Below are 115,527 nucleotides of genomic sequence, written 5' to 3'. Positions count from 1 at the left end.
CAGTGCATTTCAAGTTATGCTATTTAGTTTGTACCCAATACAGGACTGATTTGTATTTTTCTGTACTGGATTATGGACGATATCTCGAAATATGTGACACTAAAGCATTTTAAGTGTGTTTGTACGTGTCTAAAACCATTTTATACTTATATTAGACACTTGTATTAAAGACCTGGTTAAGATACAAAATGAAACATCTGATTTACAGATTTATAAGGACTATTAGTCATACACCACAACTACAATGTTTTGGTTGCCTTTTTGTGACTAGTTTGCTGTAATACTGTATATCATACTACCTCCCAAAATGGCAAAATACATTTGTAGCACCAATGTAAATGTAAACTTTGTAGTTTATCATGTTGTGCTGTGGGGTATACCTGACTTGTTTCAGTAGATATCACACTACAGAGATGGATGAAACTATAAAATTGCAAAAAAAAAAAAACACTTAAAAAATCCTGTACTATACATGTGAACTGTCGATAAACTAAACTGATAATTTCAGCAAATGCATCAAATTCAGCTGGTGTAACATGTGACCATTTGTCTGTCTTTCAGTACTTCTAATTTATTCATTCTCTGTGACGTACTCTCCAGACGAAAGTCAGAAATACCTTATCTCCTGGAAAGTCCATTTACATTTAACCTACATAAGGTGAGTTGCAGGCAAGTGTGTGACCAGCAGCTCTGTATTTGTGCATTAAGACACTGGTAAGGTTCTTGCGGGGATAAGGTGGAACAGGACACTTGAGGTAGCATCATTCAGAATTATTGCTGCTATTGTGCATATATAATATTATATTTCCCATCAAAGGTTTGTGAACATGACAGAATTGGGAGATCTGTTTCACAGACCTGCTGGATGGACAGTTTGCGGCTAAGCTGCTTAAAATTGAAGAAAAAGGGGGAAGGTTATATACATCCATCCATCCATTTTCCAAACTGCTTATCCTACTGGGTCGCGGGGGGCCTGGAGCCTATCCCGGAAGCAATGGGCACGAGGCAGGGAACAACCCAGGATGGGGGGCCAGCTCATCGCAGGGCACAGTTTATATACAGTGCCTTGAAAAAGTATTCAGACCCCTTGGATTTTTTCACATTTCGTCACATTACAACCACAAACTTAAATGTATTTTATTGGGATTTTTTGTGATAGACCAACACAAAGTAGTGGCTAATTTTGAAGTGATAACGATACAGGGTTTTCAAAATGTTTCACAAACAAAAATCTGAAAAGTGTGGCGTGCATTTGTATTTAGCCCCCTGTACTCTGATACCCCTAAATAAAATATAGTGCAACCATTTACTTTCAGAAGTCACCTAATTAGTAAATAGAGTACAATTGGCATGGTAGTTAAAGAGGCATTGCTTTGAATTTGCACACAGTTGAAGTAAAAATATCACTTTCACCTCATCCTGGGTGTTTGACTTTTGTTCCTTGAAGTACAACAATAAACAAACAAATTAATTTTTATATAGTGCATTATCACAACATTACATCGTCTCAAAGCGCTTTACAGCATCCTCACCCAAAGCCCCCAGTGAGTAAGCCATAGGCGACAGCCTGAAGTAAAGCCTGGAGTTTCTATAACCAGTAGAGTTCATGATTAAAAGCATGACAGCTGGATTTATCCCCAGTGCTGTTGTTGTGACCTGTGCCTAGGTAAAATGATTTACAGATGATGTAGTTGTCCTAATTAACGTATAATTTAGGCTCCACATATTTTACATTTTTACATATGCTCAGGTAGGGAAGACCACATCTCAGATTTTTTCCATAATTCAGGGGAACGGCTTAGTGCCTGATTATAAACCTGAACTGCATTTTATTTATACGGGACTCATTCCTCACGTTTACGAAAATCAGTGGAAATCACAGATAGATTTAAATTCACATATTAACAAACGATCAACTGATTTAGCATTTGAACTACTGATTGTACAGAAGGTCATGCACATTTGAATAAATATTACATACAGAATTAAACATTACATATTTTAAACAGGATTTAAACGGTACATTTTGGTGTTTTCAGGAAATCACAACAAAAGTATTAGTTACTGTATCCAAAGAAGCGTGAGCTTTAGTGTAATGACATGTCATAATCACTTGGTGGCAGATTTGCTCTTCACCTTTGGGCTTGGGACGATTGACCTCACAACAGGCGCCTGCAAAAGTGACTGGTCCGTGGGCATATCTCAACTTGCATGCTTCCTTCAAGATTGGCTTAGACATGCCCATAGCACACTGGAAGCAGCAGAGAAGTATCTGGGGTCTATCCTTACTAGAACATGGGGTGTTCATGTGCATTTCAGTGAATTCCGTAGCTTATATTTTAAACAATTTGTCTATCTGTACACATGGTATTTATAGGAACAGCTTAGAATACAGACCCAATGTCCAGCAAAGATCACACTATAGCTCAGAGTTTAGCATCGTAGCTTAACATCTCACTTCAACAACCGCCTCCCAACTCCGTGCACGATTTCTACAGGATTACAGGAGGCTGTCTGTTTCTGTGGGTTTTCTCTCGAGAATATCTGAGATTTTTTTAAATCTGTTAATTATTAATCCGTGTTGGAGGTTAGAGAGCATGCGTGGCCCTTATTCTGCCCTAACGCTGGCCTTTCGTTTTCTGACATCAGCAGTTGTATTTAGCAAAAGCCCGTGCTGTATGCAGTGGCATACAATTGCTCTGAAAAGCCTTTGTGGGTAGTAAAAAAAAAAATCCTGGTCCACACTGAGTTTTCCAGCCAGTCGGGCGGACAAAGGCCATCGTGCGTCCACTAACTGGTGCCATGGGGGCCGTGCTCCCACAAGGAGGTTGTCTGACCCGCCGTGTGCGGAGCACGTGCACCTAGAGTGGGCGTGGGACAGTTGTTGAACTAGTTTCTATGTCGACAACCCACATTCAACCAGAGCTGCTGTTACAGTAAAACCACACATACATTCAAACTGCGCAAATGTAACCGAAGATCATTGTGCCAAGAATATGCACCAGAATAGCTAAATATGGGATTTATTTAGAGATGGTAATGAGTATAGTTGCAGTATGCACTATTTCTAGGTATGACCAAATCACTGCATTTAACATTCCTAAAATAACTAAGTGGAAAGACTCTAAATATCAGCTGGTAGGACTGACAATAAATGTATCTGTTAACTTGACTCATTGAGCAATTTCACCATGGACTTTTGAAGGGACAGAGAGCACTGTTCATATGTGATCAGCACCCTCCACACAGACACTGCAGTGGCCAACAGAAAGCAAATGTAACATTCTCATGCATGTGGACCCCAGTCTCCCACTTGGTTTCATTTCTTTTTCTGCACTGAATTTAAATTTGTTTTGAACCTTTTATTCACTGGGGCATCCAGTGTATCTGGACAGAGATACAGATCTGTGCTTTTTCATGCTTTGCAGCATCATGTTACAATGATCAGGTCAAAATGATTCTGGATTACTCTAATTTAATTATAAGTGTAATTTCATGACCTATGAATTAATGCTCAGTGTACCACATACAGCTGATACCCATTTTAATCTGTTATCCATGTCCACAACATAGGAGAAACCGGAAATGTACAGGCAGACACATCTCTGTGTGAAATCACCTGCGGACTTGTACATCTGTACAATAATATTAAACAGCTGTTTTAAGTCACATGACTGTTCTCCAGAAACTCTAACATGTGGACAAAGGCTGGTTTTCCTAAGACCGCCATTCGTGTGAAATCATGCTCCAGCGTTCCCCGCCCACGGATCCCCGTGGTGACGAGGGGGTTGTGTGGCGGGGGTCAATCGATTCCGCTCCGCCGACCTGACAGGCCTGCAAGGCGCAACACAAAAATCACAAGAATCCAGGCAGAGATTCACGCAGCACGCGACACTAGTTTCCTTTTTATTTTAAAACAGCTCCACAGAATAAATCCCAAAACAGGCGGCAAATGATCACGACTACCTGCGCTGCACAGAACCTTCTAGTAAAAGCACCACTCATTATTGCTGAGATTGAAATATCCGTCATAATAAGAAAAAGGGAGTGAAACAGGCGTCCTGCCAAAGCTCTACGTGGGACAGCCGACTGAAACTAAGGCGGCAGCGGAGTATCAACGGAAATCCCAGTCGGGTGTATAAAAATGGGTGTGGGCTTCGGGGTGAGCTTAGACAGCCCGGGAGATGCCGTGCCGTCATGCGTCCTCGGATATTAGAAGGCAGCAGTTAGGCTGACGATGGGAAGAGCAGCTGCTGTTAGGGACCCCACCCCCCTCCAAGGCTCCTGGTCATGCTAACCTAGGGCTAGTTCCTATGTGCTCTGCTGTGTTCTCTCCCTCCCCAAGTTAATTATTATTTTTATTTTTCTGGAGTGGGGTTGAGTGGAAACTATGGCCAGGCGACCAGATTCACTACTTCGGGGGGGGGGGCGTGGTTCAACAAAAAGATAAACAGAGTGTACAGGTTACTCTCACTACCACAGGTCTAAAAAAATTAGCATTTACAAAAAACTCGATAAAAAATATCCTTCTTCCCCATTGTACAAGAGGTGCATAAAATCAACTAAAAGTTCATGTAAGATGCTTTTCGCTCATTCCTTCCCCTCTGTGGTCGGTTCGGCAGCCTCAGTTTCCTGCAGAAGACAGTGGAGAAATGGGAGGGGGGGTCAGGGTGTTATACAAAAAGACAAGACTTGGAGGTAACCGCATTTTCGCCATGTGCTCCCAGCGCTGCTCTGCATGTCAGGAATATCTGCTGCCACTACCACAATGCCGAAGCAGGTCTCCCTATAATTCAATTCTGATTCTCTAAGGCAGTGCTTTCCAATCCGGTCCCCGGGGACCCACAGTCAGTCTGTGTTTTTGCTCCCGTCCAGGGAACAAAAATGTAGATTATCTAATAGGGGGCTTGGAGGGAGCAAAACATGGACCGGATGTGGGTCCCTGAGGACCAGGTTGGGAAACACTACTCTAAGGCAGTGTTGCCCAATCCGGTCTTCGGGGAAACCAAGACGGGCCACGTTTTTGCTCCCTCCTAGCTCCCATTAAGCAGAAACATGGATTGTCTGGGGCTCTGCAAGGACCAGGCTGCGAACATGTGACTTACACAGAAGATGCATCATATCCCATAACAGACAACCAGCTATACAGAGGTTGTCATTAGTTTGAAGGACTTCCTCCTGCCATTTTAGCCACGAGACCATCTCCAGTGTTTCTTCTTAAATCCTGAGGCATATGTATGTTCACCCCCAAAGTATTAGCAAACTAATCAAACACAATCATGCACTGGCCAATCGAGAACAGAATGTGTGAGCTGTTATAAACATCCAAAAATACTACAGGAATGTTTGGTGCCTTTTATACGGCGGTAAAACACAGAGCGATGAAACAAATTAAACTAAGCGTCATAACTGACCACGTGCAAGTATGTCCATTTTCCCTAACCTGACCGGCTGACGAACCATGTCATCGTTTGTTAGACTCATGTCATGCAGAGCAGGTTGGTGTTTCAGTGGAGACATTTCAAAGCCTGTAACCCTCTGGAGACTGCTCCCAGTAATCCCAGAGCTTATCCCCAGTGAAACCACAGCACTCGCAAACCCCTCCCCCCCAATGACATGCAAACAAAATGCATCTACATAATAATGACTAAACAAAGCTTACCTGGAAACTACTCAGCAGGGCGACAGGAACACACACACAGACACACACACACTCACTCACAGTTTCAAAGCCTCAAAGCACAGCACACTGGGAACTCTGTGAGGCCCTACCCTTCACTCTCACTGTCTCACTCTGCCCTCTGACCCACAGCGAGGCGGGGCACGCACTCCGAGAGGCGCACACGCTAACAGAGGAGCGAGAGACGCAGATCTGTGATGTCACGGGCCGGAAGAAGGGATGGCAGGTCAAAGGCGGCTGTGAGCATGCGGGACCAGAGCCATGGCAGAGGTGCCGGGATTTGGGTGGAGGTACCTCGTCGGTTTTAGCCTCCCCATTCTCTGCTGGCACGTCCTCTGGCTTCACCTCCTTCTTCCCCTTCCCTCCTTTCTTGCCCTTCACAGCCTTGTCGTCTGCTGGTTTCTGCAAAAAATAAAAATAAAAAAGCATCACACACGTGCACCCCCCTGGTATTACACAGTTTCGCCATTAAGTGACCGCTGCCAGATGACCATCCTGGAAGGGTCTAGAGCTCAAACACATTTGACCACAAAGCACCATCTTCCCCCAAATGAAACGTAAGGTGCTGTCCAACCGGTGACTGAACTCGGTTCGTCAGCTCCCAAGAGTCACCCGCTAGCTGCAAATATATGCTGACTGACTGGAAGTGTGGCGCTTTTCTTTAAAGTTTGATATCTAACCGTGTCATGTCCCATAATATAAGACAGACTTTATTCATCCTAAAAGGAAATTCCTTAGCATATGCTGTCAGCGTGTCAAAATGAGCAGCCTCTTGGCATGAGACATTTACTGAGTTGTCCTAGGTGCGCCCAGCTGGCCCCAGCGGGTGAACATAAGGATACCTTAGCGGCTGGCTTCTTGGTCTTTGCCTCAGGTTTGGGTGGAGCCGGTTTCTGCAGGGAAAAGCACAAATTCTTCATTCGTCCCTGATACAATCCATATTTCTACCCAGAAAATATTCAATGGCTGAAAAAACAAAGCAGTATCATCACCGAGGCTAATGCAGTTTTCCTTAGAGCCACTGCTTCTTGTCACAACGATGGTGACTTTGTAGACAAAACACTAATTTTTCCCGCATGAAAATGATGAACATATTATAAATCAGTGACATTAAAACTGATGTACCTCTAGACGTACCTCAGACAGCCTCTGAGATCTTCTCGTGGGCTGATTGGGGAGAGAGCAGCCAGTTAGTCTCGGAAAAGCTCACAGATGTTGTTCAGGTGCGTAAGAGTCAATAAAAGCGCGTGGCGTGCCGAGGAAGAGCATGCAGTGTGACTCCTATCCCTAGCGGTCTGTGGGGCACTGCTCTGTACCTCATGTCAGCGGGTCCAGGAACCACTCGACTCAAAACTCAGGAGCCCGAGGACATAGGAGGATAATCAGAACAGAAACCCCCCGTCTCCCTCCAAAGTTGGATGTCAGAGGTGAGTGTTACAGACGCAAGGTTGAAAATGGCACTGCAGAATGACACTGTTGCATAGGTGAGGGTTTGGAGGGGGTGGGGCTGAGCCTAGCTGAGTGATATCCCACAATGCACCAGGCTGGACAAAGTGGGCGTATGTGACATGCTGCAGTAACACATGGTATCAGACTGGTTTATTACTGAGTTTGATAACAGCCCAGCTCAACACTTCTGTTCCCTAAATATACAGAACAAAACATACAGCGCTATACGTTTGGAACTTGATTACTTGACCAATTACTTTAGGTATGCCACATGATTAGATAAAATGCTATTTAAAATAAAATAAAAAAACAAAATAAAATAAACGTTAGACTTCAACTTAAGGTCTGTCATAACAGAAGTTGGATGGTTACACCACAGCATTAAACAGCAGAAGTGCTACTAGTGTCTAGTGTTGACATTGTTCAATTCTGCATCACCTCATGTTACTCTCACCGCCGACTCTAACTTCTGAACTGTGTAGCAGCCTCATGTTCTGTAAGATATCATGTATTGATAACAAAAAGCTGCCCTTCCCCAGAGAACAGGCATGACTGTGCACTGGCAACAGGTAGCTAGTGCACAAGGATGCTGACCTGTCACCAGCATGCTGACAGATCAGTTACCACAAGGAGATTCAATAGCAGCAGCCAAGAGTAAAGATACTTAATCTGAACAGCTCTCAGAAAACATCCGTTGGCATGAATTTGAAAAAAATCATTACGAGTCTCTTGGCTTAAAACTGTCAGCTAGGAAATTAAATTCGGGGGAAAATAGCTCTTGAACAAAATTGATAATAAAAAGCTACTCATGACAGGATGCAATTGATAAGACACTTATATTTGGTTAAAAATGAAATGGTAACGCGGCAGAGATGTGAATCTCTTACCTCCTGCTTGATCACTTTAGTAGGATCTTTGCCTTCAGCACCCTCTGGAGACTGTGATGAAGAAGCAAAGGTAATGTTAGAGTGCTGTAACTTCACTGTCCACAGAGGCCGTTGTCATTTCTGAATGATTGATTTCTGGTTTACTAACAGTCAACTGGTGCAGAGTTACAGTAACCAGTGGCCTGGAGCAGGCCAAAGGGTTTCTATTCACAGTTAACAGTTAGACAATGCCTATGCACTCACCGAGGCTGCGTTTGTGCCCCGGGCTGGACTGGCACCGCCAGGTAAATAACCGGGGGGGGGCAAGGGGTGTGCTTGCAAAATTTTAAATGAAGACTCGCTGCAGGAGCGCTTGCAGGAAGAGGTGCAAGCAGCAGAACAGGAAATGAGTAGCCTAGAATACAGCCGTGCGCTGGTGCTTATCGGGTCAGGTGCGGAGACATAACACACTACAGACCCAGACTTCGCTTTCCCACAAAAGCAACCACAAGGGGGAGGGGTGTAATAGATGGTTTTATCAGTTGTAAATATGTGATATTAGTATTAGCAATAGTATGGAGGGTCATAGTGTTAACAACAAATGAAGGAAAAGGTACCAGTCATAAAGAACTAATAAATTACCCAAAAATAATCCAATGTTCTTATTCTTGATGATGACAACAAAAATGAGGATTATTCCGATTCTCATTACAGCCCTTTCAACATGCTTTCCCACTGACGTTCATAAAGATTACTTCCGTACAACACAGAACTGTCCATCTATTGTCACCTGCCGGATCACTGAGAACCTCTCTCTGCAAACAGGTGCCCATCTTAATCCACAGGTCTCCACTCCTGGGCCTTGACTTTTGGTGGAACCTTCACTAACACCCCCCCCCCCCCCCCATGCCCACTAACGCACCTCGAGTCGTCTACACTCAGGCCCTTTGCACCGGGGATCCCCTCCACACCTACAGTTAACGACCTGCTGCATGAAGCTCTAAAGTACTTTCGATTTGCCCGCTTGCAAAAAGTCGGCAAATCGGTTGCACTCACCTTCAGTTTATCCGATTAGTCACGGTGTGCAGCAGAAGCTCACTGCTTCCTGTTTCTTTTCCATTACGCACTTTTGGACCTGCATCTCTTGATGCTTTAGCAATAATATCAAAACTGATTCCTGTCAGTCCATCTATGTGGCGCACTTTTAATGCTATAACCACAACTTTGCACAGACAACTCTCGTGTTTTTTTTTTGACAATGATGATAAATTGTGCTGTGCATGTCCTTATCTCCACTGATGCAGGTTGCATTTCAACTTCTTGACCCATCACCAGGTCACCATCATTTGTCCTGGAAAAAAAAGCTCAAAAATCCCATTCCTAAGGAAAGGCACAGCAGAAGGGAGACCCTGACCACCCCCCTTGTCATGTCTACACTGTTTTGTTTTCTCCAGAATCCTCCACGAGGTAAAGTACACCCCAAACTGAGTGGCCCCATTGTCTCCCAGATCGAATAGCCCACACGCTCCCATTTTGGAAGGTAAGGGAGCCAATTTCATTACGCACAACAAAATACTCTAATGCTTCTGTTGCAGAAAGAGCATGGATTTAAAAAAAAAAAAAAAGTAGAAAAAAAGAAAAAGTGATTTTAAAATGAAATATTGATCGTTTTGCTGTGGGACATCAGTGGTGGCAGAGCGATGGGCTTGGTGTCCTCCTTACCCCAGGGGCAGAGCTGTGGGGCTTGTTGTGTGTGAAGCAGATCTACCTGTACCAACAGGTCAGGCAGCAGCACGGCAAACATGAGAGACCTGAGAAACGCCTGCTCACTGAAGGCTTTTATTTCTGCTTCACAGAGGTCTTGGCAAAGCATTTCTTGCTATGCTGCCATGTACACAACCTATTTCCTGCATTGCAGCGAACTTCCCATGTCTCCGGACCTATGGAAATTTTTTTGAACACCCTTCCTGTAACCAAATCAGCTATAAAGCCTAACTATAAAAATGTGTTTATAGTTTTTAGAATTAAAGATACATAATTTCCTGCTAATTATTCGCTTAAGAAATGGTTAATAAATCAGCTAACATGAGGGTGAGGGGTTCAACTTAAGATAAGAAAATGTACAGTCCCAAAACCCCGCTTAATTGAAACTCTTCACCAAATACATGCTTTACCAGCTAACTGCCATCTGGAAAGAGGGTGTAAATCTGTACAGCAACACCGGGTGTGAATCCAACAGAGTATAGGCCAGTTTCCCTTGTGATAACAAAAAAAAAAAAAGTCAAACCTAGTGTCTTCCTGGCTGAATATGATGAATGATACAGTTCCATATCTGTTGTCCCTGCTATATTGTTCTTTACATAATGCAATGCATAAAAATTTGAATGTTACATACAGCATACCTGGCAGTACACGTGATTATACATAAAGGTCCACAACGCAGACAATTGCAAAAACCATCCAGATCCTTTTTACAAGACTAACATTTGTGCAACACTACAAAATGAACAATACACATTTTAAACTTAATTTTTTATTAGAAACGGAAGGATTATGTTAGCTAACATTTGTCGCAACTCTACAAGGACAAAAAAAATTAAATGTTCATTGGATGATTATATAAACCCTAAAAACAAATGATGGAAAAAAAAACTTTTTACAGCAACTATAAATAATTATCTTTTTGCTTCAAGTTTGTCGGTATGGTGTAATTTTATGCTCTGGGTAACTTTTTCCTCCTCCTATTCTTAACATACAAAACAGGCTTGTATGTACGTATGCATGCATGTTATATGAACAAACATGCCCAAGATTAATTAAAGTATTTTTTAACGATTTTGCAACTTGGACAAACCAGTTTGTTGTAACAAAGCGGAACACCTTGTTTCTGTCATCTTAACACGCGAGAAATTTAAACAGAAAACGTGTAAGCGTATACACTGTGTGGCAAACTGCTTCATACGCCGTGACCTGAAGCGAAGTTGTCCGGCCATCACAGCATGTGGCGCTGCCGATCGACTAGCCTGGGCACCCCGGAGCCTTTGTCACAACTGTGCCCATATCTTAGACGCATAAGAATCCAACATATAGATAGGTATATAAATACGTTCCTAACTAATATTTTCTGTAGCTATGCCCAATTTCCGCCTGGTACACTTTTTTTATCCGCGTTTTTATTTCGGGACACGCACACAGATGTAGAATGTCGCATGCAAACAGCATGTACCCGAGGTACACTTGAGTAAAAGATGGCTACACTGTATCCACAATCATTTCAATCTTCCCCCACCTCACTTCCCCGCCTTTACTCTCCCTCCCCCCCCGTCCCCCCCCTCGAGAATTCAGCGTAACGTTACACTCCTCTCCAGGACAGAAAAAAATCAAAATGATTTTCTGTATAACATTTTTAATAAAAGTGTGCATAGAAAACGCGTTCTTGTCGTCGAATCGACCCCACGTTATGTATATTCATATATGTAATGCAGAAGAGGCGCCTTGGTCCAGACCGCCTTCGTCGCTTCGCTCTCCGTGGCAGTTGCCTAATCCCAGTCCCCCTCCCTCCCTACATGCCTCGTCCACGGGTTGAACCATTGGGTTTGTACCGCTGACTGACACGCTCCTTAGTTACATACGGGTCTGTAACATGAGGGGAGGAGGAGGAGGAGGAGGGGGTTGGAGGAGGAGGAAGAGGGGAGGGTGTCGCTTCAAATATGGCTTTAAAAAAAAGCAGATCCTCCATCGACCCAGGAGCGGAAAAAGGTCGACAAAGTACGAGCGAAAGGCACCGCGGATGCATAACCGGGGGAGGGAAGGATATACAGGAGCAGCTACGCAGCACAAACGGCGAACGCCGGTGCGCATCTCAGCTCGGTGACTTTGAAGAGCGCAAGTGCGCACGCAAGAGCGGCGGCGGCTGGCTGGGCGAAGGCATTGGCTGATAGAAAGGCTGTCCGCTCCACCATCAATAATGGAGGGAAAGGCAAGTGCCCGCGACTGAGAAAAACCATACGAAATAATATCAGATGTCTGCAAAAAAAAAGGGAAAAAAACTGCGGGAAATGTTCATCTCTCGAGGGAAAAAAACGACGCATGAGAATTGGAAAACTTACCTTGTCACCTGCTAGGAGCTTTGACATTATATTTCTGAATAAAGAGTACCGCTATTTTCGCCAAATGAAACTAAAGTGCCTTCGTTCGTAATTGTTAAAATAAAATCTGAGCTCACCTTTCTTTTCGGCATTTTCTTCGGTTTTCCTCTTGTACGTATCTATAGTTCTGTATTAACTGGTTGTCCAAGACGCGAGTTTGTAACTAACACGAAATACAGGATCAATATCTAAACACCTCCAATAATAACATGTTAATAATATGCAGACCTCAAACTCTGCCTCCCCGCCGATCATTGGACAATTCGGTGATTTATGGTTTTCTTCTCTATATACCGATTGGTGTATCTTACAGTATGTAAATTAAAGGAGGACGAGCATTGGTTAACATTTTAGAAACAGACTTCAAAAGATTTTTTCATTGGTTGCGCGCTTTTTGTCCGCAAACTGTGAGGCTTTCCATTGGCTTTACATTTAGGTGAGATGGATGGATTGAAATAACGCCTGGCGATCCGACTATGACAGCAGTCACACGGAATCGTGGGTAACGTAGGCCGTCAGGTAGTACTGAGTGTCAACGTCGCCGATTCGTAGCTGTCCCTGCAAAACCGGTAAACGGAAATTTAAAATTTACCTGAAATGTCGATGATTTTCTTGAAGTTGTAGAATGAGCTACATGTATTTAATTTTGTGTGCGCTTTAAATTTTCCATCGCTACTTTTCATTTTAATGCGATTATTGTATTTTAAGTACAAAGTCGGTGGTATGACAATAAACAAAACACATGTAATGAGTTATGTACACAATATTGTTTCTGTTAAGGTGGATAAACCAAATCATTTTAATTTAGTCGTGATTTATTTGTAGCCTCATTTCATTTTAAATGACCACAGACTTAACCCTGGTGCTCCACTCCAGGAGAAAATGTTTCAGGTGTGAAGTGGAAATATCCTTCTCAGATAGGCATTTACTGTTAAAAAAAGGGGGGTGGCAGATTGTAATTATATTATCTTTGTAAAGCACAACATTATTCAAACCTGTTAAAGATCCAAAATCTACCTTCACCCTGTGATTATATGCTGCAACCTTTTGCTGTTTTTTTTAACCACTAGACCTACAAATCCTCCCAGCTCATTGTTGAATGAGGCATTTATAACTGCAAAATTCTAACATTTTCTTACTTTTTAATTTCCTGCATTTATCATTTTAAATGTGACTTGCCACTACATGTCTTCTGCTAATTGTTTTATTCCAGATTAATTTGGTTCATAATTATGGAAAACTGTAGCATCCAGAAATCTACTGTATTCCACAATAGTGGTCACATGGTACCTGAACATTTTAACAGTCTAACAATAAATCTGGACCCCTGTACATCAATGGCCCAGGGACCCACAGCAAACTCATAACCTTACCTATCCACAGTTTTCTGATGGTTAAACTAGTTCACCGGGTCAGCAAAAACAAAATATAACAATTTGTCTTCTTCCCACAAAACCATGAGCTTCTAGAGTCACCACTGTTAGAGGCCCATTCAGCATACTTTGCCCTCATCTTTTCATCAGCTCTTCTGTAGCAGAGAACACAGTGGCATCCAGTAACTGTCCATCATTACATAATCTACAAAGAACACAAAGCCATCAAGCTACTGGAACAAACATAACAAAAATTCTGCTGTCACAAGAACAAAATTGAAATGTAGCGTAAAAACAGTTTAAAACGTCATTGAACGGCCTACCCATGTAGATTGATACTGTCCAGGGAAAGTGTTTTATTGCATATACCTCATATAATAAACTCAGTCACCTGTAACGCCAGACAAAAGGGAAATAATCACTTCTGATTTATGTTCGGGAGGCCTTAATGCAAATGTTATTCAAGATTCAGTGACAGACTAAGGCAGATTTTCCTGGTTGGTTTTTCAGCCAGTTCAGCCCAGTAGTTGCATGTGCAAGTGAACAAACTCACGTATGTGTGCAAACAAATGGGCAAGATTTCAGAATAGACAAAATAACTTGTTACCATGGTGCTAAGTCTACCTCTATCAGAGATTAATTGGTTTGAGTAAGGGGGGTGGTGTGGCTCAGTGGGATGGAAGGTTGCTGGTTCAAATCCCAGGGTCATCAGAGTGATTTCACCATTGGACCCCTGAGCAAGGTCCTTAATCTTCAATTGCTCCAGTCACTGTCTAACCCTGCCATTACAATTGTACGTCACTTTTGATAAAAGCGTCTGCTAAACAGATTAAATGCAAATGTTTATATTCAACTGTATATGAGTATTTGAATTCTACTTTCAGTCTCAGAAGTACAACACAAGTTACACTGGTTGTGTTGTTCAAACTGGTTGTAAAATTTAACATATAACCACAGGCCATTGCACCACACCATTTAGGGAAAATGTTTGAGTTAGTTTAGTAGCCACCATTTTACCGGTATCCCAATGTGTGGCAACACCTGGAACGAGTCACCTCCTCCTGTGACTAACCACTCCAGTCCCTAGTTTTGTTTCGTACTAGCTCTTCTGCCGTGACCCACATAGAGTTGGGTGAGGGTGGGGATGGAGAGTATGCTTACAGTGAAAGACACTCAGAAGTAGGTCAAAAAAAGACAGAGGGCACCATTCGGTCACTTCCCCCTTCCGCATGCAGAGCAGTACTGTGATATCCTGATGGGCACAAGCGCAGTAATTGCTGCAGTATGGAAGAGGAGGCCGCAGTAAGGAGACAGGAGGTACCGAAAGCACACGGCACAGAGCTTCGGGTCACAGAACCAACACCGCTGCACTCTCTAGGAATGGACTGGAACCACACATGGTCATAAATTGTTTATTAGAATCACCAGAAACATTTATATATAAACACAAATATAAAAGGAAATACAAGTATCTACAATGTACAACACTGTTATCATATCTAAAATGTGCTGGTAATTAAAAATAGGCAGCCGTTTAGAAACATTAAATTTGCACACAGGCATCATTCATAAATATGAAAATGCAACAGCCCACGAAATGAAAAAAGAAAGACAGGAAGTAGGGCAAAGAGGGCTGTTGTAAGAACACGTTTCTCCCGGCCCACTGACTTTGGAGTGACCAGTGTACCTGCACCTCATACCTGCACATCATACCTGCACCAGGTGACTGCCGATCTACATGACAGTAACAACTCTGGGGGAAAAACAGACTGAAGTGCAACACAATCATTAATAGCAGATATGTTACATAAGTGCAGGCTGCCCTTCCATTTGCCTAAATAAATAAATAAATCATACAAGTACCACGCGAGTCTCTAACATGTCAATAGGCTACTCACTGCGCACTATGTGGAACCTGAAAAGCTCTGGCCACCATCGTTTCCACACCGTGATTGGTCGTTAAAAATGGTTGTGGTAAGGGCTTTCCAGTGGTATTCCATTTCTTGCAGTGCAAAGCATGTTTTACATATTCAGGCGTTTAGACCCATTTGTTTTTAAATGAAAACACAATTCAAACAGAAAAGGCAGTTTGATATTTAATAAAGCACAATTATTTCACTAGTAAAAACATTTACAAATAAAGTGAATTCTATTCTTTTAGTGAAAAAAAGTCAGATTGTGATGACAGATTGCTAAATCTTGTGCAAACACAGTGTTCAGAAAAACAAATGATTTTTTTTGTCCCTTCTCTGAAACATGAACATTAACTCACTGCACCATGTCTTTACTGTGTAAAGATGCATTTCTAATTTCTCTAGAAAGTCCATATGTTTTGTGTTGAATATACATATTCAAGAGCTTTCAAACAGCCACCTGCACAAAAATACTAAATGTCTTAATTAGCAAAACAGCTTGTAATAAAAGTACGCTACTGAATTTGTACAAAAGTAAAGATGTACAAATAACATTTTTAGTCCTCTTTGTCCTTTATGTTTAAAACTCCCTGAATTACACACATGGTGCTCCAATTAAATAGGCTTCTGGTTAGTGCTTATGGTTGGCTCCAAATGCCACACATTTTGGGTTAATTACAAAATCAAACCCAAACATGATTCTACCTGAGTAATTGTGAAATCTTGTCCACAGTTGTGCTCAGAATGGGAACAGCTCTTGTGTACCCATTTAAAATGTCCCTCTGCTAACAAATATGGAGACACAGTCCTTGTTTAGTGTTTACAACTGATTGTTTGATGCAGTGGTATTAGAAACAGGGAAATGATTTCACACACAATCACTTTTTCTGAGTACATACACAGTATAAACATTAATGCATCTACTGACTTCATTGAACATTGTCCTTTGCCTTTCGGTGGAAATGGCGGATGGTCCCCCACTTGCCTGATGCTTAGAGTGTCACCTCCTCGATTTCGTCATCGAAGGAGGCGATGGCCCTCACCGCAGGGCGACTCTCAACCACCTGTAAAGCGCCCCTGCCATAGCCAGTTGATGGATCCCCGCTGAATGGGAAGAAGTCACCCCGCTTCCCGTTAGTCTCTGTGGATGAGGGTTTTCCAGCACTTCCCTCTTCCAGAGGGGCTCTGGAGAAGCCCAGCACTTCCAGCCTGCTGGGCATGTTGGCACCGGCATGGGTGCCAAAGAGCTGCTCCATCAGGTTGGACTTCTGCTCCTTTGCCGGTGCCCCTGCTACACCGGGGTTGTCCTGGCTCCTCTCCTCCAGCCTGTCGCTCCTCGGGCCCGGCAGGTTCACCAGACCAGCCCTTGGTGCCGGCCGACCAAACGAGGGGGTGTAGCTGCCGAATGACAGGTCCTCATTGGAGTCCAGTGTTCGAAGGCCCCTCTTCCCCAATGGCTCAGACTTCCTCAGTGACTCTCGGCCCCCATCCTGCAGGTTCTCCCCTGGGTCTGTGAGGCTGAAAATGTACTGCGGTGGTGTCCAGGCTGGCTTGTGCTCAGAGACAATCATGTCTGTGTTTGTGTCACGGCCCTGTAGGTCGATCTCTTTCATTTTGGCCAGAAGCTGATCCTTCCTGCTGCGCTCCTCCAGGAGCTCCTGGCTCCTCACCCTTTTCTCCTCTTCCTGCTTCTCCTGCACCCGAGGTGAGTCATGGCCCCACCTCTTCCTCCCCTCATCCTCTCCGAGAAGTGTGGGCTCCCCTTGCCTCCTCCATGCTGTTTCAAGGAAAACAACAAACCCTCACATATCTCATAGCCTTTTGTTTTCAGCTTTACAGCAAGCACTGATGACATGAACTTTTGTCATCTGTTAGATTTTCAATTTGGGGCGGCATGGTGGTGCAGTGATCAGCACCGTTGCCTCACACCTCTGGGACCCGGGTTCGAGTCTCCGCCTGGGTTACATGTGTGTAGAGTGGGCATCTTCTCCCCATGTCGTCGTGGGGTTTCCTCCGGGTGCTCCGGTTTCCCCTCACAGTCTAAAGTCATGCTGAGGCTAATTGGACTTGCTAAACTGCCTGTAGTAGTGCTTGTGAGAGTGAATGGTGTGTGATGGGTGGGCCCCCGTCCTGGATTGTTCCCTGCCTCGTGCCCATAGCTTCCGGGATAGGCTCCAGACCCCCCCACGACCCAGAAGGATAAAATGGATGGATGTATAGATTTTCAATTGATAAAATGTAGCAACGAACACTTTCAAATAACAGCTGAAAACTTTAATGAAATTTCTGTACCAACTTTGAGCCTTGGATATAGCTATAGCCAAAGGAAATAAGCTAAAATCAGTTCAATGGGCCTGTTGGGAAGGTTAATGATAGGAAGACTACAGGCTACAGGATACCAACAGAGCATCAGGCCGAGTTGATACTCACTGTCTGACATGGACATCCGAGAATCTGCTGCTTCAGTCAGGGGGCTAACAGCAGAACTGGGGGTGAGACCCTTATCTGTGGCAGATGGAGACAGAGATGTACATCATACGTAGCTATAATCCCACCCTGCATCAGGCTCTCTCACACTTGGATCATGTCTCGCGTCTCCCCCACAAAACACGACACGTAGGATATAGATTAATAAATCAGGGCCCATCAGTCATTCCTACTGCCGATGACAGGAACAAAACAACAAGTTGTAAAGTCATAAGGAGTACAATGTCTGCTTAACAGCTCAGTGAATAATGTAAAACACAAATGAGATCAAACGCGACAATGATGCAAGCAGTTTCAAAGGGTTCAAGAAGACTTGATGGCTCAAAACATGAAATAAGAATGAGCGGAAGCAGGCTAACATGCTGAAGTTCCAGAAAAGGCTATACTGGCCACGTGGATGAGGGAACCTCAAAAATTACAATTATGGCCACAAAAATGGACAGTCCCCACAAAGTTATGAATACAAAATGTGTGTGTGTTGTGGGTTTGCACAGATCACATTTGGGGACCAAAATGTACAAAATATATAGTAAAACCTGAAACTTCCTTATTCTTGGGGTTAAGGTTGTCATGTTGGGATTAGAGTTTTCCCCATAGAAATGAATGGAGAGTCCCCACAAAGATGTAATTACAAACCTCTGTGTGTGTGTACGCACATGTATTGGAATGGCCCTCACCTCCCCGCAGCCTCCTGACATTCTCCATCTCCTGCTCTTGGTGTACCACCTCCTCTTTCTCTCTCCCCACCTTGTGCCAGTTCTCTCCGTCTGACGCCTCCTGCTGGGGCCAGAGGAGCAGGTGAGGATAATGCTGCATGGTTAGCAGAAGATTAAATACTGAAAAGCAGCTTTGCACAGAAAACATTTAAATTTAATTCACATTAGGAATTACTTATAAAATTTGAAACCAATACCGTTTATGTAAATAATCTACTCAACTTATTATCCAGCAGGGGATATGTAAATTACGTGAACTATGGTGTGTTACTTAACCTAGATCATACGCTATACTGATATTAAACAAATAGCTAAAATGAATAGGTATTAAAACATAATAAAACAGCTGAAAAGAAGTATAAAATTGATTAATCTACAATAAAGTCATAATTTTTTCCATCACAGTGCTATGGGGGAGTTTTGACACAATCCTCTAGCCACTTTAAGTCAGTGGGTTTAAGGGTTTGTGAACAGGAGCTTCTCATTTCTAGACCTGCCATATCATCTCAAGTTAAGTTTTGTTCTGGACTCTGGCCTGAAGTTTAACCTTGATTTATTGTTTGACCAGAAGAAACAAGTAAATACTTATCAATTTAAGAAAGAGTTCAATATTGTATGAAAGATCTATTAATTAAAATAATCCTGCATTATCAATGCAAATGGAAAATTTTAGTGTAGCGTTTTTTTTTATTACCAAAATTATGGAGTGACAATTTGCAAGTTAAAACGAACCTTCCACTAATGCATTTGTTCTGTCCATCTTCAATTACCATTTGTGCAGTACACTGTTTTGGGGTGTCCCAGGAAGCACAGTGAAACCAATTTTGGAATGTTAGTTCATCACAGGGCATACACTCATATACAGTGGGAATTTTACATCCTTCCAATTGTTTATCCTGCTCAGGATCACAGGGAGCCTGCAGTCTAACTATCCCAGGCAGCACAGGGCACCAGGATGGGGCACAACCTGGATGGGACGCCAATAAGTGGCAGGACACTCCCACACACATTAGGCAATTCATCTAAATACACAGACCCAGGAGGAACGTAGAAACTACACACACACAGAGCCTGGGAAGTCAGTCTCACCGCTGAGGCGTAAGGCTACATCGTTGACCACTTAGCTCCCAGCATACCCAGCTCAAATTTTAATATACACATCAAAGACAGACAAATGAAAAAAAGATATACTTATACAAAAAGCACTCAAGGGTCTAGCACATGCCTACCTAACATAACAAATTGAAGTTTACATAATGCACTGGACACTTATTTCAGAGAATGCACATATAAATTAAGTAACAGCTGGCAGTAAAGTCTTCTGTTACATGACTACTATATTGTGAAATGGTTTGCCAGCTTACACTCGGAATGCTGAATCTGTCTCAGTCTTTCAGTCTACTGTGTTTATACCTTATTGTGTCTATACATGTTCTAAACACCCACGTTCTCTGCCTTCCTTCCCATTGGGCAGCATCTGAGCTGGAATCCTAGTTAAGTCCCATGGAAAAGTGACATCGAGGATGAAATTGTGACACTGTGGGTGCAGCCTTTAATCTGCCACCCACACAGGCCGGCACGGAGAAGTCACGTTCTCCCTACTTAGAAGTTTCCGGGTTCCTTTCCTGTGTTGTCATCTGACTTTCTTTCTTTCATTTCTTAGTCCTCCCTTTCACCTGTTTTTAAATTATTCTGCACAGATAATGTAGGAATATACTACAACACACTCATGTAAAGTTCCTTGGGGAGACACATTTGTGAAAGGCACTATATAAAAATACACTGAAATAAATGTAATTGAATAAGAGGCGATGGTACGGATGGGACCTCTGCACCTATAAATGTAATAGGAATAATGTAGCCATCTGCTGATGCTGGAAAGGAATGTACACACAGGGAGATTTCAGATCCTGGCTTATTTATTATTGAATTTTTGATAATAACTTACCAAACTTAACTCCTTAGCTTTGTAATAGACAGTGTATGTTTTGGCTGTTGCTGATGTAAGAAGGCGTATCGTGTGCCACTGTAGTCTACTGTGACCCCACTGTATCCCTGTGACGCTGATGGGATGGGCACAGCTCACAAAATCAAGAAGAAACTCTGAGGCCAAACGTACATTTGCCTTCAGTGAGAGGTACTCATCTCTCTGGGGGGGCTCATTTCTGTCCGTGATGGCGGGAGGTGGGGTCGGAAACTCCAAGGAGAACATCCTGTCCTCTGTCTGCACTTCTTTGGTAGCACTTGTGGGGGGGCCTGCAGGGGGTTACAGTCCATCAGTTAGTCAAACAACCAGGGGTCCCCAACTATTTCTCCCCAAGCATCAAATTCCATCAGCAACACAAAGCCAAGGTCCACTGTGTCCATTAGGTCTGAAAAATGAGAAGATAACCCCCATCAGCAAATTTTATCATGTGGTCTGCTAGTTGGGGACCACTATGCTAGACTGTAACCAAGAGAGCTGCTTAGTGGGAGTACAGGATCCATCTGACTAAATCAGCAGAGCTCGGTGGCCTTGCAGAATCACACTGTAGAGTTATGCAAGATAACACAAGGATCTCTGATTGGTCACTTGACTTCCGGGAGGTTTAATGGCTCAGTCTCCCCCACATCTCTGCCACTATGCAGTGAGTTCCAAGTCACCAAAGCTGGAACAGTGAATACCCTGCCATACCTAATTGCCATCTGATGGTACCATCTCGAGAGCAGTAAACAAGCCAGTGGGCTGGAACCAAAGGGCCTTACAGATGCTCCAATCTTTAGTACAATCCCAAATCTGATTCCTAATTTTTCACATATATTTACCAGACGGTTTTGTCTAAAGTGATGCATGAGTTAGAAAAGCTTATGGTCAAAGAGCGCAGGGTCAGCCAGCATCTCTGGAACGGTTAAGGTTTGGGGCCTTCCTCAATAGCCCAACAATGATCTGATAAGTCTGCTGGCGATACTGTAGCATCCAAACTGGCAACCTTCTGGATATAGACAAAGACCCCTAACCTGCAGCGCCACGCACCTCCCGCAACAACTGTTCTTTCAAATTTCATTAATTAGTAAATGTAGATTTTCCACAGTGATTTTTGAAATGTGTTCTAGAGTTCCAGATGTGGGGTGACAAAATTCTGATTTGCACCAAAAATCAGAGCTAAATGTGACCACCATTTGTGACCCTCCAGCACAAAACCGTGCGGAAGTCGCATGGCCGTATTTTTAGATATTTTTTGAGGATTTTTTTGTGCTCTTTCATTTGATACCATAATTCGAATTTCAAATTTTTGACCCAAGTGTACAGTTTTGTGCTGGAGGGTCACAATTATGAGGGAAGGTAAACCCCGAGTTCAGCGACACCCGCAGAGGGTGGGCGGGGGCGCACGTCAGGAAAGCGCTCCGGGTGCGAGCCGCACGTTCCCCGTCCGCTGATTATCGATGGTCGTCGCGCGAGGAACCGTAGATCTCGGAGTGCGAGGCAGCTTCTAGCGCTCGCGGCGCTTTAACGTCATCGTTACCTGCATGCTCTGCTCGAGAGCAAAAGGAACAAAGCTCTTTGTGATACTGTGACCCTCCAGCACAAAACTGTACACTTGGGTCAAAAATTTGAAATTAGGATTATGGTATCAAATGAAAGAGCACAAAAAATATCTAAAAATACGGCCATGCGACTTCCATATGGTTTTGTGCTGGAGGGTCACATTTGGTTGTGGGGAGTCAGAGGAAGAGTGGGGAGGTGCTGCTGTACCTCTTTTCTTCATGGAGCTCTCTGCTTCTTTTCTGTGTGCAGGTTTCATCCGGTTGGCATAAATGTTCCTGGTATCGAGTTCTCTTTCCTTTTCCTGAGGAACAGGAAGTACACACCACAAACCTATTAAGATCTGACTAGTGCAGACAGATCTAAGAGCAGCTAAATACTACGTGATGCTAATAAGTAAGAGTGGAAAAACAGGCAGAAGAAATGGAGGAAGCAGGAAAAGACGACAGCAGGAGTCGGGGTCCAAGACCAAGTGATCCTGACACGCTTCTCTTGTAAAGCGTAAGTGAGTGAGCCAATGAAATGTACCGCAATGGCTTTAGGGACTCACTGTGCCTTTTAATGAGGGATTCTAAGAGAGACTCAGTGCACAGACACCTGGACATGCTGCGGCTCAGCGGATGAGCCCCCCACCTTGAGTTTGTGGCCTAGGCGCTCCAGCTCCTCCCTCAGGCCCTTGGCCTCCTCCAGAGCCTCATGGGTCTTTCTCCTCTCTGCTGTCAGATGCCGCTGGAGGCTGCTGCTCGTTAGCTCCAGGTTCCGCTCCAGGTCCTGAATGAATGCACACAGATACACATGCACACACACGCACGCAAGTAGGCTTAGATGAATCAGCCCAAACCCAATGCATGTAGAAAACGAATGACCGACAGACACTCTGATGCCGTCTCTTACCGTTAGCTCGAAAATTGACAAGCATGTTGCTAGAGCAGACAGATCAGCTCATTAGGAAACTAATGAAGCCGCCCCCTCAACATACGGTGTACCCGACATACCTCCATCAAGAGTTACTTTTAAGTAATTACTGCATTCAGACAAGATCATTGAAAATGAAATAATTATTACCAAATGCTGATAATCCTTAAGCCAAAGTAGGTCACCGCAATAAATCAGCTTCATAGAAGAGAAAATAAAAAACGAAAATAATAAACCAGAAATAATTACACAATAAAGGAGTTGCCAGATAGAAAGTTCCGAAAATCTGAACACCGTCCGCAACACCATCCGCACTGTTCATACACCGCATGCCAGAGGCGACGCCCCTATTGTCCCTAACCCATGAAGAATTAAACCACATGGCAACTCTGCGCCTCTCAGGGCTCAAGAATTATAGAACCTTTTTATTTTTTCTGGCTGAATTTGAAGTACACGGTTGAAGCGATGCAGGGAAACATAAATAGTCTCTGAGCACATGCTTGTTGTTACTTCACGGCTCTTCTAATGAACGCCAGCTGGACTTGTAGCCAGGGTGGGTTGGCCTGGGACAGGCAACCTTGGTAACCAGGCCACATTTGAGTTTGCTAATGTTTCTCAGCACATCCTCACTTCTACCTTCCACGCTTGAGAGCAGCTACAAACACGCTGGCTAGACTGCAGAAACAGATAGAATGCAAGACCATAAAATTACCACCATGGAGGGGATTCACAGCCCAGCATCTGTTTCAGAGCTTGGATTGGTCTGGTTTACATTTCTTTACTTAGTGGAGGCTTTTATCGAGAGCAACGTACAGGTGAGAATCAGAGAGTAATGTCAGCCAGTCTTCCTGGAGCAATTGGAATTAAGGGTCTTGCTCAAAAGCCAATTATGACATTACTTTCCTAGCCACAAGATTTGAGCCAGCAACCTTCAGATCATGAATATTCCTTACCTACATAGCCAAACATCAACCAAGCGGGTATGCAGTTGACCATGGGATTCTGTAGGGTTAGACAGATGTGTGTGTGTACCTTGACTCTGCGGTCACTGTCAGCAAGGCGCCCCTCAGCCTGCTCCAGCTTGCGTGCCAGCTCTTCCCTCTCCCCTAGGTGGCGTTCTTCGGCCAACCGTCGCAACTTCTGGAGGGCTGACCGGCAGCGGGTCAGCTCTTCCTGCGTCTCCCGCTGCCGCCGGTCCGCAGCACGCTCCCGCTCCTGGCTTCGGCGCAGACGCTCCCGCAGCGCATGCACCTCGCTGCTGTGACGCGAGAGAAGCTGGGCAATCTCGCTCTCGGTGTCCTCAAAGCGCTGCAGCGCCCTCTCCTGGCGGAGCTGCAGTTGCCGCAGCACCTTGTTCTCCTGCTGCAGCTGCTGCAGCCGCAGCTGCGTCTCAGCCAGCTCGTTCTTCAGCTCATTGATCTTTAGTAGGCGCGCTGACAGCATGCGCTTGGTCACCAGGTCCAAGTCCTTCGGCAAAGGGTCCTTGTTCAGGCTCTGAGAGCGCCCCCCACCCTGCTGCAGGGGAGCACCTGGGCGAAGGTGCCGAGAGCCTGACTTTCGTAGGCCTGCATAAATATAAAACAAACAGAAAAAAGAGGAAAGGTGAGACAGAGAAAAAACTGTGAGTTTACCAGCTCTTAGAATCGAAGAGACACTATTCCATAAGGCAGAGTTGTGGTTGTAATGTGGGCGGTGTGCAGCTCACAGAGTCAGGGATCTATACATGTGCCAAGCAGACTGCGGGTTTGAATCCTGTGGATGGCAGTGTATCTTTTACCAAAGGCAAATAGTTTTATTTCTCTCATGTTTAATCATTAATAAAGCTTACTGCTTTAAATTGGTTATTTTTAATAGCAGATAAATGCTCCAATATATTTTACATCTTTAGAAGTGCTTTTAATAAATGTTTGGTAACGGTTTCCATTAACTGCCCCTTCATAATGCCTTTATAATGCATTCATACATCATTTAATGCACCTTAATAATGCATTCATAAAACATTCAAAATCAGCATGTAAATATACTTTAACGTCGTTACCCACTTTAACACCTGCAATATACTGTAACAAATATTTTATATGAGAATAAGAAACATTGTCATTGTATAATCAAAAAAATTCATGTATTTTAAAGCTGTTAAGGTATGTTAAGGAGTTAAGGTATACGTGCTGCTTATGAATGTTCTATGAATGCATCATGAGTTCAGTATGAAGGTAAAGTTAATGTAAAGCATTAGCAAATGTTTTTGTAATAGTTAATAATGATACTACCACAAAGGTGTGGTCTAAATAATATACAACAGGATATATAAAACTGTGTGCGCAATGCTTATAGCTGTTGCACATGAGCGCATTTGGAGCAAACAACTGGTTTCTTGTACAAACAGAAAATCGTGACAAAAGGATAAAACCTTTTTATGACTGGGCAAAGAGTACAGTCACTAATGACATATTCTGTTATAGCCAAGAACACACCAACCAAACACAATTAGCTAGGCGGGTTGCCAGATTCAGCACAGCACTCGTGGGTTAGTTCATAGCAAAATGGATCCAGGGGAACCAATGCCAGAATAATTCTTAAAGATGTTTTTCTGAAACCACGCAACACATACATACACACGACTCAGGCACTCAACAGGTTTCCTTTCTGACATCCATCTGTTTCCAGGGAAGGCAGCACAATGTTACTGGGTAAACACAATGAGACACATCATGCCTTTCATACTGTGAACGTATCAACCTGATTGAGCAAAATTTAGAGGTCGCCCAAAATGTCGACTTGCATTGGGTTCAAGAAATTTACATTTTGGGCAGTTTACTTCATGTTGGTCAATAAAAAGATATTATATTATAAATGATTTAATATTTAATTATTCATGTATATACATATACAGTGGGACCTCAGTATACATCTGCTTCGGAAGAAGTCCAACTTGGTATCCGACCTTTGTATACAACTCGCGTGCTAGAACTTCATCCATCCATCCATTTTCCAAACCGTTTATCCTACTGGGTCACGGGGGTCCGGAGCCTATCCCGGAAGCAATGGGCACGAGGCAGGGAACAACCCAGGATTAGGGGCCAGCCCATCGCAGGGCACACTCACACACCATTCATTCACACATGCACACCTACGGGCAATTTAGCAACTGCATTTAGCCTCAGTATGTTTTTGGACTGTGGGGGGGAAACCGGAGTACCCGGAGGAACCGCGATGACATGGGGAGAACATGAAAACTCTACATACATGTAACTCAGGCGGAGACTCGAACCTGGGTCCCAGAGGTGTGAGGCAACAGTGCTAACCACTGCACCACCATGCCGACCCTCAGATTAATCATTTTCCCTTTATGTCTTATGGGAAAAATTCATTTGGTATACATTCTGTCCAAGGATCTGGAATAGATTATGACACACCCAACAGACAAAAACACACCCAGATTATTTTAAACTCGTTCTCACCATGGCATAAATTAAGGCACCTGTGTTAAAGGAAACTGCACTCACAACCGTACTAGACAACCATAATCCTCTACGAGTCTTGAGGTATACATTAAATTGCATGTCTATTATGCTGTTTCCTAAACAGAGAAGTAGGTAGTATGGTGGTTAAGGACACTGAGCTAAATACAGCCAGACACTGTACTCTTGGAAAAGGTACAAAATCTATATTAATAGAGCAAACAATAACCACCTGTACAAAAAGGAAAAACATTTGCTTTGAATGAAAGAGAGCTGGTTCGTCAACATTATAACACCGTATTTGGATACTCACTTGTAATTATGATAATTGATTTGTGCAGGTGTGAAGCAGAAGGTGGAAATTACCAGCTTAATTACATTTTTTCAGATGTGGGCAAAACAATCATGTAACCATTACAGCCGTCGTTACAGCTGTTCGTGTTGCTGGTAACAAAACACATTCAACACTGCCATCTACAGACAGGAAAAGGAAACATGTCAAAAAACTGCAGTTCATAATCAGCTCCCGGTATAACCAAAGGACTAAACTTACACAAGCATTGTGCTTCTTGTGATCAAAGATTTTGGAGAGTATTTCAGAATCATGAAAACAGACTGAAAGCCATGCATGAAACAAGCTTGACTTGCCTGCTGGACAGTGGTTCTTACCACACTATGAGGTCGTGAAATCAGGGCATACCTGGTTTCCGCAGCGGGCTGCTGGAGACCCGTTTTGTAGGGGCCAGGCTCCGGGGAACTGGGGACAGGGAACGGGAACTGGGAGAAAGAGAGCAGCCAGAGGCTGAGCTGTTCTCATAGTCCTCTGAATAGTAGGAGCCACTGTTCCTGTCGCCATCAGACGCACCCCGTCTCCTGGTTCTGGCCTGGTTCCTCTTGCCATTCCTCTTCTTATTGTCGCCTGACTGGAATTTGGAGGAAGATTCTGAATTCTGTGTCATGCTTCCACTGGAATTGCGGGTCCTGTCTCCATCCAAGTTGTCCTCATTGGACTGATGCATTTTGAGGAGGACAAGGCAGTCTTCAGGGTGATCCAGCTGGGAAGGACATCCATGAAGACAGAAGAAGTTACTCTCTTTGACATTCAAGTTGTAGATACTGTTCCCTGGGCAGAGAATGCAGAATCTTTATATGTTTGTTTGTTCCTTTTTACTGTGTCATTTTAATGCATATGGGCATCTACATTTATTTAATTCAAGGCATGACCTTGTCAATGGTCAAAATCAATTGTATCATCATTGTGAGCATGCACAAGGAAATGATGATGCTGTGTACCATCAACAGCCACTTGGCAGCATACCCAGGGAGCAACTCTGCCTGATGGGTAATTCACAAATACCCAAATTTGCCTCTCACATAAACAAATCTTCACAAACAGGTATACAGACACACAAATACACACACACAAACACACACACACATACATTTATATATACACACACACACACACACACACACACACACACTGTAACAGCATATCTGAAGCAGGAAAATCTGATCACTGTAAAGAAAAAGTAGGACATCTTCAATTTTACAGAAGTTGACCTATATAGATTGTCCTTCTTTTGTGCTGAGAGACAATAATAGCTTATCTGCTCTATATACATTCCTGCTATGTGAAGTTATTTTACTAAAATCACTAATCATACAAAGTAGCAGCATTTTGACTGAATTTAAAGAAGCTATCCATCTATATATTTAATAGCTGCTTGATGAAGTAATATCGTGATTTTCCATAGTCTGTACTGGGAATACCCTGTGCTGAAAACCAGCCAAAAACCAGACATACGCACAGGTGAAAGACACCAGTTCGCTGGTCGGCATGCCTTTGGAATGCACTACAGGGTGAAACTGAAGTACCTAAAGGAAATCCATGCAAACACAAGGCAGCCGAAACACAGAAGGTAGAGCTGGATTCAAACGGACAACCTTGAAGGTACGACGCAACATCAATCAGCCATTATAGTGCCATATATATATATATATATATATATATATATATATATATATATATATATATATATATATATAGAGAGAGAGAGAGAGAGAGAGAGAGAGAGAGAGAGACAGACAGACAGACAGACAGACAGACTACCGAAAAACTCATGTTTAGGTAGTTCAGAAGAACTATGTGCACCAGATCGGTTTTGTGTACTTGAATTTGAGAACATCTTCAATACTATCCAATGACAAGTATGACAACTGCGCTAGCACGGGTATCTGAAATTGCCTGATATTACATTTCAGTGAGTTACTACTACAGATTGTAGATCAAAAGCCTAATCCTAAAAGATGCTACATGTAAACATAAACAGTAATGTACCTATATCGTCTACATACGTCATGTTTATGAAAGTTAACGTGAAACTGACAAGTGGTTATAAGTACGTTTATGGAAATGAGTCTGCAATGCTATTTCACTGATATTGTTTTAACGAATTCAGAAATGCATATCTCAGGGGCTGCATAGAGTAATTGTAGGCAAGTAGTCTTATTCCAATGTAATCTGGATTAGATGAACACTCCAGATCGAGTTTACAGTACAAAAAGTGGGCCATTTTGTAACGTCACTCAACAACCCTAGACAGCAAACCCTTACAAACGACGTTTGTGTTATTTATTTTCTTTGGTATAGCAAAACATCAGGATCGGATAAAAAAGACTCCTTAAAAATGAGCGAAAAGGAAGAAAAAATGCAAACGATGCATCCACCTAAATCTGACAAGCTGTCAGCGCCAGACGGGAACGACTAAAACAGACGCACCGATCCCGCTAATCTGACTGGGAGGGGCGCACTTTTTCTTTTTTTTTAATCGCCAAAAGCTATGAAACACAATCTGTTAAACTAACAATGTAGCTATACACAAAAACAAAAAGGCATATTTATCTCCTTTTGGGGTTCACTGACAGTCACGGAAAGCCCTGGTGCGGATTTATAGCTCTTTGAAACTGAAAATACTGGCGACAAATTATACATTTGTACGCCATGTTTGCTGCTTAGGTAACGTAGCTAAACTTACTAGGTAACTAAGGAACTATGCAGGGTGGATAGCGGGATAAAATCAGAACCTCCGCTAGCTGGTTTACGATGACAGCCAACTGCGATTATTTCGGATTATTCGCTTGGTATTCGACGTAAATTGCCAGATTTACACACACACGGTGAAAATAAACATGGCTCGTTCAGAAATAAACTGAGAATTTGTACGGAACGTCTATTCCAGAATACTTTTAACAGTAACCACCGACTTTATCAAGAAGGGAAACAGCCGCCCGGGTGCGACTTCAGAGTTTCCCGGATGTTGTCATGGAGACAGACGGTCAGCGTTTTGCTCCTACCCAATTTATTGTACACCAACCTTATGTTATTTTATATTTTCCAGGGCTCCCATTTCACGAACATCCTCTGCGGCTAGCTAACGTCAGCCAACATTGTTCCGTTGTCCCGGTGGGTCGTGCGGGGCCGAGCGGGGGTCTTGACGGATGCCAGTCTTCCTCCTACTCCTACGAAAATACGGGAGACGTTTGGCTGGCTCCCTCGCGCCAAGTCTCGTGCAGGACGGAGTCCGATTCTTCCACTGCGCCTGTTAGCCGTGCGGTTCCGCGCCGTTCCGTTCCGTGCCGTGCTTCTTAGCGACGCCTCGCCATGGCAACCCTCGTGAGTTCCGAGTTAGCTGTTGAAGGATCCCGTTCGATGCTCTCGAGGCAGTTCACGGAAATCCCGTTGTTGGGTTGATGATGTGCTGCCTTCATAATGTTTTTAAAGTTATCTCAACAGATTCGCAAACAAAAAATATGTTTCTGTGAACGAATACATGACATCTAAAGTCTAAGCCGCGGGGGAAGCTGCTTAAGCTATAATCTGTGTAGTAACCGTCAAATACTCTGTAGTGTCTCACTAATTGTATATATATATATATATACAAAGTATTTGTATATTTATATATAAAATATTTATTATTTCCTAACTCAAATTTATTAACAGAGGGAATTTCATGACATTTTACCAATGATTTACCTAATGATTTACCCACCACTGCAAAATCTATTAGGAATCTACTTTTTATAGTACACCGTTAACTGCATTTCTTTATGCACTTTTAAATAGTTTATCCAGCACCCATTCGAAAGCGGGGGTGTTTTATTATTATTATTAATTATTAATCATAATAGTAGTAGTAGTAATAGTATACTAGCTAGCTTTAAGAATAATATTTTTTGTTTGAATTATATCTGCAATATATTTGTGCCGAAACAACTTTCCCATCGCTACGTATAATAACTCTTTTGATATCAGTTGGAAGTTATATCTAGGATAGGTGCAATAATTGATCTGTAACACCTGAAAAGTGTCGTTTAATAAAACCGCCATGGCAATGAATGGGCGAAGATGGAAGAATGGGATACACCCTGGAGAGCTTTTGAAATTAGGACTGGGCCTCAGCAAAGACCCGCAAGCTTTAACTACATCATTATTACTTCCAACATAATTATCACAGTCTAGACATTGGGAAACTCGTTTGTCGTTCAATGAATTAAACCCATTTGCAAGCACAAAGCAAGTACTTTAATATTCATATGAGCTGGATTCTGCTAACAGAGAGAGGCTCGGAAAAGTCCGCACTCCCCACAAAGGCAGACAGCTGCATTGCTCTGCAAGCGCTCGCGAAACAACCTCAAAGCAAAGTTTTACGCGGCGCACTACATCTCCCACAATGCTCTGCTCATTCATTACAGGGCTGAAAAAGGGTTCGACGGTGTTAGACCCCAGAGTGCCGAGTGGGGGAGTGAAGACCACGAATGTGGTGTGAGCACTGTCATCATTATCTTCATCATCATTATAATAATAATAATTTTACAACGTAGGCTTGAGCGTTGCTTTAACTTAAACACGCATTTATCGGAGAACCTGTCAATAACATTGAGGCGATACATCAACAAACTCGCAAAGGAGAGGAGCGCTTAAATACACGTCTTAGACACATTTGCCGACCAGGATTTTTCTGTAGGATGGTAATTAGAGTTTTCATCGCCTCATTGTCTGGTTCTGTTGTGGTGAGTATATATTTTACATATATTTAATTAATTTTGCCTTTTGAAGGGTGTTTGCATTTGACAGGGCGGATAACAACGATGTACCTGGCAGCTTTGGTGTGTGGCGAACTGTTTGTAACAGCGTAACTTCTAGCCTGTTGTGTTTTTTTATATTTATAATCCGAGTATATTTGAATATATAGTCACTGCATGAAACAATATTTATCTCAAAGTGTGGTGTAATAGCTAACTTTGTTTCAGAATTAACCAACGGTATGTGCATATGTGTGTGAATTTTAAATTATTTTCTGGTTTCTTTATCAAGTCCGCGTTCTATCACCTACATATTTACGTTTTTCCCCACGTGTTTGTTGTAGTATTGTTTTATCTATGTTCAGCCGTTTATGCAGGGAGGCACTTTTTTGAACGCAGTTTTGCTTCTAGATTTTTTAATAGCCAGCAGATTAAATGACACATTTCCAACACTATGCCACTCCCGTGGTTATATTGTAAGATATGTAAATTGAGGGCTTTCTACTATTATCTCTGTGTTATTACTACCGTACACGCGAATGATCAGAGGTGCTTTCGGATCTTGTTGCCTGTCCTGTAGGAGTTATACAAATGCGCAGTTAAAACATTTTTACGACCCCAGTAATTCTATGTATGGCTACGTTTGGTTTATAAGCCAGTTGGTCCTTTGCGTTTGTTTTTCTGGACTTTGACACCTTTATCAGTAAACTTCGGGGCTGTATAAAATATCCCGATAATTTGCAGTACATATCTCATGCATTTGTTTGACTTTCTCTTAACATGCTGAATGTATTCTGTCATTTTATTTTCAGAAATATGTTTGTTTAATGTGTGACGTTCAATGAACAGCCTCTAAGTTTTTTAGATTTGTCTTTGAATGTTATGGGCAGGTAGAAAGTTTTAGACGCCATATATACTACATTCTATGCTATACTATACTATTTTATATGTAACAAGGTCTTTAGTGGAGGATTAAGTTTGTAATTAAGGTGATCTCTACTTGTGTACTTTTAAGATAACGATGGATGGATGGATGGATGGATGGATAGATATTCAGGAGTGCAAAGCTATGTTTTGGGGAGCAGTGTTTATCTGTGATGACTAATAATCTCAGGCTCAGGTTCCCTAAAGATCTCTTGATTGTACAAGATACACAGACAGGAACAGTACGGTATATATTATGCCAGCCTTGATGAACCTAAGCTCATGAGGTTAATTCATTGTAAATGACACCGATATAAACAAGAGATTAAACTGCTGATGCTGACATCCTAAGATGTTTATCTCAAGAGCCCTTGCTATACAGAGATTCAGTAATGAATTTGTGTTTAGTTCTTTTGTTAAAAGTGAAAGAATTTATAGTGCAGACAGATTATACAACAGAATAACTGTTCTTGGTCCCCACAGCAGTAGAGGATAAGAATGAGTCACGATTTGTGAGTGGAAAGATGTTTTTTTTTTTTTTTCTCTTCCCATATTCTCGTAAATGTTTGTAAAAACCTAAAAATAAACAAAAAAATTGGAGGAGGCCAAGCTGTCCTGTACTATACAGATCCAGACAGAATCTCTCCTTATTTCTGCCATGTTATGGCATGGCCTTGTGACTGCTCTCATCAACTTTCAGCCTTTTAAACTAAGCCCCAAGAGAGATTTTCCTCTGAAGGAGCCACATTAAGGGAACATTTTAGTACAGTGATTTTTGTATGAAGAGGATCCCTCGGCTTGAATTTGAAATTGTTTCGTAAAGGTAACTGTTTCCTGGTATTCGAACATTGGGGAGCCCCATCTTGTGAATGTTCTGCCTGGTTTGAGGGATTTTTAAAGAGGCAGGACCGAGATTTGATGAGAAACTGCTTTTTAAATAAAGAGAATGGAAAAACAGTTTATGGTGCATCGTGACCTTTGCCCTTTTGTTCCTTATTTCCCACAATATGAAACACATTAAGAGTAAAGACTGATACAACTGAACTGTAAGAATCATCAGCATATATTGATTAAAGTGAATTTACCTAGAATAGCTGGCACAGGTACTTTGCAACCACAAACCACAGGACACAATGCATACCATAGAGACTTATTTATCTAGCATACCATAGAGACTTAGCTAGCAGCTCTGCTTTTCTTCTTAGCCCCACCCAGGCATCCTTCTGTGATAAGTATTTTTCTTGTATTCTTGCGTAGGGGAAACCAGCATGAAGTGAAATCGATTTTCTCAGTTCTGTTCCTCATCCTTTGATTTGTGATGATGGTCTGTCTGTCTCGTTGGCACCCGAGGACAGGCTTCTGCATGGGTTCCTTGCTGCATGCTGCACGCTGTAAGCGGTCTGTTCTGTCTGACCTGCTCAGTCACTGCTATTTCTGCTCTCTCACTACTCCACATGCCATCTGCACCCGTCCTGCCTTTGCTCGGTATCAGTTGTGGTTTTTCTCTGCGTCTGCTCCCTCATCCTCCCATGTCTGGATCCTCGTCTCTGCAGAGTCTTTTCTGTGTCTGATTCCTGTCTGCATACACTGTCTGTGTCGGATTCAGCCATGTTCCATGTTCCCTTCAAATTGGATAGAGTAATATCTCATATAGACACCACAGTCATTTCTTGGTTTATTTTTAATCTATGGTTTATTTCTGCAGGGATGTAAGGAATAACTTTGCGTGTTGTTCAGCGCAATCAAAACCAAATAAACGCAAACCCCAAACCAACCAGTCAAACAACCTGCTCAGCTGAACTTAGTGGCTTCAGATTCTGATTAAACAAAGCATCTGTGTTTAAATGACATATCGTTATGTATGGGATTCATTTACACAGCTGTCTGTTAGACAGCGTAGTACAATGAGAATGTTTGTGTTGTATTCTCTTCTGTGTTTTATTTTAAGGGATGAACAGGGGACAGTTGTGTTTTATCCAAAGTAAATAACTTTTTTTTTTTTCCGCAGTGTCTATCCACCAATGTGTCTATGTGCATTAATTTTTGACAACGCTTTTCCAAACCATTAGAACACAGATTACATGTGACGTGAGCAGGGATTGTTTTACAGGGCGTGGAGGAGCTGTACATTGCAGTAACCATCGGGTGTGTGAGTTGGGGGGGGGGGGGAAGGTGGAGGCTGGGGGTAAGCAATGCCCTCCACGTGGGGTACAGCCCCTGATGGGCCGGCAAGCGACGGTTAGGTGTTGTTCAGTACAGGAGAATTGCAGAGGGCTGCTCTCCAGTTCCTCGATGCGAGGGAATATTATATGACTGCAGCAGGAGGTAACTATAAATACCAGGTTGCCCTTTTGCTGTCTCAATGCTAAGGTTTCTGCTTGTTTGCGGTTAAACAGGGACCAGAGCCTGGATTACCGCTGCAGAGCGGTGGGGGCAGCAGTAAGTACTGGGGGAGTGCGGAGCACCAACTCACACCCCTGGAGGATTTTTACAACATTTTACCAGCATTTTTGTGTAGGCTTTCTAAAGCTGAAAAGCATATAAGAGAATGGGGAAAAAAAAGTTTATAGTGCATTATACAAGGTGATTCACAAGGCGAAGGCTGGACAGAATCTGGATTTGGTGTATTTTGTCAGTCTAAGACTATTTTCTAGTCCTACATGAATGTCAGCTTGGTGCATTATTACTATTACTGCTTGGTGTTTGGGTTATTTTAAGGAGCACTAACAGCTCAAGTATCATATGGCTGGAAATTGAGAAATCCTCCAGCTGGAAATGGCCACGGATCGTTTTCTATACAAACTGCCGTGTACCACATTGCTTCATGATGCACTTTTTTCTGGGGGAGGGTGGGGGCGGATGCTCAGTTGCAAAAACACTGCTTGGAACATCATCATTCTGCACGTCTGGTCCATACATCAGGAGACAATAAGGGGCTTCAGATAATCAATACAATTATGCCCATCTGTGCAAGTATCTCTACTCATGTTCTCTTTGCTCAGCAGTTGATTTATTTTATTATTATTATTTTAATTCGCCATCAGCTGGAAGTGCTCCTCTATACATGTGAGGATGTGACCTCCACATCTGCTTGGGTTGTCCACTGCTCCCCTAACCTCCCTGCTCCTGCTTCCATTCAGATTCTGACTTGGGTGTTTTTTTTCCCTGTTTTAATGAACCTTAAACTTTGCCTGCACCAAGGTCCTGTGAAGCCGCACTCCTGTGGACTGGGGAGAAAATGCCAGTCTGCACCAAATGACACTTGTTGTTTCTAAGGCACGGGGAGGCTCTGTTTCCCTAAGACTTTGCATCATCAGAGCCAGGCGTTTACAGACCTGCCTCACGCTGGAATCGGCATGCTGCTGAACTAATGTAGGGTTTTCTGTTGTAAACGGATAACTGAGATTTTCGAGGCTGACTGTGCGGAGCAGTCTGTGGGTAAACGGATCCGTTAGTTTCATTTGCAGTAGACCAAAGGGTTTGTCCGCAGATCAGCTTCAGTTTGTGCCCCCTGCCCCTTCCACTTTGGCAGTGAGTCAGTCTGCAGTGGTGGTTGATAGTTCTCTGTCTACATGTCTCCAGTGGCTGGCTGTCCTCAAACAGGATTAAAGACAGAGTAGTAGTAGTAATAATAATAATAATAATAATAATAATTAATAGGGGTGGCATGGTGGTTAGTACTGTTGCCGTACACCTCTGGGACCAGGATTTGGCTCTGGCTATTGTGGGGGTTACTATGGATTCTCCAGTTTCGCCCCACAGTCCAAAAACATGCTACGGTGAATTGGAGCAGTTAAATTGTCCGTTGGCATAAATGTGTGTATAAGTGTGGTTTGTGCCTGTTACTTCCAAGACCCCCATGACCCTGTATAGTACAAATGGATATAAAAAATGATTGATAGATATAATAATAATAATGATAATTAATAAGGCTTTTTGGAAATCCTCTCAGGATTTAGTTTCAAGGAGAGTTTTAAGACCTCCTGAAATGATCAGGAATGGCAGGGGAATGTCCCTGCGCTCAGACCGCAGGGCACCACGCAGACGTGGGGCCAGGTCACCACCGGGAGGGCCCCGGGAAGCTCTCCTGCCAACAGTAAGTCCAGCAGGAGCTCAGGCCCTCAGTTGCCATCCAAATACTCAGCAGAACTGATCCACATGCCTCCTGTCACATCCTAATCCTGGATCACCACCAGCAAATTCCCTCCTAAGCAACTGATTCTGTCCCAGCGTTCCCTGGTGCTTTCCTGCTGTGCATCGCTGATGCAACTTAGCATATGCACACATCCCCCTGAGAAGCTCCCCCTATCTGGTTGTGCCGCAGAGCTACAGAAGCATCAAACTACGTCATACCAGTCAAAATCCAAGGCTTCAAAGGTACTGTAGACAGCAAGGAAAACAAACAAACAGATTCTCGATCAAATCAAAACTTGAAGCACGAATGACCAGACTGTAGCTTGTCGTGAGAAAAGCAAATACTTCAGAGAAGGCCTTGATGCTTGGAAGAAGAATAGGTAAAAGGCGAAGATGATTACCAGTAACTGTGAGTGTGACTGAATTATCACAGCAATTAACATGGTATTGGGAAGCTTGAAGATTTAGAAAGAAGGTTCTGGAGGAAAGCTGTTTGTGTGGTCGCCTGGAGTCCGTTTCAACTTGATGGTACCTCATAAGAATAATATTGAGTACAGAAGTCCTGCCCCAGTAGTACAGTGAAGGGTACAACAGCAGTTTCCCTCGATGAATTTGAGTGAGTGTTCTGTTGGCCAGAGTTCCAGTTCCTTACCCATTATTGGGCTTGTATCGGTTCATAGCTTCAATATCAATGAGGTCTCTCAGTGTGCATTTGTGCGTGTGTCATGTGCTCTTGACCTAGTCTGGCCCCCTCATCAATGTCCATTACTGAGACTCATTTTATCCCCTTTACACTGCAGACTAATGCTGAATGAAATCAGGCAAGTGGTGTTTGTTTGGTCATATTCCTCTGGTTTTTGTTCCAGGGCCCTGGAATGATACACATTTTATTTTCAAAAATCATCTTCTGCAGTTTAATACCATGTATTCCAAAAGACTAAAAGTCCTCCTCTTCCCTGCAGATCAAAAAGAGGCAGCAAGAGATTGTGGGCTTTCTGGAGGCCAATCGCATTCCATTTGAGGAGGTGGACATAACCATGCTGGAAGACCAGAGGCTGTGGATGTACCGGAACCTTCCTGAGGATAAGCACCCCGACAAAGGGAACCCCCTTCCACCACAGATATTCAATGGGCAGCAGTACTGTGGGGTACAGTGATTGTTTGTTTGTTTTTTAATTTAAAAATAAAATCCTAGGCAGCCTCAGACAGCACATCTGAGCTCTCTTGTAATGCTTCTGTGAAATGAGCCATGTGCCAGCCTGGCCCGGCCCAGACTCACGCCCACGGTTCTGATCTTTTGGCCCTGGTCCTGCGGTCTCCCAACCAGTTCACTGACAGTGAGAGAAGCTACTAATAGCCGCAATTAGTAGTAACTGATACGTTTTAGTTTCCACTTCACTGTTTTCATCGTATTTCACAGTGATTAGTAAGTCTTTGGGTGGTCTGTGTCACCTTGACAATTCTTCTGTTCTTACGTTCTGGTGGAGACCATTTCCAGCTGCCAGGAGAGTAAAGCTCCTCCCTCAGTCTGCAGTGCAGTATTTCTACGTTGCTAGTGGGAGAGAGATACTGTGGTCTGCAAGATGCTGCATCTGACACAGGAGGCTGCAGAAAACAGACTGGGGAGCGATTTGTAGATGCAAGCTAGTTGGGGCTTATTTAAGGCTTCCTGTGTCTGATATCTATACGCCTGAGCCTTCGTTTGAAGTTCAGGTTTCAAGGTTTTTTACTGTCGCATGTGTTCTGAAGAAATTCTTGTGCAACAGTTGTAGGGGAGGGGACAAGTGTATGGCAGGAGAGTAGGACAAAAAAAACGGTGCAATGCAGAACAAACAACAGAAAAATGCTGCAGTAAGAGATGAGAGAGTGTAAGAGAAAAGAGTAGAGTGGAATGAAACAATAAATAGGCGGTGCATTGGGGTTTCACTCCTGTGAGTGCTGTCCTGTCCCATGAGCTTCAGGCAGGGTGGGGTCAGCAGAAAGCATGTTTGAGTAAGCCAGACATTAGGTTGGAGGAGGTGAGGTCAGATATAAGTGTAGCAGAATGGGGATGCTCTGCTCATTACAAAAAAGCTTACGCCCCTGGTCATTACTGGGAATAATTTAACTGCTAACTCTATGATTCATGGGACTTTCCACTTGAATCTCACTGGAAGTTAAGAATTGCTCAGTTTGTCATTGGTTATCATTATATATTTAAATTTTACTGCATTCAGTTCCACTTTCATTAAAAGACATCTGTCTTCTTTTGCCCTTGCTGTCATAGGATTATGAGGATTTCTTCCAGTCCAAGGAGACCAACACTGTGTTTTCATTCCTCGGACTGCCTTCCCAGGGCTCTGTTAAGGTGCGTTACTTGGGGGGACCCCCTGTTGGTGGCCTTTGGAAATGCGGGTGTTATTTTACCTTTGTTGCCCTCTCACTTAGAAGTTATGGGGACTAGGGGGCAGCAAATCAATAACAGAATATCTGAAACCTCATGTATAATTAATACTTTGATGGATTCCTGCTGTTCGGTTGGTCATGCAGAAAGCAGAGAGTCCAAATATCTGGTCTTTACCGACTGTGTATTTAATTATTCAGCACTTGGTTAGTTCAGCATGTATTTTTGTAAAACCGTTCATTTTTTTCTGGTCACCACAGGTCATGCACAAGTGTTTCCTCAAGCATTTGTTTATTAATATTTACTGCAAAATCAATGTCATTCCCCTTCCTTATGTCTAACACAGTTACTTTGGTAATGTGAAATTGTCTTTTCACTTGAAGTTTAGCAGTGATTGTACACTGAGAGAGGAGAGATGGAGAGCATCCAGGCTCCAGAACTGGAGCTTGAAACTGTTTTGTAGGGAAAAGTGATGGCTGCTGCATTTGTTTTACTTCGTTAGAAATATGTATGGCCTAAAACACCAAACAAAAACATTTTGTTCATAGTGTTGAACTTTTGACTATGTTTCTGAGTGGCAGTGTTGTACAGTTACCAGTTTCAGTGCTACTGCAAATGACACTATCCTAACATATTTCCACAGGACTCATAGAATTCCTGTGATTTTTGGTCGGTGCTGCATTACATCACTTCCTGTTCCTGATATGCCACCCAGTCACTGCTACTTTTTTGCCAAAGGTCGTCGTTTCTCTCCCTGGTTCCCTCAAGTGTCCCTGGCTGGTCAGGAGTGATGGCTGTCTTATGAAGGACTGGATCTCATGTATGTGGCTGTCGAATTCATGTATTTTTTTGAGTCCCTTGGGGGAAGGGGGCTGTCACCAATGCTAACAGTGTGGAGTTTGGGAGCTGAGAGGACAGATTTTGTGTTTGCTTATTCCAAAATATGCCCCTTAAAACAGTAAAAAAAAAAAAAAAAAAAAACCCTGGAGAACCTGTGTCCTAATATTGCCTTTAGGTGAGTCAGCAGTTTTTGGTTTTCATCTGGTTCTTTTTAAATGGCGCTTGCTGTTCTCTCCAAAATGAATCTCTAGTCAATAATCATCCTGGTGGAATGGGGAACATATAAGAAAATGGGTATTACAGTTGTCTCCTCCCACTAATCACTCTTCAGTAAAAGCCCCGCAAGCAGCATTTAAAGAAAATGGATTTTTCTTTTTGCTGTCTGGAACAATCCGTGTAATCTGTTTAGTTGAGTGCATCGTGGAGCTCCATCGCCGATGAATGCTAGCTGGATGGCGGCTGAAGGCGGCCGTGCTCTGCACTCACTCAGGCTTATTTGAGAGGCAACGCAAGCTGCAGGTGATCTGTGCCATGGGCCAGGAGACAGGCCTTTCAGGTAGACATATAACATGTGGCAAGCTTCCATTGTCTTACTACTGCAGGGAGGCAGATCCTTTCAGCTCACCTGGTCCATGTAGGACAGCATGCTTTATGTGTTGTGCAGTTAAGGGAGTTGCATTCTCCTGTGGTATTCCTTCACGTCCTGTAGTGTTTTACTGGTTGTCAAGTGGATGGAGGTGATCGTTGATAATCCCATAGATCATAATCCGGCAGTAATTCTGCACATTCAAATAATATTTAAAATGCAAAATGACTAGGAAATTTAACAAAAAGGGAAATTAGCACTGGGCAAGAGAACTATTGTAAAGACAGCATACTCATTTGATGCTGTGTGAGATGCACAACCAATAAGAACAGTGAACATCCATATGTGCCGGACTCAATCGTGCATGTTTTTTTTTTTTTTTTTTTAAATCATTATTATTTTTTAAATCATTATTAATCATTATAAACACTTATTTGCAGTTTTTCATTTTTAAGTATCCCAACTTTGATTTATATAAGTGGCATAAATCATGCTAGGAATACATAAAAAAACATAAACGCAAATGTAGCATCTTCACTGCATTTCTGAAAATGTAACTGGACTATTAATGATCTTCTGTATATGAAACGTAACCGATGTGGATGTTTTGACATCCTGGTGTACAGTGTAAGGTTGAGTACACTTTCTTACGAAATATTTAAGACCAAGCTGACTCTGCCATTAATAGACTGGAATCAGTGCTTCCGTTTATATTCCTCGTCGTACTTCTGTACCTCTTGCGGTGAGATGAATGCTCACATCCGCACATGCCACTGACTGACTGTCACGCTGTGCTCAGTGTGTACACACAGGGATGCACACACACACACACACACACACAGACAGAACCCCTTTCTGTAAGACATTTCGCAGCTCCTAAGCGAATACAAGTTTGACAAGCCCCCTCTTTTTCAGTGACTATGATTAATTTTTCATGCATCACTTTTAATGTTGCTGTTACCGGTGGTCTTCATAATCTTCATAAGGACTTCTGCTAACTTTCTGGTTTGACGTTGTAGAATACTTAAACACAAGACATCTTAGCGGGCTGCAGTTTGAGGCGTGGGTACAGTATGTGTACCAGCCCCCACCCACTTATTGTTTGCAAAAGGTCCTGTGCACAATTTTACCCAGAGCACCTTTCACTAGGCAACAATTTGCTTTGTTATGCGCAGACGTAGTATAGCAGAACAGATCAGTCGACCGTTGCTTCATAGACACAGTTTTTTTGTGATTACTGACACGCACAGTTCTACAGAATCGACACCTGGTCGACCTGAACAGGAAAAGGCTCACTGTTACGCCATGTCACAAGCAGAGCCAGGTCATCTGTCACAGGCGTCAACCCTACAGGTCAGTGAGACCCGACAGCAGCCATTACCCTGCTGCAGGGATGCACTCCAGTTGTCCACTCAGTCAGTCACTTAATTCATCAGTCAATCAATCAATGTATGAATCAGTCAGTCAGCCAGTGCATCTGTCAGTACTGAGGGCAGTGTTCAACCAAACACGTTGTTTTATCTAATGCTCAGGCAGTCATCCCTGTCTGTCCTGACAGCAGATATCAATACTCACTCCGTGTTAGGGCTCAAGTGTCATTCAGTCAATCAGCTGGTTCATAAAACTCGATTCCCTTCCACATATGAATTCATCACTTTAAAAGACCAGTCAAAAAGCAGGACATCCGTAATGTGAAACAGCTTCTTCACATCTTCCTTCTGTCTTTGGACCTGCTTGGAGAAATGCTGTCCTGCGGGGGCGTACGAGCATGTAACGACCTTTGAAACACCAATAGTCATAGCACCTTAGCACAAGTCGTTTGGCAAACGAGGGGTTTTTACACCACGGGAGCTAACACTTCTGAACTGGAGACCGGTCAGCCGTCCATAAAACCAAAGACAGATGTTAAACTCCACTGTGCACTTAATGCAGTAAAGAACAAGTTTTAAATATTAATTATTCAATTTAACACTATATGAAGATAAAAATACTAAATAATAGTGATTAATTTTACTTGATTACATGGTTCCAAGTGTTGGTCAGTCATAAAAAGTCAATCATATGCAACAAAGTGTTACTGTTGTAATTGTTTGATATATTATTATAAAGTTCTTCTGTAATGAATATGATAGAATCATCAGTCTATATTACCGTGATATATTAAATGTAACATGGACAAGCGTTCTGTCAGAATCTGTTTACTTTATTATCTTTGTATTTTTTCACAATTATATATGGAAATAAAGATAATGATTGGAAATGACACATTTAAGTGGGAGATGTGGGGAGCGGTGTGCCTTACTCAGTGGCGTGTTGTCCTTCATTGCTGACACCGTGTTTTTATCTGCTGTGAGATTTGTGGCCCTAATGATGCATGAACGGTCGTATAAACCGGGAGCCAGAAATGTAGCAGCTAACTAGCTTCGGTCACTGCACCGCCTAGCTCTCTTTTGATGCATTGCTGTTTTCTTCTTTGTCGTTGTGTCTGCCATTAATAATAAAGAATCGAGGAAATAAAGAGAATGTTTGTTTGTGCATGAAGGTCCCGCCTGTCTCATTCTCGATTTACGTGTTCATTCCGCGGCTGGAGACACATGGAGCTTACAGTCCTCTTTTACCACCGAACGCTTCTGCTTTTTTTTTTCCTTCATCGTACACTGCATTGTTTTGTTTTTGCCCACATCAATATAACGTTTGGAAGGTGAAGGTTTGCGGCAGGGCAGAAGATAGCGCGGTCTGTTAGAATTTATCAAACATATTTTATACCTCCCGAGACGACATAATCCGCGTGGTTCTGCAGCTCCGCTTCTTTTACTCGACACGGTGGTACATTTTCTCTCTTATTTGTGACGACGATGCAGACCTGGAAGCTGCATAAAACGTTTGGATTGTGATATGACTCACTTCTGCCACCTTGTGTTTAATCAGGTGCTCTAAAAACCTCACATTTCCAAATGTGTCAGTAGCCTGCCATCATCTTCTTGATGTGTAAAACATAATAATTCATTATGAAAAATACATCATATCTATTGTAGTCTCCTGTAGAGTAAAATTCACATGTTGGCATGCACTTTCTGAGACCTAAACACAAATTCCTGTGAGTTATCTGATAGATGGTCTCGTACATGTCGCCAAAAAGAGATACTTTTAAAACAACACTGGAGTAAATGATCCCAGTAACACCAGCGATGGGTAAAATACACTGTCTTTTCAGTCTTTTCACTTCATGGCTATACAGCTATGTGCAAAATCTGTACCGTCAGCTGACATTGGAGACCCTGTGGCTCAGGGAACCAAGAGAGATTAGCTAATGGTCATGGTGAAGAGCAGGGTGGGGCTGAAGCAGACACTGGTCCATAAGGGCAGCTCACCTAGAGCTTGGAACATTTAGCAGTATCTAGAAGGGCAGCACCACACTGAGGTTTCTCTGAATCTCAAATCGTGTCGTGTGTTTTTCTGAGAGAAATTTATATGTGTGATTGAATTAAATCATCGCCTTTTATAACTGATATATGTGGTCAATAGAATCAGAATTGGCTAAGTATGTTCACACACGCACACACATACAGAATTTGTCTCAATTTGTCTCAGAATTTGTGTTACAGTGGCTCTCCAGTGTACTTACAGTAGTAAAAAAGGTCTTATGCAATAATGAGTAGAATTTTCATTCGGTCCTTCTTAGGAATGCAGTTTCTTCAATTAATTGAAATCAGACTCGTGTTAAATGGAATATGTAAAACATTTTCATTGTTTCTCATTGCCAAATGCACATCATTTCAATGCATATCATAGTAGCAATTTAAATGCAGATTCTTAAGTCATTCACAGGCTTCACTTCAATTTAAAAAAAGCGTCTGCTTTGTCATCCTCCACAGATTCAAAAAACTTGTTGTAGTCCTGCAAAGAAACAGAACATACTGTCACCCTTAATTGCAGTTTCTGCTTAACTCTGCACTGTACCCAACTGTACAAACTGTACAAACATAGCTGATATATCCAATATTTACAGGGCCTCAACATATACCTCAAATAAGACTTGTTTAAAAAATATATATGTTATTCAAAGACTGTGATAACTGAAGCCTCAAGTGAGTGTGAATGCACTGGGCAAACTTGAAAACAGAGCAAATGTTAGCAATATTATCCATAAAGGAGAATCGGGCATGCAACACAGCAAATAATTAATGACCCTTATTAAGAGGGGAAGATTAGCCACATCACAAAAACTCAGATGCACCTTGAATATTTCCAGACAGGGCGTGAGAAATGTTTGCAGATTGGAAGCAACTGGGAGTGTCTCTTTGGCAATGTGACCTTCTATGGTAAGATTCCAGAACAACTTGAACAAGAATGACTCGTCTTGCCCAGTGAAACACTCTCCTTTTGGGCGTCACTTATAAAATAAGCTGGAAATGAGTCTTTTTTCACCCACATGCAGCAGCACCTATGATAGTAAGCTGAAACAGCAGTTTCGGTTCAATAAAATTATTTGCAGAGCAGAGGCCTCATAGAGGAACATCTGAGTTTTCAGGGGTAAAGCGCACAGTTCTCTACTTACGCCACAGTAAACGTTGTCAAAAAACACTTGGGGAGGCATGGCTTTGGGATTGCCTGACAGCCTCCTCATCTCCTCCTTCAGATCGTTAGTCTGACAGATGTCAACCGCCTCATACTTCACCTTCTTTGCAGTCAGATATTGGAAGATCTCATTCTGTTGCTGCTTCACCTTGGGAAGAAAATTGAACATTTCGAAGTTCCCGGAGGAAAAAAGAAGTTACACAGCTGGAATGTGAAATTATACTGCCTGACAGAAAGAGTAACGCGACTGTGTGGAATAGTTACCTCTCTTGAGCCACTGGCACTGCTGAAGTAGATCTTCAGAGACATTCTGGCCGGCAGACAACTTCAAAATGAGCTTTTCTTCAGGACACTGCTGTTGCAAGAGCAGGAGAACAGGTTTACGCAGTAGTCACACCCCATTACTCTGCTCACCTGTTGGCCACACCCATCTTATCCATAGTACTATCATTCCCACAACAGCATGGAACTCATTGCTCCTCTCCTGTTGTCCCGATCCACAACTGTCCATTTCCACATAACTGTTCTCTTCTGCCCAATTCCTACACACCTCGCTTTGAGCAATACACACGTCTATGTCGATGTTACAAGCTATTCTAGCCATTGGCCACTAAAGATTTTCATGCGGTGTAGCATAAATAAACATTGAGTCACTCAAATTCTACCAATCAGTTTTTCATTCCCCACTTTTCTTTTTTATTATCTTTTGTAGCACTTCATAGTCTATGTTCTTTGTAAAATGCTTAAAAGTAATGCATGAAGAGGTTGTCTCAAGTGAAAACGTCTTAATAATAAACAAGACAAATAGTGGCTTGGTAGGAAGTATTGTCTCCATGTAGCGTTCATGGTCTGAACCCCACCCTCTGGGGACTGTAGTTCAGGGTGTTCCACTGGCTTGTGGCCTGTTATTCGTGAAGTAGGCTTCTTGTGAAATTTTTAAGTTCTTAAAGTCAGATAACATATTTAAGCAGCTGACTTGGCTAAAATAATACATGACACAAGAAAAATGAAAGCTGCAAATTTCAAATGATGATGTAGAACGGCAAATATTTTAAGATTTGTAAAATAAGTAATAAAACAAGCCTATATAAAATTTAATTACACAATAATAATCCCCGAACGAAACTATACTGTGGTTAGATTCCCCAGAAATAAAATGTTTTAGGAGCTCCGGCAAATACATCCTCTTGTGCAATGAAATATCCGGTCATGGCCCTTAATAGTCCCGGTTATTAAAACTGAATTCTTAAATGCAGGTCTGTACTCCCCCATGTGGTAACTACAGGGTACTATACTCGTGTGTTAAAAACGTATTAAATTTTACGTAAAAATAAAAATCGTTTGATATTCCACCAAAATTGGTATACGATATCAACAGCATATTTTATGTAACCGCATATAAATATAACTGAAAATAATTAATGTTAAAAGTAAAACCGTGTTTGGATGGTTTTGCAGGCATTTCAATGGTAACCCTATATGGTGGGGTCCTTTTGAATTTAAATGACTTACGTCGCCGAAATGACGTCCTCTTTCCCCGCTATCAGAAAGGAGGTCTGGGTGAGTTTTCTTAGATGTCTGGTGGAATCATGAAAAATTACAAAACATCTGCCTTTTTAACGCGGTCGTATAAATTGATACATTGCTATGGTCAATAAAACTCCCCATCTGTGGTTCTATTTTAGAACTTTAGGTCCAGCATCCATCGATAAATCACAATGGCCGAGGAAGGGTAAGTGTGACTGTTTCGTTAGGTCTTCTAGTAGCTAGTTATAAGTTATGTGGGGAATGGCGCTTTCTTTAAACTTGCCAGCTCAGCTGTAATTTTCAAGCGGCGACGTCTTCTTAAATGTTGTGTTGGTTCTGTAATGTTGCATTTTGTTTTTTAACATTTTGAAAACCGGGTATGGTCATGCGGAGCCCTTCCTACCTTGCAGCCGAATGGTATGCGTAGTAAACAAGCAGGTGTTCATTGTCACGGCATTGCAATGATGATTTTTATTCTTTAGTCGGATACCCCTTCACTCTTAATCATGAGTGATAGCCGTTGTCTGATGAGGCCGTGGTCTCGGCATGGTTTGTTTAAAAGTCTGTTGCACGTTGCATCGCTCATTCTTCCACTTTTTTTTTTTTATCAAAGCATCGCAGCCGGAGGTGTGATGGATGTCAACACCGCTCTCCCGGAAGTGCTCAAGACCGCACTTATCCATGACGGTCTGGCCCGCGGGATCCGTGAAGCCGCCAAAGCCCTGGACAAGTACGTGTGCGCGCCGGCATCCTGTACCGCGGTGCTTTGTTTGGGCCGTCCTCCTTGCCTGCATGGTTCGCCGGTGTCTTGACTACTCATCGCTGTATCTGTGATGATATTTTTGGCTCCCTCTACTGAAAAAGTGTGAGGAGGACTGCCATCGTTACCCAAAGTGTCTGAGATCTGTAACGAGTAGTAAATCAGTTAATTTGCAGCGCTTGGGAGGTTAGCTTGCCTGTGAAATCGCTTCACGGTTGGGGTGAGTTACCAGATCTGTCTTTGCGTGCAGGCGGCAGGCCCACCTCTGTGTACTTGCTGCCAACTGCGATGAGCCCATGTACGTAAAGCTGGTGGAAGCTCTGTGTGCTGAACACCAGATCAACCTCATCAAGGTAAGCCTTGTATCTCTAAGCTGTGTATGAGACATGGGGTGGACAGTGCCTAATTCAGTACGTCTGATTGGCTAGTAGTAATACCGGGGTAAAGAATAGCATTGTTTACGCCAGTTGCAAAGGTGTCTCGTCCAGTGTAAATAGGTGAATTAATTTGCTGCATCTATGATGATAACTTGGCTCCCTCTACTGAGATCGGTGAGGAGAACTGCCATCGTTACCCAATTATTCCTGAGACGCAGCTCGTATGGAGTTGGTCCCCGAACCCTTCCTTTGCCAGTGTTGCTGATATGCTGACTTCCTCCCACAGGTTGATGACAACAAGAAGCTTGGTGAATGGGTTGGGCTCTGCAAGATCGACAGGGAAGGCAAGCCCCGCAAGGTGGTGGGCTGCAGCTGCGTTGTCGTCAAGGTGAGGCGTGAGGTCTGATGTCAGCTACATTGGGCGGGGCTTGTTTCCTGTTCTGCTTTTGGGTATAGGTCGGTAAGGGTATGGGGTATAATATGTCCTGTAGTCTGGTGACATGGCTTGTGAGGTACTGCATTTATGACCTTGAGGTACTCGGTTTATCTTGTATACAATATTGGGAGCTGATGCCAGGGTTTCATGTACAGTGACCATAAAAAAAAAATAGTTCTCTATGTGGTTCTGAACATCAGCCTGTGAAAGAACCTCTTACTGTGCTGAGCTCACTTGGGTGTTTTGAGCTCTGTTTTGAATTTTTATCCCCCCCCCCCTTCCTAGGATTACGGCAAGGAGTCCCAAGCCAAGGACGTCATCGAGGAATATTTCAAGGCTAAGAAATAAGATGTGAATAAAAGCCTTTGGAATGAAGCTGATTGTGTGGTCTTTTGGGAGAGGATTCTACGGGCCGGGAGATCTGCAGTGTTAAAATGCTTTTAGTGGTGCATTAACGGCAGACAGTGCCTGTAAGCATGGACAGTAGGTTGCCGTAATTACATCTTTAAATTTGGAGTGCATTTGCGTGAGGTAAATTTGTGTTTTTATAATACACATTCTGATTTTTAACTAAGTGGTTTGTCTGTTTAACTGGCATTAAGCTGTGACTTCAGTTTGAATTTTCCATGATGGGTTTTATAATGTCAGACGGTAATTCAGTTTAAGGTGATGGCTTCTCCCTGGAATCTCTGGTTAGCTGTATCTGTAGCCATCTGTCTTGCAGCCGCTAATGCAGTGCAGGTCATGCACAAGCCCCTGCAGTTAGTCCCACACAGCATAGGGCACAAGGCAGGGAATTGGCCTGCATTGGGTGCCAGCTGCACACTTAATGGTAACCAGTTCATCAAAGTGCTGAACCCTGTGTGACATGAAGGCATAAAAACCCCGTGCACACATACGTGAAACCCGAGTGCAGCCTGGGGGGGGCGTAGTAGCCCCTACGAAGCTCAATTGGACTATTCCTCCGATTTTATGTTTTTGTAGACACATGGCTCATGGGAACTTCCTCACGATTAGTGTGCAAAACTTACAGATGTCTTGCCATCAGAATTGTTTTTGTTGCGTTTCCAGTGTTTCGCTGGTACATTTAAATGATTTAGTTCATTTTGAACTTTAAAGCTGGTCAAGGAAGAAATCACGTTCAAACCCTGCCTTAGACATGCAAGTGTTCATTAGTAGCCAACATGAGAAGTGTAGGATAGGGCTGTTCTGGATCACCGCTGTCTATTGAGTTCGATATAATCGGGGAAAAAATTAAACGTGGTCACATGTATAACTTTGTCAAAAGATTAGAAGAAATGAGAATATTTCGTACTCCAACTTTTTCTAGATGAACATGAACAATAAGACGTCATAGCCAAACTGTAATTTGAGAATGCCATTTATTTTGTACACTTAGGGCAGCCACTGACTTCTCTTTCCTCGGCGGGTGGACGTTTTTACCAATCGCCTGTCCTACAAACGATCTGTAGCTGCCGCAGTCCCTAACCACCCAGCTCAAGCCACCCTCTGACCGCTGTGCTGTGCAATCTTATGACAGTAACCTTACAAAAGCAGTAGTTCCAGCACTTCTGAATATTGTGGCAGTAAGAGTTCCTACAACAAACTATTTAAAGCTGGATGCATAAGTGATGTAATTACTTACCTTGCTGTGACACAGTGGGATTTAAAAATAAGGTATATGGTGTCAACTAAAGAAACGGTTTGGGACGGGACAGAGTGTCCGCTGTATGGTTTTGACGGACTGGTTTTCTGTTGCTCTGGGTCATGGTTCTCAATAACTGTTAGGTGTGTCCATTTTTCTCTGGATGTCACAAAGAATACCGGCAGTGATACTGTTTTTCTTTTAAATAAGTGCAGGGCGTGGATGTGTTGTGGCACTGCTGTCCCTGAAGCCATACCACCATGCAGTATCACTCCAGTGACTGCTGTTGACAGTCTTCAGCTCCCCGAATGCTGAAGAAAGAAGCAAATTAACTCAAACCGCTTTATTTTTCCATCTGGCTTCAGCCAAGGGCTCGACGGCTCAGCATCCAGAACCGCCAACCTCACACTCAGCAAATTTGGTCAAAAAAAATTATCACAAAGATGTTTTTTTTTTTTTTTGTTTTTTTTAAATCTACATGTTCTTAAAAACAAAATTACAATGAACACACTTTAAGGCACAACAAATCATTATGCACGTTCTCTGCAGAAACTTACAAAAGAGATAAAATTAAGTCTTAATTTCCAAACTTGTCCACGTCCACATTAAACTAGTAACTGTAAAATAATTTACACAAAATGGTAAATCTAGACTTGATTGTCATACTCTGTGCAGCTCTATCACTAGTTTCGCTGGGGCAGGTAGGTAAGTCGGTAGGCAGGTGCGGTATAAGCTGGGATGAGAATAACGGGGGCTAGTTTTGTTTTGAAGCCCTGGGGATTGGAGTCCATGGCAAAAGCACTAGAATCTCTCCAGGAAGCGATGGGGGGGGGGGGGGGGGGGAATTTCACGTCATCTACTGAGCAGTGCCTATCACACCTCTCCTGGGAAGGATACAAACACTGAGAAGGAGACCTTGAACAGGGTGGGGGGGGGGGGGTCCGACACACACCAGGATCTCCTTCTGTAACTCCTGCTTAGAAGTTGAGTCCTCGTCTTCTCGAAACAGTTCGTGGAGGCCAGGGGTTCAAAATCACAGACAAGAAAAAAAAAGTAGTTGCAGTGTACTGTTTTAAATATATAAAAAAGGGAGCTTCCAGCTTTATGATACAATTACAAGTAGTCTAGTTCCAGTGCTTGGTGCAGTGCCAGCAGGTCGGAGTGGCTCGATATTCTCCAAAACGGCATGTTGTGCTGGGACAGGAGGACAAACAGCAATTAGGCTCTGAGTCAGGGGCTCTTCCACCCCCCTTCATCATGCAAGGTGGGTGCCACCCCAACCCATTCACAAAAAAGCACTGCAAACTCACACATGCAAACCTAGGAGCCAAAATGTCCCACCACCCGTGGGGAAAAACAGGACGAAACCAGAGGAGTCGTAAGGCCGGCATCTACAGGACAGTCACACACACAGCATATGGACATTACAGCTACAGCATACTGTATATTTTTAATGTTCCTGCAACACTAACAAAACAGGATTGCACCATTCCTCTGCTGGGTCCATTATAACGGGTATAAGCTTCTTCATTGTTCAAGGCCAAGACCAGAATCAACACATGGTGACATAAACACAAACTTTAAGCATCGGGGATTTTAGTTGTATTGAGTTTCAAAAACCGTCTTATGAGGAACAGACGTTTAAACCACAGAAACTGGGCCGGATAGGGTTCATAACTTGCTGTTTAGGCCAAGTCCATCACCCTGTGTTGTTTTTCCCCCAGCACACTGAGGGGGTGTGTGCTCGGTGACAGCAAAAGGCAGAGCCTGTCAGGTCGCTCAGAGCAAAGGCGCTATATCACAGCTCTATGCCAATCTCACAATAGACACCGCGGCACAGATTTCAACAAGGCTCTCGGGAGGATGATGTGTGTTGCCTGGTGAGGCCCTCTTCCTTATACATGCTGGCTGTGTGCTCTTTTTTTTGGAGGGGGGGGGGATGACAACCCCAGATAATTAATAAAATGTTGTATTTAGTATGTTAATTAGCTCTTGGAGTCGTTTTATCAGGGCATGGATTTTCTATACTGAGCATCTGAGACGTGTTGGAAACAGTTTTTGCATTAAATCAATTAAAATGCCAATAATATGAGGTAAACAGTACTTGCATCTGATTAATGTGGACAAATATGGTGTGACTTTTAATCGGTTTGCAGTACATTAATGTAGCTCATGTGACCCGCACCGGTTCTGCGGTCCATGGTGTACCGCATCATTTTTGAATATGAACTTGTATGGAAACTAAGTGATTAGTATAGCATGAAGATAACACAATAATTGTTAAAAGGCCAGTTTATGTAAAACGTATTGATTTGTATGTGCATTATATAAGTAGCTATGCGCTAACTTGGGGATGTGACCAAGAGGAGGGGTTTCTGCATGCTGAGGAGACCCTGGCGAATCTGGCAGTGCGGTCTCTATTGGCGGTGAGCGCTGGCGTCGGCGAGGACAGAGGTCAAAGCTTGCCACTATGTACGGCACACCAGCATTCCGCAGAATGGTTTACCTTTTTGGCGGCCTGCTCCTCTTCCACACCATCACCAATAACAACATACACTACTTTTCTGCCAAACCTTTGCATAATGCGCTCAAAGCAACTCTCTTTCCCTGGAAGATAAACAAGGAAGAGTTCAGCTGGATCTTTACCTGGCTCGCCGCCTGCTCCTCATCCCGCCCGTCGCCAATGACAACATATGTTATGTTAGTGCCAAACCTGGACACTATACGCTCAAAACAGCTCTCTTTTCCTGGAAAAACAACGCACTGCTTAACCTTTTCCATTTGCACAGGCTTCAAATGAGAAGAGATGGGTTTTTCTCAAATGGGATGGCAACAGTAAACACAGATGGCACCCCCCCCACAAAGGGAGAGATGTGACATTTGACCTTCTGAAAGTGTACGGTAAGAAGCCCGAATGTGGCTATTAATGCCCCCCCCCCCCCTCCACATACATGTTATCCTGTTTGCATAAGGCAGGACGAACTCACTGTGCCACTTTCAGACTGTCAAAGACAAGGAAAATATGACAGATGCACTGATGTAACTGAGCATTTGTTCAACAAAGTGCTGTTATTTTCTCTGGGTGATTATCTCATTCCTCACAAATGAGAAACAGAAAGAAAAAAACAGGAAAACTATGAAATTGAGTGATTTTAATTTTGTTTCTTAGTACTGAGACGACATTTTAAAAATGTTGTTGAGTCTGTAGAACGTTATGACTTCTTAAGCCTCCTGCTAGTCTGGTTTTTGATACCAAACATGTTTTGAGTTTCCCCCGTTTTAAATGCACTTCAGTACAAATGGAGACTTTCAGCATATCCTTACAAAGCCCCTGTGGTGTCTTGCTGCTGTGTGTCACTCGGTAAGCAGTAGTCATGGTAACCACCACATAACCGGCAGAGAAACGGACGGACATCCCCTGGGCGGCTTGTCATTAGACATAGCTGGACATGCAGTTATTTTGCACTATTATTTAATTTCACAGCAGACACTTTAACTCAACATTAAACTCATTCATACAGCTGCCAGTTTAGAATTTAAGCCCCCCAGGGAGAGTCTTGCCGGATTTGAACTGGCAACATTTCCGTCCCAGGATCCTTAACCGTCACGCCACCCACTGTCCTCTCTGAGTTACAGAGATTGATGAGGCACAAACCATAAACTGTGGAGCGGATTCCTCTTTTAATGCTTAAGTGGAAAGACAAACAAAACCTCTGGCGCCCCGGCCATGGGGCCAAGGACGTGAGCCGTGCCAGCATGCGGCGGCCTCCTTACCGATCTTGGTGGCGCTGTAAATGTTCTCGATGGGAAAGGCGCTGCCCAGACTATATAGCAGCACTTTTGCCAGCGCCGGTATGAGCTGAGTCGTCGTCACCAACACATTGACACAGTTACTCCTGCAGAAGGGAGACAGGGTTAGGACCTCTGCTGATATCAACCAAGCCAGATGTTATATTCATCTCCCATCTACCTGGAGCTGATGATGGACAGGGACTTGAGTGCGCTGGTGAGCCACGAGTCTGTAAGGGCCTCAACTTCAGCCCGAAGCTGCAGCCACGCGTCCCGCTTGGCTGGTCCGAGTAAACCTTTGGATCACAACAGGGCCGGTCAGAGCTGGCTTACGCCCTCCGACCAGAAAGGCATCATGTACACCACTGCTACGCCTAGTAACTTAGGCTTCCGAAGTTACCGATAGCGGTACGTTAAGGGAAACGCAAGTACATACAGCCCGCTAAAAATAAACCGGGAAATGCTCTTCGATTTCTAGCAACAGATGTAGAAAACATTAAAACATTGAACACAGGTGAATCTCGACTCTAATTACGAACCAGGGTTTGACGTCCCTGGGCTTAATGAATGGGTGTTTCCTAAATCTGCTGCAAAATTCACTTTGGGCCACATAGCTAAGTGCATTAAACCCAGGGACGTCCTCGGCTACGATACACGGTCTGGCACTGCTGATAGCTGCTTCTGAGCCTGACTTTCAACACATTAATTTTTAGCCTGAACTGCTATACCAAGTAACTAAACCCGCGTCTGCATCTTTGGTCCCACGTGTGATCATCCTAGAACCTATCCATAGCAACCGTCAATGACGCGGTTCTAGGATATGCTACGCGACCCCTAGTCATCACTAATACAGGCACGCGAGAGCTTACCCCCAACATTGTTTTTGTATGTGCTATACAACTCTTTTACTCTTCGGTAGCGAAATGCCAACTTCCTCATCCAGTCCACCCCACCTCTCACGCCCGTTGCTAGGCAGAGATTAGCGCTGGTTGCAGCTGCATGGAAGCCATCAGTTGCAAAACTGTAAGTACTGTCAATAATAATAATAATAATGATGTTTTATTTTAATGCTGTTAGACTTAGATTGCCTAAATCCCTTTACAAATAAATACTAACATGCATGTCATTTTAATACTTTTTTTTTTTTTTACTTGTTTTTACTTTTTAGTTAATACATCAAAGTTACTTTATGACATAAAACAACAAACAAGAGTGCATAAGAAATAACTCTTCGATAAAATACGTGAGAACAGTATTTTCTGTGCATTAACACTTGCTCTTTATCAAACAGCATGCATCAAACGTTTTGGATGAGCCGCAGCTCTGCGGATTTCTCACCTGAGGTCCTGGCCATTGTCGTCAGACGACACGTCGTCGATGTGGACCTGGTCGCATTCCTGCAAGGTAAAGTCGCCTGTCAGTCTGGGAAGCGTTTCTTCTGCGGGGACTAGGAGACCCCAGGTGACCCCACCACCACCACCACCCAGCCAGGCCCCTGCTGAGCTTTGGCAGCCTGAGGCCTATATCGGGTTACCAGCAGTGAGTCAGGCTCAAACCAGACAGGGGCAGCATATCCACGCCAAAACGCTGGCCCTGACGAAACAGGCCTGAACGCGACTGAACACGGCATGTTGGGAGAAGGAAGGGAACCTCAAACCCGCTGTCAAATAGGAGGCTGCCCCCCCCCCCCCGCTCAGTCTCAGCTAGAGACGGGCACTAGCTAAACAAAGGGCGGCACAGAGTTAATTTGCTCCCCATCAGAATAACCAAGCGCCTGAGCAGCTAAACCAACACTGTGTCGTTATTAGCCAGCCTGTCAATCATCCTGCTAGAGCTGTGGGGGGTGGTGGCAGTTTGAGGAAGTGTAATCCTCATACTGCCCCAAGGCTACTTTAAAACAGTGAATCCAGGGCAGTATTTAACACGGTTAAATGCCAGCTACTGTGAGAATCATTTGAGAGTCTGCATTCAGCTGCTAAGTTCCTCGAATGCATCACGTCACTGGAACTGCGATCAAAGTGCATCCTTCCTCGTGGGTCTAATTACAGGGGAATGTATCAACTGGTTCGCACCCCCAAACTAAATTTCAGGCATAAATCTTGTGCGCTAACAAAGCATAATGTTTACACAACGCCGAGCGCAAGGTTTTTTTTCTCTGTTTAGCTCACAGTTATGTTCACAGATTAAGTGTTTTTTTCCTCCTACCAGTTCAGCACAATAAGTTTTCAGTGTGACTCACCATCGGCAACAAAGGGAAGTACAGGATAGTCAAACGGGATAGCTGAAAGATGGTCTGTATTCAAAATTGCTTCATACTCTCTAAATGGTGTATAATAGAGTTAAGTAGTACTGCTGTTTGAATTCTCAATGACAAATTTGGCTCAGTAGAGTGCAAAATAAAATACCCACAATGCACTGTGGATTTTACTGTACACTAAATGTACACTAGAGATATTAGTGATCTCTGCAAAGACATTTCAGATTTTAAATAATTAGTAAACTAATGCTCAATAAATCTCATACATACATATCAATATTCAGTCATTTACTCAGTTTCTCTTGTATTTTGTAATTTAGTAGAATTAGTATTTTGTAGAATGCTAAAGTAGTATTGGAACGTCATGTCTGAAATTTGTTTCACTTATTTCTTATATACTACACAGATCTTCCTATACAGGCAATAGTGAGTGGATATGTGAATAGTGAGCATTACCCATGATCAATGTGTTTAATGATATGGTCACATGACTGACTGCGTGGTCACGTGACATAGATAGAATGGGCAGTTACTGAGGGTGTCGCTCACCTCCAGGTCATTGAAGAACAGATGAGTATCAGCCAAGTTGAAAATCATCTCTTCCATGCGCAGCCCCAAGGTGACAGCCATGGGAGGGTCCTGAAAGAGTCGGCCATGTTCATGAGAGCGCCAGGTTAGGAATGTGCAAGAAATGTATTAAACGGCACAGTTCTGAGACACACTGATTTACCAAGGACTGTCTGGGAAGTGTAATGCTAACTAGGGGTAACTATCCTACGTGTCTCTGCCAAATGGACCCTGCCGTCAGAACAAATGTCTCTTAAATCCACATAAACGCATAATCTTGTAGTTTGGCTCTGCTCGTCCTCAAGCTGTGGGAGATTCTGTCCAATATGGCGACACGTGGATTCTTAATGAAGCGCCTGCCTTATCAGGAAGGCGGATAATCCAGGCTAAGGAGCGGCAGAACCGAGGAGGCCGGGCCAGGCGCTGTGGCACTGGCGGGTGATGACAGACGGGCTCCTCGTGTCGCGGCCCGTCAGGCCTCTCGTGGCCAAATGGCCCTCAGCTGCAAAAATCATCATCATCCGCGACCGGTCGGCATGCAGGTCAGATGCCAGGCCCCGTGATCCGATGCCCCCGTCAGCAGTCCAGAATAGAAACCCCCCGCCTGCATCCGCCAACCCCCCTCCCCCGACACTTGCTGCCAACGAGCCCAAAGATCCCCTCCATTTCATTCATGCTGAGACCAGGCCACGGACATGCGCATGGACACCTCCCCCCCCCCCCCAACCACCCCCCCAGGACTATTTAAATCTTCCTGTTTGCAGACTCCCGCAGCTGCTAATTACCCCCTCTGCTGCGTCTACAGTTTCAGCATTATAAATCCAGGAGAAGACATGTCACCAGCACAGAGTGACCCCCCCCCCCTCCGCCGCCCCCTGTCAATTTTATAGTAATTTCAAAAGGTTTATGATTGGGACAGGCCATGAGGCAGTGATGCACTAATGGCAGTTGGAGAAGTCAGGACTATGTTTAGGAAACACCATGACATCTGTGGTGCAAGGTCTTGTTTTGGCCCTTCTTTGCTAGTACAGAGCGCTTAATGTCTTTGGTGACGTACATCCGAGTTGATGTCTTCCAAACGACTAGAGGAATGAACGAAATCCGTAACCACGTGGAGTCAGAGGCCCCTATGTTCCAGTAACGCGGAGGTGCATACCAAAGGAACCAATTTGAACTTGCTGGCGGTGGTCGCCATAGCGATGGCATAAATAGATTGGGTCGGGGGTGGGGGGGGGGGGCGGGGGTGCGCTCACCCGGACCCTGAATAGAAACAGCTGTCACCATATTTCTTGAAGAAGGAATGAGGGAAAACAAGCTAAGGTGTGAAAACAGACCGGAGGCGTGAAGCGAGGTCCCCATCTTTCTCGTGTGGCCAAAATGCAAAACAAAACCTTTAGCCTTTAGCGTGAGCGGCCATGAGCCAGAGGCTTGGGGCCCGGCGACACGCGAGAGCTCCGAGTTTAAAAGGCGATCAGAAATACACATTAATACCGGGCCAAAACAACATGATTTACACCACAAGTGATTTCACCATTTGTGAAATGCAACGGCAGAGGGAAAAACGTAAATGAGACGATGTAAGGGTATGCCAAGAAAAATTAAATATTAATAACATTATTAATAATATATACAAGTAATAATACTACTACTACTAATAATAATTATTTTTATGATCATAATAAAAAGATAAGCTCTTATCAATGTGCCTCTGTAGGTACTAATTAAGGTAAATTGTCAACAATACGAAGCAGTACTTAACAATTCACTCCTATTCTCATTAACACCAGCGGAGGACAGTAAAATAATCCCCATATGACTAATGTCAGTTGTCAACATCCAATTTCACTCATGCCGTTCTGCGATGTAGATTTCATGTTGCTACAAATCACATTGCAGCAAATGGGGGGGGGGGTGCTAGGTGGGTCGGTGTCATGAAAAAGGATTTGGGGGACAGAGTGCGATCAAGATTATAACTCCAGTAAGACCGTGTTTCCCTGGCTGCCAGTAAGCAGACAACTGTGTGATTTAGAGGTTCCTGTTTACTGTCTTAGGTACCATTTTTTATGTAGCATGAAGCAGAGAGACTGTCTGTCAGGCAAACGCACCACAACGATGTTTAAAAAAGTAATTTTAACATCAATACTTGTACCTTCTATCAAGGAATGGTCTGCAAGAGGCGCATGACACCCCCCAGGTCTGCAATGCTCATTAAATAAGAGAACATTACGTCACACTGGGCTGACAGACCATGACCAGTTTGACAACCCTGAAACTTATTTGTTGCTAAAGAAATTCGTAAGTAGGCCTGACATTCCCAGACATTCCAACTGAATACAAGCAGGAATATTTCAGTTATTCATTTCTCATGCTTCTCAGTGCTCTCTGCCATCACATTTAGAGGAATAATCTTGCAGACATCTGCCTCTCTCTCTCTCCCCGCCCCCTCTCTCCGTCCCTCCTCTGTTTCAGACGGGTGAAGTTCAGGCAAGCTCTCATGTCAGGCACCGCTTAGGTGTAAAGACATTCTGAAGAACCCATTAAAACTCTTTATAAAACGCATCATTACATGATTGAAAATGACAAAACGGAAACCAGCTGTGGAGCAGCTCGGTCCTCAGACGATCCCGTTCGGATGTTACACATTAGGCTGTTGCCTTTCCTGGAACAATACGCCTCCTTAGATGCGGGTAGAAGCATACTTTGCACGTGGAAAGACTAAACCTGCCAGATGTCTGTAGATAAACCCCCCCTGGACAAAGAACAAAGGTGTCACGGTAAAGAGCGCGACAAGAATCACTTAAACCAATCAGCTGCGGGCTAGGGTCTGCTGTCACTGATTTCAGCACAATCCTATCTAAAAAAAACAGACCTTCATTTTTTAGAATTTAACCTTATGTCACCTCATGCATGAAAATAGTTCTCCGTAATACCATTTATCCATATGTTCGTGTTAGAGAGAGACTAACTCACAGTCGGATTCTTTGAGATGTTGCTCTTTTAAATGCATCCTGCAAAGAAAACTTGTGTCGTGTATTGAAGTTTGATTACTTAACGACAAAAGCAACCAGCGCCACAATGTACTGGCAAGTGCTGTGTAGGAAAATTGCAATCCTCTTAAAAAATCCTGGACTGCCTTTAAGCGAAGCTGAAATAATGAGAATATACCCGGAGAGTGTTTAGAAAGATTTTCTGTGTTCCCATGAACAGAGAAAAAACACCTGTTCAGTGGGACTAAACACCGTTAGTCTACCATCATAATAAAACCGTAACATGTTATCCTCCTAAGAATGAGGTACGTACTGGGTGATGAATGGTATAACATTCTTGAGAGAGGTGTCTCTGCATTGCCCGCTGCAGGCATACACTAGGGCAGCTAATCTAAGGACCCAGCTGGGCTCTTAAATTGGACAAGACCTGGACAGCTCAACTCGCAGTGTTTTGGTTTGGAGGGTTACAGAGGGTCACAGTGACAACAGGGTGGTATTTTCTCATTTGCAGCTGTCAAAAGCAGGTACATTTGGAGGAGAAATTAAACATGTCCTAAAATCTGGCTGCAGCGAGAGCAGTCTTCTGCCAAGAACATGTTGTGACTTCGCTTTAAACTGCCCGAACAAACTTTCGGCTTCGTTTTCATTTTTCACACAGTCAAGGTGTTTCTGTCCCTAAGCTGTTCCTTCCTGTAGGTGTGTGTGTGTCCTTCAGGCTGTCCCCGTAGGTATGTGTGTGTGTCCCTCAGAATGTCCCCGTAAGTGTATATGTGTGTGTCCCTCAGAATGTCCCCGTAGGTGTGTGTGTGTGTGTCCCTCAGAATGTCCCCGTAGGTGTGTGTGTGTGTGTCCCTCAGAATGTCCCCGTAGGTGTGTGTGTGTGTCCCTCAGAATGTCCCCGTAGGTGTGTGTCTCAACATGTCCCCGTAGGTGTGTGTCCCTCAACAAGTCCCCGTAGGTGTGTGTGTGTGTCCCTCAGAATGTCCCCGTAAGTGTGTGTGTCCCTCAGAATGTCCCCGTAAGTGTGTATGTGTGTGTCCCTCAGAATGTCCCCGTAGGTGTGTGTCCCTCAACAAGTCCCCGTAGGTGTGTGTGTGTGTCCCTCAGAATGTCCCCACAGGTGTGTGTGTGTGTGTCCCTCAGAATGTCCCCGTAGGTGTGTGTGTGTCCCTCAGAATGTCCCCGTAGGTGTGTGTGTGTGTGTCCCTCAGAATGTCCCTGTAGGTGTGTGTGTGTGTGTCCCTCAGAATGTCCCCGTAGGTGTGTGTCCCTCAACATGTCCCCGTAGATGTGTGTCCCTCAGAATGTCCCCGTAGGTGTGTGTGTGTGTCCCTCAGAATGTCCCCACAGGTGTGTGTGTGTGTCCCTCAGAATGTCCCCGTAACTGTGTGTATGTGTGTCCCTCAGAATGTCCCCGTAAGTGTGTGTATGTGTGTCCCTCAGAATGTCCCCGTAAGTGTGTGTATGTGTGTCCCTCAGAATGTCCCCGTAGGTGTGTGTGTCCCTCAGAATATCCCTATAGATGTGTGTGTTGTCTTTATCTTACCCGGAACCCTTTCTTACCTTGCCGTACTTCTGTGCATATGACCCAGTGAGGAGTGAATGGAACACAATGATGGTCTCGTCCAAGTCCCACACAAACACGCGCTACGGAAAGGAGGAGGAACGGGCTGTCAGCATGCTCGTCATTCCTCACCGTGGTCATGAAACGTTAAACACATGGTATTCCCCTGCATTAAAAAGGGCCCCTTTGCAATGGCATTCGGACAAAAATTTAGCAACAAAATATGTGTAGGAGATAGCACAGTATGGATGACACAGATGCGTGTCACAGATGCGTCAAGTTTTCAAGGCAGAACTACAGCTAGCCTAATAAACAGGCTACAATGGGTAATATTCATAAGTTCAAAGAGGCAGGCATTTTTCTAGCTAGTCAGGAGTCAACATATGGGACAATTACAAATAAGAACGTTTGGATTTGTTATCTTCATGCATATCAAAGGGGGCATACGGGGCATGTCTGCGCAGGTCTCCGTCTTTCAGGGGTGCTGCTCAGGGCCTACCTCCAGGTCGCTGTCTGGGGGGGGCGATGGATTGTTCTTTCTCCCCCGACCACGGGCCTTCGAACCTGAGCTCCGGCAGGTCCGGTCATCCAGGTCTTTGATGGGGGTAGAGGGGCTCTGCACGGTGTCGAAGTCCGCTAAGGACATGGGAAGTGGGGATAAGTTCCCAGCCCACACGGACGTAAAAAAAAAAAAAAAAACACCCACACACAATTCAATATTTGTTGTTGAGCTGGAAATGCACTCACACGTATGCAACACGCATGCACCCGAGGCCGAGCTTCTGAGAGCCCCCCCGATACATGTGCCCGAAAGAACTAACTGGAACCAGACGGCTGTCCGGCTCACGTATCGTTATGTCTCAATCAGTGAGCGAGGCTGAGGCCTGGACTTGGAAGAAGAGGGAAAGTGTCTGTGATTGGAAAAGAACGATAAGGGGCCTTAATGAGAGGCCTGGACGGCGGCCAGGAAAAGCACAGGAGAAGCAAAAAGCAAGAACCATTACATGCAGGAATGGACTGAGTTCTTAGGCTCCGCTTTGACTCAAGGGGGGAGATACCCCCAATCACAGCTCAGAGCTTTAACATAAATAAAGGATATCGGAAAAAGCAGACCGTGGCGGTCAGGGTCGCCGACCGTCGGCCTCCACAGACGCAAAGCTGGTTTTCATTCATTAGAAACATGGTAATGTGCACCAGCTCTGGGATATTCTGATGCGCGCACACACACACACACACACACACACACACACACACACACACACACACACACACACACACACACACACACACACATACACACACACACACACACACATATATCAGCGTGTGAAGCCGATGCCACTGTCACTCGGACGCTATACCTCAGGGACAGCATCACGGTAAGACAATAACCGAAGCACTCCGATATGCTGTTTCGATGATATAATTATCCACGTTTCTTGTCTGTTTACCAATAATGAATCCGTCGCCCGAACAGCTTATATACAGAGATCAGATGAACTGAAACAAATATATTCTGACAAATCAAAGAATCGCTTTAGGAAATGCCCTGACTAGATTTCTCTCCCTGTTCATGGGTTTTATCGCTAAGGTCAGATGTTACTCAAAGTACTTTATGTCAGCAGAATCCCGAAACACTTCAAGAAATACGTGCAAAATCTGGTCTCCCAGTGCAATGTGATTGTTTGTCAGTTATATAACATTAAATAAAACTAATAATATGACACATATTATAAATAAATGATGACAGATTGCGAATATCCATCCATCCATCCATCCATCCATTTTATGTAACTGCATGTCCTATTAAGGGTCGCGGGGGGTCTGGAACCTATCCCGGAGGCTATGGGTGCAATGCAGGGAACAACTCAGGATGGGGCAATTGTGAATATAATTAAAATAATGTAATAATGCATCATTAATGCTTATTCATGGAACAGTAAACCAATAATATTATACTGGAAAAGAAATGTTACAATGTATAAAATGAGCACAACACACATATATCATGAACTCTCCCAAAGGTGATGGAAAGGCACCATGAGTAAGTCAGCTCATTTCTAAAACTTACTGAATAACTACTATTTCTTCAACCAGTGTTTCTCAGCCTGGTCCTCAGGGATCCCCAGACGGTCCACATTTTCAGTCCCTCCCAGCTCTCTGCCAGACAACCCACGGTTTTGCTCAGCAGGGAGCTGGGAGGGGGCGAAAATGTGGACCGTCTGGCAGGGAGCTGGGAGGGAGCGAAAATGTGGACCGTCTGGCAGGAAGCTGGGAGGGAGCGAAAATGTGGACCGTCTGGCAGGAAGCTGGGAGGGAGCGAAAATGTAGACCGTCTGGCAGGAAGCTGGGAGGGAGCGAAAATGTAGACTGTCTGGCAGAGAGATGGGAGGGAGCAAAAACATAGACCGTCTGGCAAGGAACTGAGAGGGAGCGAAAATGTGGACCATCTGGCAGGGAGCTGGGAGGGAGCAAAAACAGAGCAAAAACGTGGACCATCTGGGGAATCCTAAGCATGGCTCTGCTGCCCATGAAGGTCGTATTTTGTGAGCAAGACTGTAGGGGGAGATTTGGTGTTAGGAGGCTGAAATTTGGTTCTGGGGGGGGGGGGGGGGGGGGGTCTGTCCTCACCAGGGGGGAAGGGTGAGTGCGTGGGGAGTGGCATTATGTTGTTACTCAAGGATCAAAAAGGTAAAGGAAAATAGAATATCTGGTGCAGAGTGCCGAGTCCTGATCATCCTTTTGGCAGCTTCCAGTCCAGCCACATGTGGGCGCCATTTCAAAGCCGGGTGCTGGAACCTGCCCCGCAAGCGGATGGGACTTACCTGGGTGGAGTTCAGCTGCCTGTCCTGCCAGGGTGGGCACCGAGTCCTGCAGCTGATAGGTGGAGGAGGCGGAGCTGGTGCCGTCCAGGGCAGGGCTGTGGGTCACGTATGCCCCATAGGTGGAGGCTGAGTAGTATTGGGCGTACTGGTTCTGCCCAAAAGCCGTGTAGGAAGGGTAGTCCTGCAAAGAGCGATGACGGCTCGTCTGAGTCAAACAAGTCTAGCCAAAAAGGATTGCACAACCGCCCCCCCAGGACGGCATTCTAGACCCCACTTAGGGTGAGAGCACTGTGTCCTGGTGCACGTCACACCAGCCGAGCCTTTGAAGAGAAGCTTTTATGATTCTCCCTCTGAATCTTCGCTAACAATTAACATCAGTGAGCTGGGGGTTTATTGAAGGCCTGGCCAGGGAGTTTTTTTATAGACAAGCCCTAAAGCTGTCACTGCATTGTCACAGCGGGGACACGCAGAGCAGTAAACGCTCCCCCTCGTGTCCTCCTTTCTGTTATGGGCCCATTTTGGCCATTCCTGCTTTTCCTCGGATACCTGGTGCCTAGTTTAAAAGCCACTGTCTGCGAAGTATCAACATGAGTGAATCAATTCAGTCGTCAGACAGCGGGTACCGAAATAGCTCGGTGAGAGATCTGGGCTGGGACTCAGGGGCACGGACCTGGGGGGCATTAAGGTCTGCCTCCCAATTGTAATGGAGGGAGGGGGCTGTCCCCATCCCTGGTCCACCAGAATGCAGAAATAATGGTCTCGTGGTGGCAGTGCAAAGCCGGCGTGGCCCCGGGGCCCGACTGTACCTGCTGGGAGCCGCTGAAGTTGGCGGCGTTGGATGCGGAGTTGCCACTGGCGTAGATGCCCGAAGAGGCGGTGAAGCTGGAGCCTGGGGCAGAGGGTGCAAGACAGCGAGGCGGCATGAGGTCACATGACCACAAGCAGGCAGCCCACATGGCGGGCCGCACACAAACATGCTGCCACATGGCTACGTTTACGAAGTCTGACCGGGCATCTGATAGGGTGAGTAAGGTGTTTGGCCTGGCTGGGGCGTGGTGAACCCGGGCTGTAGCTCAGCCCGGCCTGTAGGGGGGGTTGCGACTGAGATAATCCGCCCTCAGTCTTGATGCCTGGTAACATGACACCCAAGTCTGCTGAAAAAACATTTACATTCACATTAATTTAGCAGACGCCTTTGTCCAAAGCAACATAAAAAGCTTGGCAAATAGTACATTTACAGCTGTTATGTAAGTGGTAGACAGGAAATTAATAAGCTGTTTGAGCATCCCATAGAAAGTAGGTCTGAGCTAGTATAATTCCTTCCCATGATGCTTAGGAGTAATATCTGCATCTATAAAGCAGCCAAGCAGAGCCGGAGGTGCCCACCGCGGTCAGAGAGCACTGGTGTTTGACCCCAGGTTAGCCGTCGGTGGAAGCCTACCATATGTGGAGAGTCCATAGGGCTGGCCCGTCTGGGAATAAGCGCTGTACACGGACGACTGCGGCATGCTGCTGAACTGGGACTGGCCTGCGTACGCCTGCATGGACTGGGCCGCCGGCGCCGACAGGATGTGTGGGTATGGCCTGTGGATAAGGGGGTGGGGTCTCACAATGTGACACAAGGGTGTGTCTGGGTGGGCATGTGCAGGGCATGTCTGCGTGTGCGTGGCATGTCTGCATGTGCGTGTCTGTGTATATACGTCTATGTGTATATCTGTGTGTGTGTGTATGTCTGAGTATATCCACATGTGTATGCCTGTGTGTATTTGTGAGTTTTTGTAATCACATTGTACAGACCAGATTTCTCCAGAATGTGATAATAATCTGTCACTTTTGAACATTTTTTTCAGTCCCCACAAGGATAATCTCAATTGTATAAAAATCAGTATCAATCAAAAAACTAAAACAACCAAAAGTCGTGTATTTTGTTTAGTTGCTAAAGGTTAAGGTTAGGGCTGGGTAGGGGTAAGGTGTCATATTTCAGATTAGGATTACGGTTACAGAAATGAATGGAGAGTCCCCATAAAATTATGAATACATGGACTAAGCATGTGTGTGTGTGTGTGTGTGTGCATTTGTATTTACCATATTACGGGGACCAAATGTCCCCACAAGGTGGTTAACACCTGTCACTTTTCAACTTGTGGGAATATTCTTCAGGTTCCCACAATATAACTCTCAATTTTATGAAAATCTGTGAATGCAATCAAGTATAACAATGTAATAATACTAATAACAAAATGTTTGTTTGGTTACTTATGAGGGTAAAGGTTAGGATTATGCTTCTGGCTATAGAAATGAACAGAGAGTCCCACAATGATAGGAATATATGACTTATGTGTGTGTGTTTGTGTGTGTTTGTGTGTGTGTTTGTGTGGTCCTGGTATTCATTACACTGTTGGGACCAAATGTCCTGAAAATATGATAAAAACCTGTTATTTTGATGATGTGAAGATTTTGTGTGTGTGTGTGTGTGTATATCATGGAACGGCAGGGCGGGAGGCTTTAATTAGAAAGGGGGCACTGACGGCATGTAAGGGGGGCTTACTGATGGCAGTGGGGGGGGGGGGGGGGGGGGAGCTCCCAGGTGGCAGCTGTCAAACTTACTTAGAGGGGTAGATGGGTGGCGAGTACTGCTGGGTGGACCGGGGGCTGTAGCCACTGCTGGTTATCACTGTGTAGGGGGGTGAAATCGACAAACAATTAAAATATCAGCTGGAAGTAAAAAAAAAAAACACATAAAAAAACTACATGTTTCTGTGTCTATGTGGCTGTGAGGTTTTTAAAGCGAAAAGACGTGACACATACTGCATAGTAAGAATGGTAAGAAACAGAGGTGAAATACGCCCAAACCCCACCCGGAAACGGCTGACGGGTAGCATATCTGGCGAGTGGATCGAAACCTTGTGGCCTGTCCAACCCCCCCACCCCGGTCACCAGCCATCAAAAACACTAAAGACCCACAATCCTGCTGTTGACACAGCGGCCCCGTGATTCACTGCTGGAGGTGTGACACTGACTGGTCGTGCTGCCATCAGTACAAACCCCTCCCCCATGACCAAACACCACCATGAAAGACCAGGGTGACACGACAGTCTACCTACAATTTCAGTAGGTTAAAATATACCCTTGTCACGTTGGACGCAAACCTTTAATGAGGAATGTGTCTATTTCTGAATCCTCCATGTTGGTTGTTATGTTATGTGAAAATTTATTCATGCACATCAGTTTTATTTGGGATGACAACTTTTGAGGGGGGAGGGCCTTGAGCCTAACACAGTTGAGAGTTTGACCATGGAACAACGGAAGGCACCGTCGGGCGGCCTACGGTTCAGCTTTCACTGTGGGTCTTCAGGACGCCCCCATCTGTTTGCAATCCACCCCGCAGCCTTTGAATTTCTGCGTCCGCCTCCGCGCCGGACTGCTCAGCTGGGAAAACCTGTCAGCTACTATATGGGCTCTGCCTCAGCCACAGGGCCCGATGGGAGGGGCCCCCTCCACCCCAAGATCTGCTTTTTATCATTAGGATTCATTATGGCTGCTGCTACCATGATTCAGTTGGGCATTAGATCTGTCCTCAGAAGGGGAGCCCGCTCACTTTAGTCAATGGGCAGACGCCATGTTGTGACACAGCAGAAATACACATCCTGCACTTGTAAAAATCCCATGGAAGGGTGAGTCTGTGCGGGGCCACAATGACTGGTTCTCCGTGGGGACTTACGCCCAGTGTCCAAGGTGCAGGGCGGCTGCGAAGCATGAGTTTCAGTCTCAGAGTACTTGACCGAGCAGAGAGCACAGAACAGTCCTGGCTGGCGCTTAAACAACCGTCCCAGTAGGCGTGGGAGACCCAGACTGTAGTCGGGTGATTGGACAGCGGTGCCCAAACATTGCACTCACACTCACAATCAGCTCACAATCACATTCACCACCATCTATATCGGGGCTGCTCATGGCACCCCATCTCCCCCCCCCGACTGCGGCGACGGGCCTCGTGCCAGGGCCTTACCGGAGCCAGCGTAGGTGTCCAGCGCACCGTCTCCGGGGGTGCTGGCAGGGTCGCTGTTCATGGGCTCCGTCTTGACTGTAAGGGAAGAAAAGTTACGGAGTGAAACCTCAGAGAGTCACTCTTCAGAGCAGGAGTCACACACAGCTACCCCCCCCCCAGAGCAGGAATCACACACAGCTACCTCCCTCAGAACAGGAGTCACACAGCTACCCCCATCGGAAAGAAGTCACACACAACTACCCTCCTCAGAGCAGGAATCACACACAGCTACCCTCCTCAGAGCAGGAATCACACACAGCTACCCTCCTCAGAGCAGGAATCACACACAGTTACCCTCCTCAGAACAGGAGTCACACACAGCTACCCTCCTCAGAGCATGAGTCACAGACAGTTGCCTCCCTCGACTATGGAGTCACTCGACCACTCAGAGCAGCGATGCTCCCCATGCACCCTGTTTCAGACACGGCCTGGATTTTCCCCAGTGACTGAAGGACGCGGCTGTCTGCCGGGCCTGAAACTCACACCGCCACGCCGGCGCTTTCGGCTAACTGGCAGCGCTCGGCTCACCGCTAAAGTCACGCGGAAAAACAACAAACCAAGCGGCCCCAGGAACAGGCAGTCGCCGCAGTTACACCGCGGTTACGGAAACTGGCGGTTTGTAGTCATTTCATCGGCGAGAAAAAAACCCGACAGTGTTCCAGCTTAGCTACATTTCTGGGGGAAACCCTGATAGCAATATTCAGATGCGATGTTAGAAAGGAACCCGTCTTAAACACACAGATAAATATTATCTCTAACAGGCTAGTTCCCTTAAAAAAATTATTTCCAGTTCCTAATTCCTGCCTGACATCTGCAGACATTCCTCGTACCTGGACCCTGTCCTTCCCAGCACACACACACACACACACACACTGCAAACTCGAACCCGGAGCACTGCAACCTCAGGCCGTCATGCACAGTACCAGGGTCCATACTTGGCGCAGAGGAGGGGGCGCTGCAGCCTAGGAGGCCAGTCGGCGGTGTTGAGAACAGTCATGCTCTCGCCTGAAGGGTGGAAGGGAGAGTTACCGCGCATCCGCCGCTTGGGCCCAAGCCCAAACTCGGGGACTCTGTAAGTGACACAGTGGGCAGTCCCAGCTCATCCCACTGCTTTTCAGGCCTCCAGACTTCAGTGCTGGCGAAAACGCTGCCTGTAGGAGACTAGGAATTGAGCTGGGGTCTGATTGGGCCCCTTTCTAGGGTTCCCATAAATAAACTGAGCCACAATATGGCTGTCGGAGGATCCTGGTCCACGTTCACGTTATGTAATAAATTCATATGCAAACACACTTTAAAAAATAATCCCACAACTCAAACAATGGAGATAAGGGGGGCTGGGTCAGGAGGAAAGGTGGGGGGTGGGGGGAATTAGAATAGTTTGATAGAAATGAAAACAGCAGGAGATGAAGGGATATAAATTCTGGCAAAAAAAAAGAACTTGCAGTTTTGCTTCGTATCGACAAAGAACAAATCCTGGATGGAAGACTGGTGGATGGAGCCTGGAGTACTTTTACCTCCTGGGGGCCTCACAAGTGTGGAATCGCTCAGCGGGGCAACAGTACAGACAGCGTGTGATGGAAAAGGCCCAAGCCAGGGCAATGAAGACGTTCCAGGTCCTGTGGGTGTTACCGTCGGCCTCTGGAAGAGCGGGCCTTTCTGGGAGCGATGCTGGTCATGCTAACGCTAATGCTGAAGCTAACGCTTATTATGCCCAGGGCAATGAGAATCTAAAGCTAGCTAATGTTACTGTTAACACTAATGCTAATACTGGCCTTGAGCAATGTGCTTCCTGCTAATGCCAACTAATGCTACAGCTAACATTAATTACGTCCAGGGGCAAAGACTCTAAAGCCAGCCAACATCAATACTATCTTGTAGCAACATGCTCCATGCTAACGCTAGTGTAGCAGAACCCATGAAGACCGACGCAATGAGTAAAGTGATCCCGATCATCAAATAAGTACAGACTTTGCCAGAATGAGCCAGCGTGAGTCCAGTGTCTGACTGTGGTGTATGTCATAAAGAACGCAAGTTTTGGGTATCCTGAGGGCAGGTCAGCATCCACATTCCTGCTAAAATCATTTACGTTGTTGCTACAGTCAAGTAATGCATTTAATACTTCACCTAAATCACCACCTCATAAAAAAAATGACAATTGTCTAACCTAAAAAAAAAAAAAAAAAAAAAGTTTAAATTCTGCTCATTAAAAACAACGCGGCAAAAAATTCAAGGCATGACACTTTCCAGAAAAGATCAATCTTCAATCTTCAATGAAACTACCGGAGTGACATTTTTATTTGTCCCGTAGAATATTTCAAAAAGGAAAAAAAACATATCACTGGTGATGGACATATAAAAGAAATTGGGATTTAATGTATTTTGTTATTTTTTTGGATGTCGTAACCAACTTGGTCTGGGAACTGAATCAAAAAAACCAGACCGAGACGGTCCAAGGAGCGGTTTCTCAGTGAAGCTGGGGAGTCAGGCTCAGCATTCACATGCGTATTCAGTGGTTTAAGTAGGTGGCCATGTTGTCATGACAAACCGCACACCCGCACCACATCAAAGTTGGGGCAGCAGCCTCGCTGAACGCCGGGAGCTGCGCCCGTGAAACGCCTATCAGCTTTCGCTTCCCATGATGCCCCGATGCCACTCAGGCGCGGAAAGCAGGGGAGCCATTTCCAGTAACCTTCACTGGAATCTCCGTGACGTGTACGCGCCGTCTGACCGAGCAGTGAGGACATAGCGATCCGGCTGGGGCTGAGAGCTGGCCCGGTAGCCGTCAGCACCCCCAGAGGCCTGCTGGGTCCGGGGGAACTGCAGCACAAGTGCCCCAGGGCAAATGTTTGGCCCGCTTACCTCCAGTCCCATTGGATGTAATCGGAGTCCCACCCAAGCTGGTCTTGTCCAGCTTGGAAGCCGAAGTATCAGCGTTGCTGACGCGATTGTGAGGACTGGCTAAGTCCTGCATTTCCATGGACCTGAGAGGGAGAATGCAACAGCATTAGCACTAGCAGGGAGAATGCCCAAAAGAAATAAAAAATTTTAATCAATTAAAAATAAATAACTAGTGAGAAAAAGTACAGTAAATCATCAAAACGTGATGGGTATTACAAAATATTCTCAAATTTTAATACCGTCAAAGTAATCTTACAAGATTGTAATAAAATATTAATGGAAGAAATATAGGAAAATATCAAGACAGTCAAGAGGACTATTCTAAAATATTTTTAATATTAACAGTCAGGAGAAATATTCGAAAATACAAGACAGGGAGATTATTATAAAATATTCTCATATGTTAACACGATCAGAAGGAATATTCTAAAATACCAAAGACAGAATGTTATTGTAAAATATTTTTAAATAACACTGGAGGAATTTTCTAAAACACTAAAAGTCATAATTAATATTTTTAAATATCAAATAGCCAGGGAGATTATTCAAAAATTTTCTAATTTTCTAAAATATTGACAGAGACAGGAAAAATTGAATACCAAGATAGGTAAAGATTATTCTAAAAATGAACACAGTCAAGAGTAATATTCATGAAGATCAAGACTGTTAAAGGTTATTCTAAAATTCAAATTCCAAAACATTAAAAGTCAGAAGAAATATTCTTAAATATCAAGAAATATTAGAAAACATTCTCAAATACTACCAGCTTGAAGTAACATTGTAAAATACTCACACAAGGGGAATACTTTTAAATACTCTGAAATATTAACAGTCTAAAAGGAGTATCCTTAAAGACCTACAGTCAAGTTAGTCATCTGCACTTTCCAGAATATTATTTGACATTTGCCCTCCATATCACTTCATTGAAATGTAAACTTTGTTGCTCCAATGAAAATTCCTGTTCAGCCAGGACATTTAACGTTTTTTCCACATTATAAAAGTTTTGTGGAATATGGACACAGGAATGAGTGACTGGATTTTAATATTTTTCTCCCTGACATGAAGTGTTCAGTGTAAACAAAAAGTAGCAACGGTGCATTTTCCACTTATCGAACGAGCAACAACAGAGAGTGTAAATGTGCTGTAATTAACACTGTGAATCATCTAAGACTCTGATTGGACAATACATGCTTGATTACTCCCTATATATTACTTAATGTCTACACAGGCACGCAATCTTTAGATGCAAAGGTTCATGGTGTAATGTAGTGAAGCAGTATCTTGCCTGAGGGATTGGTATCTGGTCTCACACGGAAAGACATTCCCAAAACAGGCAGCTGCTTAGGGTGGGATTTTTTTTTGGGGGGGGGGGGGGGTGGGGGGGGCTAAGAAGCTTAGAGACTAAGAGCTTGGAAGATCAAAGGACCAAACCCTCTGAGTGTAAGACACAAAGCACAGCAGCTGAACAACCTGCCTGTTGACAGTTGAGACGAGCGGGATAACATCTTCACAGATGACTTCCACTCGCTTTCAGGTTGGACTGGCAAACATAAATGGGCCACTTGGAAGCCAGAGAAAGGATAACACAGCTGTCCTAAACGCTACTGAGAATAAGCTGCCCCTGGATACTGGCTTTTTCATGGCGTGTCATTGGATACGTCTACTGGCCCGTGTCGCACCTCACTGAGACGCGGCTATGGGTTTGGTGAGCCTTTCAAATATGGTTTTTCGTGATTCATTGTGGGCAGTTAATGGTGCAAGCGTACAATAAGCAAATATTACCAGCCGAAATCGTTTCTCGGTGTCCCCGTTGCATTTGACATGGAGCAGAAAGGGGGCCCTGCCAAGCGGCTCCTGTACTGGCAGGCTCTGGCGTTGGGCTGGGACCAGAAGCTCCCCTGAGGAGGCCGCGAGCGGGACAGAGGCCATGAAGTGGTGAGACTGGCAGAACCGCCCCATCAGCACATTTCAGCTCCTTGGCTTGGCTTTTGCGGATCTAATGGTTCTTCCAAACCAACCTGGAGCCACGACCGGGCAGAACCTGACGGCGCTCCATACATAACACAACACGAGACCCTCGCATTCTCTGAGGGGCTTGAGAGAAAAGTCAGGTGGCCTCGATTATTTGAGTTAGGGTTCCCCTGGCCTTTGTTTTCCGTTTAGCTGTAGCTATAAATTGTTTGTTTTCTGTTTTGTTTTGCCCCAAAAGCCAAGACCAACCCCAGAAGCCAGTCCTAAGACCCCTAACCGCAATACACCTTTTGTCCCTATTCACAAGACTACTTTTACCGTTGTATCTTCTTTCCCTTTCAGCCAAAGCGGTTTAAAATTTTTCCTTTAGCTTCTAACTGTGTTGGTCCCATTCCCACTGTTTTCACATGTATCAAACTCTCCTCTAATTCCCCCCCCCCCCCCACCCCACACTTTCGTCCTGACCCCACCCCCAAGCATCATCTGACGAGAGCTCGGCGGACCATTTGAAAAGGACAGAGGCGTTTCTGTTCCCGTTACCCTTCGGAAATTGGATGAGTACTTTAGCGTTTCAGGAAGTTCAAAGGACAAGACAACCAACAGGAGGCTTGAGGGACGCGCGGACAGAGAACGTCCTTCCGTGCAATGAGCCCGTCGGTCAAAATCTGCACCAACGGCAGGTTAAACACAGTTAAATCCGTGACTCCGTTCTACTGAATAAACAGAGACCCCCAACGGCAGAACAGTGGACATTCCTCCCTAATAACAAACACGCGTAGCTGCAATGCAGAAGCAGTTTAATGCACAAATCTGCGGTAAAAAACACTTCTTAACGCAGTACGGAGATCTGGGAATGGGTTGGTAGTTCCTTAACCTGCTCCCTGTCCCTCCTGCCCCCCCCCCCCCGCCTCTCTCTCGACCCTCGTGTTGGGTTTGTGAAGGCGGACACCCTGGCGTGCATTTACCTGGGACCGGAGGGCTCGGAAACATGCGATTCGCTGTGCGCTTTCTTCACCTGCGGAAAAAGAAGGGAAAGACAGGCGTCAGATGTGACTTGTTCTCTCCGAGAGGCGACACCCCTGATCCTCCAACTCCGGCTTTCAGCCCTGCCTCACAGTGCGACGCATTATGGCCGTGGGGAACGACAGCCAAATACCCTTCCACGGGGCCATTAGGTCGCTAAATACCCCGGCTCCATCAGCAAGGAGAGAGGCACCAGAGAAGCGAGGGTGGGGTTTGGGGGGGGAGGGGGGGGCAGCACCACAGAGGGACCACTATTCCCTGCTTTACAAAGCGCATTCCTCCCCGGCCCCCCCATGTCCCAGCAGGTTCCTCCTCAGGGTGTGAAAATGGACTGACGGAAACGGCACCTTCAGAAAAAACCACCCGCACATGCTGGTCAGCCTTTGTTACCTGGCTGCGGGATACCCGAGATAGGCTCCGCCCACGGCAACCAGCTTCCAGTAAGTCCCCCGGGAATAAGCAGTTTACAGCTATGAGAACCAATCGATTTGGAGGTTAAACAAAGAACTGCCGTCAGAAAGGGGCAGCGTGTGGCTCGGTGGGCCTGAGCCTCTGTGATCGAAGGGTCACGGGTTCGAGCCTGGCCTCGGCAGAACGACCACGTCTTTGGGCCCTTGGAAGAGGCCCTTAACTCCCAGCTATGTGGGTGTGGCTGCCCTTCGCTGCCAAACTCAGCCTCACCTGCATTTGTGTCTGTGTGTGCAAGAAAAAAGGAGGGCGGCAGTAGCACAGGACAGGTATCTAGAGTCGCCATAAATGGAGCCACACTCACACATAGTGCCTTTATAATGAGACTGAGAATCCAGGCCTTTACCTGAATAGCCTACCTGTAACCCGCGAGGTTAGTGTTCTCCCTCCCCTCCCCCAAACCCCAAACCACACGCTCCCCGGGGGACTTCCTTCAGCAGGGCCGATCCTCTTCCATCAACGATCCATGAAAGATCACAAGTCAAGCGGCTCGGGATCAAAAGGCCGACGATGGGGCCCCTGCAATAACGGGCTGGAGCGGCGCTTCCATCCCCGGTGAAGGCCGCCATTTACCTCGACGGGATAGGAAGTCTGAAACGGCGCGGGAGGGGCCCGAAAACAGAAGGCTTTTGTCCCCCCGCTCGGTCCGGGAGCCCCCCCCCCCCCACCTCCCCCCATTCACACGAGGCATTTCTCAGTTCCTGACTGATGGAGTGCGAGCCTTCTGAAGCCGGTGGCACGAGCAAGCGCCCCCCCAGCGCCATCCCGCCCCCCCCAGCGCCATCCCGCTCCGCCACGGCAGCCTTCTGAAGTCATCCTTATTATTCTGATTTGCAACTTTTTCAAAAACTCCCCCCCACCCTAAAAAAAAAAACGCCAAAGATAATCAAAACAGATTTCCTTTGTCCCAGCTGCATTTAAACAATTCCAGCCTCGTCTGAAAGCGGTTGCTTGTTATAAAAATACTCAATACTCTTTTTTTGGCTTGTAAAACAAGTTCTTATAGTTTAAAAGTAATTTCATTCCCTTGGTCTGAGGGGCTTGTTTGGAGGGGAGAAAAACAATAAAGGTAACAATGAAAAACTGACATCTGGGGGGTGGGTGGGGGGGCTTCTTCAGATGGGACATCTGTATGTGAAGCCAGACATGAGGCTGTCGTTTTTTGTTAATAAAATCGACCCCATAATGAACCCTAAGTCTATTGATAACCAGCTTCCACAGCTCAATTAGATTATACAGTGCAGAGAGAAATTGCTGGACCGATTAGATCAGAAGGAAGTTAACAGTCACTGAGTTTCAAGATTCGAAAGCGCAGATCCTGTTTTTGGGAAAGGCCAATTTTTCAGATTAATCTGGAGAATGGGGGGTAATTTGCTAGAAAACGGCAGAAACCTCTTTGACCTGGTTGCCGATATTTTCTATCATGCCGGTTAAGGAACTCCGGACCACACCAAAGAACATGAGCACCACACTCGGGTCAGAGAGAGGGGTCAGTTACAGGGCTCAGAGGACTTTCACACGTTGTCCCCCAGGGTACCAGCGAAGAGTGGCCACGTCACACCATATGCTCAAATTGGGCGGCCATGAAAAGTTCTCAGCCTGCAAAGCAATGCTGATGACAGCCATGTCCCCTTCCCAGGGTGCATATACTAGGTGAACCGTGCAGGTATGTGTTCAACCTCCTGATTGCCTGCGTGGACAAGCGACATGCAGTGGACCCCGGAAAGAGCACATGATGTTAGGCTCACACAGACAGTCACAGTGACGTCCCCTTTGGCAGAGCAAGGAATTTCCCAAGGCACACACACGCACACACAGACCTGTACTCACATCTTTGTGGGGACCTGCCATTCATTTGGTCCCTACAACGTAATGTGTAACCGACCCACACACACACACACACACACATATATTTATGTACAAAAACACACTGCTTTTGCAGAGTTGAACAGTTATACAGTTATAATATTCCTTGTGTCTGAATGTGACACAGAATGTATTATCAAAAATTTTGCTCGGGTTGTAAAAAAAAAATTGTTCAAATTTCTTGTACTTAACACAGATGTTTGAGTCTCTGAGACAAAATTATTGCAGATTATATAAAAAAGAAAACAGGCTTGACTGAACATGCTAAAAATAAAGTAACCGTGGTTCGGGCTGTCGGCCTAAAATAAACGACCATTGTCCATGTGCCGCTACAGCTAACCAGCCATGTGGTACTCAGACAGCCTGGGAACGGCCCCCACCCCGGGCCGAAGGGGGCCCGGCTACGCGCCGCGGGGTTCCCCCCCCTCCCCTGGAGTCATCCATACGCCAGGTGAGGCCAGAATACTGAAAGACAGCTACTTCAGTAACAGCTCCACGACTCACTCCGGCTCGCCAAATCCGAAGAATGTCTGAAATCGCACTACATATATCTCTCCTTAAACCACAGCTGACTGCAAAACCAAAAAGGGATCATATATCTCCAGGCAGGAGAGGGAAAAAATTACCCAAAAAGATAAATAAAACACACTCAAGGTGGAGAAGATGGATGTAAGTGGGCTGGGAAGTAGGAATTAACTGTTAAATATGGATGCGAGAATAAACACTTTCAAAGCTAAAAAGATCAGCATGGTGGGGGGGGGGGGGGGGGTTATCCATCACAGGAGGGAAAGTCATGTGACCAAGGTAAGTGTTTATAATGCAGATCACCTGCTCTCCTCAGCCACTATAACTTGGTGTTTTTTTTCCCCTCTATTTTGCAACTGAGACCTAAATTCCAGTTTTGGCCTGATCCCTGTAGCTGCAGCAGCTCACTGCGATCCAGGTTTCCCCAGTTCCTGCCTCACAAGCCCCCATCCTGCCCGAAACAACCTTTTATCTCCACTGTGTGTTTACTTGTTCCCTTATCGCTCTCATCTCATCCACCCCCCTCTGTAAATATAAAACACTGTCTGGCAAAAAGGGTGCCCCGATCGCAACCCGTGTGGTTCTGTTCCGACCCAAGGTGCTCCCTACCGCCGGCGAAAACGCAGACCGAGCGCTGCTGTCTGCTGCCCGGACGGGACGTCTTTTCAGCAGCTGGCATGATTAAGTTAAGAAACGGCCTCGTTTTTCATGTGTGTGATCCGACGCGGCGCTGTGAAACGGAGCTCCCACATAACTGAAACGATTCCTTCAACAAGGACGACCAGGGTGCTGAAGAGGTTTATGGGCAATGCTGATAGAACTCCCCAAGCAGAAGGATACGAGAGCCAGCTACAGTCGGTACACCCCCCCTCCGCTGTTGCTATCTGGGTCTGCTTGCCGTTTGCAAACCCTTTGGTACCGGACATATTCTTGCTCACTATTCTGAGCGGAACTGCAGTCTCACCGCACTGCAGAACCGAAGCAGGAGCAGCGGACACCCAGGGACACGAACACGCCCCAACGCCGCGTGCCTGACCAGGACTCCGGGCTCGCAGTGGTGTGGGGACAGCAGGTACTTATTAAAATACCTCCCTCTATTTTTGAGGAACTAATTATAACAGTAAATCTTCAACAACTTTGCAAATTTTCTGCAGCTGGCATGTAATGGCTGTGTAAACAAACCCAAGCGCGGCTGAAATCAGCGTCTGATTAAGGGCCCGCATTCCACAGCGGCCTCCTCTCGCCTCGCCTGGAAAAAGGGGGCCACGGTCCACCCCCCCCAACGCCACCCCCCCTAAAACCAGGCGTGGATTTATGGCCAGCCGTGGACGGCCTACCACAGGCACCCCTGCACTCAAGTCATAGGCCCACAGTAATGGAACTGGGCTGCGGTGAAGGCGGACGACGCCATCGCCTGCAAGGCTTGCCGATCACAAACCGGATCTCTAACTGGATCATTACCGGTTCACTAACTGGATTAGCGCTGAGGCTACCGGTCGATCTGAAGGAGTCTTTTTTTCTTTTTTTTTTATAATCGGACAGAAGTGACTGAGACTTTGGAGACCCAGACTGGTGCTTCCAAAGCCTCCCTTTGCCGGGTATCTGCCCCAAGACTGGGCACGAGTCGCCCTTGATTAAATCGACGCTTTTCCTTCGAGGACGACTCGGGGGTGGGGGGGGGGGGGGTGGGTGTCAGATTTTCTCATACGCCACTGTGTTTCTGATTATCGCCGCCCTGTCGGGACCACATCAGAAGCAGCCCTTAGCCACAAAAGTGTCAGACCGTGGGTCACATGACTCCGGCTCCCATTACACACATGGGGGGTGGGGGGCGTGGGTGTGTCTCAGTTTCCTGGGATTTTTTTTTACGAGCCCGTAGCGCTGGGGTTGTCACCAGCGCCAGCTCCGTGGCCCCTCGCAGGCCATCTGCGGCAGGCACATGGGGTCAGGCGTGTACTCTGTTCCCACCAGCAAACGGCCCCAGCGTGGACGTGCACGGCGCCCCTGAAGAAATGAAAAGTAAGTTCCCACAACTGCTGGTGGCGTCAGTGAATGAGTCCATGCCTGGGCAGGTTGGAGGCGAGTGAAAGCCAGCAGGCGAGGGAGGTCATTAAAGCGCCGGAACCCAAACTGATCCTGCTTTCGCTTCGAAGCTCACGGGGAAGTTCAAGAGCCACAAGCGTCAGTGCGAGTCAGAGGGAAATGGAAGTCAGACAATGACCCGAGAGCTGATAACCACACCCATGGTACTGACGACCATATCTGTCACCCCGTTCCACGCACACGACCAGGCCTTCGATCTATATTTAATATTCACTTTTTACATACAATCTGAGGGCCGTTTCCTCAGAAAAATGCTGCCGGTTCCTGCCTTTTCAAGAGGTAAATAATCTGACCTTTGAAATCAGACCTAATGAATCTCTTTTCTTCGAACCTGGCGTCAGTGAGGATGTGGATAATTACTTGGCGGTGTTCTTGAGAGGGGGACATGTCTGCTGCGGACGACCAGCCCGGGCCCCACAGCCTGACGCCAGCCCCCACCACATCCCAGCCCCTCCTCCCTTCCTGGAGCCAACTCCGCCTCCAGGGGTTTGAATCTGTGACCTCTGACCTGCCTACCCCCCAGACCAGCTTTGTGACCAGCGCTGTCCACACCCCCATGCATCACCTACCTACCCCCCCCAAATCCCAAATACCCCCAAGCTCAGCTTTCCAGCCTTATTCTTGGAACCCTCCTGCCCCCCCCCCCCCCCATCCCCATCCCCATCCAATAGCAGCAAAGACTAGCAAAACAACACACAGGGTGTAAAATGAGTGGCTTGTGTTTTTATTGAATCTGGAATTTGGCATATTACTAAAGGCCCTGTTGATGTCTTTTCTGAACTGCATATCGCAATAAAAACAAGCAAAAAAACATAAAAACTCATCTGAAATGCGACAAAGGAAATATCTGTTGAATAAGAACTGAAAGCCAGCATATATGTTTAACAGTTAATTGTAAAAACAGAGAGCAGGATATTAGAATATTTTCAGTTTAAGGAGTCACATTGGTAGAGGTTGGTTGAATTCAATTTGTAGTTTCTGGTTTTCCAATTACTCTCAGCATTTTTTCGGTTTTTACTGGCGAACGATACCCCCGCCTGACAATGGTGAGTCGCTCCGAAATGTATGATCTTAACAAATGTCTCAGAACATTAAATATATTCTTGGCAATAGGATCCGTGGCCCTGAGAGAGCGAGTCGAGTAGGAATAAGTTAGGAAAATTTCACAGTGTTCATCCCTGCTAGTGCAGCGCGAGTGTGCGTGAGTAAATGTGTACATCCGTCCGTGTGTGTGCATAAGTTATGAGCGTGTTTCTGCACGGAAGCTTGCGTGGCATTTTGGTACCTGTTGAGACACTTTAATGCCCTTCCCTCTCAAAAACAGGAAAAACAGTTTCAGCGCAAAAAAACATTTTTAAAACAAAAATTGGGACAAATGTTCTTCTGGAATTACTATCCTTATGAGGACAATTTCTGAATTCCAAAATGAAAAACCTGCGGATGCAGGCAGACGCACACACAAAAGCAAGCCCAGCGTTATCCCATCATGCCTTGCTCCGCCACCTACTGCTCCTTGCCGGTGAGATGTGTGCAGGGTGTGAGGCACACTCGGCACAGAACTAGCGATTAATGCGCGGGACGGTCTACAAGACGTCCAGATCAATCATCGTAGCGCAAATACCATACTTCCCCGTTTGGAAGCCATTTCAAAAGAAAAACCTTCATTTTGTACACTTTCAACACTAATACATAACAAAAGCTCTTTGATATAACTATACGTTGTGTTAGTTTCTCTTAAGTCTACAGATTCTTAGCTGAAATTTTTAATTATTAAATTTCACAAATCATATGAATATAATACAATAAAAACTGCACAAACACAGCTTCTAAATCAATGTAAGAAAAAAACACCCTCTAAACATAAAATAAAATGTCATAAAATACACGTCTGAAACATGACACTTTATCCCTAACGCTGTAACTATCACGATAAAATTAAAAAGAGTAAGAACGCTGCTTTTTAGCTTGTAAGCGTACACAGGAATGTATGCAGAATTCGACATGCAACATATCGAGGCTCTGGCCGAGTCCCCAGTTGCTGGCGGCCCCCCCCCCCCGGCAGATGCCCCCACGGAGCAGCATGAATCCTGCCCTGCATGTGACGGTGCACAAATGAGAGCTTTTTTCCCTTAAATAACTGTAAATCCTCACACACCAGAGATCCCCCCCCGAGACAATCTTATTACAAAAAGGGACTGCAGACCAGGCCTGAGGTCCCAAAAAAAATGTGATTCCTCTTTTAATTAATCTTTAACTGCAGTATGACGACCCCCAAAAATTTTTAAAATAAAAATATTAACTGTTTTTTTTTTTCTTTAAAATAATACAATATTATTACAAATGCTAAATGAAAATGGTGCACTCAGCTTGTTCCTATAATAGTCATGAGCACGTCGATTCAGTTCATAACTTAATCTGCTTAAAGGCGTGAGGATTCATACGATTTTTATTGTCAAAAAAGGGGGAAACTGTAGCAGTTTGATAATAAGGAATAAAAAAGGAATAAAAAATAAAACCCTCACCTTTAATATTTGCTAGAGAAATCCTTCCCATGCAGTTAGGTTGCTTTCTGCTACATACATGGCTGGTGTAATAAATTATGACAGATGAAGTCCTCCTTGCAAAAGCAACTTGCTAAACACCTGCATAAAATCGCATTTACAGACTCAGAGAAGCTGTTGATGCCTGCGATATCGCCCAGGATGACTGGCAGCGCACCGTGTCGACGGGCCCTTCGCGCTCTGACAGTCACAGGATGAAGTACAGCAGCGGTGAAGCGATGTGCCTTACCTCCACTGCCTCGCCATTTCGGGGGTTAAGTCATCCCCTATCCTTGTAGCATCACCGCTTCTTGTTTTGTTCCCAAACTCGCTCGGGGCGGCAGAGCGGCCCGGCTCCCCCGACTCGCTCTCAGGTTTCCGGCCGGCCCAGAGACTCACGGCGCGATGGATCAGCTAGCGTCAGGTACCGGCTAGCGTCAGGTACCCCCACCCCTCCGCACAGAGACGTGTCCCACAGTTGGCCCGGCTCAGCTTGAATCGGAACGCGTCAGCCGCCGCCTGCCGCAGCCACCCCTTCCCAAAAAAAGACCGCCGTTTATTTAAATGACAGTACAGGCAAACGCGCTCGGTTTCAGCTCTCCATGTCCGTCTCTTTACAGTCAGACGACTTGCCTTCAGAGGTCACCCCGTCAACAGCTCCCGTCTTTCAGTGCATGTCTAACATGTCGCATTTATCCCGGCAAGCCGAGGTGGGGGCTTTCCTCAGCACCCCTCCCACGGCCCTGCCCTCGCCCCCCCCGCCCGCTGTCACTGGCTGACGCACGTGTGGGCTCTCTCGCTCGGCTCGAGGGCCGCCTCAGCCGCTCCAGGGCCGGGGCCGTCTCTGCACCCATCGGGTCGCTGCCGTTCCGAACGAGTCACAGTTCTCCTTTCTGTTGGTGCAGTTTGGGCCGGAAACAGAACCCCCAGCCCTCATCTGCTCCATACAGCCCCCACCACCCTAAAATCACCCCTGAAACTCATTCCATTTCACATACTGGAAACCTTTATTCCCGGCTGATCACAAAAAAACGCAATTTGGTGGTGAGAGAAAAATCTCAGAGCAGAAGGTTGCGGCTTAATCTCAATATGAACAAGACCAGGAAAAAAATACGTTTACAAAAACAATCGGCCCTTATCATACTAAACTGAGAACCACTGAATTTTAAAGACTGCTTTTTAATACCAATGATTTCATTTTAACATGTATGCTAATATGAAGCTCCATTTTCAGTATTTGACTCAAAAACTATAAAAAAAATTACTAGAGGTGAAGCTAATTGTAGGAAGTATTTTAAGTTTAATTTTGTGTTTACTTTTTTCCACAGCATTTTTTTAAGGATTTCCCCCATTTATTCTAAAAGGCAAATAGTGGCAAAACTGGCACAAGAGGAGCTGTAATCCAGTGGCATGTTACCCAAAAGTAAACCAGCTATGCAGCTACGCGGAAGGTGGGGGAGCTGGTGGCCGGGTCCAGGGCAGGGTCCACACGCGCAGCCGCTGTCGCTGCAGCATATTCGGTCATGCGGGGCACCACATTTCAAAAGGCGCAGAAAACGGCGCACAAAAGAAAAATACACAGGGGGAAACGGTACGGAAAGTCGGAGCGCGTAGGCCGACCATTTTTGGTCCGAAAGTTTTCAGCCGTTAACTGCATTTTGCAGCATTTCTGATCGCGTCATGTGGGGTGGAGGCAAGCAGCAGAAAAAAACAAGAACATTCAAGGCAAGATGGGAGAAGAATAACGATTAAATTAGAGTAGGGTGTCTCTCCGGGGCAGGTGGGGAGACAAGGGGGTGCTAAGGCTTTGCCCGTTTTGGCAGCAAGGCAACTGAAGATGGCAGTCTTGCCTGGGGCAAACTCCAAGGTGTTAATCAGTCAGCCCTAGAGTGAAAGTTACACCTGCCGGAGTGACGGGACCCGCTTTTGTCACCACCACCCTTACCCCCCCCCCCCCCCCCCGCCCACCCCAAAGCTCTAGTGACGAATGGGGGCCTGTCTGTATCGGAGCTAATAAAACGTGATGGATGACCCGGGTGAGAAAGCCCTGTCAGTGAAGATTAGGACATTTATGGCATCGCTTGACAACTCAAGCACTTTATTATTAGAAAAGCCCCCCTGCGTTCACAAGGGTCGCTAATAAACGGCCGGCAGGCGACGGGAAAGTGCAAGACAGAAAAAAATGCAGAAACGACGAGACAATTAACCTCCACTTGTATCGGCAGCTTTCATAACCTCACCCGCTTCTCCCGCGATTTTCATTTTGGCAAAACATTTACACGTCACCTGTGCAAATGGAAGCGTTAAGAACGAGAGCCCCTTGGCAAAACAGCCCCCGTCCCTCCTTCCTTCCCGACAACTGGGAGATATGACGGGCAAGCAGGACCCATTAGGATCTCACACTCCGCTAGCGGGAGGAGAAGATCCAGTTCTGATGTCTTTGAGGGACACTGTGCTGTAGCACACACACACACACACACACACACACACACACACACACACACACACACACACACACACACACACACACACACACACACACACACACACATGCGCACACACACAAACACACACCTCTTCTGGACAGTGTCACTGGTCAAGGATACCCTGCTGAGGATCTTGAATAGAGGTTCAAGTTAGTTTTGAGGACAACTTTCCTCTTAAAATAATACACTTACCCAAAAGGCCAATGGCACACAACGCACCCAATCCAAATACGGATACAGCAACACGCAACAATGAGGTTACAGCACCTGCACTCCAACTGGCACGCAATGCCAGGCTTGATGAGCGCCAAGAAACTCTCAACAGCAGCAAGCGACAAAGAATCCACCAACCTGTAAGCAGCAGGCGCGAAAACCCTGTCCAACTGCGCGAGTTTTGTTTGTGGTGACATTCACCCTTGCGACCCCGAGCCTGAGAGACACACTGACCGCTCCAGGACTCAACTTTGTCCTGTGAAAGGCAGGAGATATTAACGCAAAACAAATCTATGATTTGGATTCGTCTGCCTTCAGGAACGAAACGGAGACAAAAATCAATGACAGTGAATTATTAAAAAGGCCCATACAGCAGAAAGCCTGCTGACATCACCATCTCCCAGTCTACCTGTAAGCCCTTAGCTGTTAACTTAGGCTATTAGAATATATTGTCTCAGTTCAGTTGTGTCCTGACGCTAAACTCAGCTTCTTTTGCTATGAGTTGATTCCGCCCCACCCCCCCAGGGCTGTCCGGCATGACAGTGGACCAGAGGCTGGAAGTATCCTGGACTAGGGGGAGGGGGGAATGGTTGGCTGGAAGAATGGCAGGGCTGGATCTAGAAAAACAAACAATTAAGGGTTGAAAAGTGGGACCAGCGGTACGTCCGTCTGTCTTACTGAATTTCTCAAAGGTAAACAGCACCTTCAGCCAAGGCCCAACGCCCGAGGGGAGGCAAGAACCCAGGCCGAGACGCAGAGCGGGCCACAGGGAAGAACCGCTTCCCCCCAGCCTTAGAAGTGGGCTATTGTTGTTGGACCGGTTCCATCCTAGATGAACTCCTCTGGTCCTGAACGCATGAATAATACGAAAAGAGAGTGGGCCCTTCTGCTATGCTGAGGGCCGGTCAAGGCGATCCCTTCTGCTCCCGGCCCCTTCCAGGGACCCGAACCCCACAGGGTCCGGAGGCTCACCTGGGATGGGTTTCGCTATGGCGCAGTGTCGCCCGTCCATCAACGGGCTTATGCTGCATTTTGGGGGAAATTCAATCTCAGGCACATAAAGCTTGGCGGCAAAGAGTCCCGGTCACAAAACCCCATAGCCAGCCCACATCCAGGCACGGCGAGGCCCTCAATAAAAGCCTAACATGATCGGCGGGCCTGGGCAAGCCTCGGTGTCCTCGATGCCAAGTGCACCCATGGGCATGCCCGTCTCGAAAACTCCGGCGACAAATTAAAAGCCGGGAAGTTACAACCAACAAAGCGAGAGGAGAGCCTGTAGCCGGGAGCTGGGCAGGTGTGAGTCAGGAAGATCTGTGGCCACCTGAGGCGCTGCGGCAGCAGAGGCCCGGGCCAGACCGGGCTGGGCCGGTCGTGGCGCCACACTGAATGGAAACGACAGGCGGAGCCCAGCGGCCGTACCATATGGGGACCACAGTCTTTGTTGCTCTCGTGACGCATCGAGCTGCTCGTCACGGACGCTTTCCCAGCTGTCCCAGCCCAGCCTGGACCCCACGAGTACTTCCTGTGTAACCTGTTTCAGTCCAGTGACCCCCCCACCCCCACCCCCCACTAACCACCCACCACCAGTCTGCCACCACAGACCCATGTGACATTAATACTCCTTTGCCATCATTTACTCCTATTTACCACGCCACTCACTGCCTGGGGTGTTATTTGTTTGAGCAGTTACCACAGCTGTAACTCAATCCCCTTCCTTTCATGTAAAATACATTGTTCCACCCACAAGTCCACCCCCCCCCCCAACGAGCGTGCCTTCAGTTGTGTAAAACTATCCCGCGTTATTCACTTGCGAAAGAAAAAACAGTGCTAACGCTGCCGTTAGCATATCGCCCTGTCCGTCCGCTTTGCGTCCCATGCCGTTTACATCACAGATTTTTTTTCTTTTAAGCACTTTCACCTCTTCATATGAAACGGACTGATGAAATTCTATCGACGCTCCCTGATTGGTCGTAGTTCCAGTTCCTGGACCGCCATCGCCGCTGCCCTGTCCTAAAGGTACAGCTGACATTTCAACAAGGTTCAAAAGCATCTATTACGACCAAATAAATTCACGCATGTAGAAGTGCTCAAAAACACCCACTATGGTAGCAAGCGCCCTGTATATTCGCGTCAAGCCACTTAGAATGCGCCTTTCTTCGAATTTTCTGTCAGAATTCAGGTTCTGGATATTCTGGTAACCTCCTGGAAGGCTCCAGGCGCGCATCTGTCACGAAAGACATGCTTGCTGCGGCTTAGCGCAGCCCTTCAAGCAAATAAAAACCCACTGATGCTGGCGTAGGTGCGGGAACCTTCCAGAAGGTACCTCTGGACATATGCCGGTAATTGTGAACCATTTGGCCAATGTAGCGCTCTGCTGATCTAATCTGATCAGCCTGTGAAAGCCACGTCTGGTGGGCAGACCACCAACACCTGTCCACAGCTGCCAGGAATTCCCCCCCCCCCTGAAAAAAAACACCTCAATAACAGGAGCCAGAACTGGACTGGGATGGGGAAAAAAATGGAGGACAAATGTCAAAGAAAAAGATTAACATTCGCCTTAAGGTCGAGTCATAACTTAACTCAGTGTTCAGGTATATAGATGTCCCAATAACTTGTACAATCTGCGCTTCTGTTTCCTTGGTAACGTGGATCTATGGGCAAAGTAACAAATCCCACTGAGGGACTGAGGGACACAGCAGCTAACAAGAAAGCAGCCTTTTCTCTGGGACTTTGGGAGGCACGGGGTCGGGGGCGGAAGGCTGGTGTGTGTGTGTGTGTGTGTGTGGGGGGGGGGGGATAGAAACCTGAACCCAGCCCTGCTCCACATCCCAACGCAATAATGAACAGCAGCACCTACAGCACTGAGAGTTTCTTTGCCTTTTATTTCAAATAATTCTGAAGTAAAATCAATTGGCAACATGGATTATAGCTTCAATATCCCAAGGAAACTTTATATAAAAAAGCACTCTAGCGTTGAAGAAGGTCCTGCCTTCAAATGGAACAGACAAACCTTTCATTATTTATTCATGCCACCGCGTGTCTGTGTCAGCAGCTGATTAATAATTAAAATTAATCTCATTACTGGAGATATTCATTTCAGGATAATTCAATTAAATGATGAATTGGCTCCCAGATGCCAGTGTACATGTTAAATAATGCTGATGATGACATCAGATTTTGGGGGGTTTTGCCCCAGACTGTGAGGTATCCATTATTGACAACCTTCCACCGACCTATTAGCGAGATAGGTAGCGAGTGGCAGGCGGCAGAGGGCTCGCCCTCTCGAGCCAAACAACCGCACGTGACCTCTGTCCCTTTCCAGTGGAGCGTATATTAAAAAGGCTGTCATTTAAATGAGTTATACTGAAAGCAACAATCGTGCGGTTGTGTATATATACTAAGCACTTGGTGAGATATCTTTAAACCAAACAATTAATGTGAAACATAAAAAAGCTTGTCAAGTAGTTTCTATGATTTATATGGAGTAAAAACCAAAACGCCGGCCAGTGAACAAGGGCTAACAATGAAGTTTATTTGCGTTGGTGCTTGACACTGATGGGGCACTTCATGGGAAGCTGGCGGGCCGGCAGGCCGTGGTCACGGAGCCCCCCAGGGCGGCCGCTCTGGACGTCCAGCACCAGGAGGCTCAGCCTTGTTATTCAGGTAAAGAAACAGGCACCCAGGCGTTTCGCCGCAAAACACTTCCTCAGTGTCTTTATAACCTGGATCCCGCTGTGAGGGCGGAGAATCTCCACACCAGGATGCCTCACATTGCAAAATCCTGCAAAAAGAATAAAAAAAAAAAAGAAAAAAAAAAAAAATCTGCACTCCCCAGCAAGAAAGAGCAAAAGTCTGACTAGAGTGAAAATGGCTAACAATAAAAAAAAAATACAGGAATTAAACAGGAATGTTACACACACCCCCCCCCGCGCACTCAACGGCCGAGCAAGGAGATCTGCGAGCCAGCACGATAAGCTCCGTAAACGCTGAAGCAGGGACACGCTGCGGGTTCCCCCGAGAGCCACACCACATGGAAATGCCGGGCGATCGTGCCCCGGCCTTGGGGAGTGCCGCGGCACCCACACCCCTTCCATATCAGGTCACTTCCCACACTATTTCGCCGGCCTTTCGGGACAGCAGAGGAGCCTGCGTGATATAGATATTAAAGAGATTTACATAAGCCCCGCTTCCCCAAAAGCGTGACTAACGTGTTTCCACCACCTTATCCTCCCCTTGGCATGCTCGCAGAACTATTACTATTTTTTAAAACAATGTTAATATTAAATTGGCCAAAAACAGAAGACTGTTCTGTGTTCCAAACATTTTCCTCTGTTATTTTTTTGGAACCCTTTAAGTACGCATCGTGATTTATTCCTATTGCCTCACAAAGGGTCATCCAAAGGTCTGTCCATTCGTTTAACGACGCGAAGCGTGTCCCGTGGTCTTTGCACACCTCTTCCGCTTGCAGAGGACGTTCTAAATAGGCCAGTGCAGCACTTTTGCACAGCAGTGAGATGTTTAGAGAGAAATTAGAGCCTCGTCGTTAGAATTTACTGTAGAAAACATATTAAAGTTCCAAAAATAAATCATCTAGTGAAGTAACTAAGAACTTCGTTTTATAAGATTTCAGGTTCACCTGACATTACTAAATACAATTTTTATAAAGTTACACTACGTACTGACCTCTGATACACACCCTATTCCGATTTCTAAATATCTGTCAGAAAAATAATGTGCAGTAAATGCCTGCATCGTTGCTTAGACAGTATTACCTATGTGTGCGTACAACTCCATTAAAAAATTAAGTGCATATAACAAGTAAATAAAGAATTATCACATTCTGTCGCCAAAGAGACAGATATATTAGTCTACAGCAAACCACAATTAAGCAGTTCGTTTTCTGGCAGTATTAGGGTAGTCACGATAGAAAAAAAAAGAATTCTGGGCTTAAATGCGATAATTCCAGAATAGTGTGGAAAAAAATGCTGAAAACTGAAAAAAAAAAATTCACTTGCGTTATCGGCCTTGTTTTAATCCTACAAGAACCTCTCCGACTGGAGGTTCCTTGGCAGGAGTGTTCAACAGCCTGAAGTTGCATTTTATTCACAGAGCAGTCTGCAAGTATGCTATCTCCTCGTCAGTAGATTTTCATTCGCAGAGTTCTTAAAATAAATCACACTGCATATTACACTTGTTAGCTTTTCAAGAATAAGTCATCAAGCATTTTCCGTCGGTCAGACATAGGAGGCAGAGAAGAGGGAGCAGGGGGAAGTGGCTCGATCACACTGCTGCGAGAAATACAAAGAGTCAGGCCCACTTCAGCTATATTCCATGTCGGAAGATCAAGTGCGACCTGATTTTTATTGTTTTTCTTCATTGTATTTACTTTTTGTATTCTTAAGTGCCGAACGCCATAAACAACATTCTGAGTGACGTCTAACCGCACCAGAGAGATAAACGGAAGGTTCTGTAAATCTACACTGAAGGTGACCCCGGCGTTCCAGGCAGAATAACGATTTCTGAAACGGGTTTTGTCTGCCTTAGCAAAATCAAGCAAAAAATAAAAAAGTAAAGCAAATGAGATAGCTGCCCGATATGGGGTCGGCATTGTCCACAGGTTGGCATGGCTGCGCAACTCAAAAAGTGACGCTGTACTCCTCTGTCTCCCTATGCTGCTTGCAGTTTTGGTAGAAACCACCCGCTGGGTCTCGTTAACAGTAGCTTGAGATTTACAGACACATTAGAGGCTACGGCTTAGACAGAAATGTGCTGCTTTACCACAGACGACCAGACCAGCCTTCCCAGTGTGGAAATATTGCTATGTGACCTAGACGTTGCTGGTGCCATTCCCACAGATGGCCAACAAATGTCACCTCAGCAAGCATATAACCGCACCAAATCCAATTTTCAGTCGGTTCGTACTTCTTCATTTCAAGGCTGAAGGTTTCTGCATGCTGATAATTCTTCAGCATTGCATGGGGCCCTGTCCCGTCGGCTGGCTTTCGCGAGTTTGCAGTGCTGCCTCTTGGTCTCTCTCGAGCACCGGGGGTTTTCGCCTGCAGGCAAGGGATCATTGGAGATTGTTTCCGCAGAAGGGTTGAAAAGCAACCAACCACCAGTTAGGTGACAGATTACATCTGGTTGGCTGTGCTTGTATTCAGGTGAGGTTGCTGGTTTATTGTCAGCGGAAATCCGCATCTCTCAGCTGGGCACCACCTCAGCTTATTCGGGTTTGTCTGAAACGCTACTGGTAATTTCACCTATGTCACCAAAACACCCATACAGACAACTAGGACTGTCTTTACTACAAAAGCATTCATTTTCGATAACCATCTATCTGATGCAGGGTAACAGCAAGCCCGAAGAGAGTCCGAGGAAGCAGAGGGCAAGAGACAAGGGTACACCCTGGGCGGGACGCCAATTAAACACGAACATTAGTCGTACAATTCCCGCAATCTGCATGTCAGCATTACAGCAGTTTAAATGCAGGTCAAAGTCATTGACATTTCACCTATAGGTTGCGAGTCTAAGACCAAAGAGGAGGCATTTTCCTGCACCTCTGAGAAAGCACTTAACCCAAACTGCACCAGTAAAATAACCAGCTATAAAATGGGTTTTAAGTCATGAAAAAAAGCTTTGGATAACTAATAAAATAGTAAACAATAAAACAGCGAGACAATAATGATAGCCTGCAGGTCTACCAACCTTAATCTTTTCAATAGCATGGAATTAGTTATTTAAGCATTTTACTTGTTATTTATGCTTTTCCTAAAGCTTGTAATTTTCAGTAAAAGCAACACGTAGCTGCTGTAATAGCCAAACGAAACCTCGAGGGGCTGGTTGGTAGAAAAAAAAACATGCATGGGGATTCCCTAGGACTGGGTTTTAAGACCCCCTGCTCAAAACCACAAGTATGGTGCATGGCAACAAGTCAGATGGAAAATGTAGATTGTGAGCAGCTGTTTGTGCAACCAAAGGAAAAACCCCAGTCAAATACCCTGCTTTTAAAAACTGTAAAAACAAATGTAATAACTAGCGGGTTGCACCTTTAAGGAATTCTTGAACTTGTCCTGGATGTCCATAATGTGAGACAACTTCTGTTACTACCAGCCATTAAGATTTTGTCTTATAAAACTCTGGATATTCTAACATTTACAAGCTTCAGGAAGAGAACAGCAGGATCGATTAAATACACATTTTTCCATTTGTGGACACCAGTTACTGGTAAAAAAAAAGAGCTTTGTAACATTTAGTCGATTTCATTATAATTTTCACAATATACATTCCGCTTTCAAATTTTTTTAACGTTTACGGTAAAAATTGAATCGCAGATAAGTAAGCAAATGAGCAAACAAGCAGATAAATCTCAAGTCATGGTCAGAATACAATCAGCTGTCAAGGCTAATTAAGAGAACGAGTGCGGCAGAATCTAACAAATGTGGCAGAATTTGAAAGTCGGTTAAATAAACCCGTCACACCAAAGTTAAGTTAAGCCAAGTTAAGGATGCCTGCGTGGACTTTGCATGAATTGTTCCGAGATGAAAAAGAACTTTGAGGTTGACCTCAAATTCGTTTCATTTGCTTAATTTATGCCCCAAGCTGGTGGCATTGCATTCAGGGGAACCTTTGTGATGTAAGAGCAGGCTGTCGAGAACCTGGGTGCATGTACTGAGGTCTACACCAACTGAGGGGCCTCACCAAACCGGACCTTTAACGGGGGTGCACCTCCTGCTTCTGCTGACACCCATCCCAACACTATCACCGCACTCCTTCCATCTCCTCCAGAGAGGCCAACAACGTCCCGCCAAGACCCCTGCCGGAAGGTGTGGGGGGGGGGGGGAGAGGGCTGTTGTATTTGGCACCTCCTGGAATGTTTTTAAAACCCCAGTATTATGATGGAGTGTGTGCAGTATAAATCTGGCGGGGGGGGGGGGCTTTAGAACGTGCAGACGCCAACTCCGGTAAGTGTAACTCAGCGTCCTGTACATGGCTTCAGTCTCAATCACAGCACTGACAGGCAAATAACTGTAATGGCGGAGCAGAGACAAGCCGCAACGAGACCTTGAATGACTCTCATTATATCAATCCCTCCCTCATTCTCCATAATCTCACCAACAAAGGTTGCTTTTGGGATTTACTATTATGATTGCAAAGGCAAGCCAAAGATGACCACTGGGATCATCTCCTCAAGATTCAAGATTCTTTATTTGTCACATAGTTATACAAGTGCAAGTAAGATGCAGTGAAATGCACACCTGGTAATGGAACGGTCCTCCTGCATTAGGCTAAATCTAGAGTTCGTGGACTACAAACAACAAACGTGTCTATACACTCGGTTGACAGAGAATCAGTACGTGACCGGAGAGCAGTGGAGTGCACGGGAAATACTGAAAACAGATCATTTTTGCAGTTGGAGTTGGCCGGATGTGCGGCACTCTTTAAAAAGTCATAAAGACTACACTGCGTAAATACTTCAGTCATATTAAACTGTGTTTTCAGTCATCCGGTGGCTATTCAGAATCCACTAAATATTACTTCCTTAAAAACTGAACTACTGAGAAAAAAAATCCATTCAAATTAACAGATCATATTATAGACATAAGCATAATATCAACCTATCGCATACTGAAAAGGGGAGATTGCTTGCACCTTTAATTTAGTCATTCTGGCCGCAATCAAAACTGACAACAGAGGCGAAATATTAAAAACTGTACATATTTTATGCATCTCCCCTGGCAAATGCCCTTTAAAATTCTGCATAACACATAAACACTTTCAGTCGTATAGAAAAAACAGCAATATTAGCTAGATTTGACTACACTTTATTAATCTAGTATGGCAGTAGCAGGACAGATAAACTGATGCCTCATTCAAGACTAAGTAGGGAAAAGGGAAAAAAAAATTTAAAAGCTTAAAATAAAATGTGGTGTCTTTCATATTATCTATACACACTTCAGGTGGCCTGACCAAATAGCCAGTGAAATCCCATCTATGAAGAATTAAAAAAAAACAAAAAAAAAAACTGAAAAACATGTTTTGGAGAGTTCTTGCCCTACTTAGAACCATTGTTGCTATCTAGGTTGGCATGACAGAGAATGACAAATCTATGCCGTTAAAAGAAGGCGCGCGGATGAAATTACACCTGTTCGTCACAATCGCCTTTGAAATTGGACACCAACCCTGCGTGTTGCCAAATTATTTTTGTAACAATGCGGACTGATCTTTAAACAAGCGAAAATGGGTCGTGATGGCGGAGCGCTGGAGGAGCCGCTGATGTTCAGCAGGACCACTGCATCACAAGCAAACGCGTTCCTGGTCTTCCGGTCGAGGCTGCAACATCTCGGCCACCTTTACATATGTAAATTACGGCAATGAGCGATTAAAGAAAGAAAGAAAAAATACAAATAATAATAATTAAATATATATATATATATATATATATATATATATATATATATATACACACACACACACACACACACACACACGGTGCACGGCACATGAAATCACGACTTCAGATGCTGTAGTTCACCTTGCCAAAACGCTAAATTTAAGGAAACAGTGCAAGCACACTTGCCGAAACGTGTTGCTATGACTCTCAACACGGTAACCGTGACGTCCTAAAAATAGTTGAGCGATTAAGCGTACAGCATATAAAAAAAAAAAAAAAAATTTAAAAGTACGTTTCAAACAACCACTCAAGACCGTAACGTGAGAGGGTTGGTTCGGGTCCATACAATTCCCTGCGTGTCGCCGCTTCACGCACACTCGTCTTCCAGCGCCAGCGAGGCCCATTTTCCGTCATGGTTGGCATATGGCTCCCGTGTGCAGCCATATTTGAGACATCTGCTTCAGATTAAAGTCACCTCCATCAGCTCTGCCCACCCAACTCTCACAAGCCGGGGTGGCCTTCAAGCTCAAAAGACCATGACTACTGGACATTGCCGGGGACGTTTAGCATCTTGTTACTTTTCGTGGTTCTCAGACATGTCAGCTTAAAAACCCCAGATTAAACGCCCAGGCTTAGCGTGATAAGTGACAAGAGAGTTCAGCATTTAATAATTTTAACATCAGAATAATAAAATCTGCTATACCTCCATGCATCGCATGTCTAATGCAATCAAACTGACTTGTATATCAAAAAGGGCAAATGAAAACTGCTCTAAGCCATCCGAAGCCAAAAAGGGTAGTTTCATATCAGAAACATTGATTTCAGGCAAAATTTGATATATGAATACATTCAATACTAATTTGAAAACCATATATAATGATACAAACATTAAATAAAGGAATGACAAATATTTACAGGAGTTTATATTCACAAACATATCTAAAATGCCTGTTATAGTAAACATTCTAACCTATATTATTTCTAAATAAGTATCAATAATACCTACTACTGTCATTCATGAAATATAAGAATTGATAGCTGTAGTTTAAAATGTTTCATTCTCTTTGGCTTTCATGGTAGCTTCCCGTAAAGGGGAGAGAATACTCGCAGGTTTATGGGGACAGAGTACTGACTTACTTAAGGGAAAAGCAGAAGACATTACTCATTGCTTTAAGGGGAAATGGAACAGCAGAGGGACATTTTTAAAGGGGAACGGGGACACATATAAGGAGAAAAGGGGGGACTAAGGTACTTATTTGTATATGGGGAGAGAGGGGACTCATTTATTAAAGGGAAAATGAAAGACAGAACTCACTGCTTTAAGAGGAGAGACAACACAGTTTGTCGAGTAAAAATGGAGATAGTAGACACATTGCCATAAGAGTGATGGGGGCAGTACTGCAAGACTCACCGACTGCTCATTGAGATCGTGTGTGTTTTCCATAGGGCCTGTGCTTCCAGTCCTTCCAGTCCTCTCCTGGGATCCAGTCAAACTTCTGTAGGCATGCAGAGATGGTGTCAGACGGGGCAGGCAGAGCATGCCCGAGTTCTCACAATCAGATAGAAACCGGGTGCAGGCACCCCGCGTGCCGACTGGCCACCTCGCTTCAGAGTGAGCCGAAATCACGAGTGCGACCATGCCAACTCTGCCGGGGGCACAGCAGGAGAACCGGCACGGCAGCGGCTGCAGTCTCGCATACAAAGACCAGCCCCCCCCAATAAGGTAAACAAGGGAACCACCTCAGCTTGTCCCGTCATTGAGCCCGAGTGCGTTTTCTAAGGATTATGCGAAACAGACAAACTTAATTAAAGCCACCTGCGTAACAATCTCACCACACCGTTGACATGTACTTTATTATTCCTCATGACATCATTAAGCTGATTATAATGTGTTGCAGTAAGTCACCCATTCCCCTTAATGTTGAGGCAGAAAATTGACAAGTTCGACTGGGAGGGCAGTGTCCACAACTGTAATGCCAGGAGAATTCTCCAGAAGCCAATAATATCACGGTCTTGCACAATAACAAAAACTGGGTAGAACAAATAAGTTGTCTTCCTCGTTTTTGGCTGCAGATCTACAATAGCTATCACTCTGTTAAACACTAAAAAAAGGGTAAAGGCTGTATTTTTCATATTTCTGCAGAGACGAACAGCAGCTCAGGAGCAGCAGAAACTGCAAAGCTGCACCAGCCACTGGGTAGCGCCCCAGCCACCCCCCCCCCATGTGGCGCAGTGGGCTGCCGGGGCCCCCAGTGCTGAGCAGCACCGCGTCCCTGGGACCTTGGCATTTCCCAGGTGGCTCGATCAAAGCCTCAACTTTTACACACCAAGTGGGGCTGGGGAGGGGGGGGGGGGGACTGCACAGCCCTAAAAACTAATGCTTCATTAGCAGCGCAACTCGTTTATTATACAAAATCCCACATACGTGACTTCTAATAGCTGTCAGGGCGCTACCTGTTTTTTTTTTTCTTTTCTTATAACAAACTGAAGCAGTCGCACTCAGGTGTGGTGGGTAGAGCACAAATGGGTTAGGGAGGGGGGGGGACGAGGGGGACGAGACAACACTGCCTGCACTGGAGAGAGGATTTCATTTGCCTTTGAGAGCCGGTGACAGTATTGCGAGAGACAGGGAGGATCTATGCCCTTGGGGCACAGATTCATAGGCCTCTACCTGAGGAACTGAGCACAGTGATGGCCAGGTGTGTACCAGGTGTGGGCCTCTCACATGAACAGCCAGGTCACCCACAGGCGAACTAGCGGCCTTCCCTCAGACAAATACGCTCAAGTACATTTGCGGCATTAAGCTCAGACGAAGCCTCGACCTTCACTGAATAAGCTACTGTTCCCCCTCCCGCCTACGTCCCGATTTCACGGCACACACAGGCCAGTCTGTATACCATAAACACCCAACATCGCATGCAAGCCTGTCCAACAGTTTCCCCGCTCTGCTGGTGCCCCCCCACTGTCTTCTGGAGGGCTTCTCTCTCCGTGGAAAGGCGGTCTTACAGTCTCATACTGCTCAAATACAGCTCTGCCGCTCTTTGTTCTTAACAACTGTCCGAATAGAGAACGGATGATGCATGTGAAGGGAGTAAGAGGGAAAAAAAAGGTGTATTCTGCTGTGTCCTCCTAGGAGAACAGTGCTTTTTAATTATTTTCAGCTCCTCTTCATCTGAAACCAAAGACAATAATGCTTCAGCTTGAAGGTTAGACATGATGAATTGATTTTCTCCTGTTATCTGAAACCTCTACTGAGGACATTTACACATATCTTATTTAGTGCACTGTGATTTTTATAAGCAATTATTCCATTAAAAAAGGTTGGTATTAAACTTTTCATGCAGAATGATACCAACCTCAGCAATATTTCTGCCATCTCTAATAAATGTGTTATTTTTATTTTTAACTTTCAGCGCGTGATGGCCAATACAACTAAATGGCGGCATATCATACAATCGTAACTGCTATTCTTCTTGATAAAGGGAGGGTTTATTGTGCAATATATTATACCATTTTGATTAATTTGACACTGAAAGTATTACATTACAAACAGTTAAAACAACCGTTTACGTCTAAATGAAATTAATTTCTTTATACTACAAAATGTCAGCAGGAAATACCGTAACTTCCTCAGGATTCCTTTTAAATGGCGCAAAGAAAAATAAGGGTTCAGATTCCCCATTCTTAAACATCAGTTTCCTTTACTAAAAGAAACACGCATTCGCCCCGCAATGAAATATAAAATAGTCTGCAAATTAATATCTAGTACACGCATATGTAAGAATGTAATACTTTAACACCTGACATGAGGGCGTTTCTAAAATTAAACAATACGTACACCTTGATTATGCCTCCAGATATTAACGCAAAAAACACCGAAAATACACGAGAATATTTATACTCAATTTTAAAGACGATAATAAATTTTAAAGCAAGAATTTTTAATATCGGTCTTTATGTGTCTCTCAGTACCAAACCTGAAGTAAAAATGTTTCGGAGAAGGTTACACAACCAGCGTCATAGGCCTAATAAAGAAAGGAATATATCACAAATAATTCTACAGCTTCCAAAGGTACAATGGCTTTAACACCAGATAATGTGTATTCAAGTAGGCTATCGCGTTCATACTAAAAGACTGCGACATATTCCTTCTTTTGAGAGTGTAAGAGTCACAGTAATAATTTTACATTTATATATTCACTGTGATTAGAGTTTAATTAGTTGAAAGTGTAAATAATGTAAGGACACGCCCTACAATTTCGTGATGTTTATTTTTGTAAATTCGTTAACATCACTGAAATCAAGACTCTACCAAACGTTACCTCAACACAGATGTTAATATCAGAGGACCCGCTATTTAATCTTATTTATGTCCGTCAATCAGTATTCAGTCTTCCCCAAGCCAATTTATGATTATATGGCAATGCGTGGTAAGGCCTAAAAATCAATTATTCGCACTAAAAACATTTACGAATATAAGCCATTATATTATTCTCGTGTGAGACTAACTTGTGATTGTTTTTTTTAGAAAAGATATTTCCAAAGTCCGAATCAGTTTAGGCCTCGAACGAATAATGGGTACGTCGTGCTCCAAATAAAACTGTCCGGAGCTCCCAAAACAAAAGAAGTGGGTCGTGAATAAATACGTGTTAAGTATAAGCCCTTAATGCGAAATTCAACCTGTATGTTTTCTGAGGTATCAGATTTTTGAAGTGTCTGTAATGACAGCAAGACAGGCTGACAGCCAAGTTTCAACTGAGGTTGAACGTAGGACCCGTAGTGTCAGGATGAGAATCCTATTTCCTACATATCAAGTATGAACACAAACTCCACGTGGACCCGGAGAGAGATCCTGCCTCAAAGTAAAAACTGAAGCCACAGACGAACAAACAAACAAGACATCGCGCAGAAATGTGACAAATTCAGGCTCACTGCGCTTAGGCACGGACAAGCCAAGTCGGTGTTTTTTAAAATAAATAAATAACAAAACAAACAAACAAACATATAAACAAGCGGTGAATTTAATTTTCTTGCAAAGTGGATAAATTAAAATCCCCCGGCTGTCTTAAAAATTATTTTGGTAATGTATTAAAATTTAATAACTTCTTGTTACCACACCATAGCAAGTATTTTTTTTAGTAAGCAAAATTATTTATATTAATAGAACATAATGTAAAGCTGTTCAAATTCACATTATACGTGGGTTTTCGTGTGCTCGTACGTTTATTTGGTATAATTCTATTTTACCAGAAATAAATTATGCCTTTCTCATTTTAGTGGGAAGTTTTTGATACGACAATATACAACAAATCGACCACAAAATAATAACCATTCATCTCCCGACAAGTTAACTGAAGGCGAAAGTTCGCGTAAATATTAAACCTTCGAACTTGTAGCGCGTCAGCAGTTTTAAGTCCGTTAAAATTTACTATGAATTGCCAATTAATTTGCTGTATAGTTAATAGGTTATCTCGAAGGAGCGACAGTTCACCGGTTTACAAATAAATGCATTCTGCGTTTAACAGTGATTTTATAATATTAAAGTAAATCAATACAAATTAGAAGCACATTGGCTAAAGAAATATAAGTATCCTGACCTGACGTGGTAGATCTCCGAAGCTTCAATAAAATATCCCACTTATTCTCCGCTTCATATATTCATTCCATCGATACTGTCATCCCAGGATAGCTCTTAGGGCGATGGGAATTAAAAGCTTGTTCGCTTCTCCCAGCGCTGTCAATGAAATGATGTACTTCTTCGGTGTTCCAGCAGTCGGGCTGCCTATAGATACTGCCCGATAACTGTAGCAATGATAGCAAAACAAGAAAGATCGCAAAATAAATTAAAGATAAATAATTCACGTTAAGAACAATTCTGTGCGATCGTTGTGCAAAACGCTGCCTTGCACCGTGAAAAGTTTTTTTCTTCCAAAATCCTTTTTTTTGCAATTCGGTACAAAAGTTTCTCAAAATACACTCTAACACGCCTCAGTATTAAGGTCCTGGCGCAGCAGCCAATTTAATCACATGGCAGAGCGCATGCGCGGCAGCTGCCATGCGGAAACCATTTGGCAAGGGTTCAACATTAATGGGATACAGCAGGGAAGGGCTGAGGAATCTGAAATGAATTTCTTATTAATAGTTGAGTCCGCAATAGCCCTAGAGCTCTGATATTTATATATTGCATTTCTTACTCTATTTCGCTTTCACAACAATATGGCAATGCAAAATAGTTTTGACTGTGTTTTGCAGTTAGTTAAGACCGCCCTTTATCTTGAATTATGTTGTATGGTGTATCCGTTGCTTTTCGCTTGGCCCTCTGTTTAATTTAATCGTTTGAGAAGTATTCTTAAATACATGGACTAATCAAATGCATTAAGGTAGATCCGCTTGAACTACTGCTTTCTCGAGGTTTTTCACGGACCGGGACACCCGGGCGTTGGCGGTCTTTAGAGTCTCAATAAGTGTTCACGTTACTGGCGATCTGTGTACATAACGATCGAGGGCTTCCCGTTTGTCTCGAAGTACATTTCGGTTAAAGTTTTGTAAATAAACTGGCTTCTGTGTTCTAAAATCAACCAAGCCGCGTTATGTTTTCTCTCTTCAAATAAAATACCGGCCTTAGACATTAAGAAGTAGAGACTAGGCGATGTCGTGTGGTGAGTCATGACCAGGAACTGCACGGCCATTCATTTAGAAAGTAAAGTGTGTTATCAATATGGATAAAAAATAGAAATGTTTATTTTGAATTGAATGCATTCCGCGAGCATATGACCGAGAACAATCAATAAAAAACCCACAAGTCTGGTTTCCAAAAACAGCAACAAAGATAACCAATTTCAGTTTTGTTGTACATCCGTTCCTGCATTTAAGCGGCTGCAGTAAACTTAATTTTAATGTTTTGTGCCATGGCAAACAGAAAGCAGTAATTATAACAATAAAGATCCCAATCACAGTACAACGTAGTTATAATGAAATATTTTTATGAATATATCAGATTTGATATATGTAATTTAATAAAACCGTCACGCAGATTTTTCTTTTCATGTATAGCAAGTTCAGTATAGCTGCTTCTGTTGTCTTTTAAATATACGCATTGATATATGAAGCCTGTTCAAAGAGGCATGATGGCGGGGGTCAAAATGGAATTAATCTGGACGCTAACGTATGGCGTATGTTGCAGCTACTTACACGGGTGACACTTTCATCCAAAGCAACTTATCATTTCTGACTATTTATATAGCCGGATGTTTTTTCTCGACATATTCACGCCTGGAATCGTGCTCAAGGGACTTAAAACAGGAACAACAAGATCCGTGGTCTGGACCGCCATGTGGGGCAGCATATGCGTGTATATAATGTTAACGTAAATACATCCATTTATCTTCTAACCACGGCGACATAAATCTATGGAAAACGTAAATGTGTATAATCCAATACATCATAATCAAGTTTAAAAAAGGTTTCACGAAAATTAGTAATTTTACCGTTATATTTTCTTAGCCAGTGGTTTTATTTTGTAAATGTTTTTGTATATACGGTGTGATATTGAAAAACACTGGTTGTCTTTGTTGCTTTTCCTGTACTGGATTCTTTGAACTTTTACAGGTAGAAAAACTTAAGCATTTGAAAGCCGCCTAGGAATCATTCATGCAGCACTTCAGGACCCCGCAGCTGTCGGGGGGGAAAATGTTGCATCATAGGCTTCATTGAGATTTATTGACAGATTTTCAAAGCATTAGAAATATTAATTGCTTTGGAAAGTCAGCTGTGATGACCTAGCCCTTAAGGTACTGGTTCAGGCATACGGACAGGTTTGCATCTTGAGGTTTGGGGTAATATTCTGGCTCAAATAGTCTGCATGTGAATATCCTGTTTTAACACTGGTGTGTTTTCAAGAATTTCCCAATCTGTTCTATGCTTCCAAAATCAGGCTGCCTTCCACAATGACTCCCAACTAGAGAACAACCTTCGGAAACTGGAAGTCAAAGTGCCCTGGTGACCAGTGACTTTTTCTGTTGACCTCAACTCTAGTTATTTCATCTACAGAACATTGTAATCTATTCTATTGTTACAATAGCAGAGATTGGTTTCTGTGTGCTACAATACAACTTTTTTTTTTTTTTTTTAAAGAAGTGTCCTGAATTTTACGCATTCGGCAGACCGCTGTCAGATTCCTTTGTTTCGTTACTAAAACATTTATTTGGAGTCTTACTCCGAATGCTGCAGAACGTTTTTTTTTTTCCCCGATGCGGCCTGGTTTTGTGGAAAGTCTGCTCTGTGTACGAACGTATGAAGGATGGTGACATCAGCGTTTCTGCCTGATCAAGCGAGCTGGTTTACAAATTACACGGTGTTTTCTGCATTTATATGATTTGTTTAAAGTTCTCCCGGGCACTTTCGTTGTTTGTTCTCTGGAATGTTCTCTAACACAAGCCAAATTTCCACCCCCCCCCCTCTCCACACCAGCCCCCTTCTCCAAACACAGGGAGCCAAGCGTTTCAGCACTGGTTCCATTTTGTGGTATGGACAGTTGCCTAGTAGACTTTGGATCAGTACAGCTCCCTGAGCTTGTTATACTAGTCAAGACACTCCAGATCCATGCTCTGGCCTCCCTTTGACCAGATACACTAAACTAAGGGGACAAGAAAAAAAAAGAATCACCTTGAATCAACTCTCAAATATACATTAGGGTGTTCAGGCGCATGTGATGCAACACTTGGGAATGATTTTTGTCTTGGTAGAACCGTTGAACAATAAAAGCATTGTTGGACCCAAATACTTTTTCCTTGGTTGAATTTTTAAAATATTTTCCTAAGTTTTGCCTCAATCTCAAAAATCAGATTGACATTTAAAGTTTACTTAGCTACTGGTACTGTCACTGACGGAAACCAGCATGTGAGTCACCAAATGTGCGACGTCTGGTTAATTTCCCCTCCCCGTACCTGCTGCAATTTACCACACAATGGAAAGAAGGCATGATGTCATTTGCTTACTGTGCTCACCTTCTACCAACATGTCTAGGGGAAAAAAAAAAAAAAACAGCAGGAGGGGGACAACCCGGCAACAATATGCTGTCAATCTGACACGCAGTGGTGCCTGCAGTGTGGCAGCCGTGCTGGTTACGCCCACCTCCAGTAACAGCACCTCCCGCGATACGGTTTCCAGTGGCACCACGGCAGGAGACAGCATTCCCCACCGACAGCTCCCCCGGCGATTACGTTTCCTGGGACAGCGCCTCTACGTGACAGCGTTCCCCGCCGGGCGTTCCCCCACCGAGAGCCAGTGCTCCTCACTGGCCTGGCATCCTGTGGCATGAACGTTGAGGAATGGACACGGTGTCACATTCCCCCGCTGGCATGGCACGGCGCAGATTAGCCCCCGCCGACGTCACGGCCTGAGTGGTGAGGGAATCGGTATACTAAGAACTGGCATTAAAGGCCGCAACCGGTGCTTGGTGCACAGATGCGAGACCCGGTCGATATATCAATAAAATCGGTAACACGAGACGTGCTGACCCGTGGAGGAAAAAGGATATCGGGACTCAGTTATGTTTCAGAACCTGAAATATTCAGCAGTACTGACAGAGAGAGAGAGAGAGAGAGAGACACTGAAAGATTTATATGATAGCATATCGGGGACTGGAGATGTTGGACCAGTATTCTCCCCCGTCCTACCCAGCAACCTCCGTTTCCTTCCAAACGCTAAGTGTAAGAGACCCAATTGGTGTGCAGTCAAACAATAACTTTGTGAGGTGATTGACAGAATCGTCAAAATAAATTTAAAATTCAGGCCGACCGAAGCTCAAAATAGCTAGGACGGTGGTTGATCCAAAAATCTCCCTGAGCATGTCCATGTGAGGGCTTGGCAGGGGTGCTCGTAGGCTTGACCCCTGGCCCCCTCCCTACTCCTCCCTCCCCAAACCCTCCCACCCACCTTAGACTAACAGACCACGCAAGCCATATGACCCTCTAGGGGAAGCGTCGACCTGAAGGAATTAAAGGACCTTCGCCTGTTGACATTTCTTTTGTTGCTAATTAGCAAGAACTAATTTAAAGGGTTCTTTTCTCAGAAGTTGTTTTGTGGAGGACAGGACCAGGTGGGTCTATTTTTTTAGACAGCTGTTACTTGGAGGGGGGGTGAAAAAAAAAGTTTAGTATCTTGCCAAGTCAGGCCCCATGATTCTTATGAGGGGTGAGAAAATGCCATTTAGCTCAGTAGTATTTATAGATATGTAAGAAACTTTTGCCTGGGACTGTGCTGACGACGTAGAACAAGAAGACATTTCCAGAAGTGTCTGTCAAACAAAGTATAAAAATAATCAGTGAAAGACAGGCCAAGTCATTTTGTATCACAGTAGGCATGTGACACTGAAGAATGTCAGCATGACTTATTATCATTACTACAATCTCCCTCCGTGTCGCTAAGCTCGTCCCATTCCAGCTCCTCAATGGGTTTCCCAAATGGTGGAGGAGCCGCTTTTACTTCAGGGCTGCTGTCATGCGACTTCCCACGGTGGCAGATTTTCAGCGCGCTCTGCACGGGAGCATCGTGAAACTAAAAAAATAAATAAATAAAGTAGTCCGTACATTGTCGCGTTGCAATCGTCTGCCAGGCAATATCGTCCGATATCGGTGGCGTTGCCAGTGGTTATGAAAAGGAGCATGAGTAAATTTACACGTATATGCATAAACAAACAATATAAATTTTCGCTTTCCTGTAGTTTGATATATGATCTCATGAGCAGGTTAATGTTTTACGACCGTGTTTTTACCTTCACACCTAACTGAGAGCGTTCCACGACTGGTAATTGACCCATAAGGCACTAAGTAGGTTATATCTGTCTAATGTCTTCCCACGGGTATGAGTGCATCCCGCGAGACCAGTTTTGGGACATTACTCTGCGCCCGTCGACAGCTGTGCGTTCCGTAGTGGCGGAAAGCCGCAAGCGAGAAAACCGAACCGATTCCCAGCTGAGACGCGGGATAGAGCCAGGATCGATGGGCGGACGTAGGTCTGCGTTTCTGCTTTCGGCCCCCGGTCCAGTGCAGCAGGAAGGAAACAGCCTTCTCTGGAAACTGTAAACGGTCACTGGAAACCAGTAAAACCCATAATGAACACATGCAGTCACTAGTGCCCTAATTGCTACAGCAGGCTACCACTGGGAGGAACAAAGGAAATATTTAGCACGTCATAAATTTCCGTAGCGTCCTGTCGAGTGGCTTGAGTTCGGATTACGCTTCTATAACTGGGTATTTCTAAGTGAAATTCACTGTCGTTTCGTGAAACTGGGAGCACTGGTTTGTTTTGGTCAATGTGATGTGTCAGATTACTGAGCCAATCGCTCCTGTCGGAAACTCGTGGATATTTCTAATCAGTTCAAAACAGCATTCAGTTGCTGATTACACTGTTTCTTTGTCAGTTTTTTTTTTTTTAAAGAAAATTAGGTCTGGTGCTGATTTAGATAAACACTATATGTTTTCTCACTTTAGGGGGGGAAACGCTGAACTTGTGTACAGGAATATTAATTCGTCAAAACAAGAAAGGTCTCCCTCTTGGCTGACCATGGGGTCTCTGTTTGGAGAAGCCAGCAGAAAAATGAGCGCTCCAGATGGCATCTGTACTTCCTCAATCCCCGCTCAATTAACATAATTAATCGATTAATTTAAACACATGGCAGTGTGCGAGTCACACCTTAAGTAATAATGGGCCATGCATATACAGGTTATTCTTTCTTGATATCAGGTCCTGTCGCCCGGTTTTACATAACCGACACGAGATGTCGTGAGCATGGTGGCTAGTTGGTTAGAACTGCATCATACATCCAGCGCTGGGCATTTGAGTCTTGCAATTTGTTCTGTGTATATAGCGTAGGCATCTTCTCCTTGTGACGTGAGAATTCCCTCCCACAGTCTATGGACATGCAGTTAAGTCAAGGGATGTCTCTAAATTGGCCGCAGTGAACGTCTGTGTACCTTCTGATTGGCTGGCACTCATATAGGTTGCTTCTCGGCCATACGTCCCACGTTGCTTGGGATCGACTCCAGCCCCCCAGACCCGCTCTAGAAGAAGCGGTTGGAAGATGGATGGATGTTGCCAGTCTTTGACTGACGGTTGGCAAAAGTGCTGTGAAAAGGTCCCATTAAAAAGCAAGTTAGCTTGCTAGCTTTATTCAGTGCCGCACGGACCCATTGATTTATTTAATGCTTTATAAGATCGTTAGTACGGCTTCGGATGGACGTAATCGGCAGTAATAGGAAGGAGACATTGCATTTCTCAGATCTCAGACAATGTCTTCTCCAGCTACAGGCCAATGGGAGAAGTTAATGACAAGCTTTCTCTGTCACTCCCTTTCCGGTGTCGCACTCGTATGACTTTTGCAGCTCTCAGAGATGCTAGGATCACAGGGGGACGCTTTTGTCCTGAAGAATATGACGACAAGAATGTCATAAAGAGCGTCTGAAATCTGTTACAAAGAAAAAGCTGCCTGGCTAATGTTTTTTTTTTCTTTTAATAATGGCTGCCAACAAATTGCTTTGCCATTTGTTGGCGTTTTCTTTTATTTTCATTATTTTTCTGAGTGTAGGAGTAATACTGGCCCTAGACCTTTTTTTACGGCTGGACTCGCGTACAGCTACTGTTGCAGATCCAACATCTTGCTTCACGTAAATTGAATGGTTTATGGTTTTGCGCGTAATATTTTAGTATTACATCAATCTCGGGAGACGGGACTTTCGCAAAACATTCCATATTTCAGACTCTCTTTAATCTCAAATACAGTTTAACGACCATGAGTAAAAGCTATTTGCAGAGCGTGATATACTCTGTCTGGAGTATTTTATTTTTATTTTCTTCGCAAAAAAAATAACCTCCACATGTATTTTTTTTTAGCTGAGATACGAAGATGTAGCCGGCAAGGGGGAGTGGTTTGCGTGGAGCATGGATCGCTGGGCTGGAGTTACGTTATTTCCAAAAACATTCCTGCAATATCGTATTTCAGACTGTCACTCTGTTATATACATCTTGTTATATCTGTGGGTGATGGATCTTTGTGCAGTTTGTACAGTGAGTTTTAAAGACCTGTTATGAATGTGGACATCTGCTTGAACTAATGTTTGAGCAAAAACAGACCTCGGTATCTCAGAATGGCAGTGGTGGGTGGGGGGGGGGGGACCCTTCGAAAGCGAAAGCACCAAAGCACATGACATGGGTCATACAGCTGGCTGCTTGTGTGGTACCGGGAGCAGACGAGAAGTGTTTCTGCTATGCTAACACCGGTCTGAGGGGTGGAGGGCAAATCAATTCTGACTTCAGCTGAGGTGACCCAGTAGCATTTAATGGGCTTTTTGTACGGGGCTGGCCCACCTGCAGTGGGGTTGGGGGGGGGGGAGAAGAGTTCACACAGCTGTAGATAATGTTCAGTTCCCGCTTGGTGTGCCCCCCCCCCCCCCAACAAACTGCCCGCCGCCTCTGCTGCAGGACTCTGTTCTCATAAGCTTTGAATGCCGCTGATCTCATATGCAGAAGTGTGGTCACAACTGGCCCTGGCCTTAGGCTGTTTTGCAGCCCCCCTGGGGGCTTTAATGGGAGCCAAATTGCTAATAGTTCCTCATTAGCCCTTTGTTTAATGGTCCGGTTTGAAGATGGGGCTGTACAGCGCTTACCCAGACTCCAGCATAAGGTCACAGAGTGCCATAACTCACACAAAGTTAAATGTTCTGCACAAGATGTATATTTATTTACATACTTTTTTGTATGTATTATTTGATAGGTTTTATGTGTTTATACTAGTGACCAAAATTGTGGATACACCTTATATTTTTGACATTGCGCTTTAAAAATTACTACATGAATATTGGCGATAATGTTTCTAAACAATCAAAGCATGTTTGCAAATATGTATTAGATGGAAGTAACTTGAGTAAATGGAATGAGGTTCTGTAGTCTCTAAACATTTGAAGTGTTTTCATAATTGTGACCATTAGTGCATGTAATTATCTTTTTTCCCGCATAATGAATCATGTGCACGTAAAAAAAAAAAAAACATTGTGCATGAAATTCTCAATCAGGGCTTTTCAACTCTGGCCCTCAATTCAGAATCCAGGCCTTGTTTTCAGTTGTCCCAGGTAGTTAGTTTAATAATTACTGATTTTGATTGGCCACAGAGGGTGTTCCACAAAGCAGGATTTCTTGCTTAGCTGGATAACCTGTTGGATTTAAAGTAGTCTGGGCTAAATGGACTTTATGTTCATTCACATACATTTAGCTCAGCCCCCTTACATTTGACAAGTTAACTGGCTCAGCAAAAAATCCTGCTTTCTGGAAAACCCTCCCTGGTTCACAGGTAAAAGAAGGCTGGAGAATCAGCAGTACTGGGCCCTTGAGGAGATCAACTCGAATAGCCCAATTCTAAATGGCTTGTTGATATTTAAAAACACTGTTAAAACATAAGAAAAAACCAACACTGTTGATGAAATTCAGATCATATATGCGCAGCATTAATTATGTAGATGGAATAGTGCATGGAATAGTAGTATTTAGGAAAAGAGGGTGGGGGTAGCAGACGGCATGGCGGAAGCCCTGACAAATGGTGGCATGCAAGGGGGCAGCCTCCCCCGGGAATGTGTGACAGGGAAACGCTGCCACCTGTGTTCTGTGCACCTGTCTCCCGGCTCTGCCGTGGCGAGAGAGGAGGCCACTCGTCTGCTGATAAATAATTTCCAGGACAGAGAAACGGTGTCATGCATTGCAGCCAACCTTACGGCCACAATAGCAACATGGCATGCTAAGCCCTCCAGAGCGATAAGCCACGCCTCTTCGCAGCGGCCTTTCCCAGCCCTCTCTTAAAGAGACGTTGACCTATCAGTTTGGTCATGAGTGAGGTGGCCAGGCCCTCTAAATCACAGAACCCAGTGGGGCTCACTGGGTGGGGCAAGACCCCAAAGTCATGACGCTCTCAAGATGAACGTTTTGCCTGAACACAATGAGAGCACGCCAGACAACCTTAATGTGTCCTGCGTCATGGCAGCCTTTGCATCATGCTAAACGCCTGAGCAAGAAACACGTGGCATGGTGTACGTCCCTCTCCTCGCCGTCGACCGTTCCTCCGCACTCCCTGGGTGGGACTTCCAAAACAAAAAAGGGTGATCGCGAGGGCGGGAGGGTGGAGGGGTTACGCGATCATCACTCTCCACATTAATCCGATGTTTCCTTTTCTAGGGTGTGAGCTGGTCCAGCTAGAAGTGTCGGGTGACAGACGTGTCACCCTGTTAAAAACAGATCAGTGTGAAAATGAAAAAGTGAATTAAAACATACTATGATAGTACTTTCCAAATTATACTATTGCAGTGTAAGTAGTGCTGTGTAAGGTGTACTATCTAAATGATACTAACACATTTTAAGAAGTGTTGTCGGAATTACATTATTATTGTGTAAGTACTACATGCAAAATGATACTAATACTGAGCATGTAGTACTGTCTAAAGTATATTATTACATTGTGTAAGTAGCATTGTGTAAGTAGTATAGTTAAAATGATAGTAATACTGTGTAAGGAGGACAGTCTAAATAGCACTTTTACTGTGTTTGCAGTACAATTTAAATGATACTGTAGTCTTGTCAGAATTGTACTGTTATTGTGCAAGAAGTGCTTTGTAAATTATACTATTACAGCTTAAGTATCCGTCCATACATCCATTTTCTCCAACCGCTTGTCCCATTCAGGGTCGCAGGGGGTCCGGAGCCTATCCTGGAGGCTATAGGTGCAAGGCGGGGAACAACCCAGGATGGGGGGCCAACCCATCGCAGGGCACACTCACACACCACTCACTCACGCACTCACACCAAAAGCTATTTGGTAACTCCAAATAACCACATCATGTTTTCAGACTGTGGGGGGATGGGGGAAACCGGAGTACCTGGAACAAACTCCCATGACAACACAGGAAGAACACGTAAACTCACACACATGGAACCATGGCAGAGACTTGAACGGTGGTCCCAGGGGTGTAAGGGAACAGGGCTAACCACTGCGGCATCATGGTACCCTACAGCATAAGTAGTGCCGTCAGAATTACACTCATTTTTGTGCATGCAGTATGATCAAAACGACACTAGCGCTGTGTAAGTGGGACAGTCTAAATTATACTATTTTGATGTAGGTACTATGACCATACTACTTACAAAATATAAATAATACTATTATAGTGTGAATAATACTATTATTGTATAAGTAGTATGGTCAGAATAATACTAATACTGTGCAGGTAGCACTGTCTAAATCAGGAGTGGGAAACCTGATCCACGGAGGGCCGGTGTGGGTGCGAGTTTTTGGGATGGCCTCTCAATCAGCCAATAACAGTGGGTCCCCAGGGCTGGAGTTGAGAACCCCTGTTTTATTATTGGCTGTTTGAGAGGTCATCCCCACACCGACCCTCTGTGGAACAGGTTCCCCACCCCTGGTCTAAATGATACTAAGTAATACTGTATAAGTAGTACCCTCAAAATGGTATTATTGTGCAAGCAGTGCAGACAAAATTATACAATTATTGTGTAAGTAGCACTGTCTAAATGATATTAAGTAGAACGTGTATATAGTACAGTGTGATACTTAGTACTGTGTAAGTAGCACTGTTTAAATGATACTGTTAGTACGTATGTAGTACTATCTAAATGATAATATTACTGTGTAACTAGTACTGTCTAAGTGATACTAAGTAAATATGTTGAAGTCGTACGGTTGCTCCTATTTCTGATTCAGTCGTTGGCATATCCTTGTGGCCTTTTATGTAACTTGTTGTGCAGAATGGACTATTTTGGGGAGGAGGGCAAGTATTCCTCCGGTGGGGGGCTGGGCCAGAGCGAAGGACTAAAATTGGACCCTGTCAGCAGGCCATCCACTGTCTTGGGTGGGTAGCGCGAGCGGAGCCGTTGGTGTGTCACTGCCGGAGAACCGTGGGGCTGTGGAATGCCAGGAGCCTCCCCCCCCCCCATCCACCCCCAGTCTCCTCTGCAACCTTCCCTCCACACCCACCTGCTCCCCCTCTTCTCCCTCGAGCCTTCACATTCACTTTCTCAGCCACCTGCCCCCACTTCATTCCGGCCTTCGCTGCTCCTCCAGGTCCCAAACTCTCCCCACTCCCTCTTTTCTTTTCACCCCTTACTCTCCTGTCCCTTAGAAGGGCAAAGGTCAAACCTAATCTCAGCTCTCAGGTCAATCTCACCCCCGAGCGTCACGTTTAGGAATCGCTACCGAAATCACCTGAAAGAATTCACGTTTAAAGGCCCGAGGCCGACACGAGTGTAAAGTGGATGGACAGGAGCGAGATGGGAACTCAAAGTGAAGTGTTTGACAAATGAAGTTATCGGTGATAAATTATCAGATGCAAAGCATCAGAGAATCATCCAAATCCAAGAGTCATTCAGGAAACATTCATATGATAAAAAAAAAACGGCTTTGACTTTTTTCTTAGTGTTCCTTTGCGGTTGAAAGGCTGCAGAGCTGCTCAGTGAAGTCGGGGACTAACTGGGCGTGCCGGCCCTCCAGGTTACTTGGAGCTCCAGCACAGCACCTCCAACTCCGGATCATTGGCAAAGAGCCTCCAGCACAAATTACCCATCAGAGTCCATCTAGCATGGAGTTTTTGGGCCCCCCTAGTTAGGCAGGACTGTGAGATTATTGGTAGGAGCTCCTATGAGGAAATAACAGCACGCGTGGTTTCTCCATTTCATTCTCCATGAGTGCGACCTTCAACTCCGCCATGAATCCAGAGAACACTCTGTCCGCCTCTCGTCTTTTACTTCTTGCAGGCAGCCTCTACGCAGAGATTCCCCATGAGTGCAACTTGTTCTCCCCGCAGGACCTGTACCAAAATGGACAGCAATAAAGGAGTGAGTTAATAGTGTATGTGAGAGATAAACAGGCACAATTAGGATCGAAGGTGGTCACCCATAGGTGGCGTGGAACTAACTCACTTCCAGTGATTTATTAAACCAACTTTTTTAAACGCTTTTGCTTTGCGTGTCAAAACATGCCGAACTACACAATGTGAAACCAAATGCCGAACGAGAGAAACACAGAATTCCCAGTGAGACTAAATCACAAAACTAGCACATCTATAGCAAGTATAAATGCATAATTATTAATCAGAGTAGCACCAATACTTGAAGAATTACTCTTTATATATAGTTTCAAGCTAGGTTTTTACATCAAACTGTTTTATACGTGGATGCCAAATAAAAAAGTAGCCCAATTTGAGTCACCTTGGCAATGCTAAAAATAACATTCCTTCCCGGAGTATAATATAACCAAATATGTCTGGTGTTTTTTTTTTTTTCTCAATCAGGCCGCAACTTGGCTATACAAAGCAGCTGGGACCTGAGCATGAGGCAACCGCGCCAACCTGAGGCCCGTGCCAGCGGCTGCCCCGTGCCAATGACCCATCCGGGAGCATCAGTGAAATGCTGTATTGCAGATGCCGACCCAAGAGGCATCTATTCCGCCAAACTTGACAACGATAGACAAACAAAATCGCCTAGACGAACGTATGTTTGCACTGCTGATGAATGCAAATAATGCACAAATCTACCCAACACAGACACTGTTTGCCGTTGTAATGAGTTTGCGTTGGCTGTGTATGTTGACTATCATGACTAGCATGAAAGTCTTGCGTATGATTATCCTGTCTATTTATATGCCCTGTGGACCTTTTACTGTGATGTCCCAATCTTAAGGCTATGAAACACACAAGGAAAGTGGCAGGGGTTTGTGTAGAGGCCAGAGCAGAGAGGAATGTGACTGGCACCAGGGTGTGTAGGAGGGTCAATTCTTCATGGACCTTCTCTGTGACTTGTGCAAATGTGTAATGACAAATCACCTGTCAAGTTCAACATACACAGTAGTCATAACAGCGGCAGTGGGCATATGGATGTCATGTGGTCCAGTCTGAAAACGTCCATTCATCTTCCAACCATTTATCCAGTACAGGATCATGGGGGGTGCGCGGGTGGTTGCTGGAGCATGAGGCAGGATAATACCCAGGAATTCCAATTTGCTCACATACCATGGGCATTTTAGAGACACCATTTCACATCACTGTGTGTTTTTGGACTGCAGAGAGAAACCCATGTGGCACGTGCAGAACATGCAAACTCCACGCATGTAGAGCAGGAGGCACGGCGACAGTGGGACAGCAGGCTACCCATCCAGTCACTCTCTGGGGATTTCCTTTCACATGGGAAATTGTTCAAGCTCAAATATCTTACATGATTAATGTAACTCAAAGATGCCCACTGCAATTAGCAAGTCCATTTAGAAACTCCCAACGAGGTCTCCCGCTGTGGTCAGATGTATCTTATAAATCCACCAGTAACCTCTCCTGGACAGATGTTGAGTGGAACCTGATGTTAAGTGTCTCTTCAGGACAGCTGTTGGAAACAGGTCAACCGTAAGTGTACCTCAAGGACAGATGTTGGGTCGCGGTCAATGCTAAGTGCTCCTGGAGGAACACAACTGCACCCAGTCAGCGTTATCTTGTGATACGGCACTCATGGGATCGATATGTGCACTTCTAGGGAATCCGGAGTGCGTTTTCCAATAAGACCCATTTTGCCCTGTTTGGATGGGACGACAGAGGCTCAGTGCAAAACATCAGGTGGTGAAGGTATTTCATTGCGCTCTCCCCAAGACTTGAATAATAGAGGAGAGATTCAGCGATAAGACAGAAAAAGGCATTCTGGGCTCAGTCAACCTGCTTAGTTAATGGCTGAAAGCTGACACCGCTAATGAAATGAAAAGGCTTTAGCTTCAGCCCTGAGCTGCACAATGGTTAGCGGAGCTGAACTTGGCCTGTTCTCGCCACCATGCTACGTGGGAAGGGCGGCATGGTTGACCTTTTACCACGTGAGCTTTTTTTTCCATCTTAAAAACAAAGTAATGCGACTCTAAATAAATTTAACATCTTCTCGGTTGTATCATAGATAGATGTTGTTGTGGTCCATCACGGAGTGCCGAGGCTGAATGGGGCAGCAGGGGGGAGTATATTTCAAAGTATGACCGAAGCTAAATCAGGCCAGGATTCAGTTTAATTTTATTCCTCGGTAAATGAAGGCCATCCTGCCCAGGGTGTCCCCCAACCTCATGCCCTGTGGTGCCTGGGACAGGAGCCAGGCCCAGCACCACCCTCTAATGGATAAGCCTTTGCAATATGTGAGTGGAGGTCTCAGTCACGTTTTGCAACAGCTTCTAGCATTCTCTCTGTCCTCTACTTCACAGTCCTTGTCCTTTCTTGTTGCAATATTGCAGTTCTGGAGCATTCAGCAGAGCTGCCTGCAAGGTACCCACCTGATGGGGGCGCTCTCCCAACCTTAAACCCCCAAAAGGATCACCCCCCTCAGGCAGTAGTCTGGAGCACTGGTTGAGTATCATTGACGGTGTCATTGTACTTTTTCAGATAAAGCAAAATCATAGATCTGGACAGCAGACTGGCATCTAAGCATGTGAAACAGGGTGAGCTTTTCTGGCGGAGGCCTGCATTTTGAACAGAGCCCCCTCCCCTGCATCGCAACCCACTGCGCTGCCGTGGCCCGTCAGGCGGGGGGAACAAGCTGCAGCAGCTGTAGCTCCACACTGGATAATTGGATGTGAAGTTGATTGGAATTTTAAGACCTGTTTAATGGAGGTCAGTTGGGACTCTGCCAGGTTCCCCCTCCACCAGAACAAATGGATCTTTCCCACATCTTAGTATTTATACAAATGGTTTTGTTATCTGCGGAGGACATGTGTTGCGAATTAGCCAAAGGCCCACGGTAAGTAACCAAAATAAACGCACTTCCTTACTGGTTGCAGCGCGTGAGCACTTTCAGTTTCCTGACGTAAAACCCTCGCACCCAGTATTTGCCTATTTGTTTGGTTGTTTGTTTGGTGTCAGTGATCTGAACCTGAAAAAACTCCAGTGTAGCGAGTTGATTTTGACAATCAGAAGACAACTTGAATGACTCGCTCTGCAGATTTAGGTTTATTTGTTAACTTATTAGTTACTCAGGTTGCCCGGTACTAGAGTGGAATAATATATGGAATAACTGTAGTTGGTCAAGGAGAGATTTAGCAGGTGTGTTTCTGTACTTGATCTTGAAATGCGGTACGAGAGGTCCCCCCTCTGAAGTCCCCGTGGTTTGGTCCAATCAGGAGACTAATAGCCACTTCCAGGCAAAGCCTCAGCTGAAAGATATTGCAGCTGTTTCCAGGGCAAATTGGCCCCACACCTTGGGGTCAGACCTGGACCTGTGTATGCACGAAAGAATGAAGATGAATTCTTGCGGTTTTGTACATTCATGACTAACAACCTGCACTGGGACAAAATGTAACGAATCGTTACTGAGACGTGCCTTAGATATCCAAATGTGAGTTTCTGCTGCATAAGCCTAAAGACGTGCTTTGCTAAGTAAAGCTTTGGTCTCCACTGTTCCCATTGATTAAGTTGGACGACAAACTGAAAACCCTCAAGAGCACCATTTAGAAGCTCAAACAGACTTTAGTCACGGCCTTGACTTGGAACAAGCTCAGCCTCATCCAGTCACTGCAGGGGGTGATGCTCAGCACTGCTGCCATGTCACTATTTACATTAGTTCCACATCCCCCTACGGGCTGCAAACCGCAGCACTTAAATGACCTTTGACCTTCTGCCTCGCAGCTGCTCCACTGTTCCAAAATGTCCAAGCAGCTATGCTAATGCTAAAATATCCGCGGATGCGCCTGTGTTTATTTCCAACCGTAGCGCACTGGGTTTTTTTGTTGGCCTGTTGAATTCCGTCCAACGACTTCATGCAGTCGAGATAAATAGCAACTAACTTGTTCCTCGTAGCGGCGTGTGTCTTCCGGGCTAACAGCGGCTAAACGGCGTGTAGCATGCTAAACAGTGCTCAAGGCAAACCGCGCAGCGCTCACACTGCACCAGCATATTCCGGGAAATAATGCGGCCTGCAGTTTACTACGTCGCTGTAATTGTATGGTGTATCGGTCACGCGTCGTGCTAAAAATACTGATGGGCCGAGGCAGTGCTGTCCACAGCTCTGCTCTGATATAGAACCAAATTACAGCCGTTGTGTCACTTGGCAGGGAGCAGGTCTGAGGGTGGCGGGGTGACGAGCTCCTCATGGGACGTGTTCAAATAGACTGAAGTTCCTTCTCTGCTTGTCAGGCCGTAG

General features: G+C 44.8%; 6 protein-coding genes, 1 long non-coding RNA gene and 2 other non-coding genes across 14 annotated transcripts; 5 read left to right on the top strand and 4 right to left on the bottom strand.

Moving 5' to 3' along the window:
• Positions 1 to 3,876: 3,876 nt before the first annotated feature.
• hmgn3 (high mobility group nucleosomal binding domain 3) lies at positions 3,877 to 12,380 on the bottom strand. Of its 3 annotated transcripts, none has more exons than XM_048985906.1 (6): positions 12,221 to 12,380; positions 8,017 to 8,067; positions 6,806 to 6,847; positions 6,523 to 6,573; positions 5,975 to 6,082; positions 3,877 to 4,632 (listed from the first exon to the last, which is right to left on the bottom strand). In XM_048985906.1, the coding sequence occupies exons 1-6, from the start codon at positions 12,233 to 12,235 to the stop codon at positions 4,591 to 4,593; spliced, it is 309 nt and encodes a 102-aa protein (XP_048841863.1). In that variant the 5' UTR covers positions 12,236 to 12,380; the 3' UTR covers positions 3,877 to 4,590. The 3 variants fall into 3 exon arrangements, with proteins under 3 accessions (XP_048841863.1, XP_048841864.1, XP_048841865.1); XM_048985907.1 differs by having other exon boundaries at positions 6,818 to 6,847; positions 12,221 to 12,379; XM_048985908.1 differs by lacking the exon at positions 3,877 to 4,632 and adding an exon at positions 4,652 to 5,872 and having other exon boundaries at positions 6,818 to 6,847.
• Positions 12,381 to 14,912: 2,532 nt separating this feature from the next.
• Positions 14,913 to 30,406, bottom strand: lca5 (lebercilin LCA5). Of its 4 annotated transcripts, none has more exons than XM_048985891.1 (9): positions 29,909 to 30,399; positions 27,232 to 27,586; positions 24,103 to 24,635; positions 22,789 to 22,926; positions 22,366 to 22,459; positions 20,752 to 20,888; positions 18,594 to 18,696; positions 17,860 to 17,934; positions 14,913 to 17,206 (listed from the first exon to the last, which is right to left on the bottom strand). In XM_048985891.1, exons 2-9 carry the CDS (start codon positions 27,548 to 27,550, stop codon positions 16,422 to 16,424), a joined length of 2,184 nt encoding a protein of 727 aa, XP_048841848.1. In that variant the 5' UTR covers positions 27,551 to 27,586; positions 29,909 to 30,399; the 3' UTR covers positions 14,913 to 16,421. The 4 variants fall into 4 exon arrangements, with proteins under 4 accessions (XP_048841848.1, XP_048841849.1, XP_048841850.1 ...); XM_048985892.1 differs by having other exon boundaries at positions 18,594 to 18,693; positions 29,909 to 30,398; XM_048985893.1 differs by lacking the exon at positions 29,909 to 30,399 and adding an exon at positions 26,845 to 27,005 and having other exon boundaries at positions 27,232 to 27,358.
• Positions 30,407 to 31,293: 887 nt separating this feature from the next.
• Positions 31,294 to 43,020, top strand: sh3bgrl2 (SH3 domain binding glutamate-rich protein like 2). Its single transcript, XM_048985227.1, has 4 exons — positions 31,294 to 31,604; positions 37,637 to 37,822; positions 38,941 to 39,021; positions 39,701 to 43,020. The coding sequence occupies exons 1-4, from the start codon at positions 31,560 to 31,562 to the stop codon at positions 39,707 to 39,709; spliced, it is 321 nt and encodes a 106-aa protein (XP_048841184.1). The 5' UTR covers positions 31,294 to 31,559; the 3' UTR covers positions 39,710 to 43,020.
• Positions 43,021 to 44,203: 1,183 nt separating this feature from the next.
• Positions 44,204 to 45,468, bottom strand: zgc:153284 (uncharacterized protein LOC751696 homolog). Its single transcript, XM_048985228.1, has 3 exons — positions 45,326 to 45,468; positions 45,042 to 45,209; positions 44,204 to 44,380 (listed from the first exon to the last, which is right to left on the bottom strand). The coding sequence occupies exons 1-3, from the start codon at positions 45,368 to 45,370 to the stop codon at positions 44,315 to 44,317; spliced, it is 279 nt and encodes a 92-aa protein (XP_048841185.1). The 5' UTR covers positions 45,371 to 45,468; the 3' UTR covers positions 44,204 to 44,314.
• A 1,082-nt stretch (positions 45,469 to 46,550) lies between these two features.
• On the top strand, positions 46,551 to 48,536 carry rps12 (ribosomal protein S12). The gene is made up of 6 exons (XM_048985226.1): positions 46,551 to 46,621; positions 46,747 to 46,793; positions 47,202 to 47,318; positions 47,599 to 47,701; positions 48,012 to 48,113; positions 48,447 to 48,536. Exons 2-6 carry the CDS (start codon positions 46,780 to 46,782, stop codon positions 48,507 to 48,509), a joined length of 399 nt encoding a protein of 132 aa, XP_048841183.1. The 5' UTR covers positions 46,551 to 46,621; positions 46,747 to 46,779; the 3' UTR covers positions 48,510 to 48,536.
• On the top strand, positions 47,412 to 47,495 carry LOC125715289 (small nucleolar RNA SNORD100). Its single transcript, XR_007384001.1, has one exon. It is a non-coding gene; the product is annotated as a small nucleolar RNA SNORD100 (small nucleolar RNA).
• LOC125715288 (small nucleolar RNA SNORD100) lies at positions 47,860 to 47,942 on the top strand. Its single transcript, XR_007384000.1, has one exon. It is a non-coding gene; the product is annotated as a small nucleolar RNA SNORD100 (small nucleolar RNA).
• A 1,598-nt stretch (positions 48,537 to 50,134) lies between the features above and the next one.
• eya4 (EYA transcriptional coactivator and phosphatase 4) lies at positions 50,135 to 99,543 on the bottom strand. Its single transcript, XM_048985225.1, is given in 22 exon segments — positions 50,135 to 51,000; positions 52,313 to 52,413; positions 53,581 to 53,702; positions 53,777 to 53,891; positions 54,465 to 54,625; positions 54,934 to 54,992; positions 56,402 to 56,491; positions 60,970 to 61,053; positions 61,470 to 61,606; positions 63,796 to 63,976; positions 64,602 to 64,684; positions 64,804 to 64,863; positions 64,866 to 64,946; positions 65,237 to 65,379; positions 66,403 to 66,469; positions 67,802 to 67,876; positions 68,776 to 68,809; positions 68,811 to 68,845; positions 70,700 to 70,821; positions 73,675 to 73,724; positions 94,736 to 94,820; positions 98,922 to 99,543. Coding segments are annotated over 21 exon segments (1,914 nt in total). The 5' UTR covers positions 94,769 to 94,820; positions 98,922 to 99,543; the 3' UTR covers positions 50,135 to 50,919.
• LOC125714533 (uncharacterized) lies at positions 96,416 to 111,807 on the top strand. Its single transcript, XR_007383770.1, has 3 exons — positions 96,416 to 96,530; positions 111,133 to 111,213; positions 111,669 to 111,807. It is a non-coding gene; the product is annotated as an uncharacterized LOC125714533 (long non-coding RNA).
• Positions 111,808 to 115,527: the final 3,720 nt, after the last annotated feature.

The sequence above is a fragment of the Brienomyrus brachyistius genome, chromosome 19, assembly GCF_023856365.1.
Source record: "Brienomyrus brachyistius isolate T26 chromosome 19, BBRACH_0.4, whole genome shotgun sequence".
Taxonomy (NCBI): domain Eukaryota; kingdom Metazoa; phylum Chordata; class Actinopteri; order Osteoglossiformes; family Mormyridae; genus Brienomyrus; species Brienomyrus brachyistius.
The sequence above is the reverse complement of the archived record's forward strand: the minus strand, read 5'-3'. Positions and strand labels throughout refer to the sequence as shown.

What these genes read in the sequence shown, in the direction of transcription:
- rps12 (XM_048985226.1), top strand. An exon ending in ACCAGATCAACCTCATCAAG is followed by an intron (nt 47,702 to 48,011) that starts GTAAGCCTTGTA and finishes TTCCTCCCACAG; the next exon opens with GTTGATGACAACAAGAAGCT. An exon ending in GCAGCTGCGTTGTCGTCAAG is followed by an intron (nt 48,114 to 48,446) that starts GTGAGGCGTGAG and finishes CCCCCTTCCTAG; the next exon opens with GATTACGGCAAGGAGTCCCA.
- sh3bgrl2 (XM_048985227.1), top strand. Translation starts at nt 31,560, where the DNA reads ATGGTAATTAGAGTTTTCATCGCCTCATTGTCTGGTTCTGTTGTG. An exon ending in CATTGTCTGGTTCTGTTGTG is followed by an intron (nt 31,605 to 37,636) that starts GTGAGTATATAT and finishes TCTTCCCTGCAG; the next exon opens with ATCAAAAAGAGGCAGCAAGA. An exon ending in ATGGGCAGCAGTACTGTGGG is followed by an intron (nt 37,823 to 38,940) that starts GTACAGTGATTG and finishes TTGCTGTCATAG; the next exon opens with GATTATGAGGATTTCTTCCA.
- hmgn3 (XM_048985908.1), bottom strand. An exon ending in GATCTCAGAGGCTGTCTGAG is followed by an intron (nt 6,574 to 6,817) that starts GTACGTCTAGAG and finishes TTTTCCCTGCAG; the next exon opens with AAACCGGCTCCACCCAAACC. An exon ending in CCAAGAAGCCAGCCGCTAAG is followed by an intron (nt 6,083 to 6,522) that starts GTATCCTTATGT and finishes TATTTTTTGCAG; the next exon opens with AAACCAGCAGACGACAAGGC.
- lca5 (XM_048985891.1), bottom strand. Translation starts at nt 27,550, where the DNA reads ATGCATCAGTCCAATGAGGACAACTTGGATGGAGACAGGACCCGCAAT. An exon ending in ACAGTGACCGCAGAGTCAAG is followed by an intron (nt 22,927 to 24,102) that starts GTACACACACAC and finishes GCATTCATTCAG; the next exon opens with GACCTGGAGCGGAACCTGGA. An exon ending in GCCTAGGCCACAAACTCAAG is followed by an intron (nt 22,460 to 22,788) that starts GTGGGGGGCTCA and finishes CCTGTTCCTCAG; the next exon opens with GAAAAGGAAAGAGAACTCGA.
- zgc:153284 (XM_048985228.1), bottom strand. Translation starts at nt 45,370, where the DNA reads ATGTCTCTGAAGATCTACTTCAGCAGTGCCAGTGGCTCAAGAGAG. An exon ending in GTGCCAGTGGCTCAAGAGAG is followed by an intron (nt 45,210 to 45,325) that starts GTAACTATTCCA and finishes TTTCTTCCCAAG; the next exon opens with GTGAAGCAGCAACAGAATGA. An exon ending in TTGACAACGTTTACTGTGGC is followed by an intron (nt 44,381 to 45,041) that starts GTAAGTAGAGAA and finishes GTTTCTTTGCAG; the next exon opens with GACTACAACAAGTTTTTTGA.